We start from the raw sequence: 138,148 nt of genomic DNA on the forward strand, positions 1-138,148 counted from the left end.
GCTTTTATTACAGTTACAATCAATTATAGTCCGAGTTGGTGTTTATAGATGGAAAGGTCATTAGCCTCAAATAGGGGACCCCGTCTCTAGATGAGCTACCTTTTTTACTTTTATGCCGCTTTAAGCACATTTGGTGAGTTTGCGGCTAAGGAGTCCCGGAATAGATGGAAAATATAATTAGAAAATAATCAGAAGCAGCCATTAACGTTTTTCGTGTGTTAATTTCTATAGAAAGGAAATAGGGTTGGTAACCGTCCAACTTTCTGTAAGACAGTCCTGATTCGGCAACGAATGGACTTTAAACGGGGAGCGCTTTGTTTTTAGGGATTTATTAGGTGCATCGGCAACTATGGTTATAGTGCGCCAACTCCCTTGATCGGCTAAATACAGCCACAATTGAGACGAGGCCTTTAAGAATGCCTCCAGGCTCTGATGGTATTCAAATGTGTTTTTTTTTTGTTGTTGTTTATTAATTTCAGCAATTATGGCATATTATGTTTTTCGGTTCAGGTTCAGGGGCATCCATGGATTATTATTATCAGTTTATTTCTCTTTCGGTATATAGGGGTCGTACATGGAACTAAAACCCTTTGAAATGGCTTAAACTCTTTGAAATTATGACAAACCAGCATCTTTGTCGAAATCTGACCAAGTTTTAAAAGAAATTCCAACGTCTATCTACAAGTGTCAAGCAACCACTCGTCTCCAAAGCCGGAAATGAAATATTTTGTAACTGATACCTTTTTAGGGAGTTGTCACAACAGAAAAATAAGTTCGGTTCTTTGCATGATTTGGTTTACTAATTAATTCATATTCATTAATGAATCTGAATGCTTTGTCAAGATTTCAATTTAGAATAGATGTCTCAGAGTCTTCAACAGTCTTCAAATCTCAGAGTAAAAAAAAAAAAAACTTGCCAATGCACAGAGTTGCCCTAGTAAGCTACTGCAACTAGACCTAGAAAAATTGGACAGTGTACTGAGTAGTGGCAACTCAGATTTAACATTGATAAATGCGAGGTACTATATATGGGTAGTTAATGCCAGAGTGACATACCACCTGTGTGGTACAACGCAAAGAGAACTAGGGTAATTGAAGTTGTCTGATCAGTGCAGCTCATGGGATTCAGTCAATGATGATATACAGGAATTTTGCCAGCAGGGATAAATAAAAAGATTGTTGCGTTGTATAGGACAATAATCACACCACATCTTGAGTACTCTGTACAGATTGTTTAAAAGGCACATTTTAGGAAAGATGCAGGTCTGTTGGAATGGGTGCAGAGATGATTAGTCAAAGAAAGGTAAGAGTACTCTTACCAACACCTCAGTTCTGCAAGTTGCAGCGCTTGGAAACTAAGCACCAGAGAGGAGAGTCAGTTGAGGGGTTTAAGGCTTTGAATGGATTGAATAAACAAAATTATGATGGCATCCTTATTTTTTCTTGGAGAATACACAAAGGTACTTAAATTGGAAAAGAATGGTTCAAGGATAATGAGCGAAATTTGCTTTCAGCCAGTAATTGATTCTTGGAATAAACTTCCAGACAGGTTTGACTAACTCCATCGTCTAACGGATAACAGAAAGATGAGGTGGGTGGGTTTTCTTTTTTGCCTGATATTGTATAAGCTGGCTCCTTGAATACTAAATAAACTAATACCATACCTGCACTAGTCTGGTTAATTAAAACCCGATTGAAAAAGGCAGTCAGAAATTCCTCTGGTGTAGAACCGAACTGGAATCCAAACCTTTCTAAGCTGGTACCAAGAGACCAGCTTAGGGAGTAAATTTATTATATAAGAAATTGAGTTAAACTGTAATTAACATAGTTGGACTATGTACAATAAAGTAAATAAAAAAAAAAAAAAGAAAAAAGATTCTAGAACTGGGGGCCATAATTTCAATTTCGGGGTGGGGGATGTTTAGACTGGACTGCAGGAAGTTTTATTTTAGACGGAGAGTTATAAATTATTGGAATTTTTTTAAAATTTTCTTCTTATTATTTATTTATTTATTTTTATTATTATTATTTTTTTTTTTTTGCTGGTGCAGCATAAGCCATACGCTTCCTTGCACCATGTCGCTAATACTAATCCATAAATTAACAAGAAATTCGGGTGTGTATAATTAAAATAGACTATATTAAGCTAATAATGGGTATAATCGAGAGATCGATTATGAAAAATTCCAATAATTCATTCGATTGTGAAACAAAAAAGTTAAAACCGCGGGGTGTTCTGTAACTTTCGACAACTGAATACATATTATGTATTTCCGAAGGAATATCGCTTTATAGCAATCCATCTAGGGCGAGGCAGGTTACCTCACAGCGAAGTACAATACTAAACTACTATTGAACAACTTATGAACAAGGATGATCATTAAAAAACAAAATACATAGTTTTCAAACAGCTGCAAAATGGATGAATATAGTCCAATGTTTTGGTAAGAGGCCCTAGGTCCAAGATTATCTGGGTGTCAATGGAACCTACTAAATACCTCGATGGAATTAAATGGAAACATAGTCCAGGAAGATGACGCTTCTCAATTTCGATTTGATGGGGAAGTGAGTTGGTATGGCTGTTACTTGTTGGTATGTGGTTGGTATGTATACTACTGCGTGATGGAGGTTGGGAAATCATACTCAGATGTGGGGAGACGATGGTTGTGGACTATAGTTGAGCAGTGGTGATAAAACAGCTGTTGCTCGAGAGGAAAAGCAGATGTTCGAAAATACTGGTGTATCCCTATGACCAGGCCACATTCAATCAATACGAATCTCTCTCTCTCTCTCTCTCTTCTAGAAATCTCATCAACCCAGTTTCGAAATCGAATTGAATCTTGAAACTTCGCGGGGCCTTTTTGGAAATTAATGAAACTAATAATTTTAGGTTTTGAGTGTTTCACTCTGGTTTTTAATCATTAAAACGAGTAAACTGTCTACAGAACATTGCAATTTTCACACAAAATACATATCTCGTGATTAATTTGTGTTGGCTTTTAAAGCAACTTATGATCCTCTCACAATAACCAACAGTAAACAGTTTTATATTTCAACCCCGTTTTCTTAAACGTAATACTCGTATTCTTTGTTTTGAAAGAAGCATGGTTGAACTCGAAGAAGCATGGAAATAAACGCCAAAATGTTAAACCCTGCTAAATACGGTGCTGTTTATTGTATTCTCTCTACCTTGTGAACTCCTCTGACCATGTGGTCGTCCTGGAATATAAACAGAAATATATAAATATTTTCTCCATGAAGAAAGAAAATTTAAAATCACAGAAAGAACTCGAAATAATGCAGGAAATGAAATCTAGCTAGTCTTAAACAACTAAAATGTATTTTTGTATTGCTGCCTCTACAGCTATTATGATTTCCTATTTTTAGAATTTTATTTTATTATTTTTTGTGCGATTTTCGATTTTTTCCGGATATCTATTAATAGCTACCCTTAATTCGATGCGATGTTGAGCAGTTTACGCGTTACAATATGGATTTCAGATTACTGTTTGTTGTTTATATTCAATCAGATGACATACTACGCCATCTGTTGAGAAAATTTGAATTAAATTTCCATTTGCTCCAAATATTTTATAGCTTGTGTCACTCACCTTCAATAAATAAATAAAACTCTTAAAATTACTTTCATAAATTTTATTTAATTTTTTGAAGGTGAAACGGCTAATTCTCCGATCTTAAAATTGCTTATTAATGGAAAATAAAATCAAAACTGTAAGAAAAGTATTATTACCTTACACTTTCTATAGAAACTACAGGGGTATTTTTAGCGCAATCGTTGAAATGTCTACAATTCTTATCTCGAGAACTTTGTGGTAAATTTTCCATCACTCAAAGATTCTTCTGCAGAATTTCCCTGATCTCTTTCTCCTTAGGGTCATGTACGAATGATTCTTTCTTCGTACGGTTTTTCATCCAACCTTAAGAATACTTTGGTATTAATGCAGGACTGTTTTCGTTTCAATTAAGTTATCAAAGGGGTAGCTGTTTGCCTTAATCGTTTCGCAGATGAGTACGAAATTATCCACACAGTGTGGGCACACTAAGGGGGGAGGGGGCGGTTGAAGTTATCCTTTCTACGTGTGTGAATTCGTGTTCGGCAGAGCGACACGACCGAAATAAATATACATGGCTGATCTATGTGACAGCTAATCAGCATCTCTCATTGGAAACTCACTTCTCTTTGTTCGGGGGCAAACAGCGCGCAGTCCATCCTCGGACAAGAGGCAACGCCTACCCGCGGACAACAACATCAAAGCGACAAGTCGGAATGATTGTTGTGAGTGGTCGTTTCGGAGCGGGAGGGAGGCGAACAGTTCTTGCGAGCCTGACCGTAATGATAGGTCGTGTGAGTCTCTCTCCCTAGACTTCAAGTACACCTTGGAGGTTCTCAGGCGTCCAATTTCGAGAGGGCATAGCGTACAGGCTCGTGCCCAGACTTCGCTACTTGCTAGAACCTGATCAATGGCTTTCGTAACGGAAGGAGCTTCATCTTGCAGCTTAGGTTTCTCGGTGGTTCCGCCCCTTCGGCCACATCGCCGATGTGCTGGTGACTAGGTTATTGTCGGGATATTTCGCCCATCGTATCTCTTATTTGCTCGCTGTCGAGCTAAGTATATATCGTGGAATACACGCACGAGTCCTCCCTCTGCCTCCGATGCACTGATAGGGAAATAAGATGTTATTGATTTTCCGGATTTGCTCTCTTGATAAAGATCAGCCGCAGAAACAAATAGAACGAGAGGATCAAACCGGGAAGTCATTAGAAAGTACCCTTTGTGGTGTGTATGCGTGCGCTGTACCTCATTGAAATTTGTGCTATTAAATGTATTAATAACGTTATGGGGAAGAACGATATTCAAATTATCTGTAGAACTGAATATGAATGACAACAGTTGGATGGATACTTGTTTTATAGTGGTCTAGGTGGTTATTACATGTTTAGATGGATGAAAAGTCTTGCGTGAGTTTGTTTATCCAGTTAAAAATGAAATTTTTGCTTTTGAAGTTGTTCATTTATCATAGAAAACTGGTGGTCTTTTGTCCCTGGAGCACAAAGGAAAAAACTCCACCACAAAACTCAACCGAATATTGGATATGTTACTAACAGACTCATGGAACTCTTCACCATCGATCGATCCTTTGTATAAACCACAACCTTCACCTTATAATGAATTTAATAACTGAAAAGAAAGAAGAACCAAATTATCTTCCACTATATTGAAAAATGGAAGCAGGCATCTGTCTAAAGATCATGATCTGTACAAAGTTCATTGTTATTAAGATTATCGCTGTTGTTTAAATTGATTTTCATTGTAAAAATGGTGTTCTTTAAGTTAATTCTTAAGAGTGATACAAAAACTTATTTTATTATCTGATAAATACAGATTTATTCGGACACTAGTTTTAAAAAATTATTTTACTAATAAATAGAGGAACAAAATTAGTTCATCTTTAGAAATTTGCATAATTAGCATTGTTTGTCTGTCTCTAATTTTCGTCTTAAACAAGTGGGAGTTGCTCGTGGAAGGGCACACTTTATACACTAGAATACCTTCCCAGGACATTGTCGTCTTAGCTGACCGATGAGCCAAGGTGATTGCGTCCCTGACTGTTTTTCCAGCATAAAAAGCCTTAAAAAAAAAGGTGAAATCGGGACTCATCAGACCACATGATCTTTTGCCACTATTTCACAGTGCAGTCTTGGCGTTGATGGCATCACTCCGTTTTTTTGCAGAAAGAAGTGGGTTTCGTATGGGTACATGACCACGAAATCCCAGATTCTTCAACTCCAGTTGCATAATTCGGTTGGAAACGGGTCTTTCTTTGCTTAAATTGAATTTTTCAGTCATTTATTGCCCGATGGAACTTCCACTGTGGAGCACAGTTTGCTTTAAATACCTGCGGTTTTAGATGGGCACGTTTGAAAATCGACATTTGTGGCTCTTGCTAAACGTGTCCCCAACAACAACACCTTTCTGAAAATAGAAGAGATTCCTCTTCGACTTTGGTGCCAATTGCAAAAGCTTTCTAAATTTTTGACCAACGAGCGTACTTTATTTTATCATTTGTTGTATGTGGAACATTTCTTTGTTATTTGTTGTTAAGATTAATTTTATCAATCTTTTCTGGATCTTTGAGATTCCAGTTATGGTGATTGATGTTTGACTTCATAAATTAGTTTTTTTTTTTTTTTTTTTTTTTTTAGAGTCAAGGATATGTATATACATACAGCAAGGTTTTCAAAATATCTATGAATAAACCTTGATGTGTTAAAAGATAAAAGTAAGATTGTCAAAACTAAAATTGAATTAATGCGTAAAAAAATATAAACCATCAATTATGTATTTTACGCAACCATCCAATGTACGGTGTTCTGGGTAGGAGATTGAAGCTAACTTATTGTTTTTGAGGGACTTGGTGTAGCTACACTATTCGGGAAAAGTATAAGACGGCTACACTCCTCACTCACTTTTGATTGCCTCAGAGACATGTTAAACAACAACAGCAGGGGGCTAGCATACCCGAGTTTGCTTTGGTTGCGTTTGACGTTCAACCTGTCAATTGGGCTAACTTTTATGAGGACCATGTGGCAATGGCCCTCGTCAAGTAAAATTCTGCTGTTTTCGGGGATAGAGCAGCGAGAATCCAAGCAGAGTCTGTCGCCAATTTACAGGGAACTTATCCAGGCTGCAATGAGATTAACTTCTTCAGGACAGCAGTTCAATGAATCCGCAAACAGTAAAATTATTTACTGGACATTATTAGACATTCACATAACACAATCCCAGACGACATACCGCTGTTTGAATTAAGGTCAGACACGACATGTATGTTTAACAATATCCATCATGGTCTGGGATCGGCGAGATGCAGTCTGGCGATGGTTCAAGTCTGGCGCCTTCTTGTTAATGATTAAAGCTCGATTCGGCAGAGTCTGCTTGTGTCTACTGTAGGGCCCAGGATACAGTGGCTCATTCCTTCTTTGAGTATGAAAGAAGGCATGAGCCACTCAGAAGGTATGGATCAAAATACATCGGGATCTTCGGATTGATTGGTTAACGAAATTTCGTTTGCTACTTGCAGTTCCCAGCTTCCGTGAAGAGGGAAACCAGTGTTGAATGAAGTCAATAGTTCGCAGGAGGTGGTTCACATGAGATCTTCGCTCAAACCTTCAGACCATTCTGACGATTCTGGAACTTTTACAGCTTGAGGGGGGCAGTTCAAGCTACAGTGGTATATGTCAACATTGTTGAATAGGCTGGTGCACGGACAAGTCACGCCTTAATCTAAGGCTTTAGAGTTAAACTTCTAGGCTGTAAATCTATCCCCAGTTCACAAAGTGGGATCGAAGGGTGACACGAGTAATTACAGACCAGTTAGTTTAACTTCTGTTCCGGGTAAAATAATGGAGTCACTGGTTAAAGATGCATTGCAGGATCATCTAGACAAGACTGCAGCAATAATTTAGACACAGCGTGGGTTTGTTAAGGGAAAGTCTTGTCTGACAAATTTGATAGGATATTATGATGTGGTTACAAAGGAAGTGGATGCAAAAAATTATTTTGTTATTTATTTTATTTATTTCGTATGATGTGATCAATACACGAAGGAACCAGTTTTTTCTTGCTTCCTTCGTGTATCGTGGCCGGGATATCCAACCAACCGGTTGGTTCGGCACCATCGTGATATCCAGCCCGAGGCGGGAATCGAACCCGCGACCTTTGGGTTGCTGGGCAGGCACTTTACCTACCCGGCTAGCCCGGTCGGCATTTTGTTATCATATACTTGGATTTCAGGAAAGCTTTTGACACTGTTGCGCATGGAAGACTACTGTACAAATTGGAGCAGAATGGTATTAAGGGTAAGTTGAGTGAGAGAAGACAGAGTGGTGATCAATGGACACTGCTCTTCGTGGACTAATATTATTAGTGGAGTTCCCCAGGGTTCGGTGTTGGGTCCTCTCTGTTGTTTTAAATTTTCTGTTTATACTCCGTCACGACAAACAAGTCAGTAGAGTTTACAATAAATCGTCAATACAAATATGTATCGTATTTAGTAGTCACGGGCTTGAACCCCAGTCCACTCAAGGAACGCGTGCTATGCACTCTCGATCCTGACCACTGGGCTACGTCAGGCCTGAATAATAATATCAAAAATAAATTAATAAAATAAAATAAAAGCCTTGTCTAACAATACAGTAATACGAATAACATATTTTTTAAAGATTTTATTTATAAGATAAACTAAGAGAAACGCAATGATATTGATGAAGTTACATCAGGCTTAGTGTCGAAGTTTGCAGATGATACAAAGGTTGGCAGGGTTGTTAATGACAGTACGCTGCTGCAACAGGACCTAGAAAAGTTGAGCAGATGGGCTGAGAGGTGGCAACTGAAGTTTAACATTGATAAATGTACAGTACTGCATATGGGAAGCAGTAATCCCAGAGTAGCGTACCAACTGCGTGGTACCGCACTGACAGTGGTAGAGAATGAAAAGGACCTGGGAGTAATTGTGCAGGCAGATATGAAGTTTTCTGAGCAATGCAGACAGGCTGCCAGGGCAGGTTATGGGGTTTTGTCAATGATATATATATATATATATATATATATATATATATATATATATATAGGAATTTTTCTAGTTGGGATAAGAAGATGATTATCCCCCTTGTATAAGGCAATGGTCAGGCCACGCTTTGAGACTGTGTACAGGTCTGGGGGCCTCGTTTTAGGAAGGATGTAGATTTGTTTGAGCATGTACAGAGAAGGGCAACAATATTGGTGAGAGGAATGAAGGAATCCTCTTACCAAGAGAGGCTTAAGTTCTGCAAATTGCAGCGCCTGGAGAGTAGGCACCTGCGAGGTGATCTGATTGAGGTGTGTAAGGCCTTGAATGGGTTGAGCATGCTGAATTCTGATGGGATTCTTCCACTTGCTCAGATTACAAACCTAAAGGGGCATAAATTCAAATTAAGAAAAGTCAGTTGTAGATTAGATGTGCGCGAAATTTGCCTTTAGCCAGCGGGTGGTTAATTGCTGGAAGAAACTTCCATCTGTCGTTTTGGAAGTTGATAGCTTAAATAAATTTAATGAGGAACTGGACTGGACGAACATTTTAGAGGGAATGGTTGCGTGAATTATTTTTTTGTTTATTTATTTCTTTTGGCTGATGCTGCATAAGCTCATACGCTTACTTTCTTGCGTCATATGCCACTATTACTATAGGAGGATTTAATGTAGGTGGCCAGTGACCATCTGAATCCCAGGTAATGGGCAGTGGTTGGGTAGTTTCTGTCCCCGTTAAGCAAGGGGAAGCCCATCATGTGAGAATTCCTGGTGTGAATCAATGTATGGACCACTGAATCCGTGGGAGTCTCCCGGGCTGTAGGTCTCTATGGAGAGTGTGGGGCAACTGCAATTGATTCCATAGACGGGGTAAGGGCCTTGCACACAGAAATCCTTCCTAGATGGATATGGCCCGTTCTTATTTTATAAAGATAGGTATCTGTTTTCTTCTACTATCATTCTTTTATATTCTGTCCTTTTAACTTTTCTCACCTCTATACCCAAGAAACTTGGAGAGTAAGAGTTTACTCATTTCGGGTGTGCCCTTTAAAGCAACGTATTAAAGCATCATTAAGTTGTATATGCAATATACTTTTCATATTTTCTGAGAATAACTGAAATATAAATGTGTATATTTTCTCAAATTTTCGATTCGTGTTAGGAACCCAAAACCATACCCTAATATTAGCATTGTATTCTTTCCATACAATCATATTTAATATATATCGATTTGCTGAAACATTAATTTATTGCTTTCGTGAATTGTGCTAAAGTGGCCATAAAGATCAAAATAGACTTCTTATTAAGGAAATGATTTTGATAATCTGAAGCTAGACATATATACGCTCACAATTCGTTTTTTACCCGAAAAAAAGGGAGAAAATGTCTGTAATGGCATAGATATGGCAAAGAGTACTTCACCTTCACAAAGAGTTGCCTTGGTAGTTTCCTAAAGGGAACTGAGGGGTTTGAATTGATTTTCTTTATTTAAGAGCTCCTCCGGCGTTCTAGGATTCCAGCCAAGATTCTTAACCACATTGTGACGAAGGAGTATGGGTAAATATCTATGGGCCATTGATTGGGCAGCCAAGTGAGATTGCCTCCTATAGATTGGGAATTGGACGGGCACTACACCATGAGCAAACAGATTTTTGAGCCATCTTGATGATTATTTATTCGGAACTGTGGAAGCCAGTACAAGGAACTATAAAGTCCTCACTTTGGTTCTCATTAAAGACCCAAACCGCATCCTGTTAAGAACTAATAGAGGGTATGTACCACAATGTCATAAAATGAGCAGTGTTCAAAGGGATTTCTGTGTTCAGTACGAGTTCATTATGAAAAGTATTCAAGGAATTTATTCTGCAAGTTACCAATGCAGAAGTTTCGCGAAACTAAGGTTCCCAAGTGGATGAACAGAGAAATTAAGATTTAATTCAGCATTATAAGCGTAAATAGCACCAATTGATGGGGGCAACACAGGCGAAAGCAGAATCAGATCTAAAAAAAGAAAGTTCTTTTCGTATGTAATTATAAAAAGGAAGAAAGAGTGCGAATCTTATTTGATTGAACTGGAAAAGCCAGAGAAAGCCAAACAGAAGAGTTGAGTAGGTGCTTTGCAGCGATCTTTACAGTTGAAAGATCAGCAATCCAAATTTGTCGTCGACGCTCGGCCTCATGGTCAGTCCACCTCTGCGAATCACATGAGAAAAAGTAGTTGGGCAGACAACTTGAGTAGTCGAGACGCGCTAATTGCCTGATGGAAGCTTTTCGTTCATACCATCTTCAAAGGAGGGTGAATACGTGTCGAGGCCGTTTTTTTTTATAGCCCGGGCACGTTCCATTGCCGTATTTCAAAAGCGTGGTGTGGGGGGGGGGCAGGAAAGTTGAGTAGTCGGAAAAGGGTGAAATAGGGTGGGGGGGGGGGACTTATAGTTTGGGAATTTGGAAATAGTAGACGATTTTTTGGCGAAAAAAAGGTAGGAAAGGGGTTTCACTCGGAAATCCGGGTGCATGACTACCCGTCCCCGTTAGTAGGGGTCCTGGATTTGAGGGGGGGGGGATGTTATGTTCTGTCGTTAAAATTTAACTTAAAGGATATTTGTTTTAGGTCCTATTCTTCAGAGATTATTATTGGTCTGTGCATACTTATTGATCTGTTTGTTGATCTCATTGCTAGTGTCTCACTGATTTCTAATTTAAATTTTGCCTTGTTTGTCAATTATTATCGCGTTTTCGAAGGAGGGGCAATGTCTTGTGTACTTTTAAACTGCTTTTGGATTCTTGTATGTAGCCATGTTCTCGTGCTGCCTATATACAGTAGGGGCCCCATTCATACGGTGGGTTAGGTTCCAGACCTCCGCCGAAAAGTGGAACATGGCCTTTTTTTTCGCTTGCGAATTCACATAAAAGCCTAATAACGTGTTTAAACTATCATATATTAAGTGAGCAACAGAGCTAGAACTCAATACGAAAATCAAATGAATATACAGTACACACACTTACATTAATATTTTCACCATTAGCTTATAGTGATTGACGAATGTAAATTTGAAAACAAAAAGAATATATTTATTGTAGGAAGGATGAAGGAGATGGCACATTTTCATCATCTGACTCATTAACGAATCTTATTCGTTTTGACAATGGAAACTTGGTTGAAGCTCTTGCAGGGATTTGTGTTTCTGTTGACGTTGAAGATTGTTCAGGGTTAGCTGTTGCTGTCGAAGGCTTCGATGATACTTTCGTAAAGTAGGAAAACAATGAACTTTGCCTCATTAATTTCCATCTCCTTTCCCTTAATTTCTTTATAGCATGCAATATCGTCTAGAAATCTTGCATTCACCTTAGAATTTCTTTAGAAATTTGGATCAATTCTCTCAAAAGTTGCCATCCTTGCTTCTATACATTTCACAGCTTCTTCCAATTCCTCAGTGGTCATTTCTCTAGGGATAGCAGGAATGTCATCAGGATGGGACTCCTCTTCGTGAAACATCCTTCTTTGCTCTTCAATAAGATCTTCGTCCATTAGGGTCTCATCATGCAATTCTGCCACATCCTCAGGCTCGACTTCCAATTCTAATTCCCTTGCCATTTCTGCAACATTTGTAGTGACTTCCTTCACTGAATTCTCAAAGCCTTCAAAATCGTCCATAAGTGTGGAAATTAGCTTCTTCCAAGCACCTTTCAATGTTGTTTCTTTAATTTCCTCCCATGCATGTCTAATGGTTTTTATACCATCCAAAATCGTGAAGCCTTTCCAGAATGCTTTTAATTTATTTTGTTTATGCCCAGCAACTGTATCACTGTCTAAGGCATTTATAGCCGTAGCAAAAGTTCTTAAGTAATACGATTTAAACGCTTCAATGACATCTTGGTCCATAGGCTGCAGCAATGAAGTTGTATTTGCAGGTAGAAAAATAGCATTTATCTTCTTGTACAAACCAATTAGAGCTCTAGGATGGCCAGGGGCATTGTCTACAAGAAGTAAAATCTCAAAAGGAATTTTATTTTCCTTACAATATGTCTCAATCTTAGGCATAAAATCGTCCGTGAACCAATTTGAGAAAAGATCTCCAGTCATCCAAGCTTTTGAATTAGATTTATAATAAACAGGGAGGCTAGCTTTTGTATAGTTGTTTAGGGCCCTAGGATTTTTTGTTTGCGTTCATCCTCTGTAGATGAATACCTGAAAGCATTGTTGAACTGAACTATAAAGATTGATTTTTTTTTTTTTTTTTTTTTTTGTGAGAGAGGGTGGCCGTAGCTGTCAAAATGTAAATAATTCCCCTTATTGGTAGGTTTGTGGTATATTTTATCGGGTCTCGACTACTCAAGTTGTCTAATAAGTTTCGAGGTTTTAGAACTTCCACATATTGTTTTACTGTATGGAAAAAAGTACTGAAGCTGAGCGAAGATAAGGCTCCAGGCGTGGACGACGTATATCCTGTGATGCAAAAAATGAATGAATCATCCCACTGAGAATAATAATTTATTTATCCCTATTTTATGTTACACTTTTTTGGGAGATAACAGCAAAAAGGGAGGGAGAACACAAAAGCCAATGGCTTTTTAGGAGGTGTTCATCCCAGGTGAGGTGTTCAATTAGTAGTTTCTTGAATCGATTTAAGGATCGCCTCGGCTTTCTGCAATAGCCGGTAGATGCTTAGGAGTCTCACTTCCTTGTATCTCGAACTAACCGGTGCGTTCCAGGGAAGGCCCAAAATTGAACGAATGCATTGATTGAGAATGGAGTTGATTCTCGCGAGGTTTTCTTGGTTGGTGGTACCCTATGAGATGATTCCATGGGTGAGGTGCGGTTGAATTAAAGAAAGGAATACTTGTCTGAGAAGGAGACACCCAGGCAGAGGCCCTGGCGAGTATTCCCGCTAGTGACGAAGTTTTCTTTCGTAGGGTTATCATTTGTTTTGCCCAACTTAGCTTATCATCTAGCCAGATTCCGAGAAATTTGGTTTCATTCACCCTTTCAAGTTGTTTTTCTTTGTATGTTACGTCTAAATCAATATTTAGTGGTTTGGTTTTCGTTCTAAACACCATATATTTTGATTTTTCTGGATTCAGTATAAGCTGATTCTTTTGATGCATCACAGAAAGCAAGGCAGAGATTTTGAGTTGAAGCTCATTAGGGTCTTTATCTGTGATTAGGATGGAAATATCATCGGCATACGCTACTAGATGAGAAGATGGAAGAAGAGAGAGAAATTCATCGATGTAAAGAACAAATAGGATAGGTCCAAGAAGTGAGCCTTGAGGTACTCCCCTGGAGAAGTAACAGATGTCAGAGTATGATTGATTTGTTCTTACGACAAACGCCCGATCAGTAAGGTAGTTTTCAAGGAGAAGGTTAATTTTCCCGCTCAACCCAAGGTTATTGAGTTTAAGTAGAATATTATGGTTTATGCAATCAAAAGCTTTAGATAAGTCAAGAAACAGTGGTATAGTATAGTGACCCTTTTGAAGGCTATCAATGATCCTTGAGCAGAAGTCAACAAATGCAAGATCAGTGGATCTTTTAGAGCGATAAGCATACTGTTGTTGATGGATGAACTGATTTTCTTCAAGAAAACCCATGAGTCTGCTATGAAGAATTTTTTCGAGTAATTTTGCAAAAACTGAGAGTAGAGCTATTGGTCGAAAGTTGTTGATGGAGTTCCAACGGTTTCCCTTTGGAACAGGAATGATTATTGCTTTTTTGAATTGAGAAGGGAATTTACCAGATTGAAAGGAGAGTGAATATATACTTCAGTGGCATAAGAATTGAGCTAAGGGCCTTTTTCAGCAGAGACGGAGATATTTCATCAAAGCCAGGGGCTCCCTTTTCTTTCAATTAATTCCCTGCTTCTAAAATCTCTTGATCGGAGAGAGGAATGAGAAAAAAAGAGTTTCTGACTGAGTACTTGGCAGATTCTCTCATTTCATTGTCTCTGAAGTAAAGTTCGTCTTGAAAGAGGTTATTCACACTTGAAACAAAATGGTTACAGAAGGCAGTAGCTTTTAGCTCGTCATCTGAAATGAGTACCTCGTTTTCAACTACATCTCCAATGTAGCTTCGTGATTTCAGTTTCCTTCCCGGTAATAGTTTGTTCAAAACTGTCCATTTTTTTCTTGCTTGTAAGTTGCTTGATACCTGTAAGTTGAGAACTATAGTGTTTTCTTTTCTCTGACCGAATGCAGTCAGTGACTTTCTTTCTGTACGTTGTGTATTGAATTTTATCTGCCTCGATTCCTGTTGCTCTAGCAATTCTTGAAAGGTTGTCTCTTTTCTTTAACATATTACAAATCTTGTTTGAGATGAACGGGCATATTTTTCCTTTTGTCCTGGTGGCCTTTTTATTCCCTGGGCTCCTGATATATGGCACGTATTTTTCATAGCTATTTAGGATATGCTTAAAAAAGCAGTTCGTTGCAATTTCAGGATCACTTGTAGCAAGCACTCCATCCCACGTTGACTGCTGCAGGTCGTGTCAAAGCTGATTGAGAGAGAGTCTGGAGTGACAGATTTGAAAGTGTGCATGATCTCTGCTTCATTTATTTCATTTTCGATTACCATTAAGATGGGACGATCATCAGAAATAGTTGTATCAAGTATTGCATACGTGAGAGAGCATTCTCCAATTGCGAAGTCAAGAAGAGAATTGTGGGACTCTCCCATTCTAGTCGGGATATCTCCATCAGTAAGAACAGAGAAACCATTTGAAGTAATGATATGTAGGAGGTCTTGCACCTGAGAGGATGAGCTTTGAAGAATGTTAATATTAAAGTCACCAATCAGTAGATGGCTTAGGGATTTGCTTGTGAAATGAGATAGTGTTGTCAAGAGTTACAAGGAAGCTGTTAACTAAAGCTGAGGGAGGTCGGTATAGACACCCGATCACAAAAGAGGCAATGCGGATAAAAGTGAGTTCACAAGCTTGATCAGGCAGATTTGAGATAGGAAAGGCAGAGCATCGCAGATGACTATGAACATAAATAGCAACTCCACCACCTTTTGAATTACCTCTGCAACTTTGAAAAAGAGTAGTCTGGAATTTGGATTGAAACGTCAGGAGAGAACCAGGTTTCAGTAAAAACCATCAGGTCTGGATGCAGATTCCATGATGTCAGTTGAGCGAGGATTTCATCATTATGTTTTACAAGATTGCGTGCGTTCATACAGAATAGAGTAATTGCATCTTTTGATGCTGCAGTAAGGCATAAGTTGTTTGGCTTAATTGTTGGCCAATGACTGGGTAGAAAGATGTTTTCACAAGAGTTAGTGTCATTGAAATTCTGGTAGACTGAAGAGACAGATGAATCATTTGTAGACGTTACTTCCTGTAGAGATTCCTGGATATCTGAAAAACGCACGGATTGTCATTCATGCTCACTTGTTTCGACAGCTAAGTCACTAGCTGGTAACCTAGGGCCAGGGACAGGGGTCGTCCGTAGAAAGGCCGAATGATAGTTCTCACAGGCCAACAGTGGTCCTTCAGTGATTCATCAAAGTCTGTTTGCTGGCATTGAATGTAGAAAGAGTTGTACGACTCGTGTTTAGAAATCATTTTTATTGCCTTTGTTTCTATCTGCAGCTGCGTTCTTGATGTGCTGCTCTACTTCTCTATCGCAGAGTTGGGGTTCGAGTCTCGAGATAAAAATACCCTTGGTCGAACTTTTGGTTCTGGGGATTGCTCTGATTGTAGAGTTGGTGGCTGTTCCCACAACAGGAGGAGGATGTCGACGTCTGCCCGTGTGATTAGAGGCAGATAGATTCCGCTGTCTTCCGATGAGATCTGTCCGCCGCCTAGAGGAAATGACATCTAGGAGTGGATTTGCAGTTCGGTTGACGTCCTTAGATGTTTTCTGAGACTGACTGGGGAATAGGAGCATATACTGGAGGGTATGGAGGTTGTTTTATAATAGATGCATAAGTGGCTTCTGCAACAGGAGCATTTGTTGGCTGGAAAGTGGAATTTTCCATGGGTTTCGTCCAATTGTATGTAGGACTTAATGACCTGCTGGAGTTTCGAATAAGATCTGTCAAATCCGAAAGTTTTAGTAAAGTATGATTAAATTCACGCAATTGCGCATTTTCCAATCTGATTTTTTTAGTTTCATCAAGAACAGAGACCATCATGGATTTGTAAGTGTCCAAGATTTGAAAAATGAGTTTTGTGGTCAGCTCATTTGGATTTTCATCTTGTGAAACTTCTTGGTTAAGGAGGTGAGAGAAGGAGCGATTTGTCTGCTCTGAGTGGGCTATCCGAGGTATGGCCTCGGATAGCCCACTCTGCCGAGTATCCATCGACGATGAGGGACAGTTGAAACACAGGTTCATCGTTGGGAGGGCTTGAGGGATCAGCTGGGCTGGAGCCCAAGTTATTTTCGTGTTTCGTCTGCTTTTTCTTTGATTGCCTGTGATTTATACAACAAGGGCCCTTCCAAGAGTCAATCGCTGCCTGTGACATCTTTTTCCAGTTGGCAGTTGACATATCTATGCATTTAATAATAAAATAAATTTTCTGTTTATACTCCGGGACGACCAAACGGTCAGAGGAGTTCGCATGACAGATTGAATACAAGAAACAGCACCGTATTCAGCAGTCACGGGCTTGAACCCCGGTCACTCAAGGCACGTGTACTTAGGCACCCGCGCGCCTGACCACTAGGCTACGGCGGCCACTTGATGCAGTACACAAGACCGCATTGCGTTGCAGGAAGTCTTTGCATTTCTTTTTGCACAATTGGCAAATAATATGCACTTGCGGAGCCATTGTAATTAAGAATAAGTATACAGAATTTCTTTTGAGATTAAACAATAAAAAATATACAATACACAAAATATGAATATACAAAGTATGAGATATACAACACAGAAATATTGCTATCTGAAATAATTTTAAACTAAACGTATATGAACTTTAGTTAAAATTCTTCAGAATTCAATTACAATTCATTCAAAGAGCGAATTTTAAAGTTATACTTAGTAGATTCCTAATTTAAGCAACAAGCATTCCTGACAACATTCCTGTATTTAAACAACAGTTCTGGATTTCACACCAATGCAGATTAACTAGCAGAGGGTCTTTTGAAAGGGTCAGTCCTCTTCGTAAGAACAATGGCAGGTGACCTTGCGTGCTATTATCGGACAAAAACAGTAAAGTGACTGACCTTGGTTATACTGCGAGGGAGTAATCCTTTCGTTGATACTTCCCAGCTTCTGGGGCGCCTACGGAAACGATCTGAGATGCCTTGTACAAAGGAAAAAAATTTCATTCGTTATAGCATGAAAACCATCTTTCCAAAACCTCTTCTTTCTTGATGGATGTGACGAACATAACTTGCTGATTCAGACAGTATAAAAATGTTGGAGCAGATTCAACAGAAACCATTCATTTAGCTCACTTTTGCAGGAGCACAGCGCCGACCGGGCTAGCCGAGTGGGTAAAGTACCTGCCCGGCAGCCCAAAGGTCGCGGGTTCGATTCCCGCCTCGGGCTTGGATCAAAGTACTGCAAAAACCTTGGGAGGTGCAATATGGCCACAGAAGCCGATGCGCCAACAACTACCAAATCAAATCAATCAATCAGGAGCAAAACCATTCGCGCAAGCGCAAGAATGATCATGAGGATCTCATTAGATTTCGGGGACTTGATGAAGGACCTGATTAGGCTCTGAAGAGAATCAGTGAAATGAACGAATGAGTTATTCTTTCACCGGCAAAAGACAGGAGAAGAGCCAAGGAACACAACTCAAAAGTTTTAGCATTAGTAGAGGCATACAAGGTAAGAAAGCAAGCTTATATAGCATCAGCCAAAAAAAAAAACCCCTTCCATTTCACCCCTCCATTCGTTCCAAATGCCCTGTCCAGTTCAGCATTAAATTTATTTAGGCTATCAACTTCCACAACAAAAGATGGAAGTCTGTTCCAGCAATCAACCACCCGCTGGCTAGAGGCAAATTTCCGCACATCTATTCTACAACTGTCTCTCTTCAATTTGAATCTATGCCTCCTCGGGTCGATTCAGCTTGCTCAACCCATTCAAGGCCTTATACACCTCAATCAGATCACCTCGCAGGTGCCTACTCTCCAGGCGCTGCAGTTTCCAGGACTTAAGCCTCTCTTGGTAAGAGGATTCCTTCATTCCCCTCACCAATCTTGCTGCCCGTCTTTGTACTCGTTCTAGCAACTCCTCATCCTTCCTAAAATGAGGCCTCCAGACCTGAAGTACTCTAGGTGTGGCCTGACCATTGCCTTGTACAACGGGATAATCACCTCCTTTTCCCTGCTAGTAAAATTCCTATATATCATTGACAAAACCCCATGACTTGCCCTGGCAGCCCGACTGCACTGCTCAGCGAACTTCATATTTGACTGCACAATTACCCCAGGGCTTTTTCACTTTCCTTGAGTGTAGTACCACACAGTTGGTACCTTTCTCTGAGGTTACTTCTACCCATATGCATTTGTCAAGGTTAAACTTCAGTTGCCACTTCTCAGCCCATTTTCCCAACTTATCTAGATCCAGTTGGAGTACCATACTGTCTTCACTGTCATCAACAACCCTGCCAACCTTTGTATCATCTGAAAACTTGGACATTAAACCTGATATAACTTCATCAATATCATTGATAAATATAGAAAAAAACAATGGGCCCAACACCGAACCCAGGGAACTCTACAAATAACATTTGTCCACGATGAGCAGTGTCTATTGATTACCATTCTCTGTCGTCTCCCACTCAACCATCCTTTTATCCATTGTAGCAACTTACCCTTAATACCATTCTGCTCCAATTTGTACAATAGTCTTCCATACGCAACAGTGTCAAAATTGGTCAGACAAGACCTCCCTTTAACAAACCCATGCGGTGTCTTAACTATTACTGTAGTCTTGTCTAGATGATCCTGCAATGCTTCTTTAACCAGTGCCTCCATTAATTTCCCTGGAACAGAAGTTAAACTAACAGGTCTATAATTACTTGTGTCGCCCTTTGATCCCCTTTGTAAACTGGGGACACATTTGCACTTCTCCTGTCCATGGAGACCTCCCCTGAGTCCAAGGAAGCTCTCATAATTATGGCTGAGGGTTTGCTTAGTTGCTTTGCTGTCTCCTTTGATATAACTGGATAGATCCATCTACCCCAGGTGCCTTTTTTTATGTTTAACTTCAACAATTTCTCCTCCACTTTGCTCTCAGTTATTACAAAATCATTTAGCTTCCTGTAGAGTTTGATAAACTTCAGGGATTCCCCTCCCTGAATAACTCCTAAATGTGTGAATGTAGATGCAAAATACTCATTCAGTTTATCAGCTACTTGAGCAGGATCATCAATATCCAGTAGACCAATCTGATTCTTTCCCTTCCTTCTAGAGTTTACATAAGTAAAGAAGTCTTTGCTGTATTTCTTTGCATCCTCTGCCAAAGGTTTCTCGTAATCTGCCTAAGCTCCTTTGTGACTTGATTACAGATTAGCTGCCATAGGCTTCTTATATCTGCCATATCTCCTTCTGTGTCACCTGATACTTTATATGCATCCCATACATTTTTCTTCTCTGCCACATGTCTAATTAGTTCATATGACATCCATTTAGGCCTAAACCTTGAACAATATTTCTTAGTTGGAATGAAAAGCCTAGAAGCTTCCAAGATTAATTTCTTGAATGCTTCCCATTTTGAATTTGCTGTTGGTAACATCATCAGTTGATCCCACTGTATAGAATTTAAATACTGTCTCAGACTATCTTAGTCGCCTTTACGAAAGCAAAAACCCTTCCCTTTACCCGTTACAGAGGTAACTACCCCTGATGGTCACTTCTTTGAGTAAATCCCACTTGATACATTGTGATCACGGTCACCCAGTGGTTCCTTTATGTGCAAATTCTTAATACACGAATAATCACTGCTGATAAACAAATCAAGAGTATTACTCTCTGTGGTTTTCTCTCGAACGTGCTACTGCTGCAGAGAACAATCATCCAATAAATACACAAAATCTTGCTCTAGTGCGAGTGATCAACTCAAGTTCCAATCAATATCTGGGAAGTTAAAATCACCCATTATTAGACATTCTGATTTACTGGCCCACTCTATTTCTCTGTACAATTGTTTATTGTATTCATTAGAGTCATTGCCCTATAACACACACCTATTGTCATTTTTCCTTCCCAGTGCTTATGTCACACCAAACAAATTCAACACTGCATTTTCCACCAACATCAATTTGTGGAAAATTGCATTTTCCACCAACATCACTTCCGTAGATTTTGTTTCTTAACTAATAGCACAACCCCTCCTCCCTTCCTGTAAACATTGTACTCCCCAAATTCCAGTTCTGCATTCCTTATATCTGTGTGACACCACGTCTCTGATGTCCCAACGATATTTGCCTTTGATGTCTTGACCAACACTTCAAATTTATTAACTATACTTCTAGCATTGGTGTACATGCCAGTATACATGCACCTGTTTCTAATCTGTCACCCGAACACAGCCCATGTATTTATTTTTGTTCCACTATGACTCCCAGCAGTCCTGGAAATTTCCATTACTGCTCATTCCAATAGAAGCAGTGCAAGAATCAGTTTTGCCTCTGCCTGCGGCCACTGGTAACCTTTTTTATTCTGTGTATCCCCCACAAGCTAGCAGTTTTCCGACCCACCTAACACTGCCTCGATAGCATCAGCAAATATTCTTGCACCCTTTTATTTAAGTGTAACCCATCCCTGTAAAAACAATCTTTCCTGTTAACAAGTACAGTCCAGGCTGAAAAAAATTCTACCCATTGAGCCTTGCACAATCTTTCCAGGGCTGAATTGATCGACAAGGCTCTCATCATATACTCCCTCCTATCGTGTCTGGGCAGAATTGCAGATACTTTCAAATTCAACCCTAACTCGCGACTTTTTTCCAACATTGACCTGTACTTGCAGAGTAAATCTGCAGATCTCTTACTCTTAATGTCATTAGTTCCAACGTGTACAACTATATCACCCTTTGTGCCCTTAAAAGATGATATCTGCTTTTTTTCTTCACATGTCAGAAAAAGTGTACCACAGAATTTTGCAGATATTTCTTTAGATGTTGCAGCCGATCCCAAAAAGGAAAAGATGAAATGCCGGAATATTTTGAATTTACTTCTGCTAAAAATATGCAAAAGTGTGTTTTTTTCCCTTGACTTTTCTCATCTTACATTTTTAACAGGCCACGGTTCGAATTACCCCAGTTTAATCTTTCATCTACTTATGCTTGTGTGTGATTCCGTGGAGGGCTGGTGTCCTGTTTTGTTCCATTGTACCCTCTACTACGGTCTTCTTCCAGAAGTATCAACTTTAACGTACGATTTCTGTCCTGGAAATGAACACGCCCTTATTTCAAACTAACAAAGTTTCATTGTCTTCCAAAATTTTACTAAGAAATTCTTTGACACACGCCACCACCTTCATGGTTGGCTCAGTCCTCCTGGAAATGGCGACTACTGGAGCTTCAGCTATTTGAATATACCAATTATTCTGCACAACATAGCTACATAACCGACTGAGTCTATATTCCTTCGATGTCTTGGACCCCTTCTGATGAACTGAAGACTTACCGCTCTGCTACTCTATAAGTGAGGAGACTTTTTGCCCTTGGCACCCATCTGCACCTGCTAGCACCACATCAGTGAAAGACTGCTGGCATCAAACCTCTCATTTGGTGCGGGATCATTTTATATTGTATTGGCCTTCTTTACACTTTACTCCCAATTTTGGGCAATTTTTTCTATCCTTGTGTGAGTGTGATTCTGTGCGTGTGTGTGTATAACTGTATCTCCACACTCAGACGGAGTGAGATGCTGGCATCTCTGGGTTGTCCTTCTGATATGCTTGCGCCAGAAGGACTTGAACTTCCTGTGGGTGCGAGTGTTTGTCCATTTTGGATAGCACGCGTATAGTTGTGCCCCACCTCCTCGTGGTGTGGACGGATTCCGAGAAGCAGCTTCCTGGTGATCGTTACTCCTGGTTGCAAAGCGGCCAGAAACAACTAAACATAGTGTGCATAGTGTTAGGGTCAGGCGCCATCTGTGGTTTCCCACATCTGCGCCATATATACACTGTGAAGAAATAAAATACTACTGTAGATGCCAGAAAAGTGTTGTGTGTTGAATGTGCGGTAATGTGTTGGGTTCTGTTGTGTGTCCTGATATTTGGCCGCAGGGCCCCTGGTGGAACCTCACATTGTCCGCACACACACCACTAGGAGGTAGCCAGAATGCCCATAATTCTCTGGCTAGTCTCCGTCAGGGTCGCCTCAGCTTCCTGAGCAGAGACCAAGTCAAAAAAAAAAAAAAGTAAAATAAAATATATAATAATATATTAAAAAACAAATAATTAAAAAAAAAAAAAACTAATAATAATAAAAAAAGCAATTAGATAGAGTGAGGTAGTATAGGGTGTACAGAAGAAGTGGGGAAATGAAGGTAAGGGGATATAGGCGAAGGCATCCCCAACCAGTCAATGGACGCTCAGTACATAAAGGGAAGGAATGGGGTCGAAGGTGGCTGTGCAAGGGAGCACAGATAGGATCGCCATTTGGCGCCTCTGTCATTGACATCGGGTGGTGTCCAATCCAGGTGTTTAAGGTCAATCCAATGGTAGCTTTCAAACTCCAATCGTCGGATAGTTGTCCGTTTAATGGTGTGATGGTCAAGTTCATGACTGTCTAGTCTGGATGGAAGTCCACCATGGTCTCAAACCATCTGTTGTCTTTCGTGGGACAGTTGTGGTGCCGGTACAGGTACTGTAGATAATGATTTCCTTCGGCTGAAGAGCTCTTGTGCGAAACGCGTAAAAGCTGTATATTCCTCCCTACTATTAATCAGGTGTGTTTCTTGGTCTTTGGGTATGTAGGTCAAGGAAGTTATGAAGGTGCAGCGGAGATCCTCATACAGGGGGCAGTCGTACATAAGGTGCGACCAACTCTCAGTCCCACCACAGGTGCAAGTGGGATCATCGATGATTCCCAGGGCCGTCAGTTTGCCTTTTAATGATCCATGGCCAGTTAACAGGTATGTAGTATGAAGGCCAGGTGAAAACCAGGGAGGAATCCTGGGGAACACCCTGTTAATGTAAAGGACGAACTTTCTAGTGATTTCGCCTTTGTTGGAAGTAGTCCATCTCGCTTGCCACGCCTGCTGCAGATGCGTGAGGAGACGCTTCTTTTCTGCTGTTCTGTCGTTTGCGGGGTCTGTTGTGAAGTCGAGGTTGGTCTTGGAATTTGCTTTGGAGAGGTGGAAGAGTAATCAACAGCGGACCACCTCCAGTGGCATGGGTACTGACAGTGCAGCGGGCACACGTAGTGGCAAGCAGGATGTTCCTTTGCAGAGAGTCGAAGATTCTTCTATCAGTAACAGTGGTGGCTTTCGGGTACCAGATGCCTGCTACGTACGTTATAATCGGGGCTAAATACCGTTTTATAGAATAAGGACAGAGTGTGCCTGTTGAGTCCCCAGTCCCGTCTGGAGACCCTGATAACAAGGGCGGTGTAATTGCATATTTTTCTTTTTAGGTATTTAAGATGTGGCTGGAAATTTAGTTTGCCATCAAGGATAACTCCTAGATACTTAAGTTGAGTGGAGAATTTAATGGTCCTGTTGTCAATTTTTATCTGTGGTGGTCTGGCTTCATTGAGACTTCCTTTGAGAAGAATAGAATCTGTTTTGGTGGCAGAAATGGTGAAGTTGTGGTGTTTAGCCCAGTCATGTAGCTTCTGTAGTGCATTATTCGCCAGTCTCCATTACACTCGTTTCTAATGAATTCGCAGAGTACCATGGCCCAGTGGAACTATCGTTTAGGGGCAGCTCTACATAAAGATGGACATGTCCACATTCTTTTTTGTCACATGCAGAAAAATTCCGCTTCCTTGCGTCACTTAGCCATTATAATTCAAAAGCACGCCCATTTTAGTTTACGATTTTACTCAGTGTGGGACTTAAGTTCGAATGGTCAGACATTCGAGCTGAACACTAGAAGTAAGGAAAGTGATAGATGGTACCGAGAGACCGTAATCAAGAGTGCATACACATCGCTAAATCTCGGGTATCCTTTACCCTCTTCCCAATAAAGGCGTGAAGTACTCCATACTCTATAAAATTTATTCCTGCTGGAAAACACTTTGCTATCGCTTGCGTCTTGTCTTCGTTAAGACATACGATTGGTCTTTTAATCCAAAAATCACGAGATGTAAAGTTGTGTTTCCTTTCTTTAATTTTTCTCCGATGATGATACACCAAGTATCGTTCCCTTCCAACTTAGAGGTTGTTAATATCCTTGAAATCTGGCGAGAAATAAGACCAATAATGCTGCCCACCAACTGTCCTGTTCACCAAATGTCTGTCGACCAGCTGTCACAAACCCAGAAAATTCAATTTTCGTAGCCCTTTCTTCTTTTTAACAATAGGCATCAGCAATGTTCCTTAGTACTATTTTCTCTTCACTTCTTAAGAAGGTAAAACCGGTGTCTTCATTCAAAGCATTCGTGCTTGAGTATCAAAGGTCACGAACTACCGTTATAATCTCATTTCGGAAGGTTTCTGAAGAGCAAAACTCACGCGTGCATTTCTTTGTGGTTTTTCAGCGAGGAGTTATCCGATACCAGTGGTGCTTTGGACAGATCCGAGACGCATGTTACCATCGATTCCTGGCTTGCGATGAGCCAGCGTAACTTTTAGTAACCATGTTTTGGTACTTAGATAGTATAATTGTAGCCCGGCTCTGTGATAAGTGACCTACTTAAGGTAACGCTTCCTCCTCTGCGTGACTCCAGTTGTCTACCTGCTCTATCCCAACGCTACACTTCCAATCTGCATGTCAGACACACATAAAACTGTGGCCCACGAAGTGTTTGTGCATTTAATATCCGTCTCAATGTTAAAAAAAAAAAAGATTTCTCTGCTTTAGGATGGTTTGGAAACGGTTAGGATTCGATTGACCAAAACTTGTGCGCTTGACAGCTGTTTGAAATGTGGGAGGGACTTATTTTGTACGATTGGGTGTCTTTGAATTGGAGACTTCAGTGGATTTTTCATCCTTCTGATATAAAGAGTTGAATTCGGATGGGAGGATACTATCGTGTAGTTAATGTGTAACAACTCATTGCTTTTGGCTTTGAAGGCCGGTTTTATTGGTCATTGAAACTTCACATGTCTCTGTAGCTTTCAGAAATACTTGAAATTTAACGAGATTTTTTTATAGATTTTCAAAATTATAAAATAATTCAATCACGCCTCATTGAAATTACTTGTAGTTAGGAGGACTGGCTTGTCCTTGTCTGGGACAAACTCTCTTCACAACGAGTTTCTCTTAACTGTTGACGGGATTCGAATTGGGAATTTACCACCCTGTGTAGGAGTATTTATAACCTTCAAATATTTGGGGAGTTCTGATGAACTGGCAATTTGATGCTTGGGCTAAGATGGTCATCTGATACAGTTTCGATTAGTCACATTGATTTGTCTGTTTCAGGCAAATTGGTGGTGGAAGTCGTTGAAGATCATTGAAGTGTTTATAGATAAGGAGTTCGGTGGAAGGTAAAAATATGTACACGCAAAATATAATCAAAATAAAGGAGTTTAGACGTAGTTCATCTTCCTTGTAAAACCATGATGGGGAGATAAAAACTGGATTAAAACAATGATTTCAATCAACTTGGACAAGCCGTTTATATGGATTATAGGACGACAAGATGGAACAACTTTTTTTTTGTTGCCATTTTTGATATAATGGTGTAGGCCTCTATAAGAAAGAGGCTTTAAAAAGATGAATTGAGGATCAAGAGAAATATGTACGTTTTCAGAAGGCCACAGATAATCAATCAAGACCAGAGTGGCTTATTTAAAGCTAGAAGAATCGGAAATTTAAAATTAAGGGAAATTATCGTTAGAATTCTGCTTGCGACTCATCTTACCCTTTTCTTTTAGGAAAAGGGTTGGTTTGAATGCATATACTTTTCCGCATTTATTTCAGGGGTTTAGTCCTTGCTCAAGTTGATTGTCAAGATTCATATGATTGAGATCAGTGGGACTACTGAATAGGCGTTGAGATTTTCTTGTGTTTCAGTTGGCGTTTGAACTCGAAAGATGCCCGGAACAAGATTCGTGTTTGAAGGACGTCAACCAAAGGATATTTTTTGATCCATTTTACTTTAAATTGGATCAGATGGAGCAGTCTGAAGGCACTAGATAAGAATGGTGACTGCTTCAAGCATTTGAAGAAAATTCTTCTCTCTCATAAGTGGAAGAAATCTTTGCGTGGACATTAACATTAAATGAACGCTTTGAAAGACAATAAACCAGACTAAAAGAACTGCATAGTTGGTTTCAAAAACTATATTCCCAACTTCTTGTAGCATAAGGACCCGTATTTTGAAACGATCGTTGCTGGTTGAATTCCCAAAGTTGGGTTGCAATGTGAGCATGATGGTACACGTCTTATTGGGACTGCATTCCTGTAAATCTTGGCAGCGTTAGGGAAAAAGAAAGAACAAAACCATATAAATATTATGGTTGATTGCTTGCTGCTGCTCTCTGAAACCTTGAGAAAAACACATTTAAAAAAAGTGTAGATTTTTTTGGGTGTAATATAACTCAGGAAAATAAGAAAAGATACTTAAATACCACATTTATTCCTTTATTTAACAAATTAAATTGATTAAATTTTAATTTTAAGGAATTTAAATTTTAATGAATATATGTTGTATATTCCTTAAAATTGGTGATGAAACAAAATGTAAGTTATTTTTGAAACCAACAGACAGAAGTATGGGGACGATAGAGAAGGCGATCCCAGGATGTTCAGTGAGGCAGCCCCGTGCCCCACCAGGCAAGGGAGCCCGGTACAGGTCGCCATCAGACATTGGCAGTAGAGAGCACGTGAAGAGTCCAAGCGATCTGAACCGGATCTTCGTTGGTGATCATGTTCAAGGTAGGAGTCAAATCAAGTCGTAAGGTCATACATGAGGCAAGTCACGTCCTATGGTTGGTCATGTAACCTGTTTAGGTCGCCCAATGTGCATGTTATGAGGATGCTGTCATGGGTCCTGGTGACATCATTTTCCTCTACACTTAGTTCATTTGGTTTGGCCATCCAACTAGTGGTCCAGTGCGAATTTGTATCCAATTCATGTCAAGTTCTGTGTCAATTTGTCTGGTTCAGACGTAGGTCTTCCTGGTTGTCAGTTTCCTCGTAAACCAGGCTAGATGATGGTCATTGTTCGTGGTTGTAGGTTATTTGATACGGTTTTCTTGCGTGATCCGGTTTTCTTCAGTCCTAGTTTCGTGATTCATCATCAGCTTCTGGGTGCTATGCATGGTGGCTTTTTATAAGTGCTCTCCTTCTAGCGAAGAGTTTCTGTGTAAGTATGATAAGGGCTTTGTATTCATGTTCCGAATCGAGAAGTTGCTGTTCCACGTTCTGCAGGAAGTAGATGATAGCAGTGGTGAGCATACGTCGCTGGTCCTCATAGCGGTCGCTATGAGGACCAGGACATGGCAATACCTCATGTACATGAGATATTGCCATGTCTCCTCGCTGCCACAGAGGCAAAGGGGATCCTCAGTGACTCGGAAGCTAGACAGTTTTGCATTAAATGGCCCGTGCCCCGTGAGCAGAAAGGTGACATGGAGCCCCGGATGGAACCAACTCGGAGGTTTTGGAAAGATTTTTATGCTCAGGAGGAACTTCATGGCGATTTCTCCTCTAGTGGACTCCGTCCACCGATCTTGCCATTCTTGTCGAAGGTGGTTGAGCAGCTGGTTTTTTTTTTTTTTTTTTTCAAGCTTCCTGTTGTTGATGAGGTCCAACGTGATAGTACACGATATTTCTTTTGCCATATGTCAGGGCGCATCTAATGATTTTCAGGTCCAGTGGGAGGACTCCCGCCAGAACCTGAAGTACTTGCGTGCTGATCGTCGAGACAACTTGTGTGATTGTCAGAATTCTTGACCGCTGGATACTGTCCAAGGTTCTATTTACCACTGTGGTTACCTTTTTTGTACCAAACTAGTGAAGCATATGTGATGACCGGAATGAAGATAATTTCTAGTGGGGAGACAGGATCTGCTTGTTTAGCCCCTAGTCCCTCCTGGCCACTCTTGGGGAGAGGGGTAGTTAAAAGTGGTTCAAGACAAAAACATTAGGATCCGAACCGGACCAACGTTTAAATTTGACCTATAGAAGTCAGTGGCTATGGGATATTTCATAACAGACATAATTGAGTTTTGTTTGTTATTTTATGTACAGGGACATTGACATTCACACTTCCAGGATAGCGGTCGATGACTGAAGTTCATTTTATCTAGCAAACTAAAAATGGTTCACTTCTATTGAACTACTTATTGAAGTTCACTAGAAGTTCCCTAAGAATTCTTCCAACATTACCGAATTTGGAAAGTAACGTATTTGAAATTTTCTGCTCCACGGCTGGACAAGAATAATCGCCGCCCAGCCCTGGAGCAGAGTTTACATCAGTATAATATAATAACTGACCTCTCTCATCAACAAGCAATTTTATTCCACAGGAGTGCTGCTGAGAGGATGTTTTCTGTTCGTTGCACCATTCTCGATACACCCTTGAAACTTTGGTACATGAAAAGTTCAGGAGAACTGCCGTTTCGGAGATGCTTTGTCCAGCTCGTCTTGCACCTACTACCATGCCACGTTCGAAGTCCGTTAGAGCACTCCTTTTCCCCATTCTTGCTACGGTTTGTACGCTTAACTGATGCCAGAAAGGTTGTTGTTCTGCATTTATATCCACAACTGTGGTCATGTGACTTGTAACGTTGTGGGACAAAACATTTGTGTGCACAGCAGGGATGTACCTAATAAAGTGGCGCACAGTGTATATTCTGGTCTCGTTTTGATGATGCACTTCAATTCTCATGCATTGTATGTCCAGAATGCTTTGTTCCAAGCCTGCTCTCGTGCTGCTAAGAGGAAAGTGTAACAAAGACCAATCTATCCATTGGTCTTTGTTACACTATAATAACAGTTTGAACGAGGCAACTTTCCTTGTCCTTTGGAAGATTGCATTTTTAAAATTAATTTCCAAACCTTGAGCTCCTACTTCTGCTAAGGCCTATTGCGTTACTGTCCAAGATGGGTAAAACGCTTGAGCGACTTACTGCTGCCCGTCTAGATTTGTATTTTTACTGAACGCCCTATAAAGTCCTCTGACCAATTTGGTTTTCGTTCAGGGTGTGGTACTGAAGAGGCTTTGGTTGAACTTCTTTTCAGAGTAAACAACTTCGCATTTAAACACGCTATGGCCGTTTTCAATAGAGTATAAAAGAGAAGGATCACAGAGGACCAATCATGAAATAGAAGTTAGTAGAATGAAAAGGGAAAAGTAGTAGTAGAGAGAGTGGAAGTTGTCTTCCTGTCACTTCTTCAAATTCTGAAGAAATGAAATTGTTTACAGCGTATATTTACATCATATAAAACAGCAAAAGTCAAAGAGTGGAGGTAGTCGACTGTCACCTCCACAAACTCTGAAGAAATGAAGTAATGTACAGCATATAATTACATCAAATAAAAGCAGGAGTCATCTTCCAAACATATCTTGAAACCTTGAAGAGATGCAACTATTTACAACTATAGAAACAGTATATATAATATCGGGAGTTGTGTTTCCAGACACATCTTCAAGCTTTGAAGAAAAGCAATAATTTACAGCATTTACCATTACATAGTAATTCCTAGTAACAAACAAGACATCAAACTGATGCCATAAGACTGTACCTTTATTGATTATACCAACATCAGTTGCAGTCCAATCCGATTGCCATTTGTTGACAAAAAGCATCCGAAGCCTTTTCTTTGGTTTGACTATTCTCCAAGTTCATACTGATGCCACCATTTGTCGCAGGAATTTGTCTCCTATGATGATAAACTTAATTGCACCTGGTACTGTATTGGAAATTTACCTAGGAGCACTTGAAGAGCTGCAGTAGAAGTGGTTTTGCAAGCTCTGGACAACAGGAGCATGGCTGCTGCTCTCTGAGCTTTTGCAATTGCTTAATTATTATCACTTTATCAGATCTGTAGCCCCAAGCACCAACCCCATAAGTTAAACTTGACAAAAATATACAGTTATAATATAACCTCAAGGTTCCACTCTTCAAACCCCATTCTTTACGCATGATTTGTCGTAATTTGGCCAGAAGAACTTTACATTTGTCCTTGACATATTTTACGTGCAGTAAGAAACTCCTTTGATCGTCCAATAGTATGTCTAAATATTTCACTGTAGCGCTATATTTGATTACCTGCTCATTATATTTAATGATAGGAGGACGTCCAGGATCCAACTTTCCCTTTAGAAGCATTTGCGTCTTCGTAGGAATTCTCTATAACAGTGAAAATTCCACCTCCATTCATTTTACTAACCCCTCTTAGAGCCATATAAACTTCAGTCAGGTCACCTTTGAGGTTTCTGGCTGCCAAGCTCTGTAGCCCACATAATCGGAATCTTTCCTCGTATGGTCACTGTTTTCTGGTCTCACCATGCATAGTACCAGCCTTTGGACCCTTTCAAGAAGCTCTGTCTTTTTCAGATGAAGTCTCCATACTTGAACGTAGTATTTCAAATGTGGTCTTACAATTACTTTGTGCAGAGGGATTATGACCTCCATATCTCTACAGGATAATGGCCGCCTGTGCACACTGCTCAGAATGCTTCATATCTGCCCGTATTATAACTGCCAGATCCCTTTCTTCCTCAACTATTTTTAATTCAACCTCACCAAGTGTATAATTTATTTTGGGGTTGCTGTTCCCCAAGTGTAAAACCTTGAATTTTGCTGCATTAAAATGTAGCTGCCACTTTTCTGAACATCCTTGCAGCCTGTTCAAGTCATCCTGAAAGAGCGCTTCTTGGTACTGATCATTAACTACTCTAGCAATCTTTACGTCGTGCACAAATTTTTAAATCAAGCCTTCTATCCCTTCGTCTCTGACTTTACAACTCAGAAATGGGCCCCTCCCCCCCCAAAACAACTTAGCACTCAATAACTCAGCATCTTAATCTCTCTCTCTCTCTCTCTCTCTCTCTCTCTCTCTCTCGTCGTGGATGCCCACAAGGTTCAATGCTTGGTCCACTCGTCTGGGATTTGGTTCTAGATGAGTGGTTGCTCCCCTCAACTCCTAATGCTCCTTAAATCGCATATGCCAATGATCTAACGCTTCTTGTCCTTGGAAATTCTCGTTCTTCTTTGGAAAGTTCTGCCAATAACATCATGAAAGATGTGTGCTCTTGATCGGTTATTAATAAACTTACCATTTCTCCTGACGAGACTGTTTCTTTATCTTAAGGGCAACCTTAATATTTCCAGGCCTCAGACTGTTAAGAAATTTTTGGTCTCTCTCTCTCTCTCTCTCTTTTGTTGACCCACAAATTTTTGGGTGTTATTCTAGATCGTAAGTTAAACTTTCAACAATACGTCTTGCACCTTCATGATAAAATATTCAGGTGTACCTCTATGCTTGTCCGTCTGTCGCATCAATCCTTGAGTATTTTCCATCGTAGGCTCGTCTTTTGTGCAAAGTGCGTTTGTTCTGATATGTACCTATGGCATTGGTGCCTGGTTTTGGTATACTAAGAAGGTTGCTCTTCAAGAGAAACTTTGTCCAAAGATGTATGCTCTTAGTGATGAGTCATTCCGGTCGCACTGTCTTGACAGCTTCGCTACAGGTTTTAAATGGTTGCCTACCTGTGGACCGCCAAATCGCTTATTGAGGTTTTTGCTATTATCTTAGACATGTCATTTCAGTTGACTTTTTGGACATAACTGTCAATATCCATTGCGATCCTAAAACCGAAAAATCCTGGTTGCTGGAACCACCTAATCCAACTCTGGCAAAATCGGTGGTCTTCTTCTACAAAGGTATGGTCACAAGAAAGCTTATGCCATCTGTGTGTCCTTTGCCTTACAAAAGTCTGTTCTATAATAGTTCTATCCATACTCGTTTTCTTTTAATTGGCCAAGGTACCCTTCGCGCTAAACTTGCTTTGTTTAATCTTCTTGATTCCACCCTGTGAAACTGTAGCAGCATGTTCTTTTCACCTGTCCATATTGCTTGAATCTTCGTCTGCTGTGTGTCAACCATTTTCTCCAGGCAATGAATCATCTCTCTTGGATCACAAAGAAAAATTTAATCTTCTGTAAGATTTTGCACATAAAGCCTTCGCTACAGGTGGACAACTCACCACTAGTGCTTCAATTCCTGGAATTGTTCCTATCAGGCTCCACCTTTAGTCCAGGTCATCGTCTCCATTTCGTGATACCACCACCACTACAGTCCTCACAGCCACCGTCCTTAGCTCAACTACCATCTTCGCCACCGATACTACCTTCGACTTGGATAATTCCTAATCTTGTACGATGCTGAACGATCGCTGTTTTCCTGTCTTCTATCTCCTGCTAGCTTCAGGCTGATAGTGAGGTGGGATCATCTGCTGGCATTGGTTATGCCGTGTCGAATATTTATCTGTTCCCTCTATCCCCTTTTCATTCTTCCTCCTTGTTGTGCTATTCTTTCCTCAATTGTGTTTTTCCTTGCTGGCATCGGCCTTGAACTGGTGTAGTAAAGTGGCCAGAAATAACTAAAGTAACAACGCATGAACACCACAAGTGTGCTGTTCGTGTGTTGAAATAGAATCTTGTTCTGAACTACAAGAAGATAATGAAGAGCAAAGTTTATTAACTGATTTCAGGCAAACGAAGGTTTTAGAAGAAGACGTACAGAGAGCCAAAAATTCCTAAATGCAGCCTTGTTTATATTGCACAACAATCTGATGCAACAGTCAAAAATGTGATGTTTATGGGGGGGAAGTGGAGGGATTATTCTGTAAACACGTTTAGCAGGAACCACAATTGAGAATACAAAGGAAATCACTGGTGTCTCTAAAGCAACCATCTCGAAATATACAATGAGTGGAAATGGAAAAAAAGAATGCAGCTCTAATGCACCTGGAGATCGGCATTTAAGGAAATGGCAGTGGATATTCGAGAAGTTGGGGTTGTTTGGGCAAGGTTTCTCAAAATGGAAGGCGTAATGCAATGTGCTATTCATCAGAAAAACTATGAACAGGATTTCTAGTAAATGGAAGAAGGTTATTAATATAAAAGAGGAAAAGATTGGGGGACACCAGCATTAGTGGAGAAGTTAGAAGACAGAGCCAGCTACTATCACCCGCAGTGAGCGATCACAGAGAAATGGATAACCAGTTGCAAAAAATAGTTGGCAAACCATAAGATGGAAGCTTCTTTAGAATACCTTTATGGCAAACGCGATTAAAAGCCTCAGAAATGGCTTTTCCATTGAATTTGTCCATAGATGCTAACGTAAGCCAAAATATCACCAGTTAATTAACACTTACCGAATCCTTACTGGTGATTAATGATCAGATGGGAGGTTTCTAGATAGTTTTGAGTTGGTGTTAAATTGATTTCTCCATAACTTTAGAAAGAGTAGAAATAATCGCAATGGGACGATAATTGGATGGAAGGAATTTGTCACCATTTTTAGGAACTGGCTGGAAATGAGCAAATTTCCAAGCAGAAGGGAAACACCTTTGGAATAAGAAAGTGAAAAAAAGGCTGCAAAGAAAGTTCAGGAGCACAGGTTTTGAGAACAAGTGGAGAACCTACCTACAGTCATTATCGCAGAAAATACTTCACGCCTGGAATGACAGCAAAGATCTTCACACCATTTTTCTGGACATGAAATCTGCTTTCGACTCAGTCCAAATAACACCCCTTCTTGCCTTACTTGAGAGATTCTACGGGATATCCGGAAATGTGCTCGAAATCTTCAATAATTTGCTATCTAGGAGAATGCTTCACTTCAAAGGCAATGGCATTACAGTCACTAAAAGCGTCGAAGTAGGGATCCCACAAAGTGGTTCTCTCTCAGCCTCGCTATTTGCAGTAATATTCGTTCCACTAATGGATCAAATTCCAGCGTTCCTATCGTATGCTGATGATATTGTTTGCTGCTTGCCATGCAAATGCCATGTTGGTGATTCACAATAAAGACAAACCTCCTCCGAATCTGTAAACAGCTACCTAAATACATTCTGTAAGTATGCCAAATTTTTTGGCCTGTCAGTCAATCCAGAGAAGTCAAACTATCTCATCTTTAAGCCAAGTCGGATGACGTCTACTGATACTGCATCTTCTCTACTTCCGGAATTGGCAGGAAATGTTCTGACACCCACAGAGAGTGTCAAATTCCTAGGAGTAATCCTTGATGCCAACCTCACCTATAAAAGACAAATCCAAGCTCAGTATTCCAAAGCCCTGAGAGCGTTTATTTATTTTATTTCAATTTTTTTTCTATTATAAAACAAAATCACTTGTATAAACAACGAATTGTAAGATTCCTGTGGCTTTCTATGCAAGGAATCACTATTCTATAAAATTTATGTTAATAAAGAATCTTATTATTATTAAATATCATCAGTCAGGACCTGGAGCTTTCTTAGCATTAAGATTGTTCGAAATCATTCTGACATCATTTTTATGGATGACCACAGGAGGCATTGAATTGAGCGTATTGGGAACGGTAGGAAGTGGTTTAGAAGGGACCGTCGATAGACGAGTTATAAGAAAAATAGGTTATTAGCGAGTCAACTTTATCTTTGGCTGAAATGGCGACAGAACCATCTTGTCTTGACAGAGACAAGATAGAGATGGGCAAAAATGGCGGCCAATAGCCTTGGCAGGAAACAAGACCGTTAAACTGCCATTTGGACAATAAGCAAGTTTCTAATCTAGGCTGTTCGAAATCTAGTTTGGACTGATTAATGATTGCTTTACAACTGTTGCGAGCTTTGGTGTAGGCAGAAAATGAAACTGAAGAATTAGAAACAAGCCAATTACGATATGCAACATTGTTCTCTTGGACAGCCTTAGCACATTTGTTGGAGAACCAAAGTTTAGATAAAGGACGAGATTTTAAAGTGGAGTGTGGGATAAAGGATTCCATTCCTGCAAGAATAAGGTGTAAGGTATATTGTTGTCATGCGGCACCAGGGGTTTCTCCCATCTCCGCGTTGCTTTCTTAGTAGGTGTACCAGTTTCCTTGGAATGCCAGAGGTTTAAAAGTGTGTGGGTATTATACCTGTGTAATGTTGTGTACCGTTGTTCATCTGGTCATTTAGCCGCTGCAGCCCAGCGTTGCCCCCTGGAGGCAGATCAGGAAACACCAGATTTCGGCGGCTAGGACCTATAAAAAAAAAAAAAAAAACTTACATACACATATATAGACAACAGTTATACATAATATATACGCATCCATGCAGTCCTAATTACTTTGGATGTTTGCATACAGCACGTGTGCATGCATTCATATGGCAGGAGTAGGGCAGTGCGTAGGATAATTAGGCCGAGACTGGGCGAAGATTATTTTTGGGCTAGATTAAATTTAGTGTGTAGGGTGCTCGCGTCGTGTATAGATAGAGTGGGGGAGGGGAGGAAGAAGTTTGGGGGGAAAGGCAGAAGTATGGGGGACACAGAAGAGATTCCCTCAGGTGGTCAGTGAGGCATGCCCATGCCTCACCAGAAGGAAAGGTGGGGTAGCAGGGGGCGAGGCGACTGGTCATCTCGTCCTCCTGCCAGGAAGGGGTATTAAAGGAGAGCCAGGCCAGTGCTTGGCTCAGGCCGCCAGAACAGCTGCTATTCGTCCTTCATTCAGATTTTTTGTCTATCTTCATGGTTGCTTGGTAGGTCATCTTTGGTGTTTTCTTTGGCTGTTTAGATCTTTTCGTTGTAGAGAAGAAGACGGGACCTGAATGCACACTAGCCACATTTTGGCTTCTAGCCATTATGTGGCTAGTGTGCATTCAGGTCCCGTCTTCTTCTCTACAACGTTTCGGCGAACTTTGAGAAGGCCATATATTCCTGTCTCCCGTCCAGGAGGTGTTCTCTATCTCTGGGCAAAAAGGTGATCCGGGTAATGAGCTGGCATTCACTGACACGATCTAACAAACGGTGACATCAGAAGTTTTGAAACAGTAATCAGACCAAGGAAAAGAAGAAAAGAAGTCTCGCAGGTCATCCCATTTTGTATTTTTGTAATGCCAAACAATACAAGATTGGGAATAGCCATGAGATAAAGGTTCCATTGGAGAAGAGACAATCACCAAGTTGTGATCTGAAGTGCCTAAAGGAGCTCTCACTTCAACCGTGTACTTAAAATCACCAAGGAAAATTACCTCACTGTTAGGAAAGTTGGACTGGAGAAAGTCAAGTTGCAAAGAGTCAGTGTTTCAAGTGATTAGTGGAGTTGGGAGAACGATATAGGCAACAGATGAATGTGGTAGAGAGATTTTAAGCCAGAGAAGATCGAAAAGAGGAGATTCCAAATTACTATCTCTCTGACGGAATATCAGAGCGGACATATGCACAAGTACCACCTCTGAAGCGAAAGGAATCGTACAGCGAATAATTCGGGCAAATGAGATGAGTAGTGGTTGAATCAACCATAACTGAGATTCTGTCCGAAAAAGTACAGGGTGTTTGGAAGACTAAGTGGAAATGGAGATCATTGAGATTGGAACTGAGACAACGTATATTTGTGAAATGAATGAGGAAGTGTTCGGGAGGTTTAGATCTTTTCGCAGATAATCTTATTCTATTAGTTTGACAATTCATGGTCTATTCAATAGTAAGAAAAAGTATGGGGGGGGGCGTGCTCTATGAAGTAATGAAACATTTGGATATGGCGTACACATTTCAAGAAATATACCGAACCCCTTAACTTAGCTTTCGAGAAGGCCTGTCTCAAACTCGGACTCGCTTCAATTACTCTGGCAGAGTAGAGGCAGCGAGATTATACGCTAACTGGTCTGGAAACTTCATGAGTTACCAACAGTTTCCTTCCGATCTAGCGGCCAGATTGCGAACACCGTTTTGAGCTGTACGCTCGAAATGTAGGAAAATATTGGATTCCGCCATGATGTCCATCACAACCTCAAGGTCCGAATCATACTGCATGATGGAAGATATGGGAGGGGGTTGCCGAAGCTTTGCTCTGGAGACTAAACATGGGTTCTGCCACTTCAAGTGTCCAATAAGGAAAGTGTAATAATAGAGGTAGAGTTTTTACTTGCATCAGCGACTAAGCCTATATTGCTCCGTGTATACTATCTGTAAATTGTGTGTGTGTTCTGTGGTTGGTTTTCTGGATGAAAAAAACCCGAGTTTCTGGAGAAAAAACCATGTGCTACCCTTACCTGAGACCAACAAACTCACTCAGCCAGGTTGTAAAAAAGCCCATAAATATTCCTCGCGTCATCGACGGGACTCTACTCTAAACAGGTCTTTTCCACCCGGTGTGGGGAGGACGTCGATTTTGCCAACTGTGCTGCCCACGAGCTAAGCAAAGTGGTGGTATTTCACCGGTTGATGAGTCATCTACCACCTAGTATTGCCTGGTAACACAGAGGGGTGGTATTTCACCGGTTGATGAGTCATCTACCACCTAGTATTGCCTGGTAACACAGAGGGGTGGTATTCCTCCGTGTGGCGTGGGCGTTAAACTTCGACCCCCTTCTTACGTTATTTTGCATCTGTGCGGTTCACTCCATTTATACTAGGAGCTGTATTTTGGGACTTGCACATGGGGGGCTGAGGTTGCCCATGGTTCATTCATGCATAGTTGTGGCCTATTTCCCTGTAGTGTAGATGGACACTGGGCAGGCTTTCCAGGTGATCGCCTGCCTGGTGACAAAACGGCCAGAAACAACACAACAACGCACACACTGCACGAACATAATATTACACACATTTCTGGCCTGTTAGCGTGCTCTGTAATCACCACAAAGGAAGAGTTGAACTTTCGTTCAGGTGCCCTCCTACATGAGATACTCCCCATGTCTATACATGGGGGTTATATCCCGCCATTGTAAAGATGCAAGCAGAGGATTTGGCCGTCACAGATCGATCGGACTTCGCCGCAATTAAATCCAATTGACTTGAGTGCTACCTGAATATCAGTTCCATCAGCGTTTTAGACCCCCAAGTAGCAAGCCCAGCTTGACATACCTGAGAGAATATCTGTGACAACTTCAAGGGCCAAAACTAAAATGCAACTATCCATCGTGCAAAAATTTGTATCTGAATGGTTTGACGAACGTTCTCAAGATTTCCAACATCCATGGCCACCTAATTCACCTTATCTGAATCCAATTGAAGATGTGAGAGATATGTTGGAAAGGAAGTTCAGCTTCGCAGTTGTCTGCCGATTGCATTTCAGCAACTGACCACTGTCCTGCTGGAACAATGGTCAAAGTTGGAGCTAGATTACCTTATGGTGGAATCCATGCCACGATGTGTACGGTTTGTAATTCTGACCAAAGGTGGCCCTGCCGGATATTAAACAAAGATTTCTAATTATTTCGCCAGTTAGTGTAATATAACCGCCTTTTAAACTAATTTTCATTTACTATAAATAAATAATAAAATAGTAACAGAAATATGATAATTATTGCGAATGTTTGGCTCAAATTTATGTTCGAAGTAACCATCAACACAGGGTGGTTGTAATCAAAGTCTCCTATTTTGGCAGCTTTTTTGCGATAACCAATAAGTTACCCAGAGAAGAAATTTAGAACATTGTATTCAGTTCGTGTATAAACAAATTGCATTAAGTTCCTAAAAGCGAGGTACCAATCATTGGCGAAATGATGAGAATTGATGCAGCCCAAAGGAACTATTTTATGGAGCAAGCAATGTGTGGTGAAGGGATGGATATCATGTTTCCCATACGAGACATTTATGGGTATTTACACCACCACTTAACCAGAAATGAGGCTCATTGGTCCATAACATGTTCCACGGCCACGCATCCACCTGTATCCTATCCAGAAACTGTATAGTGAAGGCTGATGTTGCTGAGCGGTTAGCACACAAATTCAGAGTTAACCGCTTGTCCAGTTCATATGATTGCTAAATTGCAATAATCAGAAGACTGGGCGTTGTTGGCAGTACTGAAACCATTGTAGGAAGGATTGAACCGCTTTGTGGATTGTTGCTCATGGACTGGTTGTGTGCACCTTAGTTGGCGTTTTCGTCTTCCACTCGTCTAGGGAGGTTAGGGTTCAATTCTCGTCGTAGAGTGGAAGAATTCTTAGTCATCTTCAATTGGACTGTGGTTAGCCGGTCTCAGGGTTTCCTCCCAGAGTATTCTGGGATTTTCAGTCCGCACAACGTACAAATCTGTCCATTAATACATTTCTAAAGATAAAATGCGCGACACGCTTCAGTATCTTCAAAAAATAATTTAATTAATTTGTCGTAAGTGGATGGTGGGTGTCCTCTGTCCTGTTGCTTCGAATTCTGTAATTATTTTAAGCGATTCATTTTGTGAAAAAGAAAGGGAAAACCCTCCTTCAGTAGTATCCCTGAAGGGATATCGAAAAATAATAAATCTTTCATTCGCAGTACAATGTCCATTTTTGTTGGCCTCAGCTTGTATTTCACCAAACCTGGGCGATTTATGATTCCCTACTATTATAACCAACTCAAGTGGTTAAACCAATTTCTTTATTTGATAAACAAAGGTAATTTATTTTGAAAAGATAAGGCGTGTGTCAAAAAAAATTAATTTCCAAATTGCCAAAGTGAAATTTGGTTTATTTCAAAGGTTTTTTAAAATTGCATTTAGCTCAGTCCAGCTGAAAACAAAGTCCATGGAGTAGCTGCAATTTATAGCCATTCTTCGAATACGCGTGAAAATAAATTATTCAGTTTCCTACTCCGGATTTGGAGTACAAAATTGTTAGGTTCAAAACTTTGCGGTGTCTACGTTGCTCGTATTTCTGCATCCACCTGCTCTTTCTACATCCTGGAATCATTCAGCCGCTGATCTTTCCTCAACAGAAAGAATCTTCTAAGTCCCTGTACGGTTTCCTCGTCTGTCACGTCAAATAATTCGATGTTTAAAGAAGTATTTAACAAAGTTCGCCTCGCAATTTGCATTCACGGCTGGATAATTTGCAACATCGTAAACAATCCACCACCTCCCAAGTGCCGGCAACGCTTGACATTGTGCCCAATATCGAGTCTTCGCCGGGGAAAATGCCACAGGACCGAAAGCCCCTCTCTCGCGAGTAATTTACATAAAGAGTACAAGATAATGCTCAGTTTTATTCTTAATTCAGAAGTAATAGCGTTTCTTAGGAGTTCCACTCAAGCATAAAGCCGCAGAAAGGAATTTTATTTAGTGATCTTAGATGTGACGAGGATAGAAGAGTTCCATCAGCCAGCACCGCCCTTGCTCTTAATCCACAAATTCTCACCACTAGCTGCGTCTCTGACGTGTCCAAATTCCTAAATAAACTCTGGAGAAAGCGGCTCCCTGGAAATTAATTTCATTCATCCGACATCCCTAATTCCTTCAGCGTCGCCGTTCATCCCACTACATCATGACCTAATGCCCGCTTTATTTACCTTCGTGTCACCTCCGAAAACAACCACCATTACGGCAAATCTAACATTTAGCCGGGGAAAGCTCCCATCTCTTTGCCCGTCAGTAAATACGCCGGCCCTGCACAGTAAGGGATCGACACCGCATGCACGTGGGGGTTTGTGCATGCTCGCCTCGCCAGCTCATCACGCTACTCGTCAGCGTCGGCGTGGGAGAAAAATTGAGCGACTGATCTTCCTGACGAGTCCCGACTCCAGGCGACTACTCCTTGCGCAGCCGCCGCTCCAACACCTGCTGTGGTTCCCAAAGTATTTAATTCGCATGATGACATACTGGCGCACATAAAAGCACAGACGGGTTAGCCATCGGCTCCATTTGTATAGAATTTAGCTTTTTGGCAAGACCTCCTGAGATCGTGGTGGCTGATTTCTTTGCCTTCCCCTTTCCCCTCCACAAAAAAACTTCATTGTACCGAGTGACCAGCCGAACCGGTCATTGTACATCAGCTGCTACCATCGGCACTCCGGCGCTTTCACTATCTGTCTCTCTTTCTGCGCGAAGGTTTTCTCTCTACTGGTAAGTTTTTCGTATATTTTTCTTTTTCTATTGCCGTTTTTTTCCCTTTATTCGGTCGTTTATTATCTGATTTATGAGATATGTAAATGGCCTTAGAGAAGGCTGTACATGTAAATACACTAAGCTCGTAATAAAGTTCCTTCGTTTATTATTTCTTTCTTTCTTTTATGTATTTCTTAGCTACACGGATGTGAAGTCAAAAGCAGTCGATGCATGTGTTCGTAACATGGAGAAAAGTAAGGTTGGCCTTCATACTGTTCAACTATTTAAGCTTTGCTTTCTTTATTTTGTTTGGTTTGCTAGCAGTTAGCGAGTTCTTTGGCTGAAATTTCGTTTTATTGGCACACGTAATACCAACTAGTTATGCGAAACCCCCCCAACCCCTGTTATGTGGAGTACTGGAACAGATGTTGTGCAGCACGACTGCGATTCCTTTACCATCTTTATTATTTTAATCTTGTGTACCATTCTTGTTTGATTATTGACTTTATGCATGAATGTTTTGTGGTATTTTTAAGCGCACGCCTGCATGTCTTAAAAAGGTTTTTGTGGTATTTGTTGTGGAGTTGTTCAAACTATAAAAGCATTTGTGGTGATTTTTAATTAGAATTTACAGTACCGGGACCATAACGAATCCTTTTACAACGATCCTTAGGAATGTCTAAAGTAGAATGAAAGAATTTCAAAGATTCGCCAATATGGTGGTGTTTATAACAAGATCCATTCTTCTCTTTTTAAATTCGTGGATGGGATTAAATGTGGGTAAAAGTTAATTGACTTTTTGACATGAAAAAAAAGAGGATGGAGATCGCAAAGATGTTGATGTCTAGCATCCATTGAGCATGCGTAGATTTGAACTAAAAGCTACTGAACTTGTTCATATGAGAAAGATGTAATTGTTGGCTTAATGAAGAAGGAAAAATGAGATACTTGTATCATCTTGAAGTATTAGACAAATGAGGATTTTAACGAGTTATTAACTGTAACAATAAGATACAGAAAAGAATAATTATCTCTTATAGGTATTAAAATTTCTGTGTTTATTAGCTCTGTTTACTCTTCTGAGAACTGTCACGTGGCTTTTAAGTTATATTGCACATCCGGATAATGAGATTACATCTCCTCACTCCTCTTCTGCATCATAGTTTTGGTTTTTGCTGCCATAACAATCACGTTCATCAACAATCACGTTGATCATCAATCAACAATCACGTTGATCATCATTTAAACCTTTTTTAAAGTTTCCCAACCCAGTATGAGTGGTTAGCTTCAAGCAGATGTTTAAACTTTGGTGCAGATGCATCGGAGGAAGACGCTGAAGAGCTAATATTACCTAGTAAGGAGCTATCTAACAAACACCTGATGATTTGACTTCCCTTTTCAATGAAATCGTAGGATGATCTTCTTAGTATGGTAGGAGGAGTTCGTGTATTTACCACGGGATTGAAAAACTTCATTCGTAGCTGCAGAGAACTCTGTGATGATGAAAAGGAGACTAGAAAGATATTATTTTATGGATCCCAAGAGAAACTACAATTCTCTTTTGATATTGCTGCTTAAGCAGTCTCTGGAACTCCCTTGTAAGTAAAATAACAAAGTTAACTTTATTCGTGGTAACCTAGCTTTATCCAACTTTTGAATTCGCATTAATTCCGATTGCCATTAGAAGTGAAGAATAGATAAGCATGAAGTGAAATGGAGGAGGAGGTACAGAGACATAGCACTCTTTCAGATAACCCATATGCCCTTGTGTTTTTGGATTTGAACTAAGTACTGATTGTATTGGCCTTTGATTATCAGAAGAATGGACAGTTATCGTTCATTCTCTTGCTCTGTACCCTATTCCGCTTTGCTGATCTATGAAGTGGTGGATATTAGCTGCTTCGAGAGGTGTATACTTGGGAATGACGAAGAATTCCTTGAGAGCTTAGCGATAGCTTCGTCTTCATATATAGTCAACACCGAGACAACTGGTGAAGTTGTTTCTTGTGAACTGTCAGTGCAATTAGAACTATCAAATTGGAGTGACATTCTTGGCTACTCGTGTTTCATCCCTGGTCAACTAAGAAGAAGGAAAACATTAGGCAGTCTGGGAGGACAGGAGGATGAATAGTGTTTTTGTCCTGGAAAGTCTCTCGATATTTTCAATGTATATAAACCAGCCTTGAATATACGTAAGCTATGGAACAAAATGGTTAAGCCTCATGGCCTTTTGGCTTTTACCATAAAACACTCAACAGACTCATTGAGATATGATTAGATGAGAAATTCTTTTAATCACCTCCTAGTTACTGAGAAGTGCTTAAGACTAAGTTGAAATTTTATAAATTACAGTAGAATATCTTGAAAAATGCGATAAATGCAATATCTTTCACTAGATAAAATTAGGATGTCTACCATCCTCTCCAACCAACAGAAATTGTGTAATAAATTAACTACAGGTTGGCAAAATGACGAGAAAGATGAGTTGCCCATTCTCCCTTATCCATGTCGTTCAAATTATACCGGAAATGTTTTTCTGTGGTGATTATGCTGTTCTACCAATTCTTATACTTTCCCCTGTATTGAACACACACACACACAGTTAATATTTTCTAACGTCCCTTGATAATGTAATCCTTACTGAATCTGACTACTCATTGCTGAAAAATATTCATGTTTCTGGATGTGTTTGCTATCTTCAATATCACTTTGACAATAGCCACAATGAAGATTTTCCATTGCCAATCAGCATCTTAGGCCACATTGGTACGTTGTTCCTTGTGTATACGTTTGTGTTCACGCGTTGATTTGCATGTTCTGCTAACTGAAAAACCCGAAATAGCTCACTGAGCGAAATCGCAACTCCCTCCTCCTACAGAGGTCGGCTAACTACAACCCCGATTGAAGAGGCCCTTAAGAATTCCCCTAGTCTCCGATGGAATTCGATCCGACACCGGACTCCTCACTGAGAATGGGATATGGCAATAAAGACTTCGAAATCCATTCTTGTCAAATTCAATATGTAATTTTGAATGGTGGACTCTTCCATGCGATATATATATATATATATCTTTGCCTTGCAAATTCCTTTGCAGTCCACCTTGTATACTTAGACGCTTAGATTTAATTAGCTAACCATGTGACAGCCAAGGTTTTGAATTTATGTAATCCTTTTTTTCGCAATTCTGTATACACAAGATGTCAGAAAATTGCATTGGATTATGGCGTGGAACGATGCCTGGTTGAAGACTGTTTCGAACTTAATCCATGGTTAAACACATCCGTTTTAGCCATGGATATGTTGATATTAAGGGAACAGAGCGAAAAACAATAATTGTTTACTAGAAAATTTCGTGCGAATCCACATTTCGGTGGGTTTAGTCCATGTATATATATATAAATGGACTAAACCCACCGAAGTTCATCAGCAAGTGTGTCATGTCCAAGAAACAAGTGGAGGAATGCTTTAGTTGCGTGACAATGCCCGCTCTCTACACATTACAGCGGTACGGATCAGAAGTACTTGCCCACACCTCACAGTCAAAACTTTCTTCTTTCTAACTTCCATCTGTTAGTATCTTCGAAATGGCAGGAAAACTTATTGAGTGAGTCTTACAAAAATGCACTTTTGGGACAGGGAAAGGTGGACCGCACTCCACCTTTCATATTCATATAGTCTTTGGATTATTGTCAATTCTCAACTCTCCTGAAATCTAAACAGAACCGAGGTTTATTCTGTTGAATAATATTTGGATCAAAAAACGTGGCCAGAACAGTTTCTGGCAGGACATAAATGTAAATTAAAGAAACAGCAGTCTCTTTTACACGGAATATGTCGAGATTTTTATAAACTCTTTCATTTATACCATCGCACTGTTCAGAAAACCAATGTTTTCTTCAAGTAAACCTTGGTCACATTGCGTTTCTACAACATATTGGTGTCGCTTTCAAGGCGCTTTCAATTCTGAAATTCGAGACTTGGTGAACTTTCGGAGACTTCTTCAATAGAATGTTTGTAAGGAGAATTCTTGGTTTCTTTTGTAACCTTCAGAGAAGTTCGCTGCTAAATCACCTTCTTACTTTCAGTAACTTACCACTGAAGGCCAAGCCATACTTTCTTCTGTCTTTTTTCTGTTTTGGCTCCAAAACTAATTACTTCTCTCTGGAGAGTGTTCCAGACGTTTTTTTTTTCCTTCTGTTTTACTTCTATACAAGATATTTTTCTATAACACCTCCCGACTCCTGAAATTTTCTGCAATCTATTTTGTTTTTGTGTGCGAAGGCACCTGCATGGGCCACATAAACAGAACACGATTGGTGTTTTGTCTGTTCCATTTTATCTTGCGGGTTGTTTTTCCAGACAAGAAATATAAAAAGATTTAACCTGTTGATGCGCATAAACAAACAAACAAATAAATAAATAATAATAATAACATCTGACAATCCCCGAATCAGACATTGGTCTTTTATTCCTCATTGTGTAAAGTTGGGTTGTTGAAAGGCAGCTCTTAAAATGTCAATAAAATCTTTGATCTTTCACTGTAATCCCTTTGGAGGAAATGGCTTGCTAAATGCTGGTCGTTTCTGGTGAAGGGGGAAGAGTGGACCCTTGCATTTTGGGCTAGAACTATCCTTAGAACATTACTAACAAATCACAAAATGTGGCTGCTGTTTGGATCTCGCTAATTCCTCAAAACAGTCCAAGAGCGAATCTGTCGCCATTTGATTCTCCATCTTTGATTTGTGATCCTTCTAATCATAATAGTCTACCAACTGGAAGTGCTGTTTCTTTTTCTGTTTTGTGATTTGGTTGAAACATTGAAAAGCGATTTGCCGTTAAAGGCAAATCACTTTTCCACTGTGTAAAGGCAAATCAGTTCATGGCGCCATCTTTCATACCTGATTTCTCGTAACCAATGTGGCATCGCTGACCTTTTGGTTATATATAAGTGGCATCATTAATAATATAATTTTAATAATGAAATTTAGGTTTATTTTATTAAACTGCTACGTAATTTCTTACTTACTAAGGACAAAATTTATTTAGGCTACCTTTTTCTATTTCTCTAAGCTTAAAATGGACTGGTAACGAAGATCCATTGTGAAAAAATGGACTGTAACTCAGCCACGTAAAGAAGAACCATAAAAATTCCTCCTCTCATCGACAGGATTCCAACTCAGGTCTTTTCCACCCTGTCTGGAGAGAACGGCGATCCTACTAACTGTGCTACCACGAGGGCAAAAAAAAAAAAAAAAAACCAACAGCCATTATCAATCCGCTGAAGGATGGATGCCTCCTCAACAACTCATGTTAAGGAAAAATGGACTGTAATCTGCCACGCTGGTCCAGTGCGGGTTGGCAGATCGACCGTATTTAGCAGTCAGGGGTTTGTACAGCGGTCTACTTAAACACCCCTTCTCTTGACCACTCGGCTATGGAGGCCTTGCCCTCGTTCGATTCCCATCGATGACTGGAGGAATTTTTATGGACTTTTTTCATATGGTTGCTGAGTTCGAAGGTAGCGGGGTTTTCCCTCCCAGAAAATCGAGTTTTTCGTCCAGCAAATCAACCAGAGAATACACGCAGTTTACAGACAATTACACCACGGCACAATATGGTCTTAGTCGCTGATGCTCCTAAAACCCTATTACAACAACAACAACCAACTAGCCTCCATCCAAGTAATGATAAATAAACAACCTGAACTATTGATACAACTCCCTCTCATTTTTGGCTGATGCTAACAATACATAAACCAATAAGTAGTGTTTAGAGCAATTGCATTTCTTGGAATTTTCTTGCAGTATTCTGCCTACGAAGATCAAATGTCCGGTTTTCTTATATATCGGCATCTTGGATTACTGGTAAACAAAAGGAGAGATATTATTTTTGCTTAATTAATATACAGGGTAGTCGAAAAGAAACTACAACTACTATATATTATGAAAAGGCCTGGATTCGAGTCCAGTCAAGGTGGAGAAAGTCGGATTTTGATCCAGCGCAATGGGCACCGCGCTTCACGGCCTTAGTTGATTTGGCACAAAAACAAAACAAGCCTCTTTATGGACTGTTGTTTGCAGGAAGGTCATCCCTATTGGACTAGGGATGAATCAGTGTTGGTTCATGGAAACCACCTACTTTGATAACAGTGATTAAGTTACTTGGTCTCAGGAGAGGTTTTTCATCCAGCCGAAAGGAATAGCAATATCGACCACAGAATAGTCGCAATTTAACGTCTACTGTCTTCAGTTCGCCACTAACTTGGAAAACACATTAAACTTAAAAAAATACAGGCTTCCTTGCCGTGAAAGCTGTTTCAATTTACTTTTGTTTTCATTTAGTTGGAACAGGCAAATTGGGAAATACTTGGGAAGGTGGGCCTTAATATAAATTCTGCGTAGTTTTAAAGAAATATGTAACCTTCTGAAGATAATCTAAAGGATATCCATTTTGATTATCCATTATCCACCAACCTTTGATCACAACCTCAGATGGTTGTGACCAATGATGTCAGAAGTGGAGTGCCCACAAGGATCAGTTCTTGGAACACTTAATTCTGATTTTCATAAACGATATCGACGAAAAGATAGAAGGCATGATGTTGAAATTTGCTGAGGATGTAAAGATTAGTGGTCAATGATCAGTGCCAAGCAGCACTCCTTCAGGAGGACTTGAACAGACTTCAAGAATAGTCAGAAAAGTGGCAGCTATATTTTAATGCTGCTAAATGCAAGGCCTTACACTTTGGGAATAGCAACCCCAAAGTGGAGGAGGAAAGGGATCTGGGAGTTACAACACGGGCAGATATGAAGTTTTGTGAGCAGTGTAAACAAGCGACCAGGAAAGCCCATGGGGTACTATCGATGAATTATCGATAGGACCCCATGGGCTTTGACAGTTTGAGAAATTCAAAGGTCACCTGAATAGTTCCCTACATGAAGAGGGAAGCGCGTAATTTTTATTTTCTTTCGATCGAGTGAAATTTTTTTTCATGCTCCACAAGGTTGCCCACACTACAGAAGCTTGAAATTTTTATTCATTGGGGATCCAGAATGCTCCCACGTCGTTCATGCTTCATAGTACACGGCCATGATTTCTTTATGGGGTTCTGTTGGTTTCTTTCCTGAAACTGTTCGCATTTGTTCCTGTGTGGTTGGATGATTCCAATACATCTTTCGAAGGAAGTCATCGAGATCAGTTTCATCTCATTTTAAGAGCATAACACAAGCTAAGGACCGGCTTATGTCACGCTGTCGAAGGAGAGAATCTCTAAGAACTGTTGGGTAAGGGGGGAGCACCCAATTCTTGAACTTGGGCCCTAACATTTTAGCATAATCTTCATATCGCTTATTTAAGATTTTATTTTGTTTTATTATTTTATTAGAATTCCTTCATATGCTTATTTATCTTACTATTTTATAAAAATTTTGTATATGGGTCGGATGGATTGAGCTGCACGAGAGCACTCCTACATTGAGGTCAACTGCGACTATTGTGCTGGTCTTGCTTGCGTTTACGCGCCAGTTACTAAGGTCATGAGGGGTGAATGAATTGTCTGTAAATTGTACGCATTTAATGAAGGTTTGCCTTCGATACCCCACAAAAGTATCTTTCAGTGTCAGAAATTGAACTGCTAACGATTCATTAGCTTTGGAGTACTCCTTCACCACAAGGCGAGTTTCAGGACTTTCTCTTTGAAATAACTCACACTGAACAAATAAATGAATATTCATACACACCAGAGCTTGTTTGGAACTGAATTCTTATGGGGTTTCATTTAGGTTGGTTGGTTGTTGTTGTTGTTGTTGTTGTTGTAGGGTTTCAGGAGCATCATCAACAAAGGCCATGTTGCTCCGCGTATGTTGTCTGTGAATTGCGTGTGTGCTGTGGTCGATTTTTCTGTTTGCTGGACGAAAAATTATGCTATCCTCGCCTGAGACCGACTAACTCGTATTTAGTAGTCACGCTTGAGCCCCGGTCCACTCAAGGAACGGAGTGCTATGCACTCTCGCTCCTAACCACTCGGCTACAAATTCTCAGATGTTATTGCGCTTTATTCTTTGAAGATGCACTTACCATCTTCAAGGTCTACCATCCTCACAGGACGCGATATTCCTTGGTGTCCATCCCTGAAAGCATTTATTTTAGATAAGGTAAATATTCTGACCCCACTGTGTGTTGTTGTTGGTTACATCGAGTCGCTTGTGACATCAGTAAACGCCTCTGTATCTCAGCGAACATTATCTGTACAAGTGCAAAGTGTGTTAACTGTCTGACGGCACCAGGGATCTCCCCCATCTCTGCGTTGTATACTCTGTTTGTGTATCAGTACTTTGTGTATCAGTTTAAAAAGTGTGTGGGGAGTGGAATGTCGTGTAGTGTTAAGTTCTATTGTTCTTCTGACCATTTAGCCGTTGGGCCCCTAGTGGGACCGAATATTTCAGTGGCAAGGACCTATACACTGTTAGGTACACCCTTGCTGTGCACACAAATGGTTTGTCCCACAACGTTGCAAGTCACATGACCACAGTTGTGGATATAAATGCAGCAGAACAACTTTCTAGTAACAGTTAAGCGTACAAACCGTAGCAAGAATGGGAAAAAGGAGTGATCTAACGATCTTCGAACGTGGCATGGTAGTAGGTGCAAGTCGTGCTGGACAAAGCATCTCTGAAACGTCAGTTCACCTTAACTTTTCACGCACCACAGTTTCAAGGGTCTATCGAGAATTGTGCAACGAACAGAAAATATTCTCTCAACGGCACTCCTGTGGAATAAAATCGCTTGTTGATGAGAGAGGTCAGAGGAAGATGGCTAGAATTGTGCAAGCAAACAGATGGACCGCAATGTGACACCTCACGTCAGAATACAACCTTGGTGCGCAGAACAAAATATCGCAACGGACCACTAGTTGCACTTTGTCGCGAATGGGCTACAACAGCCGTAGGCCACATCGCGTACTTTTGTTATCAATGAAGAACAAGAGAGTACACCTCCTGTGGGCACAGCAACACCAGCACTGGACTATCGAGGATTGGAAAACAGTTGCTTGGTCTGACGAGTCGAAGTTCCTGGTGCATCATGTTGATGGAAGGCTCAGAATTTGGCGAAAACAACATGAATCCATGAACCCGTCATGTCTGACGACTACTGTGCAAGGTGGTGGGGGCAGTGTTATGGTGTGGGGAATGTTTTCTTGGCACACGTTGAGTCCATTGATTCCCATAGATTCGCGTCTGAATGCCACATCGTACCTAAACATCGTTGCTGACCAAGGGCATCCGTTCATGTTGACAGTTTATCCTCAGTCAGATGGTTACTTACAGCAGGATAATGCGCCGATGCACAAAGTCCGAATCACTATGGAATGGTTCCAGGAACATGACAATGACTTTTCTTTGCTGCAGTGGCCTGCTCAGTCCCTGGATCTCAATCCTATTGAACATCTTTGGGATGAGCTGGAAAGGGCTATTCGCTGCAGGCCTACACCTCCGTCGAATCTCAAGGAACTGCGTGACACACTCATGTCTGCCTGGTACTCCATTCCTGCACAACGTTTTCAGCATCTTGTTCAATCCATGCCTAGATGAATTCAGGCTGTTTTGAAGGCTAAAGGAAGCTGAACACGCTACTAGGTAGGTGTACCTAATAAAGTGGCAGCACAATTGTGTGTGTATAAATAAAAAATGGGGGAGGGTTGCAAATTGGGGTATAGGTTTAAGTGAGAGGGGTTAAATTTTGTGCTAGTTCAATTAAGTTACTTAATTGTCATACTCGTTAAGTTAAGTTTGAATAAGGGGGAAGAGATTGAAGGCCGATGGGAACAGATATATATAAGGGGACGATAAGGAAGAAGACCCCAGTGGGGACAGGCCCCATCAGGAGAAGAGAGGGAAGCTTCCTCTTGCCAGGGAATGGAGATTTAAAGAATAAATAAGTAAGATCTTTATTGTAAAGTTCATCGGTACACGCAGGTACCACGACCCTACAATACCTATCACGGCATCATGCCAGGGGTTAGGGCACCCAGTTTAGATCGCCAAATGGCTGAAGGTCAGATTCAGGATGCGGTTCCCAACACTCTGGCTGGGCGACAAGAAGGTCATTCCATATGTTGGTATTTGTCATCCTTCAGTTGTATTTCCAGTTCTTCCATTTGCTAGTTTCGGTTTTGGTGGGAAATCTTGTACTACTACTTGGAGCATTGTGGGTAGTGTGGGTCAGTTCCGGTCCATCAAACATGAGGCTGATTTGGGACGTATCCGTCATCAGTGTCGGGTCGCCATAGGCACCCTCCTCTTTGTTCATGCTTTCTCTATTTAGTGGCGTCAAGTTTAGATAAGTCATGTCCGGGTGTTCATTCAGTAAGGGTTTGTTGATAGGGGCACCATTCTTTTACTTAGGTTCCTTCTGCTGCTCTTTTCTTGTTCGTTTGGCGCGGGTCTACCGTTTGCTTTGTCAATCTCCTGCGTTGTTGTGCTGCGCAATCAATGTCCTCCTCCTTGCAAAAAGATCCTGCGCGAACTTACTGAACGCTTTGTAGTCTTCTCCCTGTCTAGTAAAAGGTGTTTAAGGGGAAGGTACGTAGTCTTAGTTACCAGGATACTTCGGAGATCCTCATAGTATTCATACATTGTGTTGCCAAATCGATTTGGGTGGGTCATCTACAATTCTCATATTATTTACCTGTACTAGTGTGGCATATCGCTTATTCAAATTCCAAAAAGAAAGGGTCACTAGGGGAACTCTTGCCGCTCGTATTGGAGGCTCCTGGATGACGCGAAATGATCTGATTTTTTGATGTAATGAACTGTAATTTTCTATCTTTCAGACAGTTGAAATCTCAGCCAATTGTTGATCCTGTTGGTACCCTAACGTTGGGCTCATGAATTGGCAGTTTATAACGTACTTGTTTGCTAACCAATATGTTATTTGATAACAAAATTTGAGTTCCGTGTTGTCACTTCGCTATTAGTCGCATCACAAACTGGTAGTTTTCTTAACCATGGATTCGAATAGTTCAGAAGAGTTGACCATTGTCACACAAAAGGGAGCCACCATCTTTAGCTTATTCCTACAGTTCTTTGGACATCAAAGTCGCATTTGTAATTTTTAGCAGATGCAGAAAAATGCGATATTCTAGAGATTGATTTAAAATGGCCACTAGAGAATTTACCATTTCTCTTTGGAAGATAACTGTAGTGGCCTACGGTGGCAGCTTACATTGCCGTCTTCCCCTCGTTTGCAAAGATCCAGCTTCAATTTCTGCCGATGAATGGAGGATTTCTTAAAGTCAGTCCTCTCTATGATAGAAGAAGGCTAACACCTTTTACACCCCATATTCACTGAGGAAGGGGAACACGGAAGGGAATATCGTATTATGAACCACCTAACAACATAGGTGACGTGTTTCTAAAATGCATTTTATTTTTAAAAAAAACCTAGATTATTCCATGAATTATAGTTGCAATGTGTACTCAATGATCACTGAATTATGTCGCTTTCTCAAGGCCCACTGTGGTTAAGGGGTACAAGAATGGTCTCAAACCACCTCCCGCCGACAGAACTATAAAGGATTACAAGGTGGATGTTCGTGGTTACCGAAGTGTGCAGTTCTTTGAACTGGCTCAACGGTAGGGAAGTGTGCACAAGTGGTTCGAGGAACACAGTGAAGATATCACCCACCTTGATTGGCCTCCAAATTCGCCTGACCTCAATCCAATTGAACATCTGTGGGATGTTTTAGAATGGAAGTGAGGGGTATGGACACGCAGCCGTCATCTATTAGGACACTGTGGAAAGCCTTGCAGGCAGCATGGCTGCAGATCCCTGTGGACATCTTCAGACGTGCCTAGGCGAACTGCTGCTGTTATCCGTGTGTATTAGGTAGGTGGTCACAATTCAGTGATCACTGAGTATATTTTATTAGTACATTCTTAACTAAGTGGAGTTATATACATTAAGGAGCCACTTTATTAGATACACCCACCAAACAGCGAATACATGTCCCTTTAGTCTTCAGAACTGCCTGAATTCGTCGTGGTATTGACTCAAACAGGTGTCGAAAGAGTCCTGTTTCGTAATGGATGCATTACAGCCATGAAGAGAGATGGCTGATCAGAAACTGTTTCCAGATAACCTGTTGTATCGAAACGTTGCTATACTGGTATTGAGGGGCTCCAATATTCACAGGAAAACACTCCCTACATCATTACACCGCCATCATCAGCCTACTTCCTTGAGATATGGCAGGATGGGTCCATGGACTCACGCTGTTTTCGTCATATTCTGGTCCTTTCATCAGCTTGGAATAAGAACAATTTTGATTTATCAGCTCAGTAATTTTTTTCCAATCCTCTGCTTAATCCAGCATTGGTGCTCTTAAGTCCACTGCAACCACAACTTCTCGGTACGAACATTGATGCTGAGGTGTCAGTGAGTGTTTTACATCTTTAATCGTGTGTGTTCTTCTGTCGAGTTGCTGTGTGTCTGATGAAAAACCGAGTTTCCCGAAGAAAAAACCGCGCAACTTTCGTCTGAGACAGACTAACTAACTTAAGTTGCATTAAAAAGTCCATGAGAGTTCCGTGCGTCGTTGACAGGTGTACCTAACAAGGCACACCCATTAATAATGCTAATTTATTAGCTTATTAAAAAATTAATAAAAGGAATTTTCATACCATTTCCATTTAACAAGGTATTCATCCAATTTTGCTTTAAACAGCCAGACTCCACCACGCTGGAAGCAACTTATTGCAACGTTTAACAACCAGCCGCCCATAGGTGAACTCTTTGGGATCTGATCTTCTGTTATTCCCTGATATTTGTGCCTCTTGCTTTGTCTCACCCACAAAGGAGAACAGACCTTCTTCATCCATTCTACTCGACCCCTTTCAGCACTCTATACACCTCAATCTGATCTCTCCTTGGATGTCAAATTTTGCAGCCTTTTAAGCCGTTCTCCAAATGTGTTCCATTTGCACTTGTCATTAAACTGGCCGCCAGTCTTTGGACCTTCTCTTGTGACTTCACTTGTCCAAAAATAGTTTTGGAAACCAGCGTGATGCTTGAACCTATTAAACCACCCGTTGCTTGCCACGAACTTGGGTTGGGGTTCGCCATACTTATCCTTAATATCTTTATAAATAATTGTTGCTTTTGCTTGAATGGTCATTGGACTCAGGGGCACTCGCTTCTGAATCTGATTTTCCAGCCATATTATTAACAGCTGTTCCATCTTCGATATAGCACCTGAACGCTGTTTTGTGATCACTGCTGATCTTAAGTGCGTTGATCCTTTGACATAATGGGAACATATGATAACGATGAAAGGGTAGTGCAATTTCCATTATAAATATAACCTTTTAGAGAGAGATAAACAGCTTAGTAATATAGAGAAAGATTTCTAAATGTCTTGTGATATCTGGTACCAACACGTAACCAGCTGATCCTTTAACTCCTTACAGGTGGTCTCAGCACCTCCTTTAACTCCTGTAAGGAGTTAAAGGAGGTGCTGAGACCACCTGAGACACTGCAAACAAAGTTGCTGTTCGAACCGAAACCACAGATGCTCGATGGGATTGATGTCTGGGGAATCTGGAGGTCAGGGCAATACCTGGAAGACGATGACGATACCACTGTACTACCACGCAGACGCTATTGCGCCACTGTTGCCCTTTTGTTGCCACGTACCATCCGGAAGGAGAGCCTTCGCTCACCTCGAGCATCAAAGAGCCGTGGTCATCCAACACGGTGCAATATGGCATAAGTAGGTGATGCGCTTAAAAGCAATACAACAACCAACCAGCTTCATCTGTTCGTGAGGGGTTCGAGGAATGTATGGTGAATACAGCAGCATACCTGTTCGTTTCCCCCATCACAATGTCTGAGTCCCATCGGGAAGCTGTGGGATGCATGTACGAACATGGTACCGGGCGTGGCCTTCGCATAGCAAGGGTTTCACCGGCAGTACTTTAATCCATTCTACTTCGAATTCGAGCGTAGGTCATCATTGGACAATAATACTTTTGCAGAAGCCAACTTCTAAGCTGTTGGAGGTGGTGGAGTATCCAGTATGTCCTCCCTCATCCAGAGCCTCAACACAGAACAAATACCGCGTGTGTTTCGCGATTTTAATTCAATTATTGCTAATCCAAGTACAGATCACATCTTTATATTGCCCCCGTCCCCTGGACTGCGGCCCTGATTGCAGATGAAGAGATGCTGCTCCTCCTTAGACATAACGCGCACACAGCTGGACTTTCAGCATCCAAATTATCCTCATAAAAATTGTGCAAACCTGAAATCATTCCCTCTGATGTACAATACTGTCAAAGGAACGAATCCTGTATTGTTGTGCTTCTGTTCTTCATGGTACATGAAACTTCTGGTACTAAATCATAATGAAAGAAATTTGTAATTATTTTCTCTTTTCGTTTATGCGACTAAATGTGTTCGTAAACACACTGAGTATCCACTTTATTAGGTACACTAACCTTTTTCATGAAATTGGGTGCTTCTTCGGTAATAGCAGACGATATAAAGCGGGTGGACAGACAGATACGTAGGGATGCTGTACGAGTATGTGTACAGTTCGGTGTGATAATGAGCAAGACGAAAGATTTGCCCTCGTGGGTAGCACAGTTGGTACAATCGCCATCCTTCCCACACCTACCTGGTGGAAAAGACCTGAGTTCGAATCCCGTCGTTGGCGTGAGGGATTTTTATGGGCGCTTTTCACGGTTCAGTTAGTTGGTCTCAGGCGAGGATAGAATGTTTTTTTTTTTCTCCCGGAAACTCGTGTTTTTCATCCAGCAAACAGAAAATCGACCATAGAACACGAAATTTACAGACAGTGTACACGGAGCAATATGGCCTTAGTCGCTGATGTTCCTAAAACCCAATAAAAACAACTACAACGAAAGATTTAAGTGACTGAACGTGGTGTGATAGGTGGGGATAAGATGCATCAGTATGAGTATCTTGGAAACTGCAAATCTGCTGGGATTTTTCACGTGTGATTGTGTCTCGGATGTATCAAGGTTTGGTCCAATGACTAAATAATGTAGCCAACGGACTTCACGTTGGATATAATCTTCGTCCTCCCACTCCGACTGGAAAAAACCTGGGTTTGGATATGGGAAGTGTTTTCATGGCGCCCATGATACTAATTGAGCTATACTCAATGTCCGATTATTTGGAAACTCTTTCCGACCTGGCGCGTCCCTTCATGGCTGTTGTGCATTACCTGCGAATTGGATGTGTCACGTCACAGGGCCAAAATTGTGATCAGAACTGGTTCCTGGAAGATTTAAACGAATTCGGCCTACTGCGGTAATGTCCCCACTGAACTGATCTCAGTTCGGTTGAGCTCTTCTGAGCAGAGATCCGTAACCACCCAATTTTCAACAGTGGAACGCAGTTGAATAAACATTGACTAACATCTCCGTGGCATGCTTTCCACAGCTCGTTCAGTTCATGCCACGATGAATCCCAATTGCTGCGTGGGCTAAAAGGGTACCTAATAAAGTGTCCACTCAGTGTATATATCAGCAATAATTACAGCGTCAAGTATCAGCTTTCATTTATGCCACGTTGTTTGAGGACAAGATAGTATTTTGTATATTTGTGTTCCAAATTAAGCGCACACATCAAGACTTGTACTAAATGGAGGCTGAAGGATGTTGCTCTTCTTTGTTTTAAATTGCAACGCTCAATAACATTTTTTGAAGTGGGAGTTAGACAGCCCAGTGATTGTCAAAATTTATCCTCCCACTGGACAATTTACCAATATAGCGAGCAACATCCTTGATCTACTCCCAATTGTTTGATGCGCGTTTACCAATCATTGCAGCATAGAGGTTCAATCATTAGAGCATGTCCGCACGCTTGCATGTGTTTGGTTGTGATGTGTAGGTGTTTATTTAAGCAGCATGATTCTGTTAACGGGTAAGAGACAGTTAATATGGCCTTAATTGATCTAAGAATGAACTTCTACTTGTGGCCAGAGGACCGGCTGTTAGACATTCCATGCCGAGTATGTGGAGACAGAAGCTCGGGGAAGCATTACGGCATCTATAGCTGCGACGGTAAGTTAGTTCATTTCCTCCTGCGATCTTTCTCATCTTACTTTCTTCTATTAATGTGCAATACTCAAAGATTTATGTATTTTGGAGGTACATTTGAACGAGCGTATCTCCTGATTGGAGACGGTAGAAGAAACTAGCGTGCATTAATGTCCCGGTCTCGGGATCTGTGGCCATGGAACCGATTTTCAATTTCTGGAAGTACTCACCAGGGCTGCTTCATCATAACTGTCAAAATCGTGTAACTGAAGATGACTCTTCTTTCAGGAAGGGCGTAGCAGCTGGAGAACTTTGGGATTATTACCCTTACATCATTACCTAGCCCCTCCACTCTGATGTTCCCCCTTCAGAGTGGAGGGGTTAGGCAATGATGGCCACAATTTCGTAACGGGGACATTATTATATCCCTAGTTTGATTTTATCGCTTTCTCCGTTCAGAAGAGAGGGTATTTAAAAGGTGTCAAGTAACTTTTTTTCGGTTCTGTATTCTATTTGCTCATCAATGCCTTTAAATAAAATATTAATTTTTATAAAGAATTCTTTGGTCAACTAATACTATTTTATATATTTGAGAAATCTTTTCATAAAGGGGATTCTTTCTTCAGATATCTCTTAATATTAAGCTCATAATTTCTTAATTTCTCTGTCCCAGATGAAGAGAAAGTTAACTAAAGCACAAAGAAACATTTCTTCTGTCATACATTCGCAATTTTCAGGATTCAGTCTCTTGACAATAATTGAAAGAATTGTTCAAATGTAAAGACACAACAGTGTAAAATCACGATCAATGTAATCAAATAATAATTATTATTATTATCTGTTTATTAAAATTATTTATTTATAAACAAAAATATAGAGTAAACATTTTTTTTATACTGATTCAAGCGTAAATTAACATGCTGGGAAGAAGCCATCTTTATAAGAGCGCTGCTTCCCGGGACTATTTATTGTTCAACGATGTTTTTGTGTTTAAATACGCAGTGTAATGCGCAACAGTAAAAGAATATGGCGCGTGAAATATTTAACAGCGAGGTAAAACAAAACAATTAGGCATAACAATAAGATGAAACACGCAAAACGATGCGCAACAATTAAGGTGAAACAAACATGAAAAGCGAAGCATGCAACAAGTTGATGAGATAACAATAGTACTAAAAATGAAATACAGTAATGTGAAAGTTTAACAATGAAGTGAAACGCAACAATGTGAGATTAACAATCATACAATAATGAAGTGAACGCAACAATATGAAATTTTAACAATCATACAATAATGAAGTGAACGCAACAATGTTGAGATTAACAATCATACAATAATGAAGTGAACGCAACAATGTTGAGATTAACAATCATACAATAATGAAGTGAAACGCAACAATGTGAATTTTAACAATCATACAATAATGAAGTGAAACGCAACAATGTGAATTTTAACAATCATACAATAATGAAGTGAAACGCAACAATGTGAAATTAACAATCATACAATAATGAAGTGAAACGCAACAATGTGAAATTAACAATCATACAATAATGAAGTGAAACGCAACAATGTGAAATTAACAATCATACAATAATGAAGTGAAACGCAACAATGTGAAATTAACAATCATACAATAATGAAGTGAAACGCAACAATGTGAAATTAACAATCATACAATAATGAAGTGAAACGCAACAATGTGAAATTAACAATCATACAATAATGAAGTGAACGCAACAATATGAAATTTTAACAATCATACAATAATGAAGTGAACGCAACAATATGAAATTTTAACAATCATACAATAATGAAGTGAACGCAACAATGTTGAGATTAACAATCATACAATAATGAAGTGAAACGCAACAATGTGAATTTTAACAATCATACAATAATGAAGTGAAACGCAACAATGTGAAATTAACAATCATACAATAATGAAGTGAAACGCAACAATGTGAAATTAACAATCATACAATAATGAAGTGAAACGCAACAATGTGAAATTAACAATCATACAATAATGAAGTGAAACGCAACAATGTGAAATTAACAATCATACAATAATGAAGTGAACGCAACAATGTGAGGTTAACAATCATACAATAATGAAGTAAACGCAACAATGTGAAATTTTAACAATTAGGTGTCATACAATAATAAGGTGAAACATGCAACAATAAGGTGGAAATGTAACAATGACGAGAAACAGGCAACGACAACAAGGTGGAAATGTAACAATGACGAGAAACATGCAACAATAAGGTAGACGTAGCCGAGTGGTCAGGAGCGCGAGTGCAGCAGCACACGTTCTTTCAGTGGATCGTGGTTCCAGCCCGTGACCGCTAAATGCAATTAACAATTTGTATTGATTAATTTATTGTGAATTTTACTGACTTGGGGGTCGCGCCGGACTATAAACAATAATTTTTTTTTTTTAAATGTTACAACAAGGTGAAACGTGCGAGGTGGAAACGTTACAATGAGGTGAAACGTACAACAAGGTGGATGTAGCCGAGTGGTCAGGAGCGCGAGTGCAGCAGCACACGCTCTTTGATTGGACCGCAGTTCAAGCCCCTGACTGCTAAATGCAATTTGTATTGATTGATTTATTGTAAATTTTACTGACTTGGGGGTCGCGCCTGAGTATAAACAACATTTTTTTTTTTTAAAAATGTTACAATGAGGTGAAACGTGCAACAATAAGGTGAAACATAACAATGAAGTGCAAGTTTAACAATGAGGTGAAACACAACAATGACGTAAAGCTACAACAATAAAATGAAGCGTGCAACAGTTCAGTTGAAATAAACAACAATTCTAATTGCAAAATACGCAACAATACTAAACATGAAGTATGCAGAGCTGCTGCTACACGTGAAATATCCAAACGAGAAGGAAAAAAGTATGCAAAATACGAAAGGTGAAATATGCAATAATGGATAAGGGCGAAGCACGCAACAGTATCGCACCCTCTACTCGGCAGATGTCAAGCGAACATCACGACGGATGGATAAATAAACAACTCATTCTGCGAACTCTTTTACGGCGAGCGGACGAGATTACCCGATATTTGTGTGTGTGTGTGTGGATGCCGCTCTCCTCGCTGCGGACTTTTCAAACTCATCTCTCCCGCTGTTTGGCTTGCTGACACAACCGAGCGAAGCGAAACGGGGAAAAGAAAATCATTTCGTGCCCGAGGCAATCGTCACTGCGAGCGACCCCAAATGGTTTATGGATATTAGATGGAACACAACCACGCTCCGAATTAAACTTTGATCCACTCAATTACTCGAGTGCCCCTGCACACTCCGCTCATTAAAACACTTCGAAGAAGCAATTCTTTGCCGGCTTCGTAAACTGTCGATGACTTAACGACTTCGCCGCGATTCGAGGCAGCGGAAAAAATTACCGAAAAGTAGCGAAAACCCCGACGATGTTTACGAATTAAATTCCTGTTTCGGGAATGGGAAGAACGCAAAATTGAACCCTAATTATCTGAACAATACGGGCAAACATGCGCAGAAGACAATTATCCGCGTACTGTTATTTCGTGTACAGTCGTGGTTAAAAAAAGGGTGCATCGTGTGAAAATCTTTTTTTCTTATCGCTTGGCGCGCCCCTTTTGTATCTACCTCCAGGTTTTATCCATGGCATAATTCTCTGCATCAACACAAGATGTATTTGTGGTAATCTTTGCCCTAAACATTTGTAAATTTGATGTTATTTATGAATTCCGGTTTGCCAATACGAACACCTCAAACATGGCGTGTATTTCCAACACATCATTGTAAAATTCTGACCTAGGACATAATTATTAGCCATATGGTGCAAGGAAGCCTGAGGCTTTTGCTGCACCAGCCAAAAAAAAAAAATCAGAGAGAGAGAAGAATGATGGTATCCAACTCGTGACCCTGGGTGTGCCAAGCCCATACTCACCAGTGTGAGCACCTTTCTTAGAAGGGAAAATTGTTCGTTTTACGCGTTACTTAACTGAGAACTTTTATTTCTCCACGATAGTACACAGTGTTTTTGAAGTCATCAAACCCATACAACTGCATACCTTCAGTGATCACTGAATTATGACCACCTACCTAATACCGTCTTGGGCCACTGCACGGATAACCACCGCTATTCGCCTTGGCATTGACTCCACTAGATGACTCAAGACATCCCTAAAGATCTGCATGGCTTTCCACAGTATCTGAATAGATTACGGTTGCGTGTCCATGCGCCTCACTTCCTCTTCCAAAGCATCCCACAGGTGTTCAGTTGGATTGAGGTCAGGCGAATTTGGAGGTCAATCAAGATGGGTGATATCTTCACTGTGGCGCATTACTGTCTTGGAAGATCCTGTTTCTGTCCCGAAAAAAATGGTAGGATGCACATGGCCTCCTAAAAGCTGCCGATGACCTCACAAGTGAAGCGTTGTTCCATACACACCAGGGGTACTAATTCTTGCCAGCATTACATTCCCCATATTAAGCAACTACCGCTACCTGCCTGGACAGTGGACATATGCACGATGGGTCCATGAACTCGGGCTGCTTGCGTCACATAAAAGCGTCCGTCGGCGTGTTGCACCAGGTATTTGGACCCATCCGACCAGTAGTCTCGTTTCCAGTCCTTCAGTGTCCAACCAGCGGGTTGTTGACAGCACAACATTTGCCGTTGGTGGTGAAGAGAGGGTGTCTCTTTGGTCTTGATCACTGACTGTATATCCGGTTACGTTTTCGGGAACAACATATATCTTTGCTGTCGTGTAGATTATTACGTACACGACAGCAAAGATGTGTGTGTTACCATCTATTGATCAGGAGCTTAACAACAGATGGTGCGTACCACCATCTGTAGGTGAGTTCCTAATCTACACATCGACCAAACCGCACGTTGTCCCTGAACGTATAATCACAGATATACACTACTCACCAAAAAGTATGGGAAACACACGAGTCACTTTCATACTGATAACTGACGGTCGACTTTGGATGGTGCACTTGATAGAATTGAGAAGCCAGCAACGTGACATTCGACAATAACACCCATGTCGAAACCACTCAGTTCGCTTCTACGTGCCATGACTAGATCAATAACTTGTGTTGTTTGTCCTACAGGCATTCGAGATCGCGGCTTTCTGTAGTTCCATGTTAGTGTTCTCTGGGAGGCTTATTGCTGTTAGGTTCTTATGGAGACTCTTTGGCACCATGCGGGTGGTTGACATGGTGATCCGGATGGCCGTTACTTATTCCACATTCCTTTGACTTTTTGTCTTGAGTACTTCCTGATCTTTTCCTCTTAGGTTTTTTGCAGTTTGTTGGTGTACTGCACACCGCTACGTCGATCAGGTAGCCCCTTCTCGATGAGGGTCATGTCTCGTCTGTTGTGCAGGATCATCTTGTCCGTTATTATGGCAAAGTTCCAGTAAAACTTGTGAGTATGAGTCCCTAGTTCGCCCTGGTGGGGATTCGTACTTGTAAACGGTACACTTTCTTTCATACTTACCTTACATATTTTGATGTATGATGTATGGAGTATACCATAGACATGACCAGGTCTGCAGGATGACTTATCCTGCAGACCTGGTCATGTCTATGGTATACTCCATTTCGCTGATTACCCTGCATCCCGCGGTTATGTGCTGGATTGTTTCTGGGTGTAGGTGGCATCGTCGACATGCGTCACTCTGAGGTTCTTCGCGATATGCATTTCTTATTGTTCCAGGTGTTGCTTACCTGTTCTTGGATGGAGAACATGACTCATTCGGTCTCCGGGTAAAGCCTCCCGCTTGTGAGCCATGCCTTGGATGCTATCTTACCTATGTTCTAGTCTTGATGGAGGTCACTGTAGTGTCTGCCATGGAACAGAAAGATGGGTAAAGAAGGCATTCGCCATCTTTTGTTTCTTCTCTCTGTGTGAGCAAGGTCTCCTTGTTATGGATGAGTGTTGTGTGCCGGTTGTCTATCTTTCTTGTGGCTTGGTAGATTGGTACCGTGTTTTCCTGTAAGTAATCCTAAAGGTTCTTTAACTCCTGCTTCTCTTGATTGGTCAGATCTGTCAAACCCATCCCTCCTTCTTTCTAGGCTATGGTCAGTGTCTCGACGTCTGTTTTAGGTGTTATTATTATATTTCTAATAACAATAGACAGAAATGTGTAATAGTGTCCATAAAAGATCGTTTTGTGGCTAGAAGGATTTAAGATGTATAGAAGATAACTGTCTCTGCAACGAGTTTTCCCAGTTTTCACTACTTTCAGATGGCCTCGTTAAAAGATGACTGCTGTGACAGCCTCTTTCAAGATTAACTGGTCCCTCATTAAATAGCAGGCAGTTTCTACTGATAAAATGCATGCAAAAGAGAATTTGTTCGATGTGAGGTGGTATAAGTATGCAAGGGTGCTCTGGACGCGAAACACCCAGGCCCCGATACAGAAGGGATGGAGCAAACTTTTTTTAAAATGATTGTTATAGATTGTTATAGAGAAAGCAATGCAGTACCATGGCAACTCGTTAAAAAAAAAAAAAAAGGGCAAGTTTGTTCTGCTGTAAGAATTAAGATAGTTCAGCGCCATATTGAATTCCTGAGATGGAGAGTTCCTTCAGAGAAGGAAAAAATGTTCTGTTTATATTCTGGCACGACCAAATGTTTGGAGAAGTTTACAAGTGGCCATTTTAACAAGAATGGTATTATTTATCTACATTTAGGATCGAACTTAAGTCTATCTTGTTGACTAGTCTGCTACATGTCCCCAGAACAAACTCTTGAGTGTTATGGATTCTATTGTCCACCTAGATGTAAAGAAACGGTTTTGACCCTCAAAACATATCGCTAGACTGGCTACCTCGCTTAATTGTCAATCCCCTACAATTGGGACCCTCTAGTAAGTGCTGGGTAGCCCATACAAACGATCTGTCCACGGAAGATATTTTTGAGGTCAGAGGTGATTAAATGCACTGCTTTTCACTGAAATTTCCCCGCCTAGAAGGGGTGTGTACTTTGAGTTGGACAGCAATAGACAAGAATTGATTGTTTCCATATCAATTCAGTTGTATTTGAGATCAACTTGGTGAACATTAAGGGGATTTAAAGGCGGAACTCATTGAGCATCCAACTCATCACATCCAAAATGTGTTCTATCCACCTCAACGTCTACAAATACTTTTAATAACGCTTTCCGATTGCTTACGTCATTTTGGCAACAAACATGCTATTGGATGGGCCCTTTTTTACATGGAAATCGTTTACGTCCATGTACGTCACAGTTATGCACGCAGGTTTTTCAGGTGAATCCACCCAATCTTCTACGTGGGACAGTTTCAGTGTCGAACAGTGTATTTTGCTGATTAAAATAACTCTACTTTGCATTTATTTCGCAATACACTAACAATATTTTGCATTTTTACTGGAAAAAGTAAAGTATGAAATAATTCCAGTTTCATTTAAACTTTTAGCTTAATATTGAAAAGGAGCAACTTTAAGTGGCTATTTTTATACGATTGACTTTTGTGTTTTTTTAGGTTGTTCGGGGTTTTTTAAGCGCAGCATTCATCGGAATCGTGTCTACACTTGCAAAGCCCAAGGGGAACTCAAGGGCAAGTGTCCAATTGACAAAACCCATCGGAATCAGTGTCGAGCGTGTCGGCTGAAGAAGTGTTTTGAGGCTTGTATGAATAAAGACGGTAGGTGGATTGTTTTGTAGCAGGAACCTTTCACCTTTTGTACCCTTTTCACCCGACAATTGAGTAATTTTAAATCATCTTATTGTTTGCTCATCTAGAAATTGAATTCATCTGGTTTAATGTGAGAAAGATTTCAATAAATTGAGTGAATTATAATGCTAATGGTGTGTACACCGTGTGATATGTATTTATTGATTTTAAACTTTTATACTGAGTATCTGATCTTAGTGTTTGTTGTCTTGTGGCACCCGGGGATCTTCCCCAACTCGGCGTCATACTCTATGATGCATATAGTTTCCTGTAAAGGCCAGTAAGTGTAATGTTGGGTTGTGTTCTTTTGGCCGTTTAGCAGTGGGACTCCAAGTTGCCCGTGGAGGTAGGCCAGGTAGCGCAATAGAGGGAAAGATCTGGCTAGGCAACCCCCAGACTCGCCTGAGCATAAGGTAGGGAGGACAAAGAGTTTAGATTTCCTTGAGTTGGGGAGCTCACACAAGCCCTGGGAAGGAATAAAAGATATTACGTCTAGAGTGCTTCTCAAAAATGAATGCATTAATGGCATGGTCATCTGAAGATGACAGATCCACCTGTCCCACAAGGTATACAAGTGAAGTTCTGCCCTGTGCGGGTTAGATGATTATATAATCAGTCCATAAAGACTGCCGAGTTTTGGTGTTAATCTTCAGATTGAGCTGGAATCAAAGTTGTCGTGGATTCTCAGGTTGTTCCTACGTTTGAACTGTGACAGCGCGATGAAACTGTTCTGGTCAGCGATGAAGAAGTGTTCTTGTCCAGATGGAAGCCCTGTCATGGATGTATTAAGACGCCCACTGGAGTCTTCGTAGTTTGGGTAGTAGTACAAGATATTCTCCCAGCTTTGTGAGGCTACAGGAGCAGTGAGGATCCTCGGTGATGCCAAGTTCAGCAAATTTGGTATTGAGGAATCCATGGCCAGTAAGAATGAAGGAGGTAAAGGGACCAGCGGGGAGGTTGAGTGCTGGTGAAGGTTATTTGGGGAATGAATCTCTTTGTAACAACACCTTTTAGGAGAGGAAACCCAAAGCACTTGCCAGATCTGGTAAAAGCGATTTGAGATGTTTCTTTCTTTAAATTTTCGGGTAAATTGCCAGGTTCACACTGTAATTTAGGACAGTGGCTGGTATAATTTCCTTAATACAGTAGGATAGCCTCCAGTTCAAAGGGAAGGAAGCCCACCAAGACCTGGAAGGCAGGAGTACTAACAGTACACATGCCCTAGAGATGGTGAGGAGCTGGTACGTTGTATAATAAATGATATGCAAGAAAATCGCTTTGCAGGGCAGGGTGAGGAACGACCCCAGTCCTTGCGCGTAATCATTTTCACTAAGGCAGTGTATTTTCTAATCTTTGTTCCAAGGTATTGGAAGTGTGGAGTAAAAGTGAGATTGCTCTCAATAATAATTCCAAGATAATTTAACTCGGTGATCAAATGAATGGTGATGTCGCCAATCTTAACAGCCACATGAGCGAATAAGGCAGAATTTGCATATGGATTTTTTTAAGAAGAACACTAAACTTAAATTTTCACTAACTGTTAAAATTTAGCAGGACGCATTCCCAAATATTTTTCAATAAAGTCTAATTTTCAAAATTATTTTATTACCAAATTAAAGACATATCATTAGTATAATATAAAGCTCAAAATAAGGTTCCAGTATACTGAATTTCGTAATTAAAAACCTTCAAGTACACTGCTTGACAAAATTAACAGAAAACGAGATGTAACTCGTGCAGCTTGCGATGAAGAGGGACAAAATGTGGAATGGTGGTGTACCATAGAATAAGAATGAATTGAGGACACAGCGAGGAACTTGGGAAAGGTATGAGGGACATTTATTAGGGGATGTATAAGAATTACAGAAAAGGTCATATTACAGATGTCGATACAAGATGGTGACATGACATCAGTATGGCGTATAATCCTCTCCAAAGGCTAAAAAAGCCCGACAGCAGTGAAACATGCTCGATATAACGGTGTCTGTAAGATTCTGTGGCAACAAATCCCATTCTTCCACCAGCGCAGACCTTAGCTCACCACGTGACCGAGAAGGTGGCTGTTGGCGCCCGAAGGCATCCCACCGATATTCGATGGCATTTAAGTCTGGTGATCGTGGCTAGCACGATCACCAGAATCAGTGTCGAGCCAGGAGTAAACTGACGAGATGTAGTTAAGATTTGTTGCCGAAGGTCTCTTGGTAGATTGGGAAAGAATAAATCACGCGTTGCCAGTTGTGATCCCAACGCTTAAGCTAGAATCTGTAGAGGTTAGATTAAACTGTAGGAGCTTTGCATTCAATGACCCGTGTCCTGTTATAAAGTATGATGAGCAGAGACTGGGGAAGAACCATTTCTGTACAATGTTGGAACAGGTAAATGAAATTTCAGGTATAAATGACTAAGTAACAATACCTTTAGTAGACAAGGACCACCTGGATTGCCAACAGTTGGTGAGAAGAGGCCAACATTTCTCTTTTCTATTCTTTGGGTCAGCCGTTGGATCGATAGTAATATTTAGGAAGGTAATAGGCATCCCTTTCCTAATATAATAGCAGAGACCTTTATAAATGACACGAAGGTCAGCGAATAAAGCGCCTGCGCTAGCTTGTAACGCCGGTACGGAGACTGTTTCCATAGTGCCGAGAAGACACTGCGCGACTGCCCGGCTTCAAGTTGTCCAACGGCGCGCCATCTCAAAGAATCATCTAAACGACGGTGACTTGGCATCCTGAGTATTGGAGATGTGGCTATCCCACCTAGCAAACCAAAAAACGGGAATGAAGTGATGTGGTCGCAACCCGTGTTTTTACAGGCATAAATAATTTGCATAATGTGTGGCTCTGTAAGGTGGAAGATCGATTTCTATTGGATACTCGGAATTTGCCTGCCAGGATGCCTATTATATCAGATATTCGCCTTCGGCGACACTCTTCACAATATTCATGAAAAGCATTTTGTTCTCTTAATTTTGTCGAGCGCTGTAGTTAATTTTTATTAATAATAACAATACGGACTATGTAGGCATGTAGAGAAGCTCTGGAACGCTAATTGAACTCCACTGTGGTATACCGTGATAATACAGAGCTCTCTAAAACGGTTGTTGTTGTAAAAGGGTTTTAGGAGCATCAGCAACTAAGGCCATATTGCTCCGTGTATATTGTCTGTAAATTGCGTGTGTTCTGTGGTCGATTTTCTTTTTGCTGGACGAGAAACCAGAGTTTCCTGGAGAAAAAACTATACCATCGCCTGAGACCGACTACGTCAGCCACGTTATGAAAAAGACCCATGAAAATTCCTCATATCATTGACGCAACTCGAACTCGGGTCTTTTCCAACCGATGTGGGGAGGACAGCGATTCTACCAACTGTGCTACCTACGAGGGCCTATAAAACGGCCATAGTTTGGTGGAGATTTCAATACGCAACTAGGCAAAGCGAAGTTTGGGGGAGAAGAGAAGAAGGAATCAAGTTTGGGGAAATTCAAGAAGTGGCGAATCGAATACTCATCAGTGACATTTTTTTTAGAAAAGCAAGGTAGCAGTAACTGAAGAAGCCAGAAGACTTGGGAGGGGGAATAATCTTAGAAGAGGTGGAAGTTTTCACTGGAGCTTAGAATAGAAGTATCAGGTCCTGGAACAGCTATACCGATACAAGCGAAATAGTGACGAAATTCCTGATCAGTCAGAAGATAGACGGTTTACAGGCTTAAATTAGGCCATCTAAATGTGGATTCACGGGTGATGAAGAGAAATCTGCAGAATAAACTTGTAGGTGATCTGTCCTTTTGTGGAAACCTCCCACCTGTCTTGCAAAAAGATGTTCCAGCAGCTGCTCTTTTCAGCCCTTGGATCAGATGTAATTTATGGATATATCTAGAAATTCAAGAATGATTCATAGCTGGATGTGATAACATATTCCTATATTGAACAAAAACGAGGTCAAATGGAAAACATCCATTTAAAACCTGCAGGGCAAGTCCTGCGGGTCTGGCTCATCGCGAGAAGCATAGATCTTTGAATTGGCTGAAGTTTAGTTTGGACGATACTCTTTTTAACTTACCAAAATCAGGTGCCAACACCGTAAGTACAGATTGGCAGAAACAAATCCTTGTAGAGTAGCCGTAAGGGTGCGCTGGTTTAATCCCAAGGCCTGTTTGGACAGAGTGAGAAGTAGAATTTATTGTATACACAAAATCTATTAAGTTGCATATAATTCAAAGCCAAGTTTAGATTCTATATACCTTAAAAGATTTTGCGTATATATATATTTTTTCATCTGTGGATATTCGCACTTAAGCGCTCGTGGTTAGCGCAGTTGGTAAAATGGCCATCCTCCCCAAGACGGATGGAAAAGACCGGAGTCTGAATCACTTCGATGACGGGAGGAATTTTAATGGGTCTTTTTCACAACGTTGCTGAGTTAGTTGGTCTCGGGCGAAGGTAGCATAGTTTTTTCTCCCGGAAACTCAGCTTTTTCATCCAGAAACAGAAAATCAAACTCAGAACACACGTAATTTGCAGATAATATACACGAAGCAATATGGTCTCAGTCGCTGATGCTCCTAAAACTCCACAACAATCGCACTTAAGTCTCTCAATCTCAGGGTGCAGCCAACTCCTCCTATGGAGTTGATAGTTCCGTCGATCTTGATTAACTCTACGGCTAAATGAAGCCAATTCATGGTCCCTCCAAGCTTTCCAGCGGATATTCTGGTGAAGCGTTAAAGTTCCATAAGTGGCGAAGTGAAAGAAGCAGTAGAGGATATAATAGAAAAAGCATTGGCGTGATGGTCACTGGAACAAAGGTTACTGTTAACAGTCTAATCAGTGATGCAGTAAAGAGTGTGTGAGAAACAATGGTGCTGTCAATATTGGATTTACCACTGAAGGAACGAAAGGTGTACAGTGAGTTAGGTTTATATAGGATATTTAGTTTATAAGACAATAGAAGATACTCATGTTGGTTAGGCTATTAGACATTTTTACTGCATCAATACCTTTATTAAATATTACAAAGCCAGTTATGCTCAGGGCTGAATTGCTCTCATTGAAACAGATTTTCCCAAGAAAATAGTAAGGTTTTGCGGTGCAAAATTAATTTCATCTGTCCCTCTGCGGATCTAATCAGCAACGAGGACCGTTGTGCATAAAGTTGAAGGAAGGACAGTTTAGAAGTAGTGACACCTGCAGGTTTTGGAGTAGAACAGGTCCTTTGACGTACTACTACTTTGGCACGCTTCTATTGTGGGCAAATAGGATCTTACAATGGTATTCACGCTTCCTAGCCATAATTCTCCGTGTATACTGTCTGTAAATTGCGCGTGTTCTGAGATCTGTTTGCTGGATGAAAAACACGAGTTTCCAGGAGGAGAAACCATGCTACCCTCACCTGCGACCAACTGACTGATGTAGACGATTGGTCAGGAGCGGAAGTGCAGTAGTTTCAGAAGACACCCTTTCTTTGAGTGGACCGGGGTTCAAGCCCGTGACAGCTAAATACCATTAATATAAAAGCCCATAAAAACTCTTCACGTCATCGATGGGACTCTAACTCCGGTCTTTTCCACCCGGTGTGATGAGGACGGAGATTCTACCAACTGTGCTACCTACGAGGGCAGCTTGCTATGAAGCAGATAAAATTTGCTATGGTGGTGTACTATAGAATAACGAGGAGACCGCTAGCAACTTCGGAGAGGTATAAGGGATATTTAAAGGGGTTGTATAAAAATTAACAAAAAAGTCACATTACAGAAGTGGATACAAGATGCTCGAAAATTAAGTCTGTTGAGCGTGCTGGTCATGGCAGTCGTTGGATATATTCAATTTCAAGATATTCCTTCACCATTTGAGCTCTATGTGCAGTAGCGTTGATCGTATGTGTCCCTTTCTCCGATGTTTGAGGGATGCTACCACATTCCTCGTCTCCAGATGAAATAACGTCTGGAATCTGTTTGTAGGCTAAAACGGGGTTCATCAGAGAACAGAACTGTATCCCAAATGTCAGGGCTTCAAGTCACATGTTCATGGCATCATGAATTTGTGGGTGGTCCAGCAGACATATAGGCGTGGAAGACCGGTAATAATTTTGGTAAAATCTGGGTGACAGCTCCAATACCCAATGGAACATTTTTTAGAACTAGCTATAGTCGAAAACCAGAATACCAAATTTTTAAATATCTTCTTGTGTAATTTCGAAGCTCTTGTAGTTTTTGAAATAGTACTCTTCTAAGAGTGACCGTTTTCGTTAGATCGCTATCAAGATCATAAACAAGAATAGCAGCGTCCATCTTTTTTGGAGGAGCACTCAATTCCAGCGTCAGTACAGACATTTTATACGATGCAGTATAGCATAACTTGCTGATACTCCTAAAACCCTTTAACATAACAGTATTTAGATTAGAGTACTCAGAAGCTTTTAGGACAATAAGATTTTGATCACTGTTAATGGGAGGTAAAAGTTGAGAAGAATCTTATATATGATATATACAATAACAAAAACTCTTCTAAATCTTTACGCAGATAGGCCGCAGCTACCTTTTTGGAGGTCAGAGCCACGCTAAGCCCAACGGAATAGGTTTGGACTTAGCGTGGCTTACCGATTTAATGTTATTGGCATCAATAGGTAGTGAAGAGTCAGTGTCCTGATGAGAAGCAGTAGCTACACTAGTCTCCCAAGAGTCCTGAGGCCCTGAATCAGTGAGGAGAACATCAGTATCGACACAACTTTGCCCAGAAGAATCTGATAGCAGTGAAGTAGTTACGTTAATGATTTTAGAGCCGACAAACATTTATTGGCTATACTGTTCCAACGATATCTTAACTTTTTCACTACGGTATACACTTGCATTAGATTGTTCCTAAGTGAGTAATAAGGATTATCATAACCAGTCTATTACTAAAGCTATCGACAAATTCAACTCCATTGCATTCTATTTACTGAAGTAATTTAGGCCTAACTCAATTTCAAGCCATTATAACAACGGCCCGCAAGTTAGGTCTCATACGGCCGGTGCTATTTTACCCTTGACATCGAAGTTGCCAAATATTTACTCTAACAATCTTCCCATAGCACTATTTATTGTGTTTTAAAAGGCGATACAAAAACAAACAAGATTATGAAATAATCTTTTCACAGTTCGCAGTTTCTTTTCGACTAGCTGATACCAAGCTAGCGTGTCAAGGAGCCGAACGGCCAATGGAAAAGGCCCACAGTCTACGCTCTCCCCCCCTCCCCCAGCGTAAAGATTTCCGATAGCGTACCGTGTTTCCGGCGACGAGATACTCGATCCAATCCGCTTAAGTAGCTGTTGGCCTGTCTGTTTGCTTTGATAAAAGGTTACGTGGTGAACGGCCGCCTGTCTGTAAGCCGTTGTGAATTACACCGTCCGAAACTCCTCTGGCGACCTAACCCCTGTAATCCCACCTTCCGTGCTCTGTTTGCTGTGTCTCATCCTAGTGCGGGCGCGCGCGTCACGTTTGCCGTTTCTCAAGTCCAACCTCTGTATACAATCTAACTTCATCGCATCGAATAGAAGTGACGTGACCTCTTTTACGATTGCACCGCTCTATTGTCTGACCTCTCAACTTCCTAGTGTGGCTCTTTCCCCGACAAAAGATGCATCTCCCCCGCTTCCGTGCAGCGGAAAGGGGTTTCCACGAGAGTTCAGCTTCTAAGGAAAATCGGCCTTCCAAAGTCATCCAGTTGCATAAGTCTTCTTCTTCTTCTTCTTCTTCCCCTTTATTTATATACATTTTTCTGCACGCTGTTCGATAAGGTTATCTATTGATTTTTCTGCACACTACCTCTAGTTCTACCATATTAGTTTTTGCCTTTTCTTTCTATCAATTTAAAAAACCGTTTTTCTAGTCCTAACAGACTAGAAAATGGGTGTTGGAAAGTGATATTTCCTTTATTGATTTATTAAAAGGAACCGTTCCTTTTTGATTAATAAATTCGAAATAAAAATAATTATAAATTTAATTTTATTTAATGTAAGTTTATGAAAAAGAACCGTTCAATTTGATGGATAAATTAGTAATAAAATTAAACTCTTATTTATTTTGTTAAGGTCAAATAATAATTGAATTTATCATACGTATTATGACAATATAATTGCTGGATAGTTTTACTGCAGCGCCCCCTAATATCGAAAAACCTGAATAACAAATTAAAATTAAAATGTGACTAGTTTTACTGTAGCGCCCCCTAATATTGATAAATCTGAGTAATAAAATTAAACTTAAAATGTCTGTCCAAATTCCAGCAATTAGATTCGATCTTCTAGACTCTGGAAGGGTGAAAATTTTAAATTAATCTAGGAGAATTTTTAAAAATAAATAGAGAAATTTGTCAACAATCAGTTAAGCGTGTGTTGTTGAATTTTAAATATTTTTTAAACCTTTTTCTGGTTTATGCTGGATGAAAATTCATTGCGAAAGTTGAATATTCGTTAATAGCGAACAGATTTGATTAATTCTCAAAGTCAAAGTAGAGGGAGATGAAGGAAAGTCGCATCTTTAATACAAGAATCGAAGAGTCCCCCTGAAGAAATTTTAAACGATATTTCTAAGAAAGAAAGTAGCCACTAAGCCTTCCCACTATATCGTCGTAAAAATAGACAGGTGGTCACGTAAAATTCTTTAATTGGTGTTATGAATATGAGGATATCGAAGGTCACAAGCACTTGGAGTAATTAAAACTTAAATGAGTAGAAAAAGGCTAAATTTTAAGGCGTTATGTAAAGATGGTTAATTATCTCGGTAATCCTCTCTGGATAATTTGGTTAGTTTTTGGATAACTCATAAACATATCGAGCATATCTCTGGCATTTTAATTAAACTTTTCCACAGGCATTGCTTAAATCTGGGAAATCTTCAGCGGCGAGAAATTAATAGATATTCGGGGCAAAGAATGGTAATCTATTACTTGCTAATTCCACCATGCAATGTATTTCGCTTCGAGTTAACAATGATCTCTAAACTTCTAGCTGAAGTCAATATTTAAGTATTGAGGGTTGAAAAGGAAGAAACAGGGAAGTAATACTTGAAAAGTTCTTCGGGAAATAGAAATTAAAGGCATAAACTAAGATGTTTGTGGAGGTTACAAACATTACAAGGTATTATCTTTACCAATAACGTCTGAAGGAAGGGGCAGGGTGTTGGTCAGCTTCCACGGATTTCACCTACACCGTGGGATGATACACCACTGATTAAAAGGCTACCAGAAGTCACTGACGAGTCTCAACACGTAAAAGTCTGGATTATACGCTAAACAGCGTATAATTCCGCTCTGTTATGTGGTCAAGTGTGTTCATGGGTTTGATTCGTATATTGTGTGGGATAAGAAATTTCGGAAGAACTCAAGGGAAAATATTAATTTATTTGTTTTAAGTATTTTTATTTAATATTATCTAATACGAGGGAGATCAACCAAATTTGGCTGATTTGGACTTCAGTGGAAGAGAAGTATACAAAATTAGTTATAAAAATCACTACTAGGGGAAAGTGCCGTGAACGATTAACCTCTTATCTGATTTGCGGACTGTGTGTGTGTGTGTGTGTGTGTGGTGCCTCATTAACGTGATATTAAGTGCTTATTTCCGGACATCCTCGCAGTTGCTGTCTCGATACCTTCCACAGTAACTGAACAGACCTACCAAGATGGTTTCTGCAAAAAAGAATGGGTTGATAATGGCAGTAGCAGCGAAAAACCTCGCCATACAGTGGCCTTGTTGCATGTATGGCGATTATATGTATTACAAGGAACAGTTCAATGACCATCTTACACTTTTGAGTGTTAGTAGCCACATTAAAGTATCGTGTATCGCCAAAGGACGTCTGTCTGGTGTTTACCCCATTAGTGCCAAGAAGTTGAGTTCAACAGTCAGTTCACTTTCGGCATCACCGGCTTGTAAGTGTTGCTCGCGGTGGAGTTTGGTAGAATCACAAAATAAAATGCAAATCCTTCCATACTGTATCATCAATATCCAGCTGTACTGTTACCGTGCTCTGGTTCTACCTTCTGTTGCCGATACAGGTCACCACTGTCTACGGATCATTCCACATTGGAGTAGCGATCCTGAACTCCCTCTTGGTTGAGGATTTTGCGTCCTCTTGCTGCCTTCACCCCAGATTTTCTCTTTCTTCGAACAGTGCAATCATTTTGCTGACACTGGGGTTATATCATCTTCTGCAACATCGTACACCTTCTGCTTCCGTATTTATGCAAAGATGGAGAGTGTGGTGTTCGTACACCCCACTTTCCCTTTGTGGTGATTTTTGTAACTAATTTTGTTTCTATTCCACATCCTCCAAAGCACAAGTCTCCCAAATTTGGTTACATTTCCTCCATCAGTCCGGGTTCCAGACAGCTGAATATGGATACCGTACTTGTTGCCACCTTCAAAGAAAGTTCGAATTCAGAGAAAGCAATCAGGATTCCAGATGGCATCAACAAGCTCAGTGATTGGTGTCTTCATATACCTTATAATTGTTACAATAAATATAATTTTATTTTAGAATTGAATGATTATTTGATTTCTAATATGGCTTACAAATTATTTTATAAATGATTTTTGATTCTTAATTATCTTGTTTTTAAATATAAGAAGTGAATCGTGGTGGTTTTTTAACAAAATATTTTGATCAGTTTAAACACGTGACTTACAAAATACATAATTACACTTGACATTTATTTTATGTACTGTTTATAGTAAATATAATCTCTAAATGTGAATTTGGTCTGTTTTTCAATGTGTTGGAATGTTTTTTTATTTTTTTGTTGTTAGATTCTGCACCTATGGGTCAAGTTTAATAGGATTGACTGAGGCGCAAAATACCCACTGGGGCCAAAAGTATGTGTAGTATTGAAGACTTTAAAATTTTCTTTTTCTGGATTTCGAAAAGTGTGGTTCTGTGTGGTCCAGGCCTATTTTCGATGTATTTTTGTACAAATGAATAGGTCATATGCATGTACGTGTTGTGTGTGTGCGTGGTACATCGAGAATCAAGGTCTTCCTGTTTGGGACACGTCATCAGGTGTTTGTTTTGTTGCAGAATAATCGAAGGATTATTTCAATCAGGTCAGCTTCTTGAAAATGGTTGAAAATGGTATCCTAATGTAAAGGAGGTAGAAAAGAAAAAAAACATATCTATGGTATGTCTGGAGAGGTTAGTTGCTACTATTGTTTACCACTAGTCTGGTAACAGAAAGTGGATCCGACATATTGAACATCAGGGCAATTGTATTTAGTGAATTGGATGGAAATATTGATCTTTAGCTCTTGGTATTAAGTTTAACCCCCATAAAGCAAATCTTTGTTTGCCAAAATGACTTTAGTGGGCATTGCCTTGGCAAATGACCAGATAGGACATATAGAGAGTGTAGTATTTCAAGAGGTAATCAATAGTCCACGTGTAGAAAGTATTAAATTTTAATAATGTTCTGTCTCCTTTTGAATGAAACTTTTGGCTGTTTCGAAAAGAGGTCCTAATATTTCTTTGGCACTGCCATCTGATCACCAAAGATCAACAGATCTGTGTGGATAACCACGCAGGATTGTTTCTTTTTCATAGTTCTGTAGTTATCCTTGTTAGGAGCTTGCGTGTGTTTTGTTGCATCGATCAGATGTTTAACTCTCTACCATCGTGTTTCGTGGGTGTTGTTGACCTACCGAAGGCGGCATTAAAATTTAGCGTCCACTCGCAGTTGTTGTGTGTCCGTGACCCGTGATGACTGGCTATCTTGTGGGCTTTCGTTCTCTTCGCAGTGTTCCCTGTGCCTCGTCAAGTAGTTGCTCCTACTCCGTACTGTGACCTGTGTTTGTGTGTTTGTGAACCGTCCAGTTTATTGTCGACCTTTATTTACTCCGTAGTGTGACCTGTCTTTTTCCTCAGAGCCGTCTCCCAGAGCTCACGCATCTCCTATCTTGCCCGCAGCTGTGCAACACGAACGTGGACCGCGGAAACCAAAATTCAAGGAGGCGTCGGACCACAGCAAGAGCCTCGTGCACCACGGACCCCCGTCGTTCCCGAGCAAGTTGCACTTCGACATGAGCAAGATTCCTACTTCCTTGGCTGCCGCAGCGGCAGCCGCGGCAGCGGTTGCCGGCCCGACCGACGGATCCATGTTCACCTCTCCGAAAGACGTTTCCGGATCGTCAGCTGCAGCGTTTCTGGGTGCCTCGTCAGCTGGCCTCCTTCAGATGCTCCTGAACGCCGAGAAGTCACAGGAACTGATATGGAACAGCGTCAGATTAGGTCCCGGCTTTGGTGTCGGCGGAGGCCTCGGCCTGGGGCTCTCCGCCGCAGCTAAACACGGCGATCATCTTTCAACGATCCCTGCCCTTCCGCCTCCGCCGTCCTTCATATGTCCCTCGCTAATCCCCGCCTCCTGCCCGGCCTCCGGCCCCGAGAGCAGCATCAGTATAGCGGGAATGCGACCGTCGATCGGGGCGGGGATAACTACGTTCGGAGGTGCGTCTCTGCCAGGCATGGTCATGGGTGGTCCCCGTGAATCCGTTCAAGAGGTCACCGCCCGTCTCCTCTTCATGCTGATTCGATGGGTGAAGTGTCTTCCCACCTTCCAGACCCTATCCAAAGGGGACCAGGTAAGTGAGTTCGTTGCCCTAATCTTAATGATGCCTCCTTCTACACACATTCTCCCCCTCCTCCCCCCCTCTCGGTACAGACAGACACACATCGTCCGGTGTCATGCACGAGATTGCCATTTTTCCCACGGTGACGAAGCAAATTGTTAAAAGCCATTCGTACGTGGCGTAGAATTAAATCTATCCGCGGATTACCCGACCAGCAATATGTTACTCTCGTAATCCCATCCGGTCTGTCTTCGTGACTCAGCCAATGGTCGCACCACTCCTGGATGAAAAGGAGCCGTGCGACACGAACAGCCATTAGGATCGGTACACGAATTAACGGCGAGCGATCTTTTAGTGTCCGGGAGTGTCGCAGAAAGGTTATTAATCCGTAAACTCGTGAGGGGAAATCGGTAATAAGAAACGGATGCGTTGAGTACGATTGAGTTGAATTCCGATCAGCCGACCTCCTATTTTTGGAACAGAAGATAAATGGACTTTAGAGTTGACAACAAAGCGAACTTAGGACGATGTATTCAAAACGCGTTCGGCTTTTGAGTTTCCCGCATATTTGCTCTTCGGTTGTGCACAACCGGAGATGCCACATTTTGCAACGCCTTTAGTAAGGCATTGTTTTTTTCGGACTTTGATACAAAACACAGGACAGACTCACCCTGAAACCGTTTTCGGTTGTGTTTCTCAGGCGTGGATAGAAAGGTTTCCCTCTAGAAACTGAGGTTTTTTTGTCCAGCAAAACAGACAAATCGACCATGGAACGCACGCAATTAAAAGACATAGCGCGAGAACATCACTGTATTTAGCAGTCATATGGACTACAGGCATGACAGTCTTAGCTTTAACCACTATGGCGTTTATGGGAAGGACACGCTCTTGGTGTTCCTTAACTGCGAAGATGATCTCAATGTTTCTACGAACACCAAGCGATTTCTTAAATGTTGTTTATTCTTTTTTAAGTCTGCTTATGAGGAACGGGAGGAGATTGATCAGTCTTTGCAACTACTGCGCAATCACTACTTATTTTTTTCAACCATTTCAAGATTCTTCTGGAGAGGCCTGTACACATTTAATGTTCTCCGGTTGTAGGACATTGAGTCCCCAGTATCCTTCACCAGAGGGAGAAAGACAAAATAAGAGCGGAAACTGAAGGAGTAATCCATGCATACAGACACTGTGCAACCAAAAATATTAGAAACATTATTGGACAAGGGATATTGCCCTTTCTGGAGAAGATCTAAAGTTGGTACAGATCTCTGGACACTACGTACAACTTTGGCTTTGACAATCACTTCCACTTGAATGCAATATTCGTGTAATAACTGAAGTATGCATTCTTTTTTGATGGATATACATTTTTTATAGCCAGATAGGAAGTAATCATGGTCCCGTTTTGGACTAATTTTGATGGAGAATCATGGTCCCGTTTTGGGCTAATTTCTTGTAGTTTATAAATGGATAGCCCAAAACTACCTACACCGCTAGTGGACGAATAAATCGAAGCGGGGGATGGGGAATGAACAGAAAGAAATCGTTGAATAGATGTAGATTATGATGACAACTGTTTTATTGGTCTTTGGTTGTCATAGAGATTTTCAGAGCTTGTATATATGTTTGTGTGTTTTAGTAGATAAACAGAACACAATCGAGTGAGATCCTTGCTGGGTTACTGCAGGTCTACAGACAGAAGTGATGTCTTGAAGCTCGCGAACGCACTAGCGAAGAAAGACTTCTAATACTCAAGAAAATTTCCTTATAGATTTTTTTTGTGCTCCCGAAACGAGATAAATTTATGGATGGGTATTAGTAACCAGAATATTATCACTGCGTAATTTTTCTTCACGGACCTTCATTAATATGACGCACAATTTTCTTTTGCGGTTGAATTTATAGGAAAAACCGGAAGACTTGGAGGATATTAATCAACCATATCCCCTTCAATAATTGCTTTCGTCCAACGAATTTCTCGCAAATCATTTCATTATGGCCTTTGATGATGTATTCATTAAGCAGCAGGGGGATAGGCACACTATTGATTTGATCATTACGGCAGCAGGAACGGCGAAAGGTAAAAGGAGCGCCATATGGATTGTCCAATAAGCGCGCGTAAAACGAGTATTGTAATGATGAAGCTTTAAGTGAGAGCAAAAGGCATCCACCGATGGAAAGGTTCCACCTCAGTATTGGGCGCGATAGAAGGCATTATTACAAGATTAGTTTTTACTCTCTGATTACTAGCAATATTTAAAATAATTGGTTGAGAACAACACGTAGCCAGCTTAATCCAATAAAGCTCGCGTTGTAATTAAAGGATTCATTTTCACTTCTAGATGGCATTATTAAGACCCATGAGTACCAGAACAATGTTGGGTTAACTAGGTTCAGTTGTGAAACTCCACTTGTCACTAGGTGGCGATACCGTAGTACATCATGAATGCTCTCAAATAACCATTAGGTCAAAAAATACCTCCCCCTCCACATAATGTTTTATATTTTGTAATGTTTTAAATCCTTTTATAATTATCACAATCAGTTTCGTATATTTTAATATTGTGTAATGAAGAAAGAAGTCTTGAGTGTCCTGTCCTTTGGACAGGACACTCAAGACTTCTTTCTTAAGTTAATTGAAGTTGTTTTATTTATTATTGAAAGTTCAATTATATCTCTACAGATGTCTGGGGCTGATTTACTAACCGGAAAAAAAGTTTATCCAAAATGACCCAAAAAGTCCAGAATGCTCCATGGTTATCTATCTCAGATCTTGAACTTCTTTAGAGATACTTTTGCTGTTCTAGGCTGTGTTTCATAAATCTTTCCATAAAGATTTATGAAACATATTTTATTCTAAGTTAACCGACTATAGATCATAATTAAGGTTTGACCTCTATCGCCTGTGAGGAAGGATCTCTGTGGTCCAATCTGGGATAACCAAGTCCGTCTTATAGAATTCACATTTAATCTCTTAATGAGTATTTGTGGCAATTCTACAGCCTTAAAACGTACACCACACCTGCTGTTTACCACAAAACCATGGCTGCTCCAAAGTATTCATAAAGCAGCAAATATAGTTGAGGGAAGAGCGGGAGGAATTGTTGTCCCATTAAGAATGTCTGCAATAATTGATTGATATGCGATTTATACGATGTGCAGTCGTCTAGATGATGAGGATGGATATTATTTGGGAAGGTTAATTTTGGAAAGTTTATCAAACAACGCTTGTGTGGATTAAATGCAATCGATCTTATTTAATTTGTTGAAAATATAAAGTCCATTCAGGAAATAATAGACGCCCCCAACCCATTAAATCAACGGGTTATATTTATTATAGTTAGCTGTGCGGAAAGTGTGTGTGTGTGGGCTGGGACAGAAGCAGGAGCTAGGAACATGGAATTAAGGATTAATGGAATGACCACATTTCTTCAAAGATTTTTTTTAGTAGATTAAGCGAGAATCGTGTTTCTTAACTGATTAAGAAACAAACAATCAAATGAAATTATGAAACGAATTTCTCATTCGTATTAGCTGAATAAGAAGATGTAGTTTTTAATGGTCAACATGAACAAAGAAGCAGCCCACTTCGATCAATACCAACACCCCTGTATTGGCCATGGTCGATCCGTCACATGGCCTCCACGTTGTTCACCCCATTTCAAAACCAATCGATCTTTTTCTGCAGGGGAACACTAAACACCCCGGGTACAACACAGGTTACCACCCAGGATGACATTTAACACTGCATTTGTCCCTGAAAACTTTAGCCGCATCTGTCTGTCTCTCATGAGGATCGCTGAGGTTAAATCCAACTGGCGGCGGTCACTTCAAACAACTGTATTATTTATAGACAGGCTTCCAGCAATTTAACCTTTTGCCCAAATTACAGCCCGAATACCTCTTTTCGTGGCATGGATTCTTCTGTCTCCATGAAGTCCACATTTTCACCCTACCATTGGTCCAAAAAAAGTAAATCGAGACTCGTCAGGCCACTTTTTTCACTGTTCCACAGTGAAGAAGCCCCAAGAAAGCCTACAGTATTATCTGATACTAAGGAGCATCTGATTGTACCTATAAATCCTCGAGTCCACAGGCATTACAATAACTTTTAAACTCGGGAGGACATTTTCTGATTTTTTAAAAGGGTGGTCTGCCTTATTTGAATAAAACTGATGTGGTTTACTTAATACCTGGTCGACAGAGTTGTGATTCTACATATCATAGTTCAATTTTCTTTTAGAAAACATTCTTAGATCGATTGTTGCCCAATGCCTCAGGCACAGATCTGTCCATCCGCAGTACTCTGAGGAGACGTTCATCCACTATCAACCGTCTGGAGATTATTTAAGATTCACAAACCATGACAAGTAAAAAATGAACTTCGCATAATTTTCTTAATGTTAAGGGAGCGCTCGATAATACTGCAATGTCTCCAGATATTTTCAGGACGAATCCATCCGTATTTTAGACTTACCATTTTCCAACAGGAAGCTGATCATTTCAATCTTGATAAGGAGCAGAAAATTACTGGAAGTGTACTGCAGAGAGAGATATTCTCGGCCTTCTACTTTGCCTTGGAACCTTTCTTGTGAAAATTCCTGAAAGGGTTGCATCTGAAATTCCATTGGGTCATGATATCCAACAACGTCAGCTTTTATTACCCCCAAAGCATCATGTCTGAAAAGTTCCTGACCTAAGCAAGATGATATTAAATTCGTTCTAACTTCAAAGGAACACGAACCACGCCCCAACGTCGTTCTCCAAAGTAACAAATCCAATGCCCTGAAAAGCACCTGAAGTCTCCTTGGAGTGGACCTGAATTATTCAAAGTCTGCTCAATTACCAATAACAAAATGGAAAAGTGTGTGTGAGAGAGAGAGATTCAGATCACTCATGAGGTTCTACGATCAATGTCTACCAACTGGAAAAATTTTCATCTGCTCCAGCCATTTATCAACTTAACGTTTTTACATGAAGGCATAGCCTCATTGGGTTCGTATGGTTCAGCAAACTGAGTTTGCTACTTCGTGTGTGGTCTCGTATTGTGGAAGAACTTCCACGAGTTACTTTGGTGTTGCCCTGCTCTATTACACTGAGCTGGCTTACATTAGCAACTGCCCCCCCCCCCCGTGTAATAATGGGGCGGTATGCGACGCTGTTGAAGGGTAAAAGTCGGGAGCAGCTGATAAAAGATTGTAGTTCGCACACGTGGAAGTCAGTTTTTCAGCGTCTGCATGGAAGAATAGGAATTCAAACGTGGACTGATTGTGCGGGCAAGACGTGCAAGTGACAGTATCTCGACAACAACCAACACGAAGTGCTCCTTTCTGTGGTGTCACTAGTCTACCGTGACTGGCTGAACAGCTAAAAGTCACCCGTGGGACACTAAGTGCCGTCGGCTGCCGTGGTGTGCGTCGTGTGCCTCATCGTAATGCAGCAGTGGCCCATCTAGTAAACGTCGGAATGGCAAGACCAGAGTCCACGCGGACTAAGCGTCGGATATTAACTCGCACAGGTTGTGGTAGTCGATATCACGGATACCCATACTCGCTGCGGGACCTGAGGCCATGCCACCTGAATGCATTGTTGGTGTTCGGCTGGATGGAAGCGGCCCTATGATTAGGAGACTGTTTACGTGGAATGCCCTATATCACTGCGAATCATCGGCTCGATAGGAACGCCTACCTTTCTATATTTGCCGACCAAGAACATCACTTCATGCTCACTGTGCATCCACACAACTCCAGCATCGATCAACAAGACAAAGTGCAATGCCACACGGCCCGGCAGGTCGTTAACTGGTTTCAGGACATGACAATGAATTCTTCGTCTTCCAATGGCTGCCCAACTCAGCCGATCCCCAACCAATTGAGCATGTTTGGGACCTATTGGAAAAGGACATTCGATGTTGCAGTATTTGGGAATTACTTGGACACTGTACAATGCACGGGGAACACTAACACAGGACAGCCTGCAGTACCCTGTGGGAAACGTGCCAAGATGTGTACAGGCTTTATTCCGGGCAAAATGTGGCCTCACGAGGTAGTAGGTAGGTGTTGGTAATGCAAAGCCGAGTCAATATAAAGTACACTGCTCCAGTAAGAAGTAGATTGCTGTTTTATATTTAAAGCGTGACCCGTGTTTCGCCCACCATCCAGATCCATATTTCTTTAATGCTTATATACACTGGTGTGCAAAATTTAAGGACCAGTCAGGTTTTCACCTGTAGCTTCTCATAGGAGTGGCCTGGATATAGAAAAAGCATACAAAAGGAATCTCGTGAGGTACAGACATGAAGGAAACAAAACGGTACAGAGGGACTTTATTCAAAAATAGCAGCATAGCACTGGCTGTCGTGATACAGATGCATCACTGCCAAAGATGGAACAAAGGGAAGAGGTGGTCCTCAGTAGGAGATATGGCCACCCCTAATGTCGATGCAGGCTTTGCACCTCCTGCCCATACTTAGAACAATGTTGTTGATAAGTTCTTGCGGTAACATCGTCCATTCCTCTGTCAGCGCCATCTTTAGCTGGTGAACATTTTCTGGTGGGTGTGGACGTGCCGCTAGACGTATCCCCTGAGCGTTCCATATGTGTTCGATGGGATTTAGACCGGCGAACGGGCAGACCACTCTGTACGAACAATGTCCTCTTTCCAAAAGCATATCAACAGTTGCAGTGCGATGGGGTGTAGCGTATCATCCATAAAAACGAACTCGGCGCCAATGGCACCTCGGAACAGACGCACATGGGGAAGGATTACCTCAGTACAGTAGCGTGCACTGCTTACAGTACCCCCTTCCAGTATATCTGGAGTTGTATACATCCACCAAGATAACGCCTTCCCAGACGAGAACACCTCGACCACCATATCGATCCCTTTCAGTGATGTTTGCGGGGTGATACCATGTGCCAACCTCTCGCCAGGTTAGCTGACGTCCAGAATCGCTGCTGAGATTGAATCTACTCTCATCAGTAAAAATTACCTTAAGTAAAGATTTTGTGGTTGTAACCTTTAGAAATAGTGTTGGTCGTTAAGTTTTGCTCACCAGTATATTTCAGTTCATGTAATTTGCTAAGTTTTGATGAATGTTTTCTCTTGGGGGAGGTGGAGAATGTGATTTTCTTAGACTGGCATAAACCAGTCTGAGCACATCCAAGATCATTACATTACATGCTTTAGCCTTACCAGTTGAAGCGCATCTAATGTAGGCGTTACAGTACCCTTCTGTATTACTGAAACGGTTGTATAGTTCCGCCAAGAGGCGAATCATAAACGTTTTTCTGCAACCAGCTGGGCCGGTCAAGAATATTTGAATGGGTTTGCATTGGGAGAAAGACTCCAAATTACATGCATGAGTAGAATCTTTTGTTTATCATTGACCATTCTTATTAAGTTGCAGAAGTCATCGTTGGTCATCAAGTTTTCGCGTTTCTTTGCAATTGCGCTGAGTCGGTTGAGCGTGGCGAGCTTAAGATCCTCATTCATCTCGCTGTTTCGATGATTGTAAAAGTTTCGAAAGGGGTCTTCTTCTCGCAGTCGCTTTAAAAGACAATGCAGGTCATTACCGCATTCTTCCTCAGGATCACCGTCGTCGTTGTCTTGACACATCGCCTTACATATTTCAACCTTTTTGCGAATGTCCAAGTCCGACTCATGCAGTTTACGATCTAGTATGAGCTCTTCATTGTCTAGATATTAGCATTAGTAGAGGCATATGATGCAAGAAAGCAAGCTTATGCAGCATCAGCCAAAAAAAAAAAACACTTCCATTTCACCCCTCCGTTCGTTCGAAATACCTGTCCAGCTGAGCCTTAAATTTATTTAGGCTATCAACCTCCACCACAAGGGATGGAAGTCTGTTCCACCTACCAACCACCCGCTGACTAAAGGCAAATTTCCGCACGTCTATCCTACATCTGTCTTTCCGCAATTTGAATTTATGCCCTCTCAGGTGATTGATATTCTGAGCTAGAGGAAGAATCCCATCAGCATTGAGCATGCTCAAACCATTCAAGGCTTTGTACACCTCTATCAGATCACCTCGCCGGTGCCTAGTCTGCAGACACTGTAATTTGCAAAACTTAAGCCTTTCTTCGTAAGAGCGCCCCTTTGTTCCATTCACTAATCTTGTTGCCCTTCTCTGTACTCGTTCCAGCAGCTCTACATCCTTCTTGAAATGAGGCCTCCAGACAGTACTCAAGGTGTGGCCTGACCATTGCCTTATACAAGGGAATAATCACCTCCCTATCCCTGCTAGAAAAATTCCTGTATATCATTGACAAGCCATCATGAGCTACTCTTGCAGCCCATCTGCACTGCTCAAAAACTTCATATCTGCCTGCACAATTACCCCCAGGTCCTTTTCATTCTCTACCACTGTCAGCGTAGTACCACAGAGTTGATACGTTGATCTGGGGTTACTGTTTCCCATTTGTAGTACTTTACATTTGTCAATGTTAAACTTCATTTGCCACCTCTCAGCCCATCTGCTCAAATTTCCAGATCCTGTTGCAGCAGTATACTGTCAGTAGTGTCCTTAGCAACCCTGCCAACCTTTTCATCGTCTGCAAACTTGGACATTGATATACCATCATCAATATCATTCATAAATACAGAAAACAACAATGGACCCAACACTGAACCCTGAGGGACTCCACTAATAACAGTAGTCCACGATGAGCAGTGTCCATTGATTACCACTCTCTGTCTTCTCCCCCTCAACCACCCCTTTATCCATAGCAGCAATTTGCCTCCAATGCCACACTGCTCCAATTTGTGCAGCAGTCTTCCATGTGCAACAGTATCAAAAGCCTTTCTAAGATCCAAGTATATAATATCAAAGCTATTCCCTGCATCCAGTTCTTTTGTGACTGCATCATAGTATGCAATCAAATTGGTCAGGCAAGACTTCCCTTTAACAAAACCATGCTGTGTCCGAGCTATAACTGAAGTCTTGTCTAAATGATCCTGCAGTGCTTCTTTAACCAGTGCCTCCATTAATTTTCCTGGAACAGAAGTTAAGCTCACAGGTCTATAATTACTTGTGTCAGCGTTTGTCCTCCTTTGTGAATTGGGGTCACATTTGCACATCTCCAGTCTATGGGTACCTCCCCTGAGTCCAAGGAAGCACTCATAATTATGGCTAAGGGTTTGCTTACTTCCTTTGCTGCCTCCTTTGATATAACTGGATAGATCCCATCTACCCCGGGTGCCTTTTTTATGTTTATCCTCAACAATTTCTCCTCCACTTTCCTCTCAGTTATTACAAAATCATCTAGCTCACTGCCAGAGTTTACTTCACCTCTGGCATTCCCCTTCCTGAATAACTCCTCATGTGTGAATGTAGATGCAAAATACTCGATTAGTTTGTTAGCCATCTGAGCATGATCCTCAACTGTTGAACCATCAATATCCAGTAGACCGATCTGATTCATCCCCTTCCTTCTAGAGTTAACATAAGTAAAGAACTCTTTGCTGTTTTTCTTTGCATCCCTTGCCAAAGATTTCTCGTAATCTGCCTTCGCCTGCCTAACCTCCTTTGTAACTTGGTTGCATATCAACTTGTATCTATCATAGGCGTCTGTGTCACGTGTTAATTTGTATGTATCCCATGCATTTTTCTTCTCTGCCATATGCCTCATTAGTTCATCTGACATCCATTTAGGCCTAAACCTTGAAGAATATTTCTTAGTTGGTATGTAAAGCCTGGTAGCCTCCAAGATTAGTTCCTTGAATGCTTCCCATTTTGAGTTTGTTGTTGGTAACATCATCAGTTGGTCCCACTGTATAGAATTTAAATACTGCCTCGTCCATCGTAGCCACCTTTACAAAAGCAATAACTCTTCCCTTTACCCCTGATGGTAGTTACCTCTTTGAGTAAATCCCACTTCAGCACACTGTGATCACTGCCACCTAGTGGTTCATTTATCTGCAGATTCTTAATGCATGAAGAATCACTACTGATAATCAGATTAAGAGTATTACTCCCTCTAGTTCCCTCCCGAACATGTTGACGTAGAAAAGAATCATCCACAAAAGCCTTGAGATATTTCATATCTGTTTCCTCATTGCCAAATGGAATGTGCAGCGTTACCATCTCGCGCTTGTACTCATTGAGATCCTGAGCCAAGTCATAGATTCGATAGCGTATTATGCGTGGATGGATACTATCGTTTCTTGCAGATCTCGCAGCGTTGCATGTGTAATTTGCGACAAAGCGTGACACAGTAACACGATCGAACATGTTAGCATGAATGTAACAATACAAATACTTGTATTGTTGCAATCGTACTATTCAACAAATGGCTACAATCAAATGGGTAATTAGGGTATTGGCCTAACCTCTTCCAAACGTTGATTCGGTAGAGTAAGCAGCGGGCTTGTGTAATCTATTCATCTAACTTTTATTTAACTAACTTTTATTTATTTAACTAACATTGATTCGGTGGAGAAAGTAGCGGGCGTGAGCGTAGATTACATCGTTCATGATTTAGGTTCTATTGTTATTATTTTATTATTATTATTATCTTTATTTTCTCCTAATGGAGACCCGCTTACGGCTATTGACCAGGGGGCGCACAAATAAAAGTTATACATAATTACCCACTTATAATTTATATATGCATATCATTGGCTTATTTTTACATGATGACAGGCAGATAGAGAGCATACCCATGATTTGTAATTTTATAAGAAATTAACTTAACTGGCCTGTTTTGATTGGAGACCAGAAGCCTGAGAGAGAGGTTATGGGGGTACTCCCCAAATGTGAGAACAATATTCCGTGGTAGGGCGAATTTGAGATTTGTACAAAGCGAGCCACTGTTTGCAACAAAAGTAATGCCGAGATCGAAAGAGGAAACAGTATTTGAGAGAGATTAGAAGTCAGGGTAATCCCCAAAAGAGATATTTTCTTGCCTAGAAATGGAGTGTCATCGAAGATAAGCATAGCAGCAGAAGAATCCTTTTTGTGATATCTAAGATAGGACCCAGTTTTAGAATGATCGAAAACCACCAAATTATCTTTGCTCCATTGTAGAATTACTTCTGGAATTCTCCAATGGGGCAATGTTTCAACATATGGAATTATTGCAGAAGTTGAAGCTGATTGGGCAGGACAAGGTTTCTCAAAATGGAAAGTGGAATGCAATGTGCTATCATCGGCAAAACTATGGATAGGATTTCCAGTCAATGGAAGAAGGTCACTGATATACAAGAGGAAAAGAGTGGGGGAAAGAACTGAACCTTGAGGGACATCGGCATTATTGGAGAAGTTAGAAGACAAAGCCATCTACCATAACCATCACCCGTACTCACAGAGAAAACTAGATATCCAATAACAAAAAAAAACAAAGGCAGTCAGTGAGCAATCAATGAGATGGAAGCTTGTTTAGAAGACCTTTTTGCCAAACACGATCAAAAGCCTTTGAAGTGTTAAGAGGAACTGCTTAAGTCTCACCAATCTTTTCCATCGAATTTGTCCATTTTGGGTAACAAAATCCAGTATATCACCAGTGGATCGACACTGACGGAATCCATACTGGCGATAACGATCAGATGGAAGGCTTCTAGATAGTTAGGAATTGCTGACTGGTTGCCTTTTTTTTTTTTTTTTTTTTTTTTTTTTATTGGATATAGAGTTTTCTCTGTGACTTCTCAGTACGGGTGATGGCAGGTGGCTCTCTGTCTTCTAACTTCTCCACTAATTCTGGGGTGTAGGTCTTTCTTCCACTCTTTTCCTCTTCTATATTAATGTCTTCTTCCATTGACTATAAATCCTATCCATAGTTTTGCTGATGATAGCACATTTCATTCTCCTTCCAGTTAGAAAGAGTAGAACTAAGTGCAATTTCATCCATTTTATAAACGGGTTGGATATGATGTAAGGATATGTTAACCTATATCATTAATTTAGGCCAGGTGCCAACACAAGATAACATATCAGATGAGGTGTGCAGATTTCCAAGCAGAAGGGAAAACACCGGTGGAATAAGAAAGCGGATAAAGGAGCACAGGTTTTGAGAACAAATGGAGAAATGCCATCGCGACCTGGTGTTTTCTTAGCATCAAGATTCGTCAAAATCCTTCTGATATCCTTTTAATTGCTGAGACCAGGAGACATTAAGTGGAGTGTATTAAGAATGGTAGGAGGTGTTTTAGCAAGATCATCAATACAAGAGTTAGAAGAAACGAAGGAGGCTAGCAGGTCAGTTTTATGTTTAGCTAAGGTGTAAATAGAACCATGGGATTTAACAGAAGGAAGAGAGAGTAGGAGTATAGACAGGCAAGAGTAGCGACCAAGATCTTTGACGTGACCATTATGCTCGACTACATTGGGACAAGAAACAAATTTTCTGTTCAAAATCTAGTTTGGACTGATTAATACCTTCCTTACAATTGTTACGAGCTTTGGTAGGATTTTCATCCCTACAGGAATAAATTCACTGACAAGATCTTAACAAACATTGACATCAGAAGATTTAAAGCAGTAATTCAATCAAGGAATGGAGGAATAGAAAACTCGCAGCTTATCCCATTTTGCATTCTTGTAATGCCAAACAACACGAGGCTTACAATGCCTTCGAGGAAAACGCTCCATTGGAGAAGAGACAATCACCAAGTTATTGATCTGAGGTGCCTAAAGGACCTCTCACTTCGACCGTGTACTTAGAAGGGTTGTTTGTGATAAAAAGATCAAGCGTATTGGCTGTATGGTTAGGATTTTCCGGTATTCTTGTAGGTAAATCAACAATTTGTGCGAGGTCATCAGTAATTGCAAAAGATTCAGCATCTCGACCAACTGGATCTGTGAGTCCTCGTAGGTAGCACAGTTGGTACAATCACGATGCTTCCCACACCGTGTGGAAAAGGCCCGAGTTCGAATCCCGTCAATGACGTGAAAATTTTTTTGGGTATTTTTCACAACGTGGCTGAGTTTGTACGTCTCAAATGAGGGTAGCATGGTTTTTACCCTCCAGAAATTCAGATTTTTCGTCCAACAAGCAGCATATCGATCACAGAACATACTTATTATAGAGCATATTATATATGGCGCAATATGGTCTCAGTCGCTGACGCACTTAAAACTCAACAACAACTGGATCGACTAGAAAACGGAAGCCAACTGGAGTTGTGAACATTAAAATTACTGTGGAAAATTGCTTCAATGTGAGAAAAGCTGGATTGGAGAAAGCTTCACAGTAACGAAGTCAAAGGGTTCCCAGTGAGGAACAGACGGATTTGACAGAATGTGGTAGAAAAATTTTAAGCCAGAGAAGATCGAAAAGAGGAGATTCCAAATTACTGTCTCCGACAGGGAATGTCAGAGCGGGCATATGCACAAGTACCACCTTTGAGGCGAAAGGAATCATACAGCGAATAATTTGGGCTGTACAGCTCTAAAACACCGTTTTAGACCTGTACCCTCGAAATGTAAGGAAGATTGGATCTCGCCGTGATGTTCATTATAACTTCGAAAGTCATCAGTCATATTCCATGATGGAAGAGATGGGGAAGGGTTACCAGAACTTAGCTCTGGAGACTAAACATCTGTTTCACCACTTGAAACCTCCAGTAAGCAAAGTGGTGGTATTGCAACGGTTGATGAGTCATCTACCACCTAGTACTGCCTGGTAACACAGAGGGGCGGAATTCCTCCATGTGGTGTGAGCGCCACACCTCGACCCCCTGCTTACCTGGAAGACCTAGCTTGCCCCACCTGAGAGAATGTCTACGACAAGCCTGAAGGACCAGAGATCAAGTCGAGTTGATGCAGTTGAAGGGGTATTGATTGTAGTAAGGATAAAAACAACTGGTGCTCGAGGTCACCCACTAGACCTCCACTGAGCAGCCTATTGTTTTTCATTACTGTAATTTACAGATTGTGCTTACAAAATACTGATCTCTTTTTTGGGTCATTTGATTAATGCAGAAGTTATAAAGAGAATTTTTCTGTTATAAAGAGAAATTTTAACACTTTTAAATAAGTTTAACATGATACGTTACGCGGTTTTAAATATTAATCTTGCAGCGGTGTAGTTCAAAAAAGAAACACGCTATATAATTGTAAACATAAATAAGAATTGACACAATTTTTTTTATCCTATGATTCTTGCAGCTTAAATATACTGCCCTATCAAAATATTAGAGATGGAGCATAATTCTAATGTATAGGAACAGTTCATCACGTAGCAATTAATGGAAACGACTTACCTAAAGTAGTTTGCTTAGAATCTGTTTTAATTAATTATAATTTAAATTAAATTATTTTAACTTATTATAATTAAATACGTACTGTTGTGCTGATTTCGATTATGAAACTGGTGTAAAAAGTATAATTGAGATAGAGTCTGCACCCGACATACGTAACAGATACTTTCCAGGACTTCTTACCTAAGTCGATTTTTACGTAACTCGGAATTCTATTTTCGAGAAACGTTCTGTGTTTTCATCCATTCCATCAAACATAGAGAGAACTTCCTGAATTTTACGAAACGCTTCTGCTATTTCCTTGAATTTGAACTCTTTCTTGGGTTGCCCCGATTCCTCAACGGATTCGGCTCTCCCTTGCTCCTCAAGTCTTTTCGCGTTCAACTGGGCTAAGTCTTCCTTTGTTAAATCTTCATCTCGTTCATCTTCATCCTTCAGGACCAACTGCAACTCCTGGGCCAAGTTTACAATTTCTTTGGTAACAGAAGACATCAGGTCATCTTCGTTGGCGCCTCCGTAGCCAGGTGGGCAGCAGCAGCCGTGCGTAGCACACGCTTCTTGATTAGACCGGGGTTCGAGCCCGTGACCACCAAATACGGAGGATGCGGAAAGGTCAGGGAATGACCACCGCATATCCCGGAGCAATATGGCCTTAGTTGCTAATGCTCCTAAAAACCAAATAACAAAAACAACTCATCTTCGTTGTTAAGCTCGGAAGGTTTTTTCCAAACTCCGCTCGTACAAGTTGTTGTCACATCATTCCCGGCTCTTGAAATGTTGCATATTCTATCAAGGATGTTAAACGTCTCCAAAATTGTCGCATGTCCATCTTCCCTTGCTCTGTTGCATTTACAGCCTCAGAAAACGTTGTCCGTATGTAAGCTTTAATGCTCGGATAACTCCCTGATCCATTGGTTGAATCCAAGGATCCCACCTTGACATTGTCGAGCAGATCATCTAAATATTTAGGATGACCGAGAGCGTTGTCATGGACATTAATATCTTAAAAGGCACTGACATTTGTAAACAATATTTTTCAACTTCAGGGACAACCACATTTAAAAACCATTCTTCAAACATGGTGATTGTCACCCCGGCACCTGAGTTAGTCCTCAAGTGTACGGGAAGCGATTTAGACCTTGCTCTACAATTCGTTTCCAGCAGCAAAATGACTCTCGCTCAACTTATGATGTAACAAAACCAATACCTATAATCAAGAATTCAAATAATACCACACATCAAACATGCATTTACATCTGTTTTTAAATTCTTAATCCTAGCAGAAACCCGGCTCGCCCTCGACACTCAACTTCCACCTGATAGTCGCCATGGGACATCATACTAGCGAACGATCGATCTGCTGGTGCCCCTGCCCCCAACTGTCAATCAGGAGTTCGAAGCAGGGGTCACGGGAACTGTTATTAATAAAGGACGATACAACAGCTGTATGACATCAGATGTTATGGAAGAACTGTAGAGTACAAACCAAACATTCCAGTACACAATTCACAGCGTCGACGTGCCTGATGCACAACCCATCGTAACTGGTCCCTGGAGTGGCGGATCACGGTATACGATTTCCAGTCTGATGGCCATGGAGTCTGGTGAGTTCCTGGACAACGTTATTTACCAGTGCGTTGTCCCAAGTGTGAAGTTTGGTGGAGGCGATCTCACCGTCTAGCGAAGTGGTTTTTAACCTGTTTTGAGACACGGACTCCTTTGAGACCTTTTTTTTTTTGGGTAATGGATTCCTTTTGAGACCTCTTTTATGAAGGGTCACTGATCCCCGTTGAGAATCTAATAAAACCTTGTGGACATGACTTTGTTGACTTTGTTTTAGTCTGTAGTTATTTAATAAAATGAGAGATTAACCTTTTAGTGAGGCCAATCTTAACCTGTGGTCCATGGTTCCCAGGTTCAGAACCTCTGATCTACTTTGAACTTGGACCATTAGTCGTTGTTCCTGACACAATGAGCGCCCTGTGGTACATTGCCATTTCAGACAGTCATCATGACAATGTCATACTGCTCAGTGATTTCGTTTGAAAACATGCGAAAACTTCACTGTCCTACCTGAAGAGCTGATTTTAATCCCACTGAATGCTTTGAAAAGTAGATTGTAGTTAGCCATGATGACATCTTGGCAAACTATCATTGAAATGTGGTGTTTAACCGAAGATTTTTCAATAAAACCAATTTCCTTTGAATAGAAGTTATTGAACAAGGTAGTATTTCTCTTAGATGGCTAGTGCATATTTATACTCTTGGCTCGATAATTTAATTATGATTAATTATTATTTTAATGTGATGAAACTTGTTTTCTTCTGATGGGCTACAGTTGCGTAATACAGTTTGGAAAAGTTCTTATTAATTGCATACAATGAGACATTTTGGGATTAGAACTCTGATCATAGGTGGCTTTACAGAACCATCACAATATGATGTTTAGATTACACTATTTTTGAATACTCCCTCCCAATGGCCCTAAAAACCTTAAATCCCCTTTTAGTGGGCCACGCCCTTCAAAAAAAACAATTTTTTCAATTTTTTGGAGCACATTTTGATGAACGCACATTAACTTTGGGACTAACCGAAGCTGAGAGTATAAAAATGCTTTCTTCTAATATTTCAAGTAGGTTGTCATTATATTGGAGTGTTCAGTTATTATTAATACACTGGTGTGCAAAACTTAAAGACCAACACTATTTCTAAGGGTTACAACTACAAAATCTTTACTTAAAGTACTCTTTGCTGATGACAGTAGATTCAGTCTCAGCAGCAATTGTGGACGTCAGCTAATCTGGCAAAAGGTTGGCACACTGTATCACTCCGCGAACATCGCTGAAAGGGATCGATATGGTGGTCGAGGGGTTCTCGTCTGGGGAGGCGTTAAACAACGTTAGACGTACACAACTCCAGATACTGGAAGACGGTACTGTAACCGGTGCACGCTACTGTATTGAAGTAATCCTTCCCCAGGTGCCTCTGTTCCGAGGTGCCATTGGCCCCGAGTTCGTGTTTATGGATGATAACTCCACACCCCAGCGCACTGCAGCTGTTGATATGCTTTGGGAAATTGAAGACATTGTTCTTATGGATTGGCCTGCCCGTTCCATCGATCTAAATCCCATCGAACACATATGGGACGCTCTGGGGAGACACCTAGCGGCACGTCCACACCCACCAGAAAAGGTTCACCAGTTGAAGATGGCGCTGACAGAGGAATGGACGATGTTACCGCAAGAACTTATGAACAACATTGTTCTAAGTATGGACTGGCGGTGCAAAGCTTGCATCGACCAACTCTTCCCTTTGTTCCATCTTTGTCAGTTATGTATCTGTATGATGGCAGCCATTGCTGTTGCCATTTTTGAATAAAGTCCCTCTGTACCGTTTTGTTTCCGTTGTTGTTTCCTTCATCATTTCTGTACCCCACGAGGTTCCTTTGGTATGCTTTTCCCATATCCAGGCCACTGCGATGAGAAACTACAGGTGAAAACCTGACTGGTCCTTAAATTTTGCACACCAGTGTACGTTGTGGTATATTTACAAAGTTTCGAGAATTTGTCCTAAATAAAATCCTTTTTTACGTATAAATATTTTGTTGATTTAAAATATACGTTAGGTACCCAGCTTCTATCATACAATATACGTTGGGTGTTATTCACCCGTTTTTTATGGATTATAGAGATGTGAGCCATAAAATGAGTTTGAGAACGTGTCATTTCAGTCCTAAAAAATATTTCTTCTTCGCGATGAAGACATTTTTACTAACTTAAGACAAATATAGTGGCATTCTCCATACATATCAGTCAAAAGATAAGTACCAAAAAAAAGGTTCGAACCCAAACCACTGTAATTTCATCCGATGAGAGCTTTCATCCTCTTCAATGCTGTTACAAACACCACCTCTTTGTCCCCTGAACTTCCATTAAGTGATTGACGCCGATGTTTCTCAAAGAAAATATTATAGTTAATGACCGTGGCACATTTCCTCTCGAAAATGATGCTGCAACATCCATCAACATCGGGGATTTAAGCGATCGTTCAACCACTCCGAACAAAATAAGACATCACAATATTATCGATGCGCACAACGACCATTATTGCGTGCACTAAAAAGTTAGCCGCGTATGGAAATCATTTTTTCTCTTATTTTTTTTTGCACGCCCCAACTTTATCAACCTTCGTCAAATTAATAATGGCGGTTAATAATTTAACCGATATCGAAAAAGAATGTCTTTAATAACCGCGGAGTTTTCGGGTGTGTTTCTCTCTTGAAAAGAAAACAATTGATTTAAAGATAGTAACTGAGAATAACCGAAAGGCGTAATTTAATTATCTTTGATCATTTCAAAATTTGTTTAGAAACAGATGCTATTTTCTGACCTTCAAACTGTACAATTTTTATAATTCTACACTGTTTTTACCATATTTCAATATTTGCCCAGTACGCTCTGTCACCGCTAGGGTGATAAAAACGCTGTATCCGGTTTAGTGACGTCATCATGACGTCACTGACCAATGCGGATCAAACGAAGCCGAATGTATCCATCCGCGTAATTCGGTGAAGAAATGTAGTGCTCTGTTAATTTATTGTTTTACAAGAAGATGCCAAAGTCTCGAACTGCAACAGTTGCTGCTTCGGAATGGTTGACAATCCTCTTTGGTTCCACAAAGTCACCCTCCTCTGGCAGTTGCAGCATATGCTTCCAGGGAATCTGTACTTGTCCGACCATCTACTGCAAATGCTACTCCTCCCATTAGAGACTTCAATTTCTATTGGTACATCAAACCCATGTCCAGAGGGACTAAGAGGTTATTCATCTCAAGACTTGACCCTAAAACGACCTCCGGAGGGGAACTCAATTTCTCCGTGACACAGCAGCGACTTCGAACTAAGATGACCACTTACTCATCATTTAACCTGATTTACTCCAACAGCATTCCTTATGGCCACTTGGTACTTTGATAAGACCCTTTTACCACAATATCCTCATACAACAACCCTTTATTCCTCCAGGTGCACAGAACCAAACTAGCTCTGCCAGATGACTAATTAATATGCATGTGTTTTGCTCTCAGCCCTCAATTTCTCATTGCAACTTCGAGTTATTGGAGGAAAAATAATCTACGAATGAAAGCATCTGTTCTAATGTAGTGGGCCTGCTTATACTCGTGCGCAGCTCGTGTAGGACCTCTGCCCTTCCAAAAAAGCCAAGGCCGTTCAGATCACGAACAGTACTTGACCCTTCAGCGCACCGACGCACTAAAGATTCTTTATCAAAATGCAAGAAACAAATCAGAATCTTTAGCCCAAGTTTTACTGTTTGGATATACAAATGTCCTGTGTGCGTCTGAAACGTGGCTTGATTCTGCTGAAGAATCAATTGCAGTCGCTTATGTTGCTGGGTTTAGACCGTCTTCATCTCATGTGGCCCTTGGAGGGGAGATGGTGTGACCATCTTCTTCAATTGCAATGTTTTTAACCTAAAGCATCATTCGTCGAGCCAGTCTCAGCATGCTCTGAACACTTTTCTACAATTTAATCGCATTTTAATTGGCATAACCACTCTGTACACTCCACCAGTCCCAGATCAGGCCATTATCCAGGAAGTTTCACATTGGATAATTAATAACACGCACATACACACCTTTGCTGACCAACTTATTGTTGGGAGAATTCAATCTACCACCTCATCTTTCACACTTTCAGAAAATGCTGATTCGGCGCTTCAAAAGTTGAGATAATTAACGGCCATGCTTCAGTTTTGATCATAGCCCAATCACAAAATTCCCTGCTCCTGATCATGTCTCCAATGCTGTCCAGAGAGTAAAAATTACTTCTAACTTATTAGATATCAACAAGTGCCTCTTCGCTGCATCAGTCTTTCCTTGGGACAGCTTCTTATACTGCAATCGTGACCAGGCAATCACCTTGATGACATGCTGGCTAAACTGTGTGAATCTCTACAAGAACAAAAGCATGGAGGTATCTCTCTCTAACTACTCGCTTCAACCACAAACAAACAAAATCCCACCGAATGGCTTGATCTGATTATGAGGTTCTCAGACCTGAAAGCACATGACATCAACTTCACCGCTTTCAATCACCATCTGATTCCCTAGCGGATGTCACAATCTCTAGTCAACAGCTGATTAAAGCCATTAATATGCGACCTCCGACTTCCATATTCGAAGCGGATGGGGTGCCACAATTTATAATCAGATGCCTAAGCCCTTTCATCTTAGAACCTCTACTGAACATCTTGAATACTGTCCTTTACCAGAACTTTTTCCCTCAACAGTCGAAGGTGTACAGCGTGAAGCCATACCTAAAATTCCATCTCAAGTCAATCACTACCGGCTCATCTCATGTGCTTCAAGTCTACTCAAGGTTCTCGAGAAAACTCTGCTACCTATGCGCACTAAACGCTTCTGGCAGACAGACCACTACGCAATACAAAATCGTTCTACTGCGACCAACCTCCTCTCAATTGCGACTACAATTCTCAATGAATTACGAGATAAAGCCGAAATTGCCATCACCTACCTGGACCTCAAATCTTCTTTCGACTTCGTTGATGTATCACCACTCCTATGTCCGAAGCACTTCCACTTTTCTGGAAACAGCTCTCATTTTTCAACTCCCTACTCAACAAACAAACTGGCGTTCCTTCTAAACTATAGGAACCAAACCTCCACCTTCCAGGTAAGCACAGGTGTTCCACAAAGTGATATGTTGTCAGGCCTATTAGTTACTGCTATGCTTGTTCTTTTGGTACATGGGAAACAAGATATAATTTGCTATGCAGATGACATCAAGCTAATTACGCATATTAGCTCTCCTGGTGGCATAAACCTCATCTCTGCCAGTCTGTCTAATAAATTAAGTGACGTTGCAGCATATTTATGCCAATTTGGGGTGTGTCTTAACCCAGCCAAATCACCCCAAATGACTTTCTCTCTTAAGCCAGCTTCATCCGCGATTCAATTTCTACACAATTCTACTGAAATCTCTAACGTGCCCACTCACACTGATCTTGAAGTTGTTTTTGACCCCAATTTGACTCTTCATTACCACCTACATGATCTTCACCTAAAAAAGAGTAAACTTAGGTAGTAGGCAGGCACAGCGCCAGTGGTGTGCAAATGAGGCACTTGCCACAGGCGCTGCTAGATGCGCTACTGCATTTATATACACGATTTGAATTAGGCGAGTTACAAAGTTTTGCCTCAGGCGCCAGAAACGCTAACGTAAGCCCTGGTGGCAAGCGAAGCAACTTCTCTGTGTCAAGGATATTAGCGTGATGAGGAAGTATTTCACAAAAGTTGTCAACTAAGCAGTCTTATATGGGGCAGAAACACGGGCTTCGGCGGCTCCCACAACACTGAACCCAGTGTACGCTTCTGAATATTGGCAGCTCATATCTCCCTATCAGCAACACTACAGTCCTGGCGCAATCCATAAAAATACCAAGGATCCTCAGCTCAGTCTTTGAGAGAAGAGTCATTGCCACTGTAAATATGCTAATGATCGTATTTCAGCTCCTGATCTGTGGGACACTGCTAGAGGATCCCATGCTGTACTCTTTGGGCGATTCCTTCCCTAACCACCAAAAGAAAGAAGTTGCACATGGCCTGTAGATTTCTTACTGGGCAAATGCTGAAAATTGCGCAGTCACTAGATGAGGACCTTTTGTAAATTCGCTACCAACGGGAAGTATCGTCGAAAGATTTTAGACCAAAGAACTTTTCCTTTGCGCTAATTGAACCAGCTCTTGTAATCCTATTGTAAGCAACGTAACTGAATGATCTCTGGTAACTTGCTAAATAATACGGAATTTGCGTTCACATCGAGTTGCCTTGATATTGCACTACTTTCAAAACACGTGTTTCAGACAAGAGCAATTGATAAATTCACCTTTGGTGATATCATTACGTCGCCAATGATTAATCGGTTATTTATTCATCGTCTCATCTTTGAAATAAATGGCGTTTGATATTTTGGTGATGTAATTTGTTTGAGAATAGTGCAATATCAATGCAACTCATTGTAAAGGCTAGTTTGTTGTGCTATTAGCATTAAGTCCATCGTATTAAGGAATTTTTAAAATATATCAAATCGTGGAAATGATAAGACATCTGACTTACTGGTACACGTGTACCTAACGAAGTCATTTCTTCTTCTTCTGCAGGTGATTCTTCTAGAAGAGGCCTGGAAAGATTTGTTCCTTTTAAATATGGCTCAGTGGTCGGTAACTCTTGATCTCCTAGCTACGTTACCTCGCCCTTCGTCTTTCCCGATCAGCAGACCTCAGACGGATCAAAAAGAAGACGACTCAACTCACATGGTGGACATGCATTACATCCAAGAAATCATGAGACGTTTCAGACAGCTGTCACCAGATGGCACTGAATGCAGTTGTCTGAAAGCCATTGTCCTATTTAGACCCGGTAGGTATCTTCGTTAGATAAACTCAATAATATACAGTTTGTTAGAAATATATACAACTTCGGATTAATAAAGTAACTTGAAACTAATATATCTTTCCATTCATATCTTCTGGCAGGGGGCTGGCTTTAGGGTAAGTCCGAGTAGGCGCCAAGGTTTAGGGGGCGCCAACGTCCCCTATACCTTGGCGCAAATTGATAAAATTAGTTAAATATGCTATTTATTTAAAAGATCAGACACCTCTGTGACAGCCTCTTTCAGGACTTACTGATCCCTCATCAAGCAGATATTCTGCAGTTGATGAGGGTTCAGTGTGCTGCCAAGTTCATTGTAAAATCCGGCTGTTTAAAAACCTTTCACTGCGCTTATTGATTGATTAAAGTGCAATTATTATGTAATACATTAAAAGTCAGTTAACTTTAAACGTCTTTGGATCGAAACAAAGGAAGTTGCGTAACGTTGCATTTACTATCACAAGATAAGGAACAAAACGGTGTGGTTGTTGAATAATTAATAAGTTCTGGATGGAGTATGGCATTATTTTTGGTGCTCCAGGTAGTGCTGGTGTCTAAAAAAAGTCTGCTAGTTCTGGAATTCTTTATAACAGTGAGAATTCCACCATAATTCATTTTACTAATCTCTCACAGAGCCTTATAAACCTCACTCAGGTCACCTTTGTGGTGGCTGGTTGCCATGCTCTGTAGCCCACGTAATCGAAGTCTTTCCTCAACGGTTATTATTAGCCATATGGTGCAACTTATATATATATATATATATATAAGTATTACAAATAAAAGTAAAATGAAATAGAAGAAAATATAGATGGAGAAGTTATTAACCACAAAATGCCAGGCCTAGATGAAGAAAATAAGAGAGAAAGAATGTTAAGAACCTAAAAAAAAAAAAAAATCAAGTGGAATTAAGGCTCAATTAATGCTGAATTAACAGGCAAATCATATGTACAAAAGCTGAAAAGGAAATGACTGAAAGTGAGAGGAAGGTAATAAAGATACAAATAAAAATTATTAAAATTTAAAAAATTAAATTGAAAAGTTAAAAATTAAAAAATTAACAAATTAAAAAAATGGTACATAGATCAGGTATTTCATCAGGGGGCTACACCTGATCATGTACCAAACACTGTTTCTATGCAAACCCATGTTGATGGAGAAACTATTAAAATAAAAGGTAAGGGAGGGAAAAGATTAAAAATGTAGAGGCGAAGATAGTGAGAATGTCCCAATCACCCTCATATTGCACTAATAGTTCAACGGATCGAAGAAAGAAGAGTAGAAAGATGTAAAGAGAAGGAAAAGAATTTAAAGGATACTAGGCAAGCCGGGTGTGTAAGTACCCAACCTCATAGAGAGGGCCTTGGCTGTGAGAGTGTTAGTATAAGTGGAAATTAATACCGCTAGCTTGTAGTGTATATTTTGAGTGATAGATAAAATAAAATATCGGGAGAAAGACTAATGAAAAGGAAGAAACATTAAATACTTGTAGTATTTAGCAGCATCAAAATGGGTAGAATATAATAAAAATAAGGGTGATTTGGACATTCTCACTTTTCTTATTCTCACTATCTTCGCCTCTACATTTTTAATATCTTTTTCCTTCCGTACCTTGCATTATTTCCTTTTTCTATGCTTTCGACTTAATTTATTAATCTAAACACACTGTTTTGGGGCTACCTTACTCATGTTTCTGGAGATCAATTTTTTATCTATTTTATTTTAATAGTTTCTCCATCAGGAGTTTGCCTTACTCGATTTTTTTTTTTTTTTAATAGTTTCTCCATCAACATGGGTTTGCATAGAAACAGTGTTTGGTACTAGGTCACGTGTAAATATCCCTGATGAAACACCTGATCTGTGTACCAATTTTTTTAATTTGTTAATTTTTTTTATTTTTTTAATTTTTCAATTTAATTTTTTAAATTTTAATAATTTTTATTTGTATCTTTATTACCTTCCTCTTTCAGTCATTTCCTTTTCAGCTTTTGTACATATGATTGGCCTGTTAATTCAGCTTTAATTCCACTTGATGAATTTTTTTTTTTTTTAGGTTCTTAACATTCTTTCTCTCTTATTTTCTTCATCTAGGCCAGGCATTTTGTGGTTAATAACTTCTCCATCTAATTTCATAGAGGATTCCGATTCTGGCCACTTCCAGGCAGGGCTCCCACTCACAAATTTTAAAAAAACTTAGATTGCAATTTAAATAAACCCAAAAAAAACCTAGTTTTCATCATATAGTATAGCAACACAAATAAGATAAAACTTACCATGCAAAAATATATTTTATTTAATTGTAATCAGAATTTTCATCCCATTCAGTTTCCTCCACATTTATTTTTTGAAGTTCTTTCATTTTTTTCAAACGTTCTTCGTATCTTTTATGACAAGTTCCGTGTATGACTTCTTTTTCCAATTCTGATTTAGGTTTCCATGTATAGCAATTTTGATTAAATCTATTTATCGCCTGTTTTGCCATTAGTCGATTTTTCACAGTTTCTGGTTTAAGGGAGTTTGTGGCTTTTGTTTTTATAGCGTTTACTTGGGAGAAGATTCTTTCTACGCTTGCCGAAGAGTGAGGTAAAATAGTTAGACTGGTCATAAAGTTAGATAAAATCTCATATTTAGAATTATTAAAGCCATCTTTTGCATTACGTAACAGATACCAAAACTCGGGGATGGTTTTGTAAGAGAAATCTAAATCTTGATTTAAACGAAATGATCTCCATTCATCATCTAGAAGATCTAGTTTGTCTTCAGAAACAAGGTGAGGGAACTGCATTGCTAAATGGAAAATTGAGGATGGCGAATTGGCACGATCATGTATCACTGCTGGGTCAAGAACATTGAGACTGGCGATAATTCCATCATCATTTAGTGGAAATCTTTTTCTGATTTCCATACAAGTTCAACAAGAAATTTTAAACAATCATTTTTAAACCTGCTTTCACTGTCACTAAGTGGTGTTGAATTTAATAAGGCCATACAACGGCCTCCCAAATATATTTTATTCAGAGGTTATGATTTATTGCATTGCTTGGATCAATTTCAACCAGCTTGCACGAAGTAATGACTTCTTCTTTTATGAAAAAACTAAGAATATTTTTATACTCAATTGAAACCATTGAATGAAGTAAGTGCAATCTGAAATGTTCAGATTGAAATTCAATATTCAGGCAGTTTATTTTCTCCAGTACATATCCTAAAAACAACAACATATGCTTAGTTCCTTTGGTGATCCTTAGATCCTTTGGAATATTGTAAATATTCCCTGCACCATCGATTTTGTCAATTTTTGATTGAGACTGAAAATAAAGAACTAACGCATCCCATTGCTCAATAATAATTTTTATTACATTGCCACGGGATAACCAACGTGTTTGTGCTAATTTGGGAATTTTATGCTTAGCAGTATCTACAACATCTTGAATCATTTTGAACTCGTTTAACCTTTTACTACTACGGGAAAAATAACAAGAGATATCTTTTATAAATATTTCTAGATATGATGGTAGTACCTTGACTGAATGACTAGCACATAATGCAAAAGAATGGCAAACACATCCCATTATAAATACTGATGGTACATCCTTTTTTAGCAATGACTGGAACCCACTCTTAGTGGCACAATTATCACTTCTAAAGCCAACGAGATTACTTATTTGAATGTTTTTTTCTATGAAAAGATCTTTTACAGCTTGATAAAGCCCTTCTGAAGTACCATTTTCGACACAAACAGTGTCAAGTAACACATCTACAACATCAAATTTTTGAATATCAAAATATCTAACAACAACAGCTAGAACTTGCGATAAAGATCAATCTGTACTTTCATCTATTATCATTGAAAACTTGTTGTTTCTGCATATGTTAGAAATGTATATATTTTCGTGATAGGCTATGCCATCTTGTATAAGATAAGAGACTTGAGTCGCCTTCATCTGAACTTGTTTTGCAATATTGCTATCATGAAATGCTTTCTTACGTGCTTCTATAAGGTGATCACATTGCACAAATGGAATATTATGCTCAGAAATGAGTGCAGCAATTGTTAACTCTGCCTTTGCTACTTCTTCATTCTCCGTAGGTTTACGTTTTGTGAAGAACGTGTCTAACGTTGAACTTGTCTTAGCAATATTTGCACTTTTTTTATGTTTAACTGTATTTTTATGCGCTAGTAACATCGATTTATTGGCATTCTTTAATTTTATTTCACAACAAATACAGTAAGACGCACCTTTTTCATTACTGTCTTCTTTCAACCAATCCTTTAATTCCGGATCTTCTAACCATTCATTTCTAAAATTTTGAGTATACCACCGTTTACTCATCTTTCTCTGTGGGGAACAAGTTTCAGACATTGTGGGCAATTTGTGGGTATGGCTAATTAGCAGTTATCTTATTTAAAATGTTCTATAAAATAAATCACTAATCCATTAACATAAAATAGAAATAGTCACTACAATTTAAATTTATTATATCACTGTATGTAGTACACGCATAAATGTAAAAATCACACCAAATAATGCAATAATACCACGAACGATCACGAAAGACTGTGCAGTAAAGACCGCCTTCCGCCTGCTCAATAGGCTGCGCATACATGTTAGTAACACGATCATGTATGCTTACATGTATGAACATGTAAGCGTAATTTCATAGTGTAGAACCCTGCGAAAACTTTGAAATCCTTTTACATTTGTAGTATTTTGTACAAGCACTTGAGATATTACAAATTATGATTAGAATATAAAATTAAGAAAATTGTAAACTGTTATTAAATGTATTAAATTTTATTGTATTTACAAGAAATAAAAATAAATTTTGACTTAAAATTAAAAATTACCGAAAAAACCCAGATAATGAGATATTTTTGTGAAAAAAACCTATCAACCCAGATGTCAATCAAAAAACCCAGATCTGGGTGGAAAAACCCAGGAGTGGGAGCCCTGCTTCCAGGTCGAGTGGAAGGGTTCCAGCCAGCACCTGCAGCGCATGTGTGCTCACTGTGCTGCAGGCCCGTGTGATGGCTAATAGCATAGCTCTGTGGATGGAGTCGAGTAACCTGTGGTTAACTGCAATGGTGACTTTACAGTACCATGCTCCCGATGCATAGGTTGCTATCGGTATAAAGGCTGCTTTGTATATGAGCTTGAGGGTTTTGCTGTTTAGCCCCCAGTCCCTTTTTGCGACCCTGGAGATTGAGGGCCGTGTAGCCCCTAATTTTCTTACTGGTGTAATTGAGATGCGCTTTAAAGGAGAGGGTGGCGTCAAGTATTACACCCAGGTACTTGTGCTCTTTTGATAGTCTCAGTGTGGTGGTACCAATCTTGATCTGAGGGAGTCTCCTCGGATCAAGGGAACCCCTTAGGAGGATAGAATTTCTTTGGAGATCCTGAGATTGTGCCTTTCGGTCCATTTCAGAAGAATTTGTAGGGCATGGTTTGCCTTTGTTTCAAGTTGTGGTCTGCTATTTCCGGCGATCATAAGGATGAGGTCATCTGCGAAGGCTTGCGAGGATGCTTCACCGATTTCCGTATTAAGAAGTTCATCCATTGTAATGTTCCACAGTATTGGTCCCAGTACAGAACCCTGTGGGCAGCCTCTGTGTATTTGTCTTGTAAGCGTTCTATATGGGCCGTTTATCGTGATACGTCTGTCAGAAAGGTAGCTTTTTATTACGTTATATAAATTTTCTGGCATGCTGGTCCCCCGGAGCCGGGCCAGGACGCTTGGCCACCAGATGGTGTCAAACGCCCCGGTAAAGGTCAACAGAGATAGCTAGGAAGTACTTTTGATCAGTGGCTGCTGCTTGCACCAAGAGATTTCTCAGAGGGCATCCACCGTTGACTTGACAGCCCCTGTCGGAAGCCATACTGTTTTGGCGATGCCAGATTTGCTTGCAATTAGTGGTTTTGGATCCTAGTCAGGAGGAGTCTCTCGAGGAGTTTGCTACAAACAGAGAGCAGGGTTATTGGTGTATAGGAGTTTGGTAGTTCCGGCAGCTTATTAGAATTTTTGATAATTAGTTTTACGTTGGCCCTCTTCCACTCTTTAGGAAAAGTTCCAGTCCTAAGGCATAGAGTATAGAGGTTTAGGAGTATGTCTGGGGCTATCTTAACAACCTTCAACACGATCTCCGGCTCCAGGAGATCCGGACTCGGGCATTTTTTCCCTTTGATACTGTATGCGACTGCTTGGAGTTCTTCCAGAGCAAAAGCCCGTTCCTTTTCATCCGTTTGGTATCGGTCGTTTTCCTGGCACATCCGGAATTGTTCTGGCGTTTGCGGGTCAGCATTTGGGTGAAAGGTTACGTCTAAGATGTTGTTACATGACGCCTCCCATGAGTTTGTGACTCTGCCTTGTGGAGTCCTGGTAGCTGCCAACACCTCCCCTCTGGGGAGTTTGTTTGTGGTCGCCTTGTAGACCATTCCCCAGGGGTCAGAGTTCCCTGTAGTTGTGACTAGATTCTCCCAAGATTGCTGTTTACTACGGCAGATATAGGTTCCTTGCCTCTTTCTAACTTTCGCGTAATGCATTTACCTCTGGGGCAGGCCATGAGCGTTTGGCCCTCTGGAAGGCCTTTCTTTTCTTTTGGACATCCTTTCGAAGGCTCTGGAACTGAGAATTCCACCGTGGCACCTTACCTGGGGTGGGGTTTTTTCTTTTGATTGCAGCATTTGCCGCTTTGGTAATAACTGCAGTGACGGTTTTTTGCAGTAGGTTCGGGTCTAGTTGCGAGTCCATTTCAGATTATTTGGCATTTTTTTCTATAGCTGGAGTGTCTCTGAATATATTCCAATCAGCAGTGTGGAGTGCATATCTGTGGAGCATTCTTGTTGCCAGGTGTGGTCTCTGCTTAGTTGGAAGGTCTGGGCCCTATGATCGCAGGTTGTCCAGGCATCCTGCACCTGCCAATCGTTTATGTTGCCTGCGATGTTTCTAGCGAGATGTCTATGGTGGCTTTCCACCTGAGGTTTCAGTAGTTTGGTAGGTGGTTTGGCTTGTTTAGTACCTGATGGTTGTTGTTGTTGCAAGGAATTCTTCCAAGCGCTGCCCATTTCTTGTTCCCTGTCTATCCTGATCACGGAGGATGCGGGTTACATTTTTCAGGTATTAAATTTTTTATGGTGTGCTGCCATAATTGGTTCTTGCTTGGTTTAGGCTCTTGTACTTTTGATATACGGGACAGTTGACATCTCTAAGAGAGTGGGAGGCATCTAGCTTTAGGTTTCTGCAGTTAGCGCAGACTGGGTCTGCTCTTTTGTTAGGGCAGTTGCTGAAGTTGTGGGCCTTTGCTAGCGCAGTGGCCACAGGGCGGCACAGCATGGGAATAGGTGCGCGAGGTGTGGCCAAATTTGTAACACTTGGTGAGAGCCACGTGTTCGCGAAAGCAGTGGCTGCCCCAGTTTATGAATATTCTGGTCTGGTTTGTGAGTACCTGCCAGGCCACTGGGCTAAGTTCCACGTCCCAGTTGACAGTGATTGCGGATTGGGTTCTGGTGGTGTGTTTAGGCACCACATGGTCGATCCGATCTTGGTTGGGGATGTGGTCTCGTAGGTTTCTTTCATATATTTCTCTAGTGATCACATCAGGTTTGGTGTTCTTGTCTATATCGTAAATTAGATCGAGGGCTCTTTTCTTTTTGGGGGTTCGACCTTAAGACCCAGAGTTGCAATTTTGGGGTTTTCAAGTATTTGCTTTATCTCTTCTGTGATCTCAGTTTCGGTAATCACACCTGGATTCCTAGTTTTTCTTACTGCTTTTATTTTAGTGGTTTTTAAATCTTCGGAGAGTTTGTCCACGAGTACTTGCTTTATGTCTTCACTAGTTTGGTTGTCCTCTTTGTTTAGAGGTCTGAGCACCACTAGGTTTGGTCTTTGGGTGGTGACTTTTGTCTTTTGCTGGATTGCCTGTTGGCAGTATGGCTGCTCTGTGCGGGTATCCTCAGCGCTTCAGCATAAGAGGGAGCGCGCTGTTGCATGTTTTTTGCTCCTCCTTTCACGTAAACTTCGACTTTGGCAGCGGACTCTTCGGACTCCAGATAAGTTTTGTAGAGAATAGACTCCATCTTATTCAAGAGTGTGACAATTTGGCCTCTAAGGCTAGCTGACACTCTGCTGCTTTGTTCTTTAAATAGATCCTCCAGGGCTGTCTTGAGTATTCGGGCTTGGTCTATAAGCGGCCCCTCCGGGAGTGCAGGGTCCAGGGGGGGGGATCTTTGGCCTTGGTCTCTTCGGGTTTTTCTTGTTTGGAGCCAGTTCCCTCTTGTGTGTCACTCTGGCTCCTTGTCTCCCTGTCTGTATTTGGGATTGTTTTTAAGTTTTTGTTTCTCATTTGAGTGTAGTAGGGAGATGAGTTCTGTGAGAAGCAGGTGGTCGTGGGAGGGCAATTACTGCCAGAGGCGTAGAGTGCGACTAAGTAGCGCTCGCTAAAGGGAAGCTTAAGCAACAAGTGACCTTCAGCTATGATTGTACTCACACAGGGTGGGGGGGTGTATACTATGTCGGGGTGGTTCCTAGGCATATGCCCATCTCCACCTAATTTATAAAAGTTAACAGGAAAACTGTAAAGTGGGCCTGATAAAGGGCTAAGAAATAGAATTTTCAAAACAAGAAAACTTTTGAGGGATATCTAAAGTTAATAATGAAATTTTTTATAGGAAAGATTAAAAATGTATTAAAGAAATGTTTGTGAGTGTAGTATGTTGTTAATGTCGGCTCACTTTGCCATCAGGAAGCAGCTGCTAACTGATGCACGTCCCCGGCACGTGCAGCCAGACCTGCTTCTACCATTTTGAGCTGTAGTGCAAAAGCACAATCCCGCACCCAACAGGGGAAGTGCAATACTTGTGGGTGCCAGCATTCCCGGTCTCAGGCCACCGTGAAGGCTCTCGGGTTTGGGCGGGGGTCAACCACACAGAGGGGGTCAACCTCCCCAATAATAGTGCAGTTCAACCGTGGTAGCACCGGAAATATGTGTTTGCCACACTCTCCAATTCTAGAACAATGCCGCAAGGTGGGCAGACACATTGTTACTAGCGTTGGATACGAACCAGTTGAAATGCACGAGAATGGCCCAGAAAAACGAAAAACTGATCTCACCACTGGGTTCCTCTTCCTTAAAAACCCTTGTATGGCACAAATCCAAAAGCTGGCACAATTTTAAACCGATTAAAACTATCAATATGCACGGGCGCGATTTGCAGCACATGTTACCAAGAAGGCAGCCATTTTCCGGATCGGTCAATGGAGTAGACGATCCCAGCATGTGTCTGCGAGGCATGCCCATGCCCCACCAGAGAGAAAGATGTTGGGTGGCAGGCAACAAGAGGGCTGTTGCCTAACCCTCTGCCAGAGAAGGGAGGAAAGTTTGCCCGGCAAGGTAGGCGGCACAGGTCGCAGAATGGCCTGGCAGCTGCATTGTCTGCTTGAGTCAGGTCCGTGGTTGGGTCCGAGTGTAGGTTCCTGTCCGTGGTTATCACTTGGCTGTAGGACGGGTCCCTAGTCAGGTCCGTAGTTGTAGGTATTTAGTTTTTTATTAGTCCAGTCCCTGGTTGCCTATGTCTATGTCCGGAGTCATAGTCATTAGTTCGATCCTGGGTCCATTTGTTGGATCCGAGTTTGTCCAGTCCGGGTGTAGGATCCTGTCCGTAGTTGTCACTTAGCACTAGGACAGGTCCATTAGTCAGGTTCGTGGTTACTTAAGTTTATGTTTAGGGTCGAAGTGTTTAGTTGCTGGATCCTGGTGTTTGTCCCGTTCATGGTTTCTGTTTACAGCAGCGTTGCTGCTATACTTGTCCATTCCTATGGTTGAGTCAACAGGTTCCGTTCGTTGTTTCTTCCTGGGACGCAGTCCTTTCGTGGATTGTCTTGGTGGTGACTGTTCGTGCGCCTTATATGGTTGTTTGCAAAATTATACATAAATAACATTGTGGGCCTGGGATTCGCTATTGTGGCTGTGGGGGCGGAAGAGTATGCCTTCTGTCAAAATGATCTTGTGCAAAGTTTGCCAGTGCTTTGTAGCTGTGCTCCTCTTCAGCAAGCATTCCTCTCGGTTCTCGGTACGTAGTGTAATTTCGTAATTAGTCGGCATCGGAGGTCGTCATAAAGCTGGCAGTGGTGCTTTAAATGCTCCCACGTTTTCTCTGAACCACAATAACAGTGGTGTCGCTCGGCCTAAAGGGCGCATTTTAGCGCAGTAGCTCTTGCACCAAGAATTTCTAAATCAATCAATCGGCCCAAAGGTCATCAGTTTGAATCTGATGGCGCCGTGGCCAGTTAGGAGATACGTGGCCAACAATCCTGGGGAGAGCCAGCTTGGGTAATTTGGGTATACGGCCGATACAGTTGTGAGGAATTTCCGCGTTATTTGCCCTTTTGTTGAATTTTGCCAGGTTTTCTGGAGATGACCAGTTAGTCTTCTTTTCTCTCTTTTCAGAACGCTGGCTACATTTAGTGTGAAATTTCGCTACGTATCCGATATGCGTTTGGAAAGGTTGCAGAGGAGACCATTGCGAGTCACCTCCAGGTCACGGAGGTGATTCCACGAGTGCGTCTCCCATCAAAGAGGGAGGAATCCCCTTTGAGGTGGGGAGACACCTGGAGTGCATGTGCACTCACTGCGTTGCAAGCTCGTGAGGTAGTCAGCAAAATGTACCTCTGTATGTTTTCCAGTTTTCTTTAATTAGTTGCGGTGGTTGCTTTCTTGTACCAGACCCCCGAGGCATAGAGGATGACTGGCAGGAAGCCAGTTTTGTGAAAAAGAGCAAGGGTTTTCTTCTTTATGTCCCAATTCTTGAGAGTGATTCTTGCAAATAGTGACGAGTAATTTCTGAGATAGTTAAGGGCGGGGTGAAGGATAGGTTTCTATCGAGGACAACCCCGAGAGATTTCATTACTGTGGTCAGCCTGATGGTGGGTTCTTGTACTTTAATTTGTAGGGGGGGTCTCCTGGTGTCCAGGGTTTCCCGAAGTAGGATCGAGCTTGTCTTAGTGGATGATATCTTCAGATTATTTTCGACAGCTCATTGTTGTAGGGTGGCGAGCAGAGGTTTGCTGTGTTTTCCAGCTGTGCCCTGAAGTTCTCCGCCAGCGTCAGGTCGTCCGCATACACCTCGGAGGGTGAGGAATCCGTTCAGGACCACATTCCAGAGCAGTGGGCCCAGGACGGAGCCCTGTGGGCATCCTCTGTTGTTGCGTCTGGTTATTGTACAGTGAGGAGCAGTGACTTTTACTGATCTGTCGCACAGGTCAGTGTTGATGCAATTGTATAGATTACTTTCGAGTTTGGCCACGCGGAGCCTGTCAAGGACGCTTGGCCACCAGAGGGTGTCAAGTGCCCTGGCGAAGTCGACTGCAATGCACAAAGGTCTAGGGCGGTTGCCCTAGACCTTTGTACGTTGAGCTATGTGAACTGAACTTTTAGTTGGTTATACTGTTTAGGGTGTGCTTCTTTAGTCGAGTCTTGTTTGGTATACTCCCTTGGCCTTTATGTATACAGGGCACTTGTTGTCACGGATTGAATGGTCTGCCTGGATTTTGTGCGCCTTGCAGTTTGCACATGTTGGTAGATTCTCTCTCTTAGGGCATGTCTTAAATTCGTGTTCTCTTTCAGCACAGTGCCCACATGTGTGGTTGTTGTGTCTGAAGCGGCCACACCGGAAGCATCTGGAGACTGTCACGTGTTCGTTGTAGCGATGACTGCCCCAGTTTATGAACACTGTTGTGTTTGCTTATATTGTGAAAGCTCGACCACCCAGTTTGTTGCTCTACCTATTCGGGATTTGGTTTGGTACCTCGGATTTATAAGTGGCGCTGGATCTACCTCTGGGTGTTCCTGCTGTGGAGGTTTCTCATATACAGTTCTTCCTTTTAGAAGGATTGAACAAAGTCAATCCTTCTAAAAGTAAAGCTCCAAATCCAAAGGCCACCAGTGATGAAAATTAACAGCACCCCGTCTCTACACAGAAATCAAGTATCTTGGTCTGTATCTAAACGCCAACCTATCCTTCCAACCCCACTTAAAATACCTGTCAGCTAAAATCTAAAAATACATCGCAATGATAAGGCAAAGCTCTGTCATTAATATGTAAGGTAGCATTATGTCCCAGTTGTGTGCTACGGAGCCTCCATCTGGTGTGAAAAGGCAATCCTGGAAAGGACCAGCGCAAGCTTGAATCCATTATTAATATATTTATTGCAGGCAGTGATTGGACACACGATTGCCTGATGCAATAATACCCACAACAGCGACAATGCTAGGGTTTAACATTAAATAACTAATACAGGAAAAATTACATAAAACGTATAATTACATATGTAATTATACGTCATCCATCTCCTGGACGTTGTGGAGCATCTCCATGGGCAGGAATCTGTCCCCTATCCTGAGCCTCCACGCCACAATCTGCAGAGAGGGGAGGGCTCTTAAGGTTTTTTTTTGGGGGGGGGGGGACCTCCAATAGCACATCTGCCAAAAATTTGGCGTATTGACTTCGCCCGCTATCATTTTAATTGACACGAGCAAGCGGAGGGCAAATATCCGTTTGGAGACTTTTCTGTAATTTAGAAGTTGGGTGATATCTGAAGTATGGGTGAGTGGTGGCAGATTATGCTTGAAGAGGACCCACCGAAGAAGCCAGTACTCATCGGATCCAATGGTTTTAGCGTGGTTTTCATGGCCAACGCCCAGATTTCTGACCCGTAGATGATGGCTGGCTGCAGAAACCGGTATATGTACTCAGGCTCTGACATGAAGGAGGTGTTGTTTGGCAAGCCATCTTGCTCTGCAGACCTTGTTGTGAATGTCTGCAACATGGTGTTTGAAACTGAGTTTAGGGTCGAATATAACGCCGAGATCTTTGTGCTTTATTACTGGGGTGATGGGGTTTCCGTGGATTTCCAGGTTTAGTTGCGTTGGGTTTGATTTGAGTGAAAACACCATTTGTGCAGATTTGTTTGGATTTATCTTAAGAGTAAATTGTGCCAAGTATGTAATCAGATTCTTAAGGCTGTTGATAATGGTTTCAGAAACAGAATCAGGTCGAGCGGTCCAGTTGATGGGATAGAGGAGCTTCGAGAGGTCTGCATAACTGATAAATTCTGTTTGCTGACACAGAAATGGGTGGATGGCAGCCGTAAAGAGGAGCCCTGAAAGAACTCCGCCCTGGAGAACACCGACACAAACTTTCCTTGTGAAAGATTTTTTTTTCACGGTCAAGTAAAGGACCCTGGTCGTAAGCAGCGACTTCAAGAATTCCAGTATATTGCCTTTTATCTGGTATCCATCCTCAAAGTTGCAGGAGGGGCTGGATGTCTATGCTGTCGAATGCAGACTGGATATCCAGATAAACAATGGCCATCTCAGCCCTATTTTGTAGAGCCACCAGAATGGTTTTTGATGATTTGCAATAGGTTGGTAATGGTGGACCTGCGTTTGAAGGCATAGTGAATGTATGGTGATTCACATGGCAGAACCTGGTTGGTTAGGATGGAAAGAAAGCACTTCTCCATGACTTTGAGGAGACATGAGGCTTTCATTATTGGCCTGAATTGTGAAATTGATGTCGCTCCTTGTGTTTTGGGGATGGTTGGATAATATATTGATTCCAGGCTGTTGGGAAACTTTGCGTTGTAAGGATTCCATTAAAGATATCTAGGAGTGTATCAATGATGAAGACACTAACGCTGTTAAGAATGAATTGTGGGACCCCATCATATCCAGTGCAAGACGTTAGTGGGATATCATTGATGGCCTGGATAAGCTCTCTTATTTGTGATGATGATGGAAGCGAGGACATCTCGCTGACAACTGTTGTGAATGCTCTTAACGTCTGACGCTGACTTTGGCTTAAATCTTGTGATTTAGTCTAGCCATTCGATTGGATTAAGTTGTTGAGGGAATTCATCATGCCTTGCCTTAAACGGCGCCTTCTCGATTGTTTTGTCGATGTAGGCTTTAATGGCTTCAGATTTGCTTCTATTGAACTGGGCATGGGCTCTTGAGTATGCAATCCTGTCTAGTGGGTCTGATTTTGCTTTCCATTTTGCATGTAGTCTTTGTTATTTTGAAATTTAAGGCTGAGATCTTGGATCCACCATGCTTTGCTCCGATGGGAGATTGAAACTGTTTTTGACGCTGCAGTTCGAGCAATGGACTGCAGCCAGCAGGTAAGAAAGTGCAGCCCGAGTTGTGGATGACATTGGTTTGGGGCTTCCCAAGGAAAAATGGATTCTGCGAAGCAGAATTTCTCTGGATTGAGGAGTGAAGGGCTAATCACTGTCTTTTTAACTGGTGCCTGATGTTGCCAGGATGTCCTGGAAGTGATTGGAAGAATGAGGGCTACTGGTAGATGGTCTGACATGAAGGCTGTTTCAGGTTGGCTGTCAACGGTGAGGGTGTTTGTTGCAAATATTAGGTCTAACAAGTTAGCGCCTCTTCTAGGGGAAAAATTCTGGGTCAGACCTACTGCAGCCAGATTAGAAGATAACAATCTGCGAAGATTGTGTTGGCCTGAGCTAATATTAAAGTCTCCACACACAAGTAATGTTGCTTTGGGGTGGCATTGATTAATGATCCAGTTAGAGATCTCTTATAAAGTGTTCTTTACTGTGGGAAGGGGGATGTAGACTGTGCACACGTCAAGTCTGTGGCCTTGAATGCTGAGTGAGGCTCTTGCAGCTTCAAACAGTTCTCTTTTTAGAGTGGCTGAGCTAGCCAGTGAGAATTTTTGTGTGTTGAAGAGAATGCCTACACCACCACCAGTCGTCCGTTCCCTAGAGGCAAAAATGCCCGAGAAGCAAGCGGGTTGAGAGAATGCGAGGTCTTCTTCATTGGGGGACAGCCATGTCTCTGTGATACAAATGATGTCATACAACCTTGACAAGAGAAGCATTTCCCTTGTCTGAAGTTTATTTCTCAGACTTCTAGTATTTTGATAGAAAATTGTGCACATTAAAGAAGTTTGGATGTATGCCCTTGTTGGAGCTCTGATGGCCTTCATCAATCGTCTATGATTCGTTCTGGAGGTAGTTCTCACCTCAATCTTCATATGTCTTCCCTCAGTCGTTAGTGGTGGGTGATTATGTCGCTGGCAAGTTTCTGTGAGAGTGTTTGAACCTATAAGAAGGTCCTGTTCAGTATAACCGGAATGTTCATCCCAAAACTTAGACTTAATGGCGGGTCTGAGTCAGGTTTTTCTTTCATTATTTGTGGTTTCAATCCGTTGGGATACCGCATCCTGGTAGAGGTACGCTTTTGTAGTGTAGAAGTGTTTCACAAGTGCCCCTGTAGGCCAAGATGATGCAAGGCTGAGTAGTTTGTAGTTTGATTCTGCTGTAGTGATTTTGAATGATGCATCGTATGGTTGTTTGGTCGCGAGCTTGGTAACTTCTGTGTCTATACCTAAGTCTTCATTCAAATAAGACCACATCTGTTCAACAGTTGTCTGTGGAGAAAGCCTGGAGACAAAAATTGATTTTTCACGTGAAGAGATTTTCAGCGGAATCGCGTGTATTTTCGTTGAGTTAGCAGTCCCGACTGTGGGCTTCGTGTTGTAGTTTGGCTTTTCTGGTGCAGTTATTTGGTTTTTTGTGTATTTCTGCTTCCCTTTGCACGGTGTCATCTTCTTAGATAATTTTGGTTGTCCTGGTTTGGTTGGTTCTTCGATGTGACGGCGAGATGAATGATTTCGGGATGATTTACTGTGGTGCAGAAATTTCCGGGTGCGATTTGGTTGATAAAGAGGCTCCAGTGCCTCAGATTGTAGACTTTGCACGACGGGAATTGGTTGCTCCTCTTCCTCCGGTGCATGCGGCCTGACCCGTAAGCTGGGGGCATTCTTCCAAGGTGTCCGGACGGTTGAATGATTAGATTTAAGGACATCTGCAAATGTAGCACATCGGCTTACTTCTGACTCTTGGACAGAATAGTTTTGTACCGGAGACGGCAGAGAATGTGTGGTGCTGTCCTTCTGGGATTGATGTGAGAATGGGTAAGAGGAGGTTTGGAGTTCAGACGCTAGTTCCCCAGGAGAGAGAAATCGTTCATTGCGTTGAAAACTCTTATTCGCTCCTAATGTTTGTTCCTTGAATGGCTCGGTATTGATCCTGAGTGGGGGATGATATTCATCAGTTGTCTTTTCTTGTGATCGAGAATGATTTTTTTCTTGGGAAGAACACTGTTCGTTCTTGCCTTCTGAAGAGGGCTGTTGGAGACCAGTGGATTCGGCCTGATAAGGGATGTCGATCGAGGCCTCAGCGGAGTCGCTTCTTCTTGGATTTGTAGGGGAAGGAGCGTGACTTCGTTTTACACTCAGGACAAATTAACACGATATTGGTCTTTTCATAATTTTTATAAATCTTAATAAGGTCCTGCGCGTTGGGAAGATTTGAAAGCTCTCTAGATTCCTCGGACTTATTCAGTTCGATTTTATTGTAGATGTCTAGAAGAATGAGCTTGATGTCCTTGTTGCATCGGTGCAGAAATGTGACGTTATCATGCAGTTCTGCGAGGTTCGCGTTTTCGCGTTTTTTCATCATACCGAAGCCGAATTCCATTTTTGAAATGACGTCGGATGAGGTCTCCTGGAGGTTCCTTAGTTTTCAACGAAGTTGACTCTTGACATCACAATTTCGGAACTGTTGACAAACGCATCCATAACGGTGGAATTACTTTCCGTTGTCATTTTATGCTGATGTTCGAGTTTTGCGACTACATTCTCTGTCAGACGCATGTGAGCATCTTTTAACTGATCTAGATTCCAATTCCCTAACCGCGACTTGAATTGGGTTCACAAGGATTCTCAGCTCATCACAACCAATGGGATCAGTCCGTTCCGAATGTTTTCTGTAAAAGGTGAAATGCGATGTGTCAATTTTTTCGCTGTCATTATTGATTGTTTTGCAGACATCACATTTCCATGCAAGTTTAATTTTCTTTGCAAGCTTTTTGACATCCGAATATGAGCTACAAGGTCCGCAGAGACATATCTGCTTACAGGAAGAACATACAAGTAGAAAATCTGCTTGCTTGAGACATCCGGTACACACCAAATTTTCGCCCATGCTGAATAAACTGAAATGTGTTGTGAAAGCGGGCTTAACAGGGTCGGTGGTAGATTAAAATACCTTCCGCGTTTTTACGTTGAACTGAGTAAACTGTAAGAAGGTCACTTCGAAAGTGTGCCCTGGGTGGCTAGCATTGAGCAGGAGACAATCAACGGGGGGGTTGCGCTGACCTTGTCCGTAACTGAAGCTGGCGAGAGTGACTTTCTTTGTCAGAGGTGGAAACAACGATAAAAATTATAAAAATTACCTTGAATCTGACGACCTGATGCAGCATGTCCAGATCTAGAGATCCTCTTTGAGTTTAGTCTCTGGTAGACGATGAATCACCATTTAATAGCTTTATAAAATGATTTAAAACTAATAAATTTCAGGAGCACCTTCGAGCATATGTTCACCACGGTACGCGCGAGTTACTATCGGTTACCAGGGCGTGCTGTACTGTCAGTACCCCTGCATTACAAGCCATTGCAGGATACCTACCTCTCTCTCTCTCTCTCTCTCTCTCTCTCTCTCTCTCTCTCTCTCTCTCTCTCTCTCTCTCTGGAAGTTGTCAAGAGGGGTCTCTTCGAGCGCCTGAAGAAGGGAATCCCAACAATTGTTGAATCTGCAGTTGGACCATGCAAATTACCCTAAGAAGAAAAGAAGAAAAATTGCAGACCACCTACAAAACCTCTGGCAAGAAACATAGGCTACGACGCCGAAAGGAGCAATCACCAAAAGGTTTATTCCCTCAATAAGTCGCACTTTCCTAAAGCCTTCTCCCTGGTACTCGCCTGGATTGCAAGTCGCCTTCCTGATTACAGGCCATGGGCCGCTTCAGCAAATACTGACAGCCATGGGAATAGAAAATAACTCATATTGCCACTGTGGTGAAGAGAAGTCCTGGGAACACGTTATGTACGAGTGTCTCACTTACGACAACGCCAGATTTCAATTCCTCACAGAGATACAAGGAAACCCCCGCAATCAGGGGTCAACTTTACTACAAGAAGAGGCCACATACCTTTACACGCTGCGCCCAGGCTGTATTCAATTCTAGAAGAGCTAAACTTGCGGAACTCGGGACAGAACAGAATAATGTTCCACCCCTGCGAACCCCGACTGGGTAGGATAATGCGAGCACCCTGAGTGCAGGATTTCAAAGGCAAGTTGCCCTGCTAACTCGATAAGGGTAGGATTCATGTTAGCACTCCTCAGAGTGCAGGCTATTCAGAGAGAGAAAGGCGCTCACACACGAGCACCCACTCCTCTGATTTTAAACTCCCTTCTCCATCCCCTACCTTTGCCTAACTTAGAGTAGACTGCCTTTCCTATTGGTCCACTCCAACTACTGTTCCCCACATTCAAAACTTTTTTTTTATGGCCTCTGTCAGGAAGCTCAGGCGACCCTGGCAGAGGCCAGCCAGACACAGAATATATACGACGCAGATGTGGGAAACCACCGATGGCGCCTGGCCCTAAATACTATGCCACTATATACAGTTCTTCCCTTAGGGCTGTTGGCGTGAGGTCTTTGTCCGTGTTGAATATAATTATGCTGGACCCTCTTTATTTCGGGGGCGCAGCCTCCAGGCCAAGGGTTTGTATTCTTGGATTCGATATTGTTTATTGGGCATCTTCTTGCGTATGCGTTTCGATTATTACGCCTGTGTTGCGCGTTTTTCTTACTGATTTATTTTTTGGGGTCTTCAGGTCCTTCGCTGGTTTCGTCATTACTGTGGTTTGGATTGCTTCGCTGGAGGTTGGTGTGAGGATGACCAAGTTCGGCGTCGGGAGTAGTGTCTTCCGTCTGGGTGCTGGTTGGAATGTGTGGTCTCTGGTGGTTCCTGGGTTCTGGTCCTCAGCGCTTGAGCATATGTGGGGGCGCGCTGTGGCCTTTGGTCTGCCCCACATTCCATGTATGCTTGCGGTCGCGAGGTCGCTCTTTCGCATTCGACATGAGTGTCTCGGAGTATAGTTTCCATTTTATTGAAGATCGTGACTATTTGGGCCCTAAGGCCTGTGGATACTCTGGGTGGTCTTTGAATAAGTTTGAGGGCCGTCTTCAGGAAGAGGGACTGCTGATAGACAGCACCCTCTGGGAGAGCCGGGTCAAGTAGTGTCCTGTTGCTTTTCGTCGTTCTGGTCCTTCTGTGAGGTTAGGTTGTGTAATTGGTCTCTGGCTTCAGCCTGAGACCGCGTTTCACGGCAGATCCTCTTAAAGTTATTTCGGTTAATTATTTGAATCAGGACTTTGCTGCCCTATTACTTTTTTTTAACCGTGTACTCTGCTTTTTTCTGGTTAAATCAAGTGCTAAGTCAGCTTAGGTTATTGAAGTATCACAGCAGTCTCTCTCTAACCTTTTTTTTTTCATAGTTTGATTAACAAAAAGGTGCGAATTGATTTGGTAATGGAAATTAGAAAAAGAAATGTTTGGGGCAACGCAGGTGTTGTCCCAGCTTTGAAAATTCGATCACCACACGTAAGAGCAATGTCTATTAGCAGTAATGGCTGCTCATTAACATTAAGATAATTTAAAACGTGCAGTTCATTAGTCGGTCTAATTGCATTTACGTGACTCCATGCAACACGCCATACCAATTTTATGACTTAATTTCTAATTAGAGGTCAACACCCTCTGCGCGTCTAATGAAAGTCAACAAATGGTGTACAATTAGCCAATGACCACCTGCCACTTTTCATTAAAGTACAATTAACAAAACGAATAATTAGATTATCTTAATGAACATTTATGTCACATCCTAACAACGCTATTACTGAATATTACCAATCTTCGAAAAGCCACGCGTATATAAAGCAATGATCAACACCAATATTTTTGTCCCTAACTTCGTTCAAACTTTAATTATATATTTTGATTTAATGTACAATAAAATAGTCAAAATATAGATCTTTGTATTATAAAGATCAATATAGAGTTAACTAAATTGAAACTGTCCATATATTTTAATAAATACCATCTAATTCGCTTTCTAATCAAATTAAGAATATACAAAAGTCTCATTAGTCCAGTTGTGAAGCTTGGACATTGAGTAAAGACATTGAGCAAAAGAGTGTTTGAGCGCATAATTTTACGAAAAGTTTTTGGCTAGAAACGAACGAGACGTTGATAGATCCTGGAGGGCCAGAATGAACCAAGAACTTGACCATCTTATTCAGGGTGCGGACATTGTCAGATTTGTGAAGAGCCAGAGACTTATCTGGTTGGGACATGTTATGAGGATGGATGACAGCAGAACTAAGAACTTCCTCTGAGGAAGACCAGGTAAAAGATGGATGGATGACGTAGAAGAGGACTTAATAAGAAGTTGGAGAAGTTTGACTTCTGGGAGGGCTTATTGGTGGAACATCGTTGAGTAAGCTATAACGCCAGAAGAAGACGACGAGATTATCGTTGCAGATTCTACTTGGAAATAACTGAGGTCTAAGACACTTTGTTTAATATAGAAGGTTTTAAATCTGTGATTGTTAGACTTGAATTAATGTTGTTGATTTAGGATATGTATGCAGATATAAAGTAGGTTTAATTTAATTTAATCTAATCCTTCCAGATGTATATTTAAATCAATAATTTAAAGTATTTTTCCTTTGTTTTTGCTCTTTCAGAAACGGTGGGTCTCTGTGATATTCACCCTGTAGAAATGCTTCAAGACCAAGCTCAGTGCATCTTGGGAGATTATGTTAGACACAAGTATCCACGTCAACCGACTCGTTTTGGACGTTTATTATTACTGATACCCTGTCTTCGGGCTGTAAGTGCCGGCGCTGTGGAAAAGCTGTTTTTTAAAGACACTATTGGGGATATTCCAATCGAAAGGATCCTCGGGGACATGTACCATATGGAAAGGTTAGAATGACGTCCGTGGTGACTGATTTAAATCAGTTTTTCTTCACCAGAATTCTTCACAAACATCTAAGCGTGCTGGAATAAGATTATCATCTGAATTCTCACAGTTGCATCATTCCCACGCAATTTACTATCATGCCGAAGAATAAAACTATAAAGAAGATCTTAAAACGAAGATCTTTTTAAGAAGATCCTAAAAAGAAGTTTTAGTGAGGAGGTCAATAATTTGCCTCAACAAAGCCTTGCATATACCTTCTTATAAACTGGACTGCAGGTATAAGGCCTTGATTTGTGTACAGAACTACTGGAGCCATTAACAAATTGTACATACCTTCCTGTGTATACTGTACTTAAACATGCAGACTGTCCTCCAGTAAATGTACGATAATGTATATATATGTATACATATATATATATATATATAGGCTACGTGTATGGTACAAATTTTTATTCAAAATTAATGTAGCCCGCGATTTATAATTAAATCGCTTTGTTTTAAGATAATTTCAGTTTTTACCGTTGATGGCATGGGAAAGGGAACTGATTGATGTCATTACTGAGGTCATTGATAAAATAGGGCCGTTTAATTTATCGATTAAAAGTGCAATTCTTCTGTAAATCACTTGTTATTGGCCAAATGAGAATTCGAAATGTTTTAACTAATATCTCATTAATTGTTATTAAGCGCGTTAAAAATACGAATTAATTAATCCTTGTTGGTACACGACCACATCTGCTCATAGAGAACAATTTAAAAGCTTTCTCCTTTATTGTCAACATCAGATTTTGTGAGATTTTCCCAATGTCTTAACGAAATAAAGGTTGCCTAATAACCGAGGAACATCTAATGTATCAACAGATCTTTCTTTGGACTTTCTGAAAACAAACAACGCTTTGCTAATGTTGCAATCTCCACAACATAAATCCCTCTGTCTGGAACAATCTGTGGAAATAGTTATTTTACAGTGTCGAAAGGCTTCTGTGATAAAGACCCGGCTATAGAGCGCCTCTTTAAAGGACACGTTTTCCTTTCGTTTTTGCCCCTCCCCTTTCATTTACTTTCCAATCCCTCAAGTCATGTTTCGGTGCAATCGAAATGTCACAGGGGCTGCGTAGAGTCACTGTTTATGCCACGCTCTGTGGATGTTTAATATCGAGCGATGTCTTCAATGGCCCGAGCTTCTGGAGCACATTAACTGCCAACAAGGGATTATGGAAAGACGTGCGTCTCGTACAGTCTTTTAATGGATTTGTACATAATGACTCAACTGGTAAATGTATTTTCTTTATAAAGTGTAGTTCTTTATTGTAACTTTGTATATGGACTTTGCTAGTGGAAATACTTCTTGATGTGTTAACAATAAACTGTTAAGCTCTCTGTCTGAGTGTGTGTCTCGTTTCTTGAAAAGTCCACCAACTAAGCCCCTTAAAATGTATTCTCTTCTCCGCGTTTAATTAAAGATAGAGATCTCGGTGGATGCTGTTCCAAGAAACAATCTAGATATCATGCAGAGCGTAAATCTCATTACTCTGGCAATAAATGCTTGCAGTGAGATGAGTCACCCGAAGGCATTAACCTAAACTACTTTTACGAACGAATCGAATGGACCTCGACAGTTCAACCACCCATTTGTTGAGGGAAAGAAATTAAAAACGTTACATTTCTGTGGAGTTTACACTGGTGTCCAAAAGTTAAGTTACATCCATTAAGAAATGTGCCTCTATGAATCACAACCACGAGATCATAACTACCCAAGTCGCGTGGAAGTCTCACCATCTTTAATCTAAACACCTTGAAATGCACCAATCTCTCTTGATTACTAACTAAAAGTTAATAGCGTGATATTCCATCTTTGGCTGCTTCAGCGTCTTGGAAGACTCTACTAATTTCTGGAAGGAAATTGGTGGTATTACACACCTCTTTTAAAGCATTTGTGAGTTCCATCAACCAAGAGGCCTTATCCTAATACTGCTTCCAATTTACCCAGAAGATTTTTGGCTTGGTTGATGTCAACCTCTTTGCTGGGCACTGCAATGTTCCGATGCTATTACTTTTAAAGCGTCCACCAAAACTTGTTTGGGACGGGTTCTTTTGGAACTTCTAAGGATCACTTCCATAAATGTTCCACGGTTTAGAGCACGCTGATTTGTTCAGAATATCAATGCGAGACAGCATTCATACTTCTGCGCACTGCTAGTTCAAACACTTCCCAACTTCACAGTCAGGACATGTCTTGAGAGCGCTCAGGTTGAACACTTCCATCATCGCTCTACAGGATCGACTTCCTTTGATCTACAGTCCGGATTCGGTATAATCAAAGACTTGTGGGTTGTAAGTCTTCTGTGAAAATTCATGGAATGCAGCTGTGTCTCATGGGACACATTTGTTTTCCTGTGGCTGCTTTCGTTTGCTGGATGTGGTGGCCTTTCTAGTCACCAGATCTCAATCCAATCTGTGCGACGAGATGGAAAGAGCTCTTCTGAGAGCTCCCATCTAATTTGGACCAATGTTGGAAAAGAATTGAGTGAACATGGACCAGCATACCATAAGGAATCTAGGCTATCGTGAGGGGTAAAGGCGCGTGGGGATTATTTTCTGTGAAGTATTTGGTTTCATGCCATGTATGAGTTTATAAATTACAATTAATGCAGAATCAAACGTGTCAACAAATGAATAAAATTTCCACATTTGTATTTTTATATTTTATTTATAATTTAAACTTCAAATAATTTTTTATTACAATTTTTAATTACTTCAAAAGCCTGGTTTAGGAACTGGTTACTGTTTAAAAAAAAAATAATAAATAAAAATAAAAAAAATAAACTTTTTCTGTTTTGATTTCTCCCCTACAAGTCGATCATTATATTGTTTTAGTTTGCTATTTATCCGGTAGATGGCTGCACCATCCTTTCAGTACTTTCTTCTGCCATATAAATGTTATGCATCAAAAAAAGTGTCAGTGAGTATTTTGACCGTTAAAAAAGTAAAATTAAATAAAAATGTAATTTTTATTACACTCTGGAACTATTTATGATTTTAGGATCTTGTTATAAAACGTTTGTGTCACTGCGTGAGAGAGCAACAAGTTTGAACAAAGTTAAAAGCTTGTTATAAATGTACCGTATTTTTCAGACAATAAGACGAACTTTTCTAGAAAACGTTTGCTAAAATTCCTCTGCATCCGAATGCATCTAGGTGCATATCAGAATTCTTGTTAGAATAGACTGTACATTGTTTTTGTGTAGTATACGCGAGTGAGGATATACGCACGTCTCTCAAGAACTTTTTATTCCCAAGAAAGCCCTTCTACCGTCTATGAATCAGATTTTTTTTCAAGAAATGTAGAATCAGTGATGGCACTGATGATGACACCTTTGACGAAAGTTAAAGCTTAAAATAATCGATATTATCAAAAATTGAATTCCAAAACCTGGCTGTGTCTTATCGTCTAGTGCTTCTTATAGTCGGGAAAATACGGTATATAAACACGGTTAGTTTTCACTTCAATACGCAAATCCTTAGAGCTGGTCCTTTCAGGTGAGTAAGATTGAAAAATTGATGGGTAACAGATGAAAATAGCAGAAGCATGGTATATATTTTGTGAACAGAATTAGTTGACCACTTTTAATTCCATTGGTTGGATTTCTGAGAGTTGATATAACAAGACAATCATCTCTTGGATTATTGGTATTGTTCCTCGACTGAGACACGATTTTATTTATAAATCTTCCATGCCCTTCGGGCTGCATATTGAAAAGTTTTGGTATTTCTCTATGACTTATGGTTCTCCTACGCTTGTGATCCTTCCAGGAGGACAGTGCTATTTATTATTACGTTTGGCTCTAATGCCGCGATCATTTCTTTTGATTGGAAATGGTTCCCCAGCCTTGAAATATGTCCTTTCCCCCTTTACCTGTCCTCGTTCCCCAACACTCCCACCGAATGAGAATTTGCCCACATGTACCCACTGGCTGGCAAACAGAGAACTGATTTACTGTGCAAGGCAACCCTCTCGACATGTGGACCGGCACCGACTCGTGGCGCATTCCCGAAGATTTTCTGGCTTCAGTCAATCAAACGAGAGAAGTTGGCCGAAACAGTGAGGGTGGCTGCTGCTCCCAGCGGGATTTTCTCGTGGGAAGATTTCACATTGTGAACGCTGATTATTTAATTTTGATAACGTAGAGCTCCTTGTAGATGTAAGAAACAATCACTCGGTTCTCACGGGAAACCTCAGCCTTCCTTGCTCTTGATTTGCATGTGGGAGCAGCTGGCGAGATAATTTAGAGTGAAAGTAAGCGCGCGCGCGCACACACATTTCCAAGTTTATCATTTATTTTTCCGTTCACCGTCCTTTCTTTTACGTCCGAGTTTTATTAAATGCACCAAAACAAAAAGCTTCACAAAAAGCAGAAGTTAATTCGCTCGCAGAGTGCACGTGGGAAAGACACGCTTCTACCAATTAAAACGGTACACCCTGTCTGCAAAGGGGACAAGTACTTTGCAATGCAAATTTTCCACCTATTATTCGAGTGGGGTACGCTGGTAGTGCGACACCTAGCGTCCTACTCTGAGAAAACTCTTTTCTGATGTTCATAAAAATCGGTTAAGATTTACTGAAAACCAAATTGGTGTTTGGTTGGTTCACAGTTAGTTTGGCTGTCAGCAATTTCACGAATCGACAACCCAGCAAAATGTGACATCCAACAATCACACCACTGTCGAAATCATTTAACTGATTTCCAGTAAAAAAAAAAAAGTGTCAGCAAGGGTCGAAGAGTGGAAGTCAATGCGGGGAGGAATATGGAAATAACGTGTCCTCCAGATGGAGGCAGGGAAGATTTGCAGTGCAGAGAACCCTACAAAGAGGAACGCCGTTTGGCATCTCACACCTGCAGGTGTCACCACCACCTGACTCACTTTACGGTATACAGGTGCATGGTCATCGGAGGGTGTCAGTAGCACCTGACCAATCCTATGGTGAACAGGTGCATAGTTATTCCACACCCGAAGATGGTGTTGGCGAAAATATCCTACCGTTGTGAGGGTTTCCAAGATAGGTCGTTCCTACTCAGGCAGTATTACCCTGCACTCTAGGGGAAGTGCCAGAAAGAAGACCCGCCCCAAACTGGGGTATGGAGTTGAGGTATCCCACACAGGGGTTAGAAGGTGGAGAATTCCACCAGCCTATGAAATCTTACCCCACCTGGGGATTGCAATCCCGCACTGCCGAGCAGCGCCAGCTAGAATCATAATCCAAGGGGCGTTTTTGCAAGGTGGGGGGGAAGAGATCCCACACAGTGTTGTCTCAGCGTAGAGGTCATGCCTCAAATGAGGTTTGCATACCGTGGTCAGTTTCCCAATGACATAATGGTGATTGTGATCACTAAAGTCAAGGTTAGTTGCCAAGTCTTCTAGTTGTCAAAGGTTGTTGCTTCCTGTGCAGAGTTCAGTGGTGAGAGGAGATCTAGGGTCTTTAAACACTCAGAAGTTGGTGACGGGTGTTTTCCCCGGTGTGAGATGGGCAGAGTAGGTATCCCTTCTTTGTTCGTTCGGCTAAGTTGAATGCCTGAGTGTGCGAACTCCGATAGAGCTGCGTAGTGATGTTCATCCTGAAGGAAAACATGTTCATGATGGTGGGGGAGGCCTCGAATTTTTGTCATCATCTTGAGTCGGAATTCCTCATACAGTGGGCAGGATGAAAGCACTGGAAACGTGGTCCCATGTTTCCAGTTCGCCGCAGTCGCAGTTTGGGTTTTGCTGAATGCCAAATGCTGTTAGTTTGTGATCAAAGGGACCATGACACGTGAGGAGGAAGGTCACTTACAGTCCCGGTGAGAACCAGGGAGGAGGCTTTGGGGTAGTGAAGACCACTGCAGGAACAAATTTTTTGACTACTGCACCCTCAGTGGTGGCATCCCAGTAGTCTTTCCAGATGGTCTGCAGGTTTTCTGCAATGCGCGTTCGTTCCCTCTTGGGATCATTATTGATGTCTAATTGAATCCCCAGGATTTCCGTTTGTATTCCTTTCTTTAGGCGTCAGTTTAGTCCACTCTTTATCACATCCAAATAGAAGGGTAGGCGAACGGCTAGGAGTGGAGGACTGGTGCGCTTACAGTGCAGCAAGCCCTGGTAACTGTGAGTAACATTGCTCTCTGGATGGAGTCTAATTTCTGTTTATTACGGAGTAGTGTAACTCTAGTCCAGTCCTGAAGGATCCTAAGAGCGTGGTTTGCCCAAGTTTCCATTTGATTTCTAGTGTCAGCTTGGACGATCAAGACCAGGTCGTCCGCAAAAGCGAGGAAGTTAACACACTCGAGGTCCTTCCCATGAAACTCGTCCGGGACAATGGACCAAAAGAATGGCCCAAGGACCGAGCCTGGGGGGAGCGACCCCGAGTGACTTTCTGATAACTGAACGAAACTAAGGCTTTACGATGGTAAAGCCTTGATTTCGTTTAAGAATTTTAAGTTCAGTTAAGAATTTCTGCACCTGAACAGATTTCTCAGGACACTAGCATGTCTATGTCTTAGCCTCTTGAGAATACTAGGCCCCACACGCTATAAAAACGCCTGCGAAATCAACTGTAGTGGCTAGTGAGTATTTAGTTGGTGTTTCTTTTGCCGTGGTAGTTACATATTGTAACGCACCTTCTGCGTTTAACCTTTCTTGAAGCCAACTTGTTGTTGCGAAGTCAGGGTAGCAACCAGTATAATATTTATCCAGTCTGAAGTGAAGTAACCATTCTAGGAACTTGGCAAGCAGCGAAAGCAAGACTATGGGTCTGTATGAGTTAGGGTGTTCTGCACCTTTTTCAGGACTTTTCATGATTAATTTCAGATTGACCTCGTTCCAGATGTTTGGGAAGACAGTGTCCAGACATTTATTGTATAAGATCAAGAGTGTCCATGGAAATTTGTTGACAAAATTTTTAATTATGTCGACTTCCAGGAGATCCATTCCAGGGGTTTTGTTTTCCCTCGTTTTTTGCAGAGCTGCTTGTAGCTCCTCGGCTTGAAAGGGCCATTCGACGATGTCAATGGAGTATTCCTCATTGGTGGAGATAAGTTGTTGCTCGGCTATTAGTACATCCTCATTGGTAGAGAAAAGGGAGTGCAAAATATTTGTAATGGAGTCCTCTCATGTTAGTGTCATCGTACCATCGGGTTTGGTGGTCGAATACAGGAGCTCATCCCTGGAAGTTTATCGGTTACAACGTGGTAACTCTTAACAGTTGTGGAAACTAGATCATGCCAGGAGGTTTTCTTGTATTTCCTGATGTGGTCTGTTGCTTAGTCTCTGGCTGTGTCAACTTCAGACTGCGGTAACGTAGCCTGAAGGAGTGCTTTCCTTTGATTCTCTAGATGAGCATTGCACCAAGGGACCGCACATCGAAAAAGGTTTTCGCTTGGGGATTGCAACAGCACAGACACGTTTGGATTAACTTAGTGATCGTGGTAGCGCAGTCCTCAGGTGTTCCTTGCAATGGTTGGGCGCTGTCCATATGAAGTCTAGCAGTCAATAAATTCTTCGTAAAATCTGTTCCAATCAATGATCTTTATGCTCACAGTAGAACAAATTTCACGACGCGTTGCCTTAACATTGCACTACTTTAGAAAGAAATTACATTGCCAGATAGGTTCTGCCATTTATTTAGAGGAAACCATCTGTTGTGTAAGAGGAACAAGTAAGTCCTGGAACTGGGGTCATCTTTTAAGTTAAGTTTAATAACTTAATTTATTTGAAAGTAGCGCAATGTCAAGGCAACTCGTTGTTAAGGCAAACATCGTTCATTAAGACCCGCAGCAGTTTTAAAATTCTGCTGGCTACAAAAAAACATACGAGACGATGAGATATTGCAAACTTCATATAAAATCAAATAGTTTTTCTTAGCTAAAGTAGTCGTCCATACCACGAGGAGGCGGGCCAGAACTATATTCGTAGTGTCCAACCAGGTGAGTAGGACAAATCCTGCGCTCGCAGAAAGGTACAGGCTGAACCTGTGAGTGCAGATTCCTATGACCTAGGAAACCCAATCCAGAAATCCATCCAAAAGAGGCTTGCAAGATTCTCGCCACTGAAGGGACAAAAAATAAACAAATAAAATAAATAAAATGTTACAATTACAGGCAGTTCCTATCTTTGTTAAATCAATTTCTCCGGTCCTAAGTACAAAACTGACAAACGTCATGTGGATTGATATACGTCACTATGACGCCATTATAAATCTAATATAGTGATGACGTCATAGTGACGTAGATGTTTTTTTTTTTAATTCCGAAGAACTTACTTGAGAACTTGATTGTAAGAAGCAGTAAAAGGAAGACAAAAAATGTAATTTAGATTAATTGTTAGTGTTTATTTAGGTCTGTACGAACATTATGTACTAATTATATAGCCTTGGTTTCCATGACAGCGGCGACGCATAAGCCAAACATCACCAACCACAATCAGCGGTCACATCTTTTTTGTGGCGCAATAAACTCAATAATTGTCCACAGAGCAATGATGCAATTGCACTAAACACTTAAGAGATACAAACATATTCTACACTACTCCAAAAAAAGTATCCGCACACTCCTGTTTTCGTAGTCCATCGGGCTTTCCCGGATAAACAAGGGACTCGGACCGTATATACGGAAGAAGCATTCGCCACAAAATCCGAACTGGCTTTCGACAGGGCTGCTCTTATCTAATGTCACATTACTGGCTTCTCGATACATGCAATTTCTGACATCCCGCACCATAGGTAGCTGAGTCACAGCCTGTTCCAAAGGTTGGACGACCCTGGCGTGCACCATTCCAAGTCAGCCGTCGGTGATGTTATCATGAAACGGAAGCTTCACGGTACCATTACTGACACGCAACGTACAGAAGACCACGGAAGTTCTCTCCACGTGACAAGAGGTTATTCTGAAGGGTATACGACAATCTCGACAGATATGGCAAAATATCAACTAGGAGTTCAAGGGATCATCAAGTGTTGAAGTCTGTACGAACACACTACCTATGGACTCCACAGCCTTGGTTTTCATTAGAGAGCGGTGGCGCATAAGCTAAACATCACTAGCCTCAATCAGCAGTTTCACCTTGTAACGCTCTGTTCCATCAGCTGTGTGTGTGGGGTTTGGTGTCCTATGATCCTCATCCACAGAGGTCTCTTCCAACGACAATAGCTGATATTGCCCTCCAGCTCACAAATGATCCCTGGTATGAAAAGAAGAAAATCACCGAAAAACTTATCAGAATCTGTCAAGAGAGTTGGGAAAACTTTGACATGGATATAATTATCAGGAAATTCATCCCATCAATTGCATTTACTAGTTCTAAGCCTCCTCCCTGGTATTCGCCAGGCCTACAAGCTTCCTTCCTCCTAACAGGACGTGGGCCTTTCAAGCTCAAACTGACAACGCTGGGGATTGAAAATGACCCTCTATGTACATGTGGAGATGAAGAAAGTTGGGACCACGTTATGTACTTGTCTTGTATACGAAGACCCTCCGACTCAGTTTAATCACCGAAATACAGGAAAACCCATAGCATAATGAGCACCTCTTACTGCAGGATGAGCATTGCTACCTTGTCTTTACTGAGTTTTCGAAATCAGTCTTTGAAATTAGACGAGTCAAGCAAACCCATAACAGAGAGATGACAATCAGAACAACTAAACCACCAATGACCTACCACGATCTGCTGACTCCTTATGGAATTATTCTGGCCTTGCAAACTTTCTGTCCCTGGGCTCGGGTGGACGGAACCGCCCAGGAGTGTCCAACCCTTCATTCCTTCCCTGCATTTCTCATCTGGAGGACACCTTTCTTCGTCCTTCCATCTTCCTCCCCACTTTGACTCCCATTCTTCGACTATCATCACCCTTGCTCACCTTTTTTTTCTTTCTTCTTTTTTTTTTTTTTTTTAACTTGAACTTCGTCCAAGAAGCTCAGACGACCCTGGCAGAGTCCAGCCAGAGAATAATGGACAGCAGCCTGGCTTATCTCCTAGTGGCGGTGGAGGGAAAGGTAAGATTCCATTAGGGGCCCTACATTGCCCCCCAAGCAGCCAGAGAAACAACAGAACCGTACTATGCACAGAACTGAGAACCACAGTCTTAAGGAACAGTTATGACGTCAAACTGGTTCCGGATCACGCAAGCGCTGTATGCTCAGTCACATAGCGTGAACGACTCTTGATTACAACTAAGTTTAGTGAATAATAAACAGCACTAAAAGAGAATCTCAAAGTTATAAAATAGTTAACAGTATACGAACTCAGAGATGAACTATCTTTTCCTTTCATGTCTTTTGCAGCAAACAGGATTTAATCTTCATTGATAATGCAGTGGTATTAATTCTCACAACCGAATAAACTTGCATTTGCAACGAGTTCCCCTGGTATTGCATTAGTTTCAATCAATTTAAATGGCCGTTTATTTGGTCTATCGAGACATAGCACGTGGTCTGCATTGACAACAACAACTATATTACAACTTCGAAGCAAAGATTCCTTTTATCGCGTGGAAGCCCACATCGAAAAACTTCCTTCATAACCGTTTTGTCTGAGTGTCATCATTAGAGGCTACCTGCTGTATGACGAGAGCCCAGTTAGTCCTGAAGAAGGCTGCCATAGCAGTCTGATCTTTTAAATAAATGGCCAATTAACTTCTGGCAAGGCCACATTTAGAAGTAGTGTGCAATACACGGACAACTCGTTAAAAGGAAAGGTTTATGCTACTGAGAATTCAGGCTCCTTGCAAACATCCTATAAAGAGATAAATGTCACCCTATTTGCACGGATTCTTAAAGACAAATGCGACCATTGTAAACGCCAGCACGTTTTTATTGAGTTGTGCTGGACATTTCGCTTCTCCAAAGGTCTTAGAAGCATTGCAGAGAATCCAGGGACCAGACCATCCAACAACTCATAGCATGTGGACCACAGAAAGTTTGGAGGAAGACCAACGGGTGATGAACGAAAAAAAATCCTAACGATGCAGGTATCACAGGGAGTTCAGTTCGCAGGAGGGTCTCTAAATAACAGAAGGAGGCCCAGAAGGAGCTCGACATCCCTCTCAGATGACCAGTGAAGGAGTCGGAAACCATTTTCTTCGCATTCGATGCTAAATTATTACAGCAATCCCTCACCACCCCTGTGGTTACGGGACCTCATTCTCCATTTATATGGTTATAGCAGGAAGGCGTTGTAATCATATATACACTAGACGGCCATTTTATTAGATACACTTTCCACTAAATGGGTTGCTCTTTCAATAACACCATCACGTGCTTGTACCATGCGATAAAAAGCAGGCGGGCAGATGCATGTTCTGTATGTGTGCAATTTAGTGCGATAATGAACTGGATCCGGGGTGGCCAAGCCTGATTCCGGGTGGATCTCTGAGGTAAGGAAATTGGGCAAATCTTCCCTTCTTGTTCTTCCGTTGAAAGTGATCCAAGGAAGGATCTTCATTTTATTATTATTTATTCGCTATCAGAAGCCTGGTACTGAATGCATTTTTCATCCGGAGTCATGAACAATATACACTATCCTCTCAAAAGTATTCGGACATCAGTAATTGCAATTTATCATGATAAAACTACAGAGAAGATATTTGCGTACTGCGTCTGTACTACTGTTGTCCCTTTGGAAAATTTCGGAATTAATTTTTACTCCTCCTTGAGGAATCTGTTGCCACATTCCTCAAAAACTGGAAAAAATTCGACGCCACTTCTCACAAAGTTGTGGCATCGCTTATAGTAACTCTTAATGGCAGCTACTGAGCTTCTGCTAACATCATAACACACCATGGAACCTTGTCAAATGGCTTCTCAAGATCAAGGTAGCAAAGATGCACATCTGAGTCGTTCTCAATAATCTGGCGGAGCGTAAAGATAAGATTCTGTGCGCTCCTTCCCTGTCTGAACCCTCAATGGGCCTCCTCCAAATGTCCTTTCACCTCTTTCCTGAGCCTCGTTTCTATTGGAGAATACACCTTCCCCAGAACACTAAGAAAATACCTCGATGGTTTTGGCCCTCCCGGTTGTCACCCTTTTTAAAAATAATAAACAGAAATAAATGCGCATGCGCATATCTAAAATTCCATGCATCATAAACATTCTCCAATTATCATTTCTTCATAACAACGAAGGGAGCAACTAGTGTGGGTTCGAGTCCCGTTCCTAGACTGGTAATAGGCTATGTACTTTCTTTTGGTACGACCTTTATATACAACCCCTCTTGGAACAATAACTGAAACCTCCAAGTATCATCACCTCACGCAGGAAGTCAATTTTTAATTAATTACACAATAATTATCATTCAAGCTCCATTTAGTGTTGAAACAATATAAATGAATGCCACAGCAGTTGTAATAATTTAATCACAAACTTTTAATGCACATTTGTATCTATTATTATTATTATTAGTAGTAGTAGTAATATTAAAACATTCTTTAAGAATTCCTAATCGAGTAATATTTTACCACTCCAATAGATGGCGCCACCAATCAGAAGTATGACGTTATAAGAATCAGGCTTGTTTTCGTCTGTTGCTACTAGTGTCTCCATCTATCGGACATAATTGTAAATAATGTAATTTTATTATGTTTTTTCATGACCTGATTTACAGGTTTTTAAATTAGGAGTTCGGGGGGCCTTGGCGTTGAGTCAGAGTGTGTCAGGTGTTTACTGAGTGACAGATGATTTTACTATCTTTTTTTTTATGTTATTTTATATGAAATAAATTGCAGGCTGCGTTTACTTAAATTTACCGAAGTTTTTAAACTGTCGTGCTGCTATTGATTAATGACGTCACGAGGATAAATAAAAATGAAAGTTAGTACCAAATTAAAGTTTTAGACTATTAAACAAACGTAATAACCATTGGGGTGTTAATGGTGAACGATTAAGGAAAAATCCGTTTTAATTAACGGCATCAATTCGAGGATTTAATGGATCAAAGATCACATCAAGGATTTAATAGCACGAAATCAAGGATTTGATGCTGCTGTCTTTAACTTTTAAAGGATTCTTTAAATTAAAAGCACAAACACCAGTTACACACAACTGTTGTAAAACTAGGAAACATTTTAACAATTTTGATCATATTTTCCCTCTTTTTATTACTATTAATTAATTCGTGTTAATTATTATTTTTTTCATCCCGTGATGGGTACTTGCATGGGACAGTTCTAAATGTACGGCTATTATTGTTATTGGCTAAGGAACCCTGACTATCCTACAGGTGTTCGGGATCGCGGCTTTCTGGGGTCCTTGTAAGTGTTCTCTGGGAGATCTATTGCTGCTAGGCTCTTATGGAGGCTATTTGGGACCATGATTGGGACTCTTTCAATTCCTGTCTGAGTACTTCCCGATCTTTACTTCGTACGTCTTCTTCGCTGTCTTCTCATCTATTATCCTGTTCATGTCTGTGAGTGTACTCCGTCTGGGTGATAACCCTGCATCCTGCGGGGATGTGCTGGATTGTTTCTGAGACAAGGTGACATCGTCAATATGTGGCATCTGTCACTCCTGGATCCTTCGCGATGTAGTTCCTGGTGTTAATGGGGGAAAGTTCTCTAGGCAGTGCCTCCCTCTCGTGAACCTTCAGTTGGAAGCCATTTTATCTATGTGGTCTTGATTAAGGTCATTGTAGTGTACCATGGAGTGCCTTCTTTTCCCATCTTTCTCTAAGTAGCCCTTGCGCCAGAAAACAATACCAGCACAACAACAACAACCCATCTTTCTTTGTTTCCTCCGTCTCTGGGGAGAATCTCCTTGTCTATTTTCCTTATGGCCTGGTAGTGGCGCTGTGTTTTTCTGGAAATAATTCGGCAGGTTCTTAATGGCCTTTTTCTGTTGTTCGATGAGATCTGTCAAGCCCGTTCCTCCTTCCTTCCTTCCACTCTATGATCAGTCTCTCCACAACCGACTTCGGATGATATTCTCAACTCTTGTCAGCATTGTTTTTGTCTTTCTCATGATCTGGATGAAAAAAACAATTTTGATATCATATATTTGGATTTCAGGAAAGCTTTTGACACTGTTGCGCATGGAAGACAATTGTACAAATTGGAGCAGAATGGTATTAAGGGTAAGTTGCTACAATGGTTAAAAGGATGGTTAAGTGCGAGAAGACAGAGGGTGGTAATCAATGGGTGCTGCTCTTCGTGGACTAATGTTATTAGTGGAGTCCCACAGGGTTCGGTGTTGGGTCCACTGTTGTTTTGTGTATTTATCAATGATATTGATGAAGGTATATCAGGCTTAATGTCGAAGTTTGCAGATGATACAAAGGTTGGCAGGGTTGTTAATGACAGTAATGGCTGTGTGCTACTGCAACAGGATCTAGATAATTTGGGCAGATGGGCTAAGAAGTGGCAACTGAAGTTTAACCTTGACAAATGCAAAGTACTGCATATGGGTAAAAATAACCTCAGAGAAACATACCAACTGTGTGGTACTACACTTAAGGTGGTAGAAAATGAAAAAGACCTGGGAGTAATTGTGCAGTCAGATATGAAGTTCTCTGAGCAATGCAGACAGGCTGCCAGGGCAGGTAATGGGATTTTGTCAATGATATATAGGAATTTTGCTAGCAGGGAAAAGGAGGTGATTATCCCTCTGTATAAGGCAATGGTCAGGCCACGCCTTGAGTACTGCGTACAGGTCTGGAGGCCTCATTTTAGGAAGGATGTAGATTTACTTGAGCGGGTACAGAGAAGGGCAACAAGATTGGTGAGGGGAATGAAGGGATCCTCTTACCAAGAGAGGCTTAAGTTCTGCAAATTGCAGTGGCTGGAGACTAGGCACCTGCGCGGTGATCTGATTGAGGTATATAAGGCCTTGAATGGGTTCAGCACGCTGAATTCTGATGGGATCCTTCCACTTGTTCGGATTACGAACCTAAGGGGGCATAAATTCAAATTAAGAAAAGACAGATGTAGATTAGATGTGCGGAAATTTGCCTTTAGCCAGCGGGTGGTTAATTGCTGGAACAAACTTCCATCTGTCGTTGTGGAAGTTGATAGGTTGAATAAATTTAAGGAGGAACTGGACAGGCATTTGGAGGGAATGGTGTGATTTTTTTTTTTTTTGGCTGATGCTGCATAAGCTCATACATTTGCTTTCTTGCATCACATGCCACTACTACTACTACTACTATCTCCTCTTGCTCGACGTTAGCTCATTCTATGATCCCGAAGGAATCATAGAATATATTAGCACCGAACTGGAGTCTGTGCTGGTAGCACAGTGGTATCGTCACCGTCCTCTGCACACCGGCTGGAAAAAGCTCGGGTTCGAATCCCGTCGATGCGAGGAACTTTGATGGGCTTTTTTCACTCCGTCGCTGAGTTAGTCGGTCTCAGGCGTAGATAGCAGGGTTTTTTTGTCCCCAGAAACTGGGTTTTTTCTTCCAGCAAAACAGGCAAATCGAAAGTTGAATTAACATTCCAGGTAACCCTAATAAATAGTTTGCTTTTTTTTTTAGTTTAAATCTATACTTTGCCTGGTTTGTGGTGTCTTTGTCCTCAGCTTTCAGACAAGAGATTCCTTGAGTAAAAACTCTGGGATTGTCTCTAGGTGACTTATCATTCCTTTGAACCAGGTATTTTGTGTGTAGGCGAACTTCTTTTACCAGTAGTTATGGATGTTATCTATCCATAGGGTTCGCCAGCTATGGGACTTCCTGATCGCCTGTTGTACTCCTTCCTCTCAAATCTCCCACTCCTTCATCTCTTGTACGTCCTTGGTTTTCTTCCTTTTTAGTTCTGTTCAGGGAGCTCGGCTGTTATGTCTTACTTCACTGCTCCATATGTTGCGTCAGAGCTCCTCAATCGCCTTCTGCTCCGATGGTCTGCTACTTTCTTTCCCTTCTTGTCCGATACTTCTGTAGAAGGCTCTTCAGTTTTCATCGAAGATCCGATTGTTTGTTTTGCTGTGGGCGCTCTCTTCGTATCAGCGTAGTCTCTTGCTGAGTGAGAGAAGGTTCTACTTCAGAGTGTCTAAGTATTCTCCGATTCTCTGATTTTTGGTCTCTTGTCTCAACATCCTGTGGATGTTGTCTTTCTTGAGGATGCTCTTCACTTTTACAATCTGCTTTATACTTCTATTACCCCGTTGGTACTGAGTCAGTTAACCCATATTGACTCTTAGTTCTTCAATCTTTTGCTGAAGCTTTCTTTTACTTAATGGCGGTTCCTTGTTTTCTTCCCTTTATTCTGCTGCTGGTCACTGGTTTCTCTTCCATTGATCCTGGTGGCTGCTACGACAGCACAGTCCACGCCTTGTGGAAGATCTTCAGCGTTGCTTTGTTGTTGATGTAATCCGGTATAATTCGCCGATTGAGGTGGTCCGTAACTTCCAGCAGGATTCTATTGGGTCTCCGCTTCGGTATAACGTGGATCTTTTGTAAGTTCCATTCCTTCGAATTCTGTTAGGGCATTCTTCTACTTTCTTCTATTTTGGATGTCATGACCTCACCAGTTTCTACTTCAGCTGCTCTGAGTTGCATTTCTACTTGCTGTTCCTCCTCTGGTTCGATGTTGTCCATATTCTTTGTA

At 41.1% G+C, this 138,148-nt stretch overlaps 1 protein-coding gene across 1 annotated transcript; it reads left to right on the forward strand.

Annotated features, from left to right (window-relative positions):
- Positions 1-57,574: 57,574 nt before the first annotated feature.
- Positions 57,575-121,660, forward strand: LOC150081463 (nuclear receptor subfamily 2 group E member 1-like). Its single transcript, XM_090380210.1, has 5 exons — positions 57,575-57,698; positions 65,196-65,357; positions 77,327-77,997; positions 100,401-100,659; positions 121,349-121,660. The coding sequence occupies exons 1-5, from the start codon at positions 57,575-57,577 to the stop codon at positions 121,597-121,599; spliced, it is 1,467 nt and encodes a 488-aa protein (XP_090236336.1). The 3' UTR covers positions 121,600-121,660.
- Positions 121,661-138,148: the final 16,488 nt, after the last annotated feature.

Source organism: Mastigoproctus giganteus, chromosome 8 (assembly GCF_048544385.1).
Source record: "Mastigoproctus giganteus isolate SK-2022 chromosome 8, ASM4854438v1, whole genome shotgun sequence".
Classification (NCBI taxonomy): domain Eukaryota; kingdom Metazoa; phylum Arthropoda; class Arachnida; order Uropygi; family Thelyphonidae; genus Mastigoproctus; species Mastigoproctus giganteus.

Coding starts and splice junctions, on each gene's coding strand:
- LOC150081463 (XM_090380210.1), top strand. CDS start 57,575: ATGGCCTTAATTGATCTAAGAATGAACTTCTACTTGTGGCCAGAGGAC. Junction 57,699..65,195: donor CGGCATCTATAGCTGCGACG/GTAAGTTAGTTC, acceptor GTGTTTTTTTAG/GTTGTTCGGGGTTTTTTAAG. Junction 77,998..100,400: donor CCCTATCCAAAGGGGACCAG/GTAAGTGAGTTC, acceptor CTTCTTCTGCAG/GTGATTCTTCTAGAAGAGGC.